Source organism: Passer montanus, unplaced genomic scaffold (assembly GCF_014805655.1).
Source record: "Passer montanus isolate IOZ18808 unplaced genomic scaffold, ASM1480565v1 scaffold31, whole genome shotgun sequence".
NCBI lineage: Eukaryota > Metazoa > Chordata > Aves > Passeriformes > Passeridae > Passer > Passer montanus.
Genome location: NW_024367819.1, coordinates 5047706 through 5191884, shown reverse-complemented (window position 1 = coordinate 5191884; position 144179 = coordinate 5047706).

Genomic DNA, 144179 nt, shown 5'->3' with positions numbered 1-144179 from the left:
TTCGGTTGCTGCACATTTGATTTAAAATGTCAAGGAACACAGTAAACATTTGTAAGTTTTCTTTTTTTGAACATGTATGCAATCCTTCTATAGATGCAGCCAGAAGTTCTCTTCCAGAGATGAAAGGACTACATTAAATATGTTTAGAAATAATTTTGAATATTCTACTCCTATCCTCTTTGATTAGCATATTGAAAGACTACTACCTTTGAAATATTTTCCAATTTTGTGATCGACAAAATACTGACTATGCTAATCTCCTTTTTATATTATAATGAAGTTTTAGAGTGAGAGAGATAGTAGACTAACATGGACATTCCTTCTTTCAGTTTAGAAAAGCATATGAAAATGCTCAGATAGACTTCCTTATTGTGCTCTTGGGAATATTATGCTTTCTGAACACCTCCAGAAGTGGTGAAATAGTGATTTACACATATATTCAACTCTTAGACAAATTATGTCTCCCAAGCTAATGGGGACTTCACTGTAGGAACTCTGTAAAATATGAATTTAGCTTAGAAGACTGAAAGTTTATTGATTAGTGGACATAAGGCTCAGGAATGGCTCTTACTGATTTTTAACAAACACTACTCAAGAACAAAGCTTTTTGCATATTAGAAAAAAAGGAGTTTTAGGTTCTAGGAGGTTTAGAGTAGGTATGCAGTGTTTGTGAACCATAAAGTTTATACCCCAGTTATAAGTGATAACCCCACCTCTCCATTTCCCTGGTTCTGATGAGAAAACCCACTGTTCTTCTGAGAGTGCTACACATGAATGAATTCCAATTCAGTGACAGAACTAAAAGTAGTGATGAAAAATCCCTTTGTGGCCATACTTTCCTTACATACATTCAAGAAAAAAAATGTGTGCTTCTAGGATTTGTAGATATTGCCACAGACCCTAGAGTTATGGTGATAAAGAATGCAAAAGCTGAGGTATTCCTCCTCATCACAATATTAAAATATGTGGAACGTAATGTTTAGATGGCTGATTATTTATTTGCTAAAGACCATGTTTTATTCTAAACTATTTTTTACTCTCAAATAACTTCTTTACACTGATTTCAAAGATTAAAAATTCATGAAAAAAATCATTAGAGAGTTAAAACTGAATTTGCAAAAATAGTAAATTTAATTATCTGAAAGTATGCATGCTCTTGGAGGAAAGTATGAACAGCTACTGAGGTTTTCACTGATTTATATGCATACTTGCAATGAAGTTTTCAAGAAAATTAAGTCAAATTGATCACAGAATTACAAAATTACCTGAGTTTAAAGAGACCTTAAAGAACATCTAGTTCCAATACCCTATCTTGGGCAGGAACATCTTTCACTAGACCAGGTCACTCAAAACTTTTAACCTGACCTGGAACATTTACAGGAATGGGGCATTTACAGCCTCTCTAAGCAACCTGTTCCCCTGCCTGAACATCTTTACAGTGAAGAATTTCTTCCTAATACCCAATAAAAACCCGCCCTCTTTCAATTTTAAGCCACTACCCTTGCCCTATTACTACATGTCCTCTTGACAAGTCTATCTTCCTGCTGGCCCCCTTTACGTACTGGGGGACTGCAATAAAGTCTCCCCAGAGCCTTCTCTTCTCCAGGCTGAATAACCCCAGCACTGACAGCCTGTATTCATAGGAGAAGTGCTCCAACTGTTTGATCATCTTTGTCACCCTCGTCTGGACTCACTCCAGCCGGCCCACATCATACCTATGTTGTGGTTTCCAGAGATGGACACATTACTCCAGGTCTCATGAGACAGGAGTAGATTAGGGAAAACCAGCTCCTTCTACCTGCTGGTCATACCCAGCCTGTATTTATGCCTGGGATCATCCCGATCCAAGTGCAGCATGTCAAACTCAGTCTGTCTGAACTTCACAAAGTTCATTTGGGTCTTCCTCTCAAGCCTGTCATGGTCCTTCTGGAAAAGGGAACATCTAGGATCTCACTCTCAGAACAGGTGTTAAACTATCTGCCATGTTGTTACTATATGCTTTTGTATAAGAGATAAAATGGGAATAAAGCACATGTCACTATATTCAGTCTGAAGTCCAGAACATGGTCTCCAGACAGATGTTTACTTGTGTTTTACTCCCCAGTTTTCATGAAAGATGTGTAAAGAGGGATGTAGATGATGGCTAGCTTTTCCTCCTGCTTATGATCACTGACAAGAGAAGCTCAACAAAAGCACTTCTGGCAGTGTTAGTTTATTTAATAGAGAAAAATTTGATAGTGCAATAAAGTATTTGCACAGAAAATAAATATTTTTGGAAGATGTTGTTTTCAAAGTTTTAAGTTGGAAAAAAACCAAAACTGCTTAATAAGTAGAGAGAAAAAGGAAGTAGTGTGGATAAAAGAGAAAAACATGATTTTACATTTGTTATTAATATATTACCAGTGCAAAAGATTTTATGGATAATGCAGAAAAATAACTTTTCACTGCGTAGGTTGCTGCTAAATTGGAAACCATGACTATAAAATGATTTATTTTGAGCTAGCATTTTTTATTTTTAAGTAAATGGCTGAAGGAAATATTTTAAGAGAGTAAATGACAAATAATGTAAAAATACAGTCTAGATGGGTTTCAGCTTTTCATGTGGATACTCAAAGTGTCTGTGTGAATTAAATACTATTCATGCAAACCTATAGAATTGACAATTAAAGTGAGTAGGAGTACATCTCTTTGAGGAAATCTTTATGAACATTTATGGGTTTATGTGGAAGTTTTAGACTAACCAACCTCTCAGTTGCAGAATGGCATAAGAAATATCACAAAACTAGCAAAGTACAATCTAAATTGACAGTGCTGCTCTTTCCTAAACATTTTACTGCATCAAAAATTTTATGCAGTAAAGCACCCACTTCTGAAGTTCTGAGTAACAGATTTTAAATCTGGAACTGAACACAAACATTTCCTTGAAGACTGCAAAAATCTTATTGATGTTTAGATCTAATCATGTTGAAAAGAAATGAGGATGGAGAGTATGAAAAACATAATTTAGCTCTGGTTCACTGTTTGAAGTGTTATCCCTCTTAAATTATGCAAAGTGGTGGAAAAGACAAAAAAAACCAAAAAACATCAGTGTCAGACTTGTTTCATCATAGCAAAGACTTCTGGAAAAGGTGTTTGTGCCTTTCCCTGAGAGTAACCGAGCAGGCTCATCTCAGATGGACAGATTAATTTGGAGCCTGCAGAAGGAGTGAAGGAAATGGTTTTGTAGTAAGCAAGACATTATCTGTGGTAACCAGAGGGAGTGTGCTGCAAGCAGAGGGACTGGGGAAAAAAACGCTGTTTTTCTACAGAGTCATCGAAGTGTAGACTTCATTTTCAGGTTTTCTATTCAGTCCTTCTCACTCTCATTAGGCTTTGATAGTCTCAGTCTTAGCTGTTTAATTACTTGCTCTGAAAATCCATTATCTTTGAAAATTATCTCACCCTCTAAATCCCACTTCTTGTGGAGTGTCCTGGATGCTTTTAAAAGAAAGGCTCAGACAATTGCTGCTCAGCCCCTGAAGCTGTGAGTCTGTATTGCTAGGTCTGTTAGTCAAACCATCCAGAATGGCTTGGAGCAAGTTAATAAAAATCTTAAAATCAACAGAGGAATGTTTTTATTTATGTTGTTGTTTGCAAACATATTAAATAATTGTTCAATGTTCATCACAGACAACAGTATGCACTTTAGAAGAGAAGAAGAAAGGGTAGCATCATCTTTAGCTTGGGAAAAAGCTCCAGGGAGAAGTGGAGAAAATCCTTCTTCTTTGATTCTTCATAAAAGAAACAGATTTTCACAACTCTGCTTTTTCTTGTCTAATCAGTCTTTCCATACACATAGTATTTGTGGGATTTTGTTAACTGACTTACTGTTTCATCAGACTTGTGCTAATTTTTTTTAATAATAATTTGTCTTATTTCTGTTTTCATGTTGTGGAGTTCTTGGCCTTGCTACTCTTTGTGACTAGGTCTTAAATTTGCAAGAAGTTAGACCATAATAGCTAGGCTGTCTTCAGTAATGTTGAAAAATATTGTCTGCCACTTCTTAGTTTAAAAAGTTGTTATAGTATCTGTCCAGTTGTTGAAAACTATGAGGAAGTAGCTAAGCAAATAATAAGATATTGACCTCCACAGTGTTTGCTTTGAAACTAGTGTAGATGTTTTTACCATCTTGGCTGGTGGTAAACTACATTTGAAAAAACTGGATTTCCACTTTCCCAAACTCGATTTGGGAGAAATATCAGCAGTGTACTTCACATGCTTTTCATTCACTGGGACTAACCCTAATTTCCAGCAGTCAGGGTACCTTTATCTTATCATCTGGAATAGCAGCAGTTTTTCTAACATCATATTTACCTTGACTTCCCATGTTGCCCCTTCTAAAAGTTTCCAGGTGATTTTGGGTAGGAAACTAAGATGCACTTTAACATTGTTGAAATCTTCCCTATACTGGCCATCTGGATAAAGAGCTAAGGACATTTTTTGGGCAGCCTTTCCCTCTTCTGACTGCAACAGTGTTCATTGCTCTTGAGGGATGGCTGAGCCAAAAGGTGCTGCTATTTACAAAACTTAAGCATCCTGCTTGTGGGCTTTTAAGGATTAATCATAGAATTTTAGTCCTCAGATATTTTAGCGCCTCTGTCAATTTCTACAATTGGAGCAGCTGAATAATAGATAAAACTGACCTGTGAATACACAGTAAAGGTTCTTTGGCACCCTGTGTCACGTAATTACTCTTTAAGTAGTTTCTGGGAGATGCCTATCTTAAAGAAAAAAATTACCAAAAACCCACAAAAGCTGCACAAATAACTTAAATTTTGATCAAACTTTGAATTTTCCCAAGTGTTTTTCTTTTTTTTTTTTTTTAATTTCAGTAGAAGAGGAAATTAAATACAATTTAACATACAGCAGTATTAAAATACAACAGATTAAAGGTCTTTGAGGCCTACTTGAGCATTACCTGTTTGTTTTGGAGATTTTTGTTCTGATGGTGACAGCTGAAGTTCAGCCTTGAAAGAAAGAATAAAAGCTGAACTACAAAGGTGAGTTTTGTTCTCTGCCACAGAATCAGTTAACGTTGGCATTTTAAAGTAACTGGTAATATGATGAAGAAATAGGTAGAATGCACTTCATGTTTATGAGGTACCTGTTCTCCCATTTTTAACTCTGATTTTATTAAGATATGCTTTCTATCTGTAACTTTGCCCCATGTATTTGTAAGGTTTAGGTGTGGTTATATATCAGACCTTGTCAACATAAAGTTTTGGAAATGCTGTAACACTATAGTATGAACTTAAACTCTTTAAGATGCCTGCAGTTTTACTGATAATGACATTTTTAATAGATGCATGAAATACTACTACAGAGATATATCAGGTCTGCATAGGAGGTCTGTACTTTTTTGACTACATCTGATTTATTTGTGAAAATCAGGCACAAGTTAATTGCTTTGTACACAATAGATAATTAATATGTATTAGCAAAACATAGGTTTTCCATTTTTGGCTTTCCTCACACAACTTCGTAGTGCCACAGAAATCTGCTGTCTTACTAATAGGTCTTTAAAACCTATCTGAAATAAAGCCCTAATGGATGAGCTAAAAACTTAGTCTGTCATTTGCAAACCAATACATAACAAAATGCATGCAAAGAAGTCAGGATCTCTTGTACTGAGTAAAGATTTAGTGGTATGGTCTTAAGGGTTATAAGGCTGGATTGGCTTTGGCACCTCAGACAGGTTACTTTAAGTTACAAGGATGTTTTGTTGGTTGCAGTGTCTTATGCTGAAGTATTATTGAAAAAACAGCAGAAAAAAAAAAACAGAGTACAAGAAAGTGTGTTAAAAGCAAGTAGTTAAAACAAATTTATTGAGAAGTCACTGTTTACCATTACTGTGATGTAAAGCCCAGTCCCGCTCCAACTCATGTCTCTGTTTCACTTTGGAGTTCTGCTGCTTCTTTCAGAATAAATTCAAATAGGCACTCTGCATTAAGTGTTAATTCATATAATTTTTCATCTCAGTTCATGACCTAGACCACATGACTAGTCTAGAAACAAAATACGTTTCTCAACTGTGCCACTCACATGCTGGCTGAGCTGGAACATTTTACGTTTTCCCTCCCATCTTATTTGTGGAAAACAATATTACTTTCCTGTATTGTTGTTTACCTTTATAAAGTGATTTACCACACCTCAGTGAAATTTACTAGAATCACTGAAAAGTGTGTGAGGATCCACGTATTAATACTGACTTGTAAATATCAAAATATTATTGTGGTTCAATTTGTAATATAGGTTTAAGACACATATTGAAAATACTGTAAAAATAAGGCCTGTTTTTTAACCCTGTACTCATGAAAATTTGCAAATAATTTGAAGTTAGGTTCTGGGGGTCGTTTGTTTGTTTGTTTTATTTTAGGCCACTAAGAAAGTTTTAAAGGATTTTATTGGATTACCTTCTATTACCTTCCTAAAAAAATCATCAGTTAATTTACCTACTGATTAAACATCTCTGCCTTGCTAAATCATTCTTAATTACAAAGGCTGTTTCCATAGTTACAATTTATATCTTAATTTCATAGTAGATTTCTTTCCATTTATTCTGCTCATTTCATTTATCTACCTTATTTTTTATTTGAACTACACATAAACTTCAGGGGTGCTTATCTCTTACAGCTTTTAGGAAGTAAAATCTGTATTAAGGCAGAGATAAAACTGTTTAGTATGCAGCAACTTCAATTATCATGGATGGACTTCTTTCCTTAATAGAAATACAGGCCTTTGAAGAGGATCTATAAGAAAATAAGCCAAAGAATCAATCAGATTCTCCTAGAATTGAATAAAGAGCCATAAGCAGCATTTAAAATGTGTTATAGTTTTGAATAAATAGCCATAATTTCTCCTGTTTGTGAAAAACAGATAAGTCATGAAGGCATTTAAAACATTTCTAAACAACTTTAATGATTAAAGAAGCCCATAAATATTTTAATTAAAGTTGAAAAATATTGTTCTTTTCCCCTTATTAAGCATGTTTCTTCACAGAAAGCAAATATATTGGGAGCAAGCCTGAGGAGAAAAAATTGAGGGTATTTGTTGAGAAAAGCTCAACATGACCCAGCAAGACACGCCCACAGCCCAGGAGAGCCAACAGTACCCTGGGCATGACCAGCAGGGTAAGGGAGGGGATTCTGCCCCTCTAACCCACTCTGATGACTCCCCCCCAGGAGTGCTGCATCCACCTGTGGGGTCTTCAGTAGAGCAAAGGCACAGACCTGTTGAAGCAGGTCCAGTGGAGGAACATGAAGCAGGAGCTCTACTCTCAAAGCAATAGAATGCTGGAGTAAAGCTGCTAGATCGAGACTTTCTAGTGCAAAGTCCATAAACATTTAATAGAAATGATCTAGCAGCTCACTTCTGAATAAAATATTTATTCTATGGCTGCACATGAAATCTTTAAATTCTGCTTCACCCCTATTGTTACACAGCCATAGCCAAAAGGCTTTAAGGTTATTTATTTGCTAAGTTTTTATACACTGAGTTCAGCTTTTGGCAGTGCCTGCTGTTTGTTAGTACAATGTTGAATTAGTCAAGAATGCTGGGAAAAAAGAGAAATGCCAAACTTGAGACAGACCTGACATTTTTAAGTGACAGTTTGTGACCAGTCTCATACTTGGCCAAAAAATAGACTGTGAAAACAATTTCCCACCCTCCTTCTTAGTTTGAAAGTTGAATTGTTTCCTGAATGTCAAAACCAGCTGGTGCTAAATTTTTATCAATTTGTTGCTTAGATAGCAGTGCTGAAATGACTTTTATGTACTCCAGTATAACTGAAGGAGGGAGGGTACAAAGGAACTCTTTGGTTGCCAAGTTTAAGGTGTGAATTCTACATTTTCCCCTTACTGCTCAGCCAGTCTATGGGGATATCCTGTGCCCTGAAGCTTAGGCTTTAGGAAAGGTACAGACTGAGCATTCACTGCAATCAGCAAAACTGGCAAAACTGTGTATTTCCAGAAGTCATATCAATCTAGCCATAGCTAGAATGTATTCAAGCTGGATCAATAAATGGCATGGTAAATTTTTTGTTTTCATGGTATGAAGTGACTTCATGATGTTAAAAAGGGTGTTCTGCACATTGATTGTAGACAATGCTATTGTGATGTTGTCTAAACTGATTTAGTTTCCAGCACAGCAAAATATATTTATTGGCTCTGTCTTAATTTTCCTCTTTATTAAGGTAGTTCAATTCTGTGACATATTTATGAGAGCTTTCCTTCTTTGAAGTACCTAGATTCTGCTTTAGAATATACCCCAACAAAAGAGTAAAGCAGTCCGATCCCTAAACTGCTTTCTAGACAGCAGGGAGTAAAGGTGTAGCAAAAAATTTTATTTAAGGTTGGCCAAAGGCAATGAAGAAAAAAAAAATGCATGCAAATTTTTCATTCACAGCATCCATGGGATGTTTGCAGCCTTTTCATAATTTTGTATCAACAGTGATATGTGTTCTAAAACTTTCTGGAGACAAATGAAGAATTCTCATTGATTATGATGGCTTTTAAAATGCTTACATTTTCAGTTAGTCTTGTGATTACCTCATGAAAAGATCATCTTCTTGTCCTGATCTTTCCTCTCCTGAAAAGGAAAAAGAAGTAGGTTTCTCCAAGGTAAAACCCTCTAACCGATAACTTCCCAGAGTAAAGCTTTGAAGATGATATTTTTCTTCTCAGATATTCATATGACCATTGTGAGTGTATAGCTTATAAGTGAGGTTAAATTCTATTTAATGTCTTCCTCCTTGAGATTTTAATCCCAGATAATTTTTTCTTTATATTGATAGGGTTTGAAAGACATTATATTGAATTGTCTGTCGCATAAAATTTAGGCAACACTCCATATTCTTTACTTTTCTAAGTCTAGGCGACTTTGCATAATGAAGAGACACTCTAAATCACCCTTCTTCATATATCTCCTCTCTGTGTGTTCATGTTCATGCTTCTGCTCTTTATGGATTCACCTAAGAGTGAGTGATGTACTGGCAATGAAGTATGCCAGTGGGTCACAAACGACTTATATTACCTGAGTCACCATTGAACATTGTTTTTATTGACTTGCAGTGAGGCTCTCTGATTGAAAAAATGCAAGCTACATGACTCAAATATTCCTTAAAATAAAATAATCCAATGAAGGATAATCCATCAAATAGAATATTTTCTTTAAATCCTCCAGAAATTGATTGCTTTTGTTTAGGATTTAATATCACTTCAGAAAAACAAGGGAAGAGCAGTATTCCAAATTTGTCTCTAGCACTGGAAAAAATCTTAGATTTGATATTATTTCCATGCAAAATAATTAATTATCATTGTTGTATGTTATTTTTCCAATGTAGAGTTGCATTTGAATGTTACATGTGCAATACATATTTATTAAGGTAAGAGCCATCTTGAAATACTTAGATTCAATCTATAAATTTATAGCTTTCCAGCTTCCTTTTCATTACTGATTTTATGTAAGTGTGGAATGTATGGAAATTTATCTGGTATTCTAATGAAACTGAAAAGGAGACTGGACTGGAGAAAGCAGCAATAGCATTTTTGAAATGTTAATATGTATTGTGGGTTAATCCCTCTGGCAGTTAAAACCCACACCACTGCTTGCTCACTCCTCCTGCTGTAGGATATGGGAGAGATTGGGAAGGGTAAATATGAGAACTTTTGGGTTAAGGTAAAGAAAGCATTTAATAGGGAAAGCAAAAGCCGTGTGTGCATCAAAGCAAAATAAGGGATTTATTCACTACTTCACATCGTCATATAACCCCAAAATAGCAGGGCTTTATCATCCATAACAGTTAATTAAGGAGGCACATGCTGTAACTCCTAATATACCCCTCTTCTTTTCCCAGCTTTTATTGCTGAGCATGATGCCATTTGGTGTGTGACATCCCTGGAATAAAGCCTGGCTGCATAAATGGAGGTACTGAAAAATGATCCTAAAACAATGTAATTCTCCTAAGGAAAGAAAGGTCACATTTGCAGCCTCTTCAGCCAACCAGGTGGAGCCAGGTGGGCATCTGAGGTACAAAGTTGCTACTGAGTGCTGGGCATATCCCTCGGGATGGGGGCAGAGTGTGACAGTGTGGAGGGAGGTGTGGGACTGCAGGAGCAGGTATGGAGCCTCAGGGAGGATGAAGAGCTCAGGACCAACACAGTAGCTTCATGGAGATGAACTCCTTTACCCCCAGCATTGCCCCACAGGCTCAGCCAGAGTATTTGGCCCAGGTCCCTGCTGGGGTTCCCTGTACCAACAAGGATAGGACTAAGCTGCAATGTGTGCCCAGCTGCACAGGCAGATGGAAAAAAGAACCATCTGTCCCATCTGTGTACTCTTATAACTTCTTGCACACCCCCAGCCTACCCTGTGATGGGGAAACATGAGAAACCAAAAAATATGTTGACGATCTGTAAACACAGCTCAGTAACAGCTAAAATATCAATGTGGCAACAAAATTGCTAACAAAGCCAAACCACTACTGTATCAGCTGTATGAAGAAAACTAACTCTATTCTAGCCAAATCAATACAATCCTGCCCATAATATTGTATTTAATGCCTTGCAAGTAAAGTGCTTGCTTAACCCAGCAAAACATTCCCAAAATCTCTACCTATTATGCCTGAAAAATTGCATCTAGAGGAGGGCAAGAAAGTTGGTGAAAGGGCTGGAAAAAATGCCCCATGAGGAGGAGCTGATGACTCTGAGCTTGTCTAGTGTGAGGAGAAGGAGGCTGAGGGGAGCACTTTGCTCTTTGCAGCTTCTACATGAGGGGAAGGAGAGACAGAGGTGCTTAGCTCTCCTCCCTGGTATCCAGTGGCAGGACACATGGCAATGGCTCAAAAAGTGGGAGGTTGAGATCAGAGGTTCAGATTAGAGTTTAGGAAACATTTCTTTACTAGGGGGGTGGTCAAGCACTAGAACAGGCTTCCTGGAGAGGTGACTGATGCCCCAAGACTGATGGTGAAGAGGCACTTGTCAATACCCTTAGGTAATGTATGCTGGTCAGCCCTGAAGTGTCAGGCAGTTGGACTATTTAATATTTGTAGGTCTTCTATGGAACTATTAAGTTCTGTTCTGGTCTGTGAGTTCTTTGCTTGAGAATGGTCCTGTTTAGTTTCTCATACAATTTTTTATTATTATTTATCTGCATTATGGTATAACAGTTCCCTCTAAATCAGCCTGAGTTATGATTATTGGACATTAGGGCAAAAACAAGTCTGCACCTTGGGTCTCAGTTTCAACTCTACAACACTCACTTCTTCCTGCTCTCTTGGGCTGGAGTGTCTGGAGTTACATGGTCAGTCCATAAACCACTCATCTGTACTACCTGATAAAGCAGGACAGGCTCAGCAGGAGAAAGTTTTCAGCAATTCTTTGTTTCTCAACTTAAGCATGTCTTAATGGCTTTCCAATGTATGCATTTATAATGAACATGGAGACTTCAAATGACATGAACTGAAGTTCAAAGACTAAACTGCAGTCCCTATACCAAAAGCCAGATTTATTCTAATGGAGGTCTTCAAGTATTTATCAGTCTTCCTTCTTGTTCCCCCCACCTCAGACTTGTTCTTAAAAACCTGAATTCTAACAAATGAACAAAAATGAGTGCCCCTCTTTCCTTCACAGACCTATGCCTGACCCCTCTTTTCCTGGCTGCCCCAATTTAGCTTTGTCAATATAAACAGAAGGGACAAAACATGTCAACATCATTACCAAACACAAAAAAACCCTGTAATGAAAAACATTAGACAATACTAAAACATGGTCTAGTTTCTTTTTTTTTTCTGCTTTTGGAGATCTATTTGAAAATCTATATTTGAACTGCTGTCTTGTAGCCTCATCACATTCGTTGCCATTCTATTATGACTCCTTTTTATCTTTTTTTTCCCACAGGAGTAAATGTGTATAATTCTATGTCCAGTTCTGTCAGTTCATTACTTTAACAGCAATTTATGTAAACAAGTTATGTATTTCAAAACACCAAGCCTCTCCCTCAGAATGTAAGCACTTTTCTGGTCACAGACAGTCATCTTATACTACTTGCTAAGAAAAATCTGTCATATTGATCCTACTTGCTGTGATTGAAGTTGAAATATTACCTGAAGAGGCTAAGGAATGAATATGTCCTTATTGAGTTGCAAGTAGCAATTATGAACTGTCTTTCCTTGTTTGAGTAGAATATATTATCGGAAGAAAAACTGACACTTGGCCTCAAACCAGCTATCCTTAAAGTTTACTTCAAGGAAACAAACTTTCTCTGTTACCTGCTGCAGAGTGATGGTTGTAGCCTTCATTGCATTTAACTGCAGGTCTTTCAAGTTCAATTGAAAAAACTGACATCAAAATGACAAAGAGAGTACTGTATCTATTTTGAGATGTAAGTAAGTTTTTTTGGGTTTTTTTTGTTCCTATAAAAAAGACATACTTTATGCTAAACGATCTCATAAATTCACTTTTTCCTACTCCTGTTTTGCTATAATATTTTAAGCAAAGTGACATTTAAGAAGTCATATCTTACCTGCCAGCACAGATGAATTAGTTTAGAATGTACATTGAGCAGTTAATTTATAAAGGACTGCCTGTGTCACTGAAGAAAGTTGACTATCATCCAGAAGCTCTGTTCCCAGTATTAACCTGTACATGATAAAGTGTCTCATATTCTTAGCACATTAAGTTTCAGATATCATTCAACCTAATTCTCTTTTTCCTAACTTTTATAAGGATGTTTATAGGCCTTCAAGGTATAGCTGTCAATGTTCTTGAACATGCAGTGAGTGGAAAAATGAAATGGAAATGTGTGGCTTGACTGAAATTTTCAGTCTTTTGCACTGTTTAGAGTATGGATGCTGCAGCAGCTGCTAGGTCTAGGTCAAAAAGAACAATAGGAAAACATGTTTAATTTTGCATACAAATTCCATATATAGGAAGGGCTTTTATATATCTGGTTTTTTACTCTTCCTTGTATAATAGAAATTTAACATTACTTTCACTTGAGTGGTCTCTACAGCAATTTGTGTGCTATTTGGTAGTATAAATCCTGGAAGATAAAATGAACTTCAGGGTCATGCCTGAAGTTTTTCCTACTCAAGTGTTAGGGTTGAAGTATAATCTTGTCTATGTTCCAGATATATTATATGCATATATGTGTATTAGAAATGAGAAAAATAGTCACAGTAATTCTAAAGTATTTAGTAAGTCTTTCAAATATGGAGTGATATTTATATGATACCATTTATTTGCTTTGGCTTACACAATGGTTGAGCTGTTTTCTATGGTTTTCACCAACACAAAATAAAACATGTTTATTTTAAGCATTGAAGTTCAGCTGACTAGTAAAAACTCATTAAGATGCCTGGAATATAATACTTCACTAATATAGGTGTAGAAAATCTGATACTTCATGGAAGGGGCTATGGGATAAATGGAGTGATTGTGAAACTTCCTTATCCTTACAAACTGTCATTTTTTTCCTGTTAAAAAAAATTAAAATGTTTCTTCCCAACACACCTTTTGCATGACTTCAAAAATGTGTAATGGACAACTAAATTCAACCCAAAAGTGATCATTTCTGAGCAATCATAAATGAGTCGTGTTTGCTGCCTCTCTCTTATAATAAATGTTTTGAAATTGTGTTAAAGGTTCCTCCTTTTCTTAGTGGGAATGGCTGTTTACACATATTACTGAAGAGAAAATTATTGTTCCATAAGAATCTTACTGTTTAAGATTCTAAATGGTCAAAAACCAGCACAAATGCAAAAAAAAATTAATGAGAACAGTAAAGCTAAAAGTTCCATCAGAATTGCAAGTTATAACTCGTTAATGTTATTCTAACAAGAAAATAAGTGCACACCTTTGCTGTAAACAAAGTAAAAGTTGTATTATTTTTCAGGCTGTCTCTGATATATGTCAGTTTTCAAGGAAAAAGTGCCATGTGCGAGAGTATTATCATGAATTTTTTCTTAGCTTGTTAAAGTGAAAGAACTAGATACTCTACAGCATGGAGTTTTATTTTCATGGTAGTTGTTCCAAAGTGTTTATTTGGCACGCTAAGACAAATAAGGCAAGTATTTAGTCTAGTATTCGTAAGGATTATGAAGTCCATTTAATTCCTGTCTCTGGTATGTTTTTTGGACCTGAATTGTCTTTTTGGCTAGTTATTTCCCTTTGCTTCCCACAGTCCTGTCTACCCACTCATTCACTTAGTGTTATTTCAGTGTGCTCACAACTTGCAGTGTTATTAAAAGACAGGATGCTTAACTGGACACTGAGCAGCAGGCTAATTTTTTTCACTGCAAGAGATACAAAATCACTTAAGAACTGATGTTTTATTTTTCCATCTAAAAGTTTTGAGTTTCATGCAGGAAAAATATTGTTGTGTTCCCTAACTAAATATAATTTGCTATTGGCCAAGGAGAAACCTATCTACTGGGAAATTAACCTATCTTTTTTATCTTATTCTATGTTTTAGCCACACTATTTAATGACAATTTTTTTTAGTATAGTGAAATTATACACTAAATAGTCTGTAGTAATTAATTCTTTTGCAGTACCTATTTTGAATGCTCCAACAGCAGTCACATTGTTGGGTCACAGAATAAATAAAAACTAGAACAGCACTCTAATCAAACCGCTTCAATATTGGCCTTCAACACAGTAATATTAAGTGACCAGTTTACTGAGACTGTAGATAACTTGTACAGTCTAAATGAAGGCAGATGAAATTTACCAATGCAAAATGCCATTTGTGTTTTTGTCTGCGAACACTGCAGGGTATCGAAGCAAAGGACGACTCTGATGAGGGGAGAGAGTATGATGCATCTGACTCCAGCTTATTAGAAGGTTAATTAATTACTTTATTATACGATATACATTGTATTTAAACTGAATTTGCTATGTACTCTTGTTCACAAGTTCACAGAACTACACTCATTTTTTGATCTTCTTGTGACTGTCTCGTGACAGTCTGACACACAATTCTTGGCTCTAATAGGCCAAGAGAACAAAACATCTTCACTTTGGATACACAATCTTTATATTGCATTCTACTTTGGCACAACACAGGCAGAGCGAGTAAGATAAGAATTGTGCTTTCCCTTTCTCTGAGGTTCAAAGAATGTGACTCTCAGAAATACTATTGGGAAGAACTGTGCTTTGCTTTTCTCTGTGAAGAGGAATGTGGCAACAGCAGGGATCTCTGTGAGTTCACCTGCCAGTATTAAATAATTTATGCCAATCTGAACATACCTGGAACCAATGTGTGCCAAGGCGCTTTCTGTCATTATGAAATTCTCCATGCAACTGCTGGCAGTGCAGTGTTGGAGGTAATGCCATTTCTAAGGAGCCAGCTCAAGAATGAGAAGCTGCAGTCTGTGCACAAAATCTGTGGTTAAATTGCCCAGGATGTAAGTTCAGATAGCCATAGATAAACTACTTCTCTCTTTCAAGCCATCTGGTTTACAGCAAACACTGGTATTTCTGTGCTACAGGTAAAATTACTGTGTGAGGCCATTAAGAGATGACAAGCTGAACATTAAGGCGGTAATTTGCATCAAAGATTGAAGAGCTTTCATGACCTTGATTTTGCATAATACTGCTTGGAACAAACTGAAAATAAACCCCAGGCTATGTGGGATAATTAAGAAAAAAGTGAAAAATAAATAACAATGAAAAAACCAAATTAAAAAACAAAACTAAACCAATATTGTGTTTTACTCAAATCTCTCTATAAAATGCTGTTTGTTAATCATCCTATTTTTGCAGTTCTTCTGAGAGGCTTTACATTCACACGCATTCACATTTCATTACATAAATCAGTGGCATTTTATTAAGTCATTTCCAATTTCCACCATTTGACAGCTTTTGCTGTAGAAGACATTTTTCTAAATATTCCATAGCAGTATTGGTGGGAAACTGATGCTATTTCAAGGTGTGTAAAGGTCAGTCTAGATGCTCAGAAAGCTGGGATGGCTGCTGGCTTTTTAACGATAAGTTGCAGACAAAGGGAGATGTATTGCTTATGACACTAACTGCACAGCTTGTTTAATGTATCGTGGTGTTTTTTTACTGTATGGGTTTTTTTCTGAAAAATTTTGTTTATTATCTGTATGTTCTGTTAATTTCTTTACCATAATTTCTGGAGTTGACTGTCTGCTCTTAAATTATATTTGTCTCAGAAAAATAAGAAGCTTGAAGATAGTTAGAAACTCTAATTTTTAAACTGATCAGAAGTAATTCTGCTTATTATAGCCCTGATGCTGTATGCAGCTTTTCAGTATTGGAAATGATGTTTCTGATGTCAGTAATGTTTTCTTTATATTTATTTTGGGAGCTTTTTAATTTCATTTCATTTGAGTCTTGTGCACTTAAAAATTTTCATGTTGTAGGGAAGTCTCTTTATATTTTGTTATGCTTATTTGGAAGTTGGTTTTCCATTATCTGGAGGTAGAATCAACTTAGTATACTACCTTTATAAATCTCATTAACTACTGGTCTCCTTGATGTGTACAATTACCAGGCTGATTCCATTTGTGAGAACTACAGTGGCTATTAGGTTTTTTGTTGTACTGATGTCTGTTGTATTTAGAAACATTAAAGACTTCTTCAGATAGATCTAAGATACCTTTCTTCCAGAGTTTCAATTGCTGCACCTCTGGTGCTGATTCCTGTTTAGTGTACATGAAGTGAAGAATAGCTTTTATTTTCCCCATGTTTCTAGTCTTTCCTCTTAAACTGCAAACACCTGCTCCTAAGTGAGGTTTTATAAACTGAGGGAACTGAGGGAAAGAGTGAATTTTGTGATAGTTATTACTGAAATGAACATTGCTGCTAATTTCTATTTATTTACTTATTCATTCATTTATTATTTATTTATTTTATTATTATGTTGAATGGACTATAACAGGATATTTTGGTGACTCCACATAATTCAAGGGGTGTTCAATTTTGTTTTATAATTTTTATTTTAAATTAAACTGAGAGTCATTGAATTTGGACATCTGTAATACATAATTTAGTCTAGTAACCGACCTGGTTTAAGGCAGAAGTCTATTTTGAGCTGTTCATTGATGTGTTTGCCAATTGCACCTTCAAAAACTATTATTTTATACTTGGTGGTGACAACAGTTAACAAGGGAATGCTTTTCCACATAATTATTATTTGGAAATGCTTCTTCCACTCATCTTCTAGCAAGAGTTGCATTTAAATATTTGACTGTGACATTAGGATACAGTTGAATAAACAATATGTGAAGCAATTAAATTATGGTGCCTGAATATGAATATCTGTCCTATCTCCTCAGTCAGCTGTCTTTTTCTAGGCTGAAGAAACTTCAATGATTTTATTTTTGAATACATGGTGTTGCCTAATATCAAAAGACAAAAATTCTTGCAACAGTATTAAAATGCTAAGATAAAAAAGCAGTTCTTTATTGGAAGCTCCCAGGTGCCTCCCTCATTATGATCTGTGGGCACACACAAGACTGGATTTCTACAGTCTTTATAAGTTTAACAAATTGGCATATTTGACAAATATTGTCCAATTAGAACAGCACTGGGTTATGTAATTTGCCTCTGGCTACTGCCCTACTGGAACTGGTCCAGGGCTTCTTTGCCCCACTTCTTTTGTCTTCTCAGACTCCGACTAGGAAACAACATGCTTTTCTTATAGGTTCTCTTCTTGAAAATAAGATTAAACAGTATTTCAGGAATGTGTTAGAAGGTTAATTGATTACTCTAAAATCTAAGAGAAAGGATAGGAAAAATACCAGCAGCTATATAACCCTGTATTAATAATATTTAATTAATAATCTAATTAATAAAGCTACGAAGATGTGAAAAATATAAAAAAGCTGAAATCTTTAGGCATCAACTCTTAGACTTTCAACCTAGACATCAACTCTTTAGGCATCAACAACTTAGAATCTCTTCAAACTTTGGCTATCCTTTTCCACTCTAAGCTTTATCCACTCTGCTGCATCCTTTTGAAGGTTGGAAAGAGAATATTCACAGTTTAGAGGTTGCAGCCACAGGAAACTTAAGCAAGTCCACAACTATGTTCTAATTCTTACAAAGTTCTTTCCTAACTGTCCCTAAGTCCTGACTTGCTTCTTAGAACACTGGTGCATCCTGAATTTATATTTCCGTGAATATCAAGGGCTATCTAAGAGATCATAATCTTATTTCAGGGTAACATGAATTGGTGTTTCAGCGCGTGAATGTTTCTTTCACATTTAGGTATTTAGTCTACTGAATCCTACAAAAGTTCTATGCAGTTCTTTAGGGATGACTTGTATTTTCCCTCTTCCAAACTACTTTATCAGCAATTGTGATCTTACTCTTCTTCTTTCTTAATTTCTTTATAGTCTGTACAACAGCACTGATCCTAGCATAAATTTGTAACTCTACTGGTGAGCCTCTCCATGGTGAAAAGAGACAGTTTACTCTCACTTCCTGTTGTTTCACCAATTACTTATCCATGCAGGATCCTTTCTTCCCAGGCCAGAGGCCCTTTACTTCCTAAAGAACACTCAATGAAAGCTTTCAAGTACAGTCTCATAAATTCAGTCTGCCTCTAATAATTTTGATCTTCATTATTCCTAGACTTGCTGAAATTTGCAGAGGAATCCAGTGATTCTGTAACAATTATTATTATCATTTTTTACAAAATTTCATATTCTCATCCGTAAAATATATTTTTTAGTCATGTAACCAGACTTCTGGTCTTTTCATTTATGCCTTCTCTTATGATTTTCCCACTTGGAATGTCAGGCTTAGAAGCCTAGTGTTTCTTGAGTCTCTTTGGCTATTTTCCACTTCTGTGCTCTGAAAGGAAGAGGTTAGCCATTAAGCTATTTCATTTATAAGATCCCTAGGTGATTACCACCTGGTCTTGGCAGTTTGTTTCCTTTTATTGATTTCTTCCACAACCTCTCCTGCCACCACTTCATCTTCTATTCTGCCCCTGCACATAAGAACAAATACAGAAAAGTCCATTTCTGGTATGTATTTTCTTCTTACACAGCAGCTTTTATATTGGGATTTCTTACTACTCTTTCAGTATGTTTTGGTATGTTTCCCTAGTAATTACTCATCTTTTGTCTCACTTGGCACTTGGAAAATGTGTGAACTTCCCAGAAATAAAAGAAACTTTAAACAGCCTCTGACATTTTATTCTGGGAAAGTGTAAGAACCATGACGAATACACAACTCTCATCTCCCACTCTCTCCATAGCTATGTTAGTATTACTGATTTAAGGTAAAAAAATAAGATTCTATATAGAGGTCTGAGGAATTTATTTTGCATGTGTTGTGGTTGAACTCTATCTGGAAGCTAAGTACCCCTCAGCTGCTTGTTCACTTCCGCCACCCTCACGCATGCTGGGATGGGGAAGAGACTCACAAAAAGGTAAAACACATAGGTTGACATAAGAAGAGTTTAATAATAAAAATATCAAAAGCGGGACCAGAAATATTAATAGCAAGACAAAGTAGGAGTTTCAAATAATGTTTTTATTGAAGCCCTTTGGATAATATTGCATATGTGTTTAACAATGTAAATAAATTATTCTTCGTAGGTATGACTTGTAGTATGTCTGCATAAGGAATTGGACTGGATGATCTCGAGAGGTCCCTTCCAACCTCAACCATTGTGTGTTTCTGTAGCAGAAAGTGAGATTACATTGCTTACTACACTAGGTACATTGTATTGTTTGTCTGATTCCTGTTATAGGGACTTCAGTTTCTGAATTAATTAAGAAGAGGAAATACAATACAATGTCTTATCAAAAGAATATCTTTTCTGAACATGAGAAGTCTGGGAGAGCTTACAGAAAATCCGTTATTAAACAAATTATGAAACTATATTTTAATTGGAAATCTAAAATATAATATGATTTTGACCTAAATCATGGAGGATTCATGTTTGATATTTTATTTCAAATACTGTAAATAATATTATAGTTTTGGGCAAAAGCTTTCAATACAGCATTTTTATGCATGTAGTTCATTTTGGTATGGAAATACAGATCCTGGTGTTATTTTCTGCCTTTGGGAAACCTGAAAGTTAGGTTCAAATATTTATTTAAGATTTATTTAATCAACTGAGGCTTTAAAATTATTTTTTCCTTCTCTTTTTTCACCTCAATAAATCACCGTGGACAGTTTGTGTTTTAATGTACCTTTCTACCAAATCTGGATTTGTGGGGTTTTTTAAGAGGAGGAAGGGAGAAAAGTGCCTCTAAGAAGGAAGGCTAAGTGGATTACTAATGATGAATGGTAGTTTTTCTTTAATGTTGTGCTGCTTTTGAAAGTAAAAGGAACAAGGCAAGAGAACTAGCATGGAATTTAAATAAAAGTTTAAAATTAAACCTCTGGGAAAATGGAGATTTTAATTTTTTTAGATGTACAATTTTTTTTACCAACCTTAGTCATAACTTCTTTCTTTTTTTTTCTTTTATTTTTCCTTTTTGTTTTAGTGTCTGAAATGCACTTAGCTATGCAATTCATGCTTTACGTGTGCCCTCTGCCCTTACACAAACTGAAGTAGTTGAATTAAAAGCTTTGAGAATTGTCAAGTTCTAATGGCATGACAGAAAACATTTGCTTCTTTTGCAATCATGATACTTGTGTTACGGTGATAATGAATGCTTCTCATGAGAGATGTTCAAATTCAAATCAGAAGAATAAAAATTTGAAATCTTGTCATTTATATTTTAAACCATTGTGGCCATAAATATTAGGCAAGGGCTCTAAACTTAAATAATTTAAATTCCAATTGAATTATGGAATTTGATTTGTTACCATAGTAAGCAGAGCATATGTGAGTGGTTTCTGTAGTTTTGCTCTAGATAATGATGATATGTTTCATTTTTCCCCCAAGCAAGGGGAAATTTTTGAACCTCTTGATTAGCTGAGTAGGTGTCTATAATGATAAAATGGTAGGTGTTAAGTATATATTAAATGTATAAAAATCAGTGTGTAGGAGTGAAGTAGATTAAAATATGGAATTTGAAAGTCTCTGATGTGGAAAAATATCTTCTTCATCTGTATGCTCATCATATTAACATCAGAACTCAGCTGATGGTGATTTGTTTAAAAATAAAGACGAGGAAGTATTCAACTAAAATGTTTGAAGTCAAGTTCTAATACTCTCTCCATTTGCCATTTCTGTCCTTTAGACAGACTCTTGTGAACAAACTCTTGTTTGCTTCGAGGTAGTAGAAAAGATGTGAAATGAAAGAAGAGAACACATCAGTCATCCTTCCCCTGGGCAGGGAAGCGGGTGAGAGTGCATCTGGAATCCAGGGGAATACTTCCTTTATGCTTCCTGAGTGCTTCCTTTGAGTACCCTGTTGGTAAAGCAAACTCACTTGCTTCAAGAAATTTTGGTGAAGGCAGAAACCCACAAATCTATATGTGGTTCCAGAAGTGATTTTCATTTCTTTACAGCAGGCTGTTAATATATTAAGACTCACAGAATGTTGGCTTGTCTGTTAGTTCAGGACCAACAGACCTTTATTTTTAAAAGAGCCTTAGAAGATGTTTATTGTCACATAAGTAATAGATTGCTATTTAAGAGTATTTCTTTACAGTCACAGTCCTTAATTGAATTTTACGTAGTTCTTGAGTTGGATGCCCTTGACATATCTTGGAAAAGTTCAAACTTCACTTTAGAACCATGTCAAACTTTTTTTGAGATGAAGTAAAGCAAAGAACAAACACAGTCAAAATCACAGACACTTTGATATTTCTTGTTCGTTGCAGGCAGAATAGCAGTGTACTTAAGTAATTAAAAAACCTTTGCAAGTCGCCATTTTCCCGTACATGAGGCACAAGTTTTGACAGCAGGGCCGGGGCTGTGCCGGCGCTGCCCGGGCCGGCCCCAGCGCAGGGCACGGCTGAGCCCCTCAGCCCCGGGGAAAGCCTGGCCAAGGAAGGGCAAAACGCTGCCCGGCAGCCAGGGCTGAGCCAGGGGAAGCGAGCGAGAAACAGCCCTGCGAGCCCCGAGGGGACAGCGGGAGCAGACACGGGGCAGGAGAGGCCCGGCAGGGATGGCCCTGCGGCCTGGCAGAGAGCGCGGCCCGGCTGCGCTTTGCCTGCGGACCCCGGGACCGAGCGTGGCCGCTGTGAAAGCTTCTGCTGGCAGCCTTGGTGGGGTATTCTGAAAATAGGGTGCTATTCATGATGGGCTTCTGGCTGTTTGGAAGCTATGTGCACAGATTTCTGTGGAACTAAACTCAGGGAACAGTAAATTAAAAGTAAAGCAAAGACACTTCTTCAGAAATACGTGTTTTCTGAGGAAGAGAGAATAAAGGCAAATGAGAGACAGAAAGAACATGAAACGAAATGTCAAAATAACACCTTGGGGTGTTTGGTGATCATTTCAGCAGCAGCTGTATCCAACTCGCTGTTTCAAGGCAACAGGCTCCCAGTGTCAATATTCCATTCTGTAATGCTTTTCTGCTGTACATTGCACTGGTAAAAGTTAAAGATAACTTTTTTCTTGTTTATTTTGTCAATTGAATTGTTTCCCTTACTGTCTCTCTTGTGGGATGAGTATGACTAGTGATGAATTAATGGATTCTTTTCAAATTAAGCAGCTTTTTAAGAAATAATTAAATGGTAACCTTCACCTGGGAAGAAAGCAGGATATTTTCTGTACTGAAGAAAAGGTACTCAATGCTTTCAGAGGTGGCTTTCTCTTAATGCAGATACATCAAAGAAATTACATTGGTTTCAGTGAGGCTGGAATCCCAAGGGAAGAGGGTGCCATATATTAAATTTTACGGGAAAAAATACCCCAAAACCAAAAAACCGAAAACCACCATGTACCAAACCACTGCCAGAAAATAAATAAAAACCAAAACAAGACTCAAGTTTTTGAGCTACTGATAGGAAAATTACTGTTTAAGCTTTTTTCTTGTATAATTCTTGTAGCTCTATGAAGAGAGTATTTGCTTTTCCATTCCTGAAAAGTAGGAATTCTGTCATTTGATATGGGCAGCATTTTTGGTGGAGAAGTCACCAGTTGTAAAATATGTACTTTTACAGAAAAAAAAACCAGTCCTAGCTTATTCAATGCATGAAATGGAGGGAATAGCAACTTTTTGCATTTGGAATTAATTTAACTTTTCTGTCTTGGAAGAATGGCTGAAAAATAAGTTCATTATGGAAAGTTCATGAAAACAGCTAAAGATTTAGAAAATTTGTCTTATAATTCAGTCTTTAAAAATTAAGTGGCCATGTTTACTAAGAAGACTAGTGGGTGATTTGATGAGAGTCAGTACTTCCATGGAGGAAAAAAAAAAATCATTTAAGAGCTCCCCATTCTACCAGGAAAGAACATAAACGTTACTCAGCCAGTAACAAAGTTAATGCTAGTTAACATTTCACATCAATATAGAATACAAAAATTTCAAGATAAGAGGAACACAGAGAACAATATTTATCAGTTATGTGTCCTTTTGACTAATAGCTGATTTGGAGGAAAATACTGCATTGAGACAGTTGCACTGTAATATTGATGTCTGGTAAAGCAGAAACAGATCCCAATTCCCTAAGTCGAAATTAGTTTTGAAAAAATCCAAATCTTAAACAGCTAAAATGTTGCAAACAAATGGTTGAAGTAGAGCTCAAAAAATACCAAAACAGTCAGACTTTTCTAATAGTCTGCAACAACATTTTTTTGACAAAACTTGCTTGTGATAACCCATTCAAAATTTTAAAAAAATGCTTTTCAGATATTTGTGCCAGAGGAATTTTTAAAATTTTATTATAATTACAGCAACATAGCAAAAATAAATTAGTCACTGAGGGATCTTAGGCTTCTTTCAAAGATAATATTTCTCAAGTTAAAATTTTATTTTGCATTACTAATTTAGTCAAAATCTATTAAAACTGCAGAGCATTCAGCAAGGATTTTACTTTGTAACTGGATCAAGAGTTTATGAATATTGATTGTGAGTATTGTAGCAGACAACACTCTCCCAAAGACTTGCTAATAACACAACAACATTTTAAAAAATTATTTAATACCTACATTTCCCCAAAGCAGACATTCTGTGAACTACATTTGTCTGCAATCCTGTAATAAGTCACAGAACTAGTTACAGTCTAATAATTTTACGTAAACAAATGTGTGCATGCAAGGTAGCCATGCCAAAGGTATTTGGTCTTGTGTAATATGCATTCTTCACCAGGGAAACTTGGACTTCAAGCAGTCAAAAGTAGTGTGGCCTTTCTCAGCTGCCATTTTAAATCTACATTTACTGGTACATGTTGGTGTCCTCAGCCACAAAATTTTTCTTCAGAATTTATAGTCACGATACACCTCCAGATATGTAATGTGCTGACAAAGTGTAATGTTGGAGCTATTCAGTAAACAACAATCTTGCAAAATGTGCTGAAAATTCCCTATTGCTCTTCAAAGTGGGCTCTGCAGTGCCATTACTGTGTGATACATGCAGCTTGTCAGGATCCATGAAGAGGACAAGGAAGACCACTGAGAAAAACAAGAAAAAACATAAACTGGAAATACTCTTTGCTGATAGTATTGAATTGTGGTGTCCTATTCACAAGACAAAAACCAAAATCTTGACATGGAAAGTGCCTTAAATAGAAATGGAGAACTCCCATGGATTAAGAATCAATCAGAATGATGGCAGAGTATTTCTGCAAAATGAAGAATGTTCTCTTGCCCAGGATGCTTTCTGTGCCCAGGCAAGGAATTTGGAGCTTATGAAGTGAGAAAGAACAATATCAGTGATCTGGTTTTACCTCCCACATAATGTATGATATAAAAGATGTCAAATACTTATTCCTGTTTGGAGCTGAGCATATTTGAAAAGTTTAAATTTCTAGTAGAAAAAATTGTGGCAGTCACTGCCAGATTCAGGATTTCATCAGAAGTGGTTAACATAACTGTTTAAATCTGCCTTTGCTATCTCTTGACTCATTTGTTAGATCCTTTTGTTGGAAACAGGTCTCTCCTTTCATTTAAGTTTGCACCTGAAGCTCTCACCTGAGGCTTTATGTCTTGGAAAACAGAGTTTGTTTTTCCTTTTCTTTTTCTATTTGGCCTCCGATTAAAAGTGGGCTATTTTGATCTCTACCTCTAACTGCAAAAGAAATCATCAAAATGACACATTATTTTTAGCTAATACCTCACGCAATTTTTATATTCTTTGATAATGCATGAATAGATATTTCTGTATCCATTAATGCTGGAAATCAGGTTTGAACATCAAATGAGCCATTTGCTCTTTCCTAATTAAAATTTATAGACAAATGCTACCAAACAACTTATGTGAAGTTTTATTTACATGGAATTAAAAAGAATTATACCCAGAGTTGTTTGAAAATATTTTTAGTTTTAAGTATAATCACTATATTTTAGACATTTTAAGCAGATTTTGACATTAAGTTTAAACATTTTAGTAGATTTTAATCAGTAGACTTTAGATTTTTACAGTAGAGTGTTATGAATATCAAAATATTGTAAACATACTCATCTTTAATTAATTCTTTCAAATACAAAATCAGCAGAGAAGTGCATACATTTTTGTCAGAAACCCCAGAAGAAAAAAAATTGTATATTTTTAAAGAAGCATTTATGGCAAGCATTCAAACCTTTAGTAGTTAGAGGGGCACAGTAGGAAAAGAACAGTCAAATATGCATTTTAATTGTAAGAAATTAGTACAGAAAACTTAACAATCTAGAAATAGAAAGAATACCATAAAACAGGTGAGAAAAAACTAAATTCTTTGGTGCTAATGCAAAAATATATTTTGTAAATAATTTGGGGTCTGAAGTCCAGGCATAATTAATTCAGAATATATATTCAGATGAAGATTAGAGAAAATATTTAAAATAATTGTAAGAATTGGAATGTTTTAGACTTTCTTAGATTTTTCTTATGAAGCCACATATAGATCTATGCTAATTTATTGTGCTTTGACATCACTGCATGTGAAAAAAAGAGACAAAAAATATTTGAGATTATTCAGGTCCTGATTCCTCTTTTTTCTTTCTTTTAAGGATATATGTCTGAAATTAGCACATAGGTATTTTTATACTGAGTGAAAGAAATATACTAAATTTTCTTACCCCTGACCTGCAAGGAATGGCTGAGAAGCTGTTCCGCAGAATTCTGTATTTTTTGGGTACCAATGGGACTGCTTAGCAGAAATTTTGATATAAAGGTCAGGAAAGTCCTCAGTCATTGTATACAAAATAAATATTTAATATGTCATCTTTTGTGATCAAAATAGATTTAATTCCTCTATAATCTTAAGTTAGTCAGTCTTTCTAAGTCTTTGCATGCCACTTACAGAAGACAGCTTATGATTTTTATTTATTTTAAAATTATTATTCTACTCTATCTCTCTGGCAGTTCAGAATAGGGATTACTAGCGCATATGAAGTGGAAGTGATCTTTTGATTCTAGTTTTCCAGCAATATGTCATTTAGCCCAATTCTTAAACTTAGCAAATTCCAAAGAGCAGTCAGCTTTCTGCATGTCATTTCCTCATGCCTTTCTAGGTTAGAGGTTGCATAGTCCTTCTGTACTTAGACAGATTTCTGACATATTTCTGTGTTGTAATTCTCTCCTATCACTTTTTGTTTCTCCAGGTGAAAAGAGTCCTGTTCTTCTGGTCTTCACTTACAGGATAAGATTTCCATTTTCCATATTTCTCTTTGATGAACATGCATACCCACAGTTGGATCTGATATTCCAAAACAAACTCTCTAAGACCTCCTGCACTTAGTAATTCTTGTTCTCTTATGAAAATATTTATCCTAATATTAGGATTATATTTGTCTTCTTTGCAACAGCACCAGAACACTAATTTACGGTCATCCTATGCCATGTACTATGTTCATTGCTTATCTGTAATTTTCAGCTCTAGAGCTTCATAACTGAAGGGTTTTGTGTTAACCAGAAAAGTGAATTTAAACTTATTGTGGTAGTTTTTTTTTAAATTATTATTATTACAGACCCAAACAGAAGGAGATACAAGAAATTTTATGGCTTGACATATTCCCCAACAAAAGCTCAAGCAAAGGCAGGAATGTTCAACACAAAGTCTAAATACATTTAATTCTTACTAGTGAAGTAATATGGAGTTTTACATTTAATGCTGCTATGATAGACCAATAAACAAAATAAGTATATCTGCTTAGAGATGAAGATGTACAAAGTGAAAAATGTTCTTATAATATCATATATCTTTATATAAATATATATGTAGAATGAAATGGTCCAGCAATGCTCAAGACTGGACCCTGAGTTCTTCTTTGGATACGAGTGGAGTAAATAATCTAGAAGAGTTTATTTGGTGCTGACAAAAAAAAGTATTTTCAGAAACAAGCATTTATTCTCAAAGTTCAGGCTGCTGGGCAGCTTTGACCACTGACAGTTTTATGCTCTAGACCTACCATGGTTCACTGATAGAGTTTTTTTCAGCCAGTGCTTAATTCAAGAGCTCTAACAGATTAATTTAGCATGTTATATGTAAAGCCTTCACAAATTATGTTTGAATACTTCTATATTATATATATGTTTGAAAATATTTAATGTCTTCAGGTGTCCCCTACTGCCTTTAATATTTCTTCTCAAAAAAGCCTTAAATTTGGTGACAAGTTGTATTCTTTCCAGATTATTTTGTCAATATTTGTTATGCAAAGTATACAAAGTGAAAACTTGGTTAATTAATGTTTTCTTAATTTTTAATTGAAACGTTCTTCAGTAACCAGAATCAGTGGTTTCCTCCTATGACATTCTAAAACTCAGTTCTACATCCTATTAAAATACTCATGTGTATCATCACTAGACTATGTTAAATAAGTTAATTTACAAATAAGGCTTATCAAAGATGCAGTAAAATGTCTTATCCCTTGACTATTTAGAAATGAGTGGAGGAGAAAAAAGAAATTGTGAATATGTCTGTTTTTCCTTTGAGTCAAGATTCTCTTTAAATCTTCTGTAACACCTTATAACATCTTTATTTCATCTGATTTAAAATTTAATGTCAATATAAAATGACTAAATGTCAAGTCATGGCCAACCATATTTAACAACTTCACAACTGACAAATAGAAGATATCCCTATTTCAGCTCATTCTGAATAAACGCTCATCTGCACATCATAAACCAGCATCTCAGCAGGAAACAAAACAAGCACAGATATATCTGTAGCTGCATCCTTGGAAGGTTTTTGAATAAATAACAACACTGTGACAGAAGCATTGAGTGTTTTCAAGACTTAAAAATGTGGTGTGTACTGTAACTGAATGCGTGTGTGTATGTGTTTACATATAGATGTATATATATTTGTATGTGTATATGTATATATACATCAGAGATTGAGGGATTGCCTTGATGGGCTGCCTGGAAGACTGACAAATCAAATCAGTTAAAAAAGTTAAAACAGTGCTTTGCTGGATTGATGTTCATTTAGGGACACATGAGCAGTGGCTTGTTTTAATGACCATCAGTCAGTAGATTCTCAGAGAACCAGTCCTTAACTCTCTTGTTTTGATCAGTAATAAGTAAAGCTCACCAGGGTTGATGATGGCTCTCAATGCTGGCTGTTGTCTTTAATCCTCATTGGTCTTAGCCATGAAGGTTGAGGTCAACAGGCTTGTGAGCAGGAAACAAAATGCACATAATTTTCCTTCATTTTCTTCCTTCAGTCAGTGTAAGGCTCTTATGTGGTTGGAGTTTCTTGCTTTTTTTGGTTGGTTTTTGGGGGTGTATTTTTGTTTGTTTTCATTTTGGTTTTTTGTTGTGTTTTTTTTGGTTGGTTGGGTTTTTTATACTTCTTGCATCCTCAGAAGAATAGAGGAAGATCCACCTGTTCCTGGCCTTTTTTTTGCTTTTGCCAGTTGTCTTTCTTGCCTCTTCCAGCTCTTCAGATCTTGAATTGCACATTTTGCAGCATGCACCTTTTTCTGTGCTCCGCTTGTGCAGCTCTAATGCTTTTTAATATAAGTTACTATTAACTTGCTGATCAACATCTGCTTTACAGGGGCACCAACACATTGATTTGTCTGCACGTGCATTCTGGAACTCCTGGAGCTCTTTCTCTGTGCCAAGGACAGCCAGGGACTACTGATGTGCCCAGTATGCTGTGCTGACCTTGTCCCACCTCTCCCAGGTCATGACTACTCTGAATGTCAAAACAGAGGAAGCTTTCACTCAGTAATGAAATGAGTATACTCAAAATCATCCACATATTTAGAAACTGGACAAGAATTCTTCCTACATAATTTCAGTAGAAAGAACGATTTTTCTGCTTTCACGTACATACTTACTTCCATCTTTTTTCTTCTCAATTTGTTTTTGTATTTATGCATCCCCCCTGGTATTTTAATGTCTTATGTGGCATTTGAAGAAGCTGCAAATAGATTCTCTATACATATATAAGATATTCCTCCCTCAAAATATATTTCATATTCAAGTAGTCTGCTACTACTGGTATTAATGGTAGCTGTGTTTCCTCTTTTTTTTCCCCCCCTTTTCTCTTGCCCTACTCCTACTGACCAGTATCCATGGTTACAATCTGAGAAAGATTATACAAGAATTTAAGTATGAATACACTACAATAAAGCACCTTTTACAGTAGAGACAGTGATATACATGAAATAATTGTCTTGATTTAAAGAATATTACACTGATTAAATACTGATGTAGTTTTCTTCACTCAGTAAAGCATAATAAGCTTTTTATATAAGGCCAACTTTTTGAAAGTCTGTTTGAATTTCTTCCAGTCTAATCGGGTCCTTTGGAACTGTCTGACTCGTACAAAGAGAAATGTGTGTTGGATAATTTTTGCTTCCATGATGCCATCTTCTCTGTGAAACAGGAGTCTTGCTTCTCTAGTACATGTAGCCAGAAATTTACTTTTCTATGTTTTTAACTTGCTATTGTGCTACTCACTGCCAGCATTTTGCTGTGGATTTTAAAGACCATCAGTGTAACTTGTGTTTCTAGTAGCTGATTATTATTTCATGAGTGAACAGTAGATAAAATGTTTTAGGTGATTCAGCCTCTGGAATCCAGTGTTGTTGGTATGCATATTATGGTGATGTTCATTTAAGGTTACACTAAAATTCTACAGAAAGGCATATGGATAGATATAGTAGATTGCATAATGGGAAGGAATGTCAGGAGTTACAGTGCTCTAGATAAGCAGAAAGTAGAAACTGCCTTTTTTCAAAATATACTCAGGGAGCTTTCATGGCTTTTTCATGTATATTATACATGGTAAATGCTAAGTAAGAAGGCTGGAGAGTTCTGGATCCTTTCAACAGTGTTATCCTCTGTGGAAGATTTTTGTGAGGAATCATACTATTATAATTAGGTTAGCTGACAGTGACATGTTTTGGTTTATCCCCAGATGTGAAAGAACAGGTTTAGCCCATCAGTACTTAGGTGCTTAGGGAATTCCTGTTTTTCTTCTGTTTCTAATAACAATTTTACATCATGCATAATGCTGCCCAATCATCTGGATGAAATTTAAATAAAGAAAGGGGAAAAAAAAAAAGAAAAAAAAGAACTTAGACTGTGTTTTCATTTGGAAACTGTTCATGATTGGTTTTGGCAGACAGTGAAATTAGTGTGTCAGAATGTTATCTGAATTTTTCAAAGCATCATTAAAGTGGTTTCTAGCTTTAAATTCCAAGAAGCTGTAAGTGGTTCTCTTTTAAAACTGACACTTGGGAGTATGAATTAATTAAAATTCAAATATTCTGAAGTTTTCAACATGGCTTGGAATTTTTTCCATTCTCCTATGAAAATGCACAAATTTCAGAAATAAGCAATACGGTTTGATAAAGTTAAACATTAAAATAAAAAAAGAGATAGGTTTAATACATGAAAATTTAGCTGGTTAAAATCTAAAGATAAAGGATACTAAGGATAAAGTACAAGAGGGATTTATTTCCCAGTGCCTAGAACTCTAGAGGATTATATGGAGAAATTCCAGTTTTCAGACTGATTTTTAAAGATTGATCACTCAGTCCATTAGCTGCATTGTAATTGATTTTGTACTTTAATAACAGTGCTATTCTCCCCTTTTTGCTGGTTTTATTCTTGGCTTTATCTACTGTTTCTTGTTTCTGTGGGAAAGAGATAATAAGTGCACTTATTATCTCTTTCCCACAGAAACAAGATTTTTAGATGAAATAGTAATCATAAATATTATATGTTATAATCTATTATTCTTCTCTTAAAGAACAGAATTGGAGCTACCATTGTTGAAGAGGAAGTGGTTGTGTATTTCTAAAGATAGCATCACAATGTATATACTTTAAAAATATTCATATCCATCATTATCTACAAGACTAATCCAGCCATACTTGGCTTCTTTTCCTCATCTCTCTGTTTAGAAGTATTCTCATCTGGGATATCTACAGAAATACCCTAAATAATGAGGGAGACATGTTCAGTCTGGGTTATTTTCATTCCTAAGTACGCACTTTCTACTCTTGGCTTTCCAAGCGTGCCCCTAGCATCTCACTGGTTTTGCAGTGGGATGTGTTATTCAATGGTGAGACAGGATGGAGTTAACTATCAGTTTCCATTGCAACAGCACAGATTTGTCACATTTTTCTCCTGGTAGTTCATTGCTCATATGTGTTTTCTCCTGCGATTACTAAATGGCAAAATGATATAACAGAGATTAGAAGCATGGGCACCATGTGCTTAATGATTCTTTTTTTATGGCATGAACACGTAAAAGTAACTAATGTACATGTAAGCTAATAAACATGTAAAAAGTAATATTTTAAAAAGTCTACATATTCTGAATGAATATAAAATTCTATAATTCCTAGATTTTAAACTGATGCAACGGTCTTTCATACTCCATCTTTAAAAGAAAACAAACAACACTGAGAACCCTAAAATTATTAACTGTTGTTAACTGTTACTCCAGATGTAATTTCAGGTATACTTTATTCTCAAATACAAATCCATACAACACATACTTCAATTATGTATGATCCCGAGGAATAAAGATAACATTTGGTGTATTTGTCAAGATTTTAAATCAGGAAAAAACAAACAAACAAACAAACATCGAAGTTTGTATTGTTGGATGAGATGTAATAGTGGAATAAATGGATGCCATTGATGTCGAGTCAGGAAAACATCTTAGGATTTATAGTAGATAGCCATATTTTTATTGACATATTTATAATACTGTTTTTATTAAAATGTTTGGCTTCATATAATAGTCTGTCTGTAGTGCTTTCCCCCTCTTTTAATAAATAAACATCAAAAAGTATGCACTGTAGTACATAACAGCTAGCAAAGTTTCAAGTAATTTCTTTTAAATTAGGGAGGTGAGTTTTTCAGAAACATGCCTTTACAATTAGAAAAAGTGTTGTATTTTCAAGGAATTTTCTTTACATAGTTGGTTCTCTTTTGTTAATTCAGTTAATTACTGAAAATGACACTAATTTATTATTAGAACCTTTGATACAATCTTATGCTTTCTTGGTTCATTTGAATTCTGACTGTTTATAAATTCTGTTCTTCTGTGTAAAGCCCAAATCTGTTAGGTTTTGTTTCTTAAATACTGCCAAAATCAATGTTTACCCCCTTTAAAATAGTTTCACTGTGGAATTCTATGTGGAATTACTCAGGTATATTTCAGTAACATTTTCATTCTCAGTTGAATTTTTTTGCCGTTTCTTTATAAAGTAATGCCTTTAAGGTAAAGAAAATAATTGGATATAAACTCATTCTTAATCTGTGCATAGGGGTACTATATTCATTTATTTCCTTTGAAAAAAAATATTACTGTTATGTTAAATTTCAGTACTGTTTATAACAATTTAAAAGGTACAATCATCAAATAATTTTTAACAAGTGTCTTTTTCTTTTACAATAACTGCATCTGTCAACTGTTGTCTGATTTCAAGATCAGCATAGTTTGAAATCTATTCAATATATTGGATGTATCAGACAACAAATGATTAAAGACTTATTCCATTTTCCTCAGAAGCAGTAATTCCTATTTGCACAGAAGAAACAGATCTTTTTAATAATACATGTTTCTTAATGGAGATTTCTGACTCAGTGTGTTTAGGTATGTATTACATTTTTGCAAATAACTTTGCATGTATCTGAAATTATATCAGAAGGCTGGTATGAATTTATATGCATCATTATAGGAATGGTGAAAGTTTAGTAGACATGTAAGACTCAGTTTTAAGTGGGGACCCAATATACTGTCCTTGCTATCTATAGATTGGATTGTGTTATCTTCTTTGTGATTTCTATTCCATTATCATTATCTTAATATTGAGGAAAGAGCCTGTAATATGCATGTTTCAAGCATCAAACAGTCTTTCTGAACCATCAGAAACTCGTAATTTTAAAAAATGTGATGGTTTTTATCTGCAGGCAAAACACAATGGTAAAGGTACTGTATGTCATTGGATATAATATTTAAATTAAGAGAAAAACATTGTGACTGTTCATAAAAGAATGTTGAATAAATGCATTTTAGTGGAAACTGTCACTGACACACCATTTTTATTTTGTTTGTCTTGAGGAACATAGAATCATGGAGTGATTTGTGTTAGAAGGGGCATTAAAGATCATTTAGTTCCAAATTTTCTGAAGGGGCACTTTCACTAGACCAGGTTGCTTAAACTCTCATCCAACATGATTTTGAGCTCTTCTGTGGACAGGACATTTTCCAGCACCTCAAATCCCTCACAGCAAAGAATTCCTTTCTAGTATTCAACCTAAATCCATCCTCTTTCTGTTTGGTATTTAGTTTATCCTCTTTCAGTCATCCTTTACAGTTCATTAATGTTACATTTTCAGTGGGTTTTGGGAAAGCCTCACAGGGCTGTTTGGTTTATTTGTGTCTGTTTGTTCTCTGAATGTTTTATACTTTGTGACTGAAAATCCAGAAAGAAAGTCCAATGTATTGAAAAAGTAATAGAAATAAATTACACATTGAGTAGCTTGCTCTTCCTTAAAAACTTCAAAGAGTATTTTGCATCTAGTCAGAAACTTTTGCTTGGAAATAGTTCCCAATATCATACTCCTATTAGCTATTCCAGCCTTAATAACTCAGTCGTTATTGCTTGTGACCTTTACACCTTTTACTGCCTGATATAACTTTTCATAATTCTTTTGGATTTACAGAACTCCAGGGAATCCTAATGTCTTTGCAATTTGGAAGAAAACAATGAATCCCTGAAATGACAGTCAGACTCATGTTGCCTGTTTCTTTTTTCTGAAAAAAAAAAAAGGTTAAACATACATTTCTATAGTATTTCATGCTTTGGAAACTCATGGATACTACCTATATTGAGGATTTATATTATGCCTATATATTTTATTCTTTCAAAAGACAAAGTACTCGAAATTTCACACTAAACAGTGCCTCTTATATTGTTAATTGGAGTATCTATGAAAAAATGAAAATGTGTGAACTAGAGTTTTACAAGCATGACCCTTATCATCTACTTAACAACAGTTTTAATCTGACAGTCTTCCCTGAAAAAAGAAATATTGCATGACTATGTGTCATCCTTAATCTTAATTTGATCCAGGTGATGTCTGACAAAAATAGGATTTGTTCCACATGCAAGGTGTATTGCCTACCATCGTAGCCTGCAATATTCTTGTTCTGTTAAGCTGTCATCCTCTTCCTCCAAGAAATCTTTTAATCCTCTAGCTTGTAAACTTTCTATTCATTTCCACACTTTGTTCTCTCCATATAAGTGGTTTTTTACTGGTTTTGCATTTTCTCCTTAGACATGTAATAGATATTTTGAGATAGAATTACCTGTGTAATGGAAGCTCGATTTGGCTGCTTTTTTTCTTCTTTTTTTTTCTGCATAGTGCCTGATTCCCAGAATAATTTGATTTGACTTATAATAAGGACTTTAAGGAAAATGAAAATTTATTAATTTTAGAGGAAAAGCAAATGTCTCCTAGGAGTTCTTTCTCCTCCAGATTTGAATAGTCATAGCACAATTCTGAATAAATTACCAATATTCTATTAGTACTGCAAAATTTGAATGCTTTGATTATATGTTTTTTTTAACGGAAAATAGCCATGTTGGGCAAAAATGTTAAACAGTCAAATCCTAAAAAACAAATGTGTCAACATATCCCTGAATTAAGAGAATAGATGTTATAGGTTTTTTTGCTGAGATTTAGGGATCCTGTGTCCTTTGTATTTAAGCACTTTAGTACCTAAGAAATTGAGAAGCAAAGCTTACACTACTGAAGGTGTAATAGCAAGCTGAATTCACAGTACTTGCAGTGCTTGCAAAAAAAAAAAAGTGTAAACAAGGTGATGTGAGGTTTGTGACTCCACTGCCCTTCTGCAGTAGCTGTTTTCCCAAGAGAAAAATTGTAGTGTAGCAATATTATTCTAATTAGTTGCTGTATTACTTTTTCCTTTTACTGCAGTCAGGAACTGACAATTCTCAATTGTTTGCTCCATCTGCAGTCATAAGGCTTCACCGTAAGTACAGGGAACTTACATTTGCTGGGATCTTATGGAAGGAATTCAAGGACAGGGAGTCTGAAAGTTTCATTACAGGGTTTTTTTTGCCTCCCCATTAAAATAACCTACTAAGATCAGGTAGCATAAATGTAAATGCTAAAAGGAGAAAATAGCACTCTTTTGTATAAGCAAAGCTTTTTAAAAATCAGGCCCTTGTTCTTACTTGTATCCATATATTCTCTGCTGCTGTTGAATCTGTACTATCTGTTTTTCACAAATGCCTATTGATGCATGTATAAATGTATTTGGACACCTTTCTTTCATTGTAATTACCTTTGTAGCTTTAGAAACTTGATTGAAGCGAGAGACTTTCCAGAGTATTTTGAAGAGGAAAAAAAGTTTTTAGGAAGCTCTACTAAATAGATAATCAGTCAGTCATATTGAACCTGGGCATTTAGTATTAAACATTATTCTTACCTACTGTGATGTAGACTACATTTACATGAATACAAAATGTATTGGCTTTTCTTCTTGACACACAGGAAAAGGTAACAACTTTGGTGCTTCTTTTGGCTGTAGCTTTTTATTAGTGAATATCATGAGAACCACCAATCCAATACACAACTCAGGGGAAAGGAAGGAACAACTGTCTTGTTTAAAGTCTCTTTTTATTTCTTTCCTAGTTGAAAAATACAATTTCAACATAGCTGTCTGTGTAATCTTGGCTGAAGGTATCTAGATGAAATACTCAGGAAACACTGTGTTTCATTTTGGCAGTCCATTCATGCAAGCTGAATCAGCCAGGTTATTTTTCATATAAATGAGAAACCCTGTGTGCACAGAAAATATTTCCATTTTTCACGGGAATTCTCTAACTTCTGATGTGTAGTACAGAGCGGTAACATTGCATGTCGTCTACTGTAAGATAAGCAACTGCTCAGCTTCGACATGAAGAAGCATACTTGTTTTAAATTGTCAAACCCCTTGTAAAGTGCTGTCTATTTAAAGTTGCCATGTGTGTGTTAGCAGCATTTACACAGCATTGCCTATAATGATTTTCCCTCGGCATTTTGCCACTGTAAACAATTTAGTAATTCTGCTTCTTAACCGTTTGCCAGTCGCAGTTGTCATGCTAATTTACTGTAGATGTAAGCTCCTAAAAGTTAATTCTAAAAGGTAAGTTGGTTCACCTCCTTGAGCTATTGAACAATTATTCCTGTTCCAAGAACTTTGGTTCAGGTTCTACACCTCCTTCTTGCAGGGGTAAGCATCGGCATCGAGGCCTGTGCTTTAAAACTACAGTGTCTGTTTCTGGTTTGTGTAAAATCAGCTTGTAATTATTGCTTCCATTCTTGCTTCCGTCCTTTACCTTCCTTGTGCTTTTTATTTCATTCTTAAAGTAATTTCCAACTGATTAGCTGAGATTTTCAGGTGGGGTGGAGAGAAAGATACAAGGGAAAAACAGAAAGAGAGAGAAAACCCAATTTCCTTTTTTTTTTTTTTTTTTTTTGCTTAAAATTGAAAAACTGCCTTTAGGTTGACAGAACAACATTATGGGGTTTTTAGGTTTTGTTTCCTTTTTCATAATTTTTCCCCAGGCTACAAGAATTTGACAGTTTTTAAAGCTGAAATTTTGGTTATCTACAGGTTATTTTTTTTTTTTTTTATACAATGGACTATATTGATCAATGTTCAAATGACAACCTGACTCTTCTGTCCTTCCTTTTAAAAATGACATAGAGAAGGCAGAGGAAAAAAGTACTGAGGGAATACTTTAGGCAAATATTTTATAATTGCTTTGGTGAATAACTTCAAATTATCACCTTCTCAGACTTAAAAATTTTCATGAAGACTCAGAATTGCTACAGCACATTAAATGCTGATTATATTTGCAATGTGTTATAGCTTGATTTCTTTTTGGTCTAGGAGACATTGTGCTAACACAACTGGAAATGTTTTAGGTTGGTAATCTTTGATAGTTAGTAATATCCTTACAATTAGGATCAATTACTTTGCATTTCCACTACTCAGCATAAAGTTTTCTCATCATGTCATGAGATTTGCTGAGTTTTACTATATTACTGAATCTAGCATTACTTGAAATATTTCAGTGATGTTTCTACAGACAGTTTTAAAAAGCATGATACATTTAATATAATTGTGCTTCCTTTTGATAATTTTCCCTTATTATTCATTAATACTCATTGAGTCACTCAAAGGGCAGACTCCAAACAAATTTGTTGCTCAAATTTTCACATATGCTACAAAGATACATGGAGTTTAAGGAGCTGCAAGCAAGTAGTAAAAGTCAGCTGGTGATATGAATATATGGACATTAAGAGTTGTGACTAGGAAAATGATTTTTCTTTCCACTTTTACTAGTAGACTAGAAAATATTAGACTTCTTACCCAAAAGCTAACATGTCATGGAGAAGGAATTTTCAAACTTTTCTATTACGCCAATAGGCATCTGTTACAAATTTTGGTGAAGTCAGAGAAGTTTCTTGATTTTTTTTAGGTTTTCTAAGCTTTCTTCCTTATGATTTTCTCAGGCTAGGAACTGTATATGCTTTTTTTAATCTGTGTTCTGTAGTAAGAGATAGATTTTTTTTGTTTCACCATGAATAAAGTCTGGAATGAAGAAACTTAACAGGAAAAAAACCCAAATATGTTGGCAGTAATGTAGAAACTAGGTAGCAGGTAATTAAACTGAGCTATCAATTTTATAATTTTACTCCATAAAAGTGGAAGAAATGAGGACATTTTTCAGTTACTTTCAGATTATATTGGACTCAAGGAAATAACACGAGAAACAAAGCAAGTATTAACCTATAAAATCTTATAGAGATGGAAAAAAATGCAGCGATATATTGATATTTCTGTTCAGCCTAGAGCTGAACAGTTTTTGATCACTGCTAAGAGTCAAAGGAAGTTGAGGAGAAAGCAGAGAATTGGAAAAGTTCAAATTCTTCTATAAACTGACAGTCTACAACATGATGTAGCAGTAAGAAAAATGTGTTTGTTGTGTTGCTGGACCTTCACCTTAGCATCCTCACTCCTTTGGTGACCCAGATGAAGTGTTAACAGAATATATAGATCATCCAGCAAACGTGTGAGAAGCCACACTGCATCTGTCACTGTCACTGAAAGCGAGTGCTGAAGGAAGCGGGTGGGGGTGAGGACTTGTCTTGCGGGCAAGCTCTGAACGAGGAGTGAGGCAGACTTACCACACCGCTGGCGGCCGCTCGGGAGATTTGTTCCTCTGCTGCAGAGAGCTTTTCCTATCACAGCCGTGACAGCCAGCTGACTCACCATACAGACTTCGCAGAGCTGATAGATATCAGCTTTGCAAAAGCTTGCCCCAAAATTCACTGACCATTTATTAAAAAAAAAATTAAAAACAAACAAACAGAAAACCTCAGGAAGAATTTGTTGGAAGAGAGATTGTAGTTATCACAGGTATCAGAACAGGACATTTTGAAAAGTCTATCTGTGTCACCATAGAATTTTGTCCCACAAAATCTGCTTGATTGTAAATACTTGCAAGAAGAATAAATACAGGTAAAGAAACCTCAATCGGATATATTTACCATAGCAGACAGCTAGGAGAAGTTACTCAGAAGAGCATTCCCAGAGTTTTGCTCCATATAATTTTATAGGTAAGACTAATCCTTTTTTTACTGTCTGTTTGGGGAGCCTGGAAAATCTGGGTGGTTCAGAAAGGTCCATAAAATTAAGTAACATGAAATTCCTGATTAAAAAAAAGGTAAAAATGCAATTAAACAGTGGCATTATGGAAGTCACAGATATCTCAAAGTGTTTGATATAGCAGGTAAAAAAATTGAAAGGTCACTAATATAAATCAGTAAATTTGAATGGTCTTTTAAATTTCGAGTTATATTCATGAATGGTTCTAAAAATCATAGAGTCCTAGAATAGTCTGGGCAGAAAGAGAACCTTAAAAGTTGTCTAGTCCAGATGCCCTGCAATGAGCATCCACTATTTTTCTGTGCAACCTGTTCCAGTGTTTTACTACCCTCTCCATAAAAAAAAAAACAAAAAAAAAACCACAACAACAACAAAAAACAACAAAAAAACCAACAGAACCCAAACTTGCTTGTATCTAACTTATCTTTTAGTTTAAAACCATTACCTCTAGTGCTGTTGCAACAGGCCCTGCTAAAATGTCTGTCCCAATCTTTCTTATAGACCCCTTTAAGTACTAAAAGGATGCAATTAGATCACGCTAAAGCCTTCTCAAGGCTGAACAATCCTAATTCTCTCCCAATTTCCTTGTAGGAGAGGTGCTTCAGCCTCCTGATTCTCTTTACAGCCATCCTCTGGAAGTGCTCCAGTAGGTCCATGTCTTTCCAGTGCTGGGGCCCCCAGATCTTCATGCAGCCCTGCAGGTGGGTCTCGCCAGAGCAGAGCAGAGCAGAGGGACAGAATCCCCTCCCTGGTCCTGCTGGCCACGCTGATGTGGATGCAGCCCAGGACACTTTTGGCTTTCTGGGCTGTGAATGCACATTGCCAAGTCATGCCCAGTCTCTCCTCCATTTTCATCCTCAAGTTCTTCTTGGCAGGGCTGCTCTTCATCTTTTCATCCCCCAGCCTCTTCTGATACCAGGAATTATCCCAACCCAGGAGCAGCACATTCATAAACCTCAAGAGATTCCCATGGGCCCACTTCTCAAGCTTGTCCAGGTCCTTCTGGATGGCATTCCATCCTTCAGGCTTGTAACCTGCAGCACTCAGCTTGGTGTCATCTGCAAACATGCTGAGGCTGTGCTCTATCCCACTGCCAATGCTGCTGATGAAGGCATCATCTGTTTCGGTCCCAGTACAGACACCACTTGTCACTGATGTACATTGGGATGTTGCAACATTGACGACTATGCCACAATATCCAACAAATTCCTCATCCACCAAGCAGTCAGTATTCAACAATAACTGCTGATTCCTCAGTCCTACAGTGAATTGATAATTTTAAGCTTCCTTCTCCAAACCAAAGAATTGCCTCTTAAATTTTGTTCATATCTTGCAAATTAAATTTAAATAAGAACATTTTCCATTAGTAAAGAATTGTTATTACATTGCACTAGTGAATCAGAAGGTATTCCTGCAAAAATTCTTTTTATTTATATGTCAAGAAAGAGTGTTCCAATTTTTCTCATGTATTCCAATGGCTTGTCATAGCTAACCCTGTCAGAGTTATGATATATTTGGACTTAGTCCTAGAAGTAATGTTTTATAGTCTTGCAGGCAATACTGAAGAGTCCTACTGCACTTTTGTTGCTTTCATGTCTTCATTGCAGCTAATACTTTTTGTCTTCACCCCTACTGAAAAGTGCATTGCTCTGACAATGACAGTAAAAACAGACATTGGTGTGTTGTGAATATGTACACTGTCTCGTTATCTGCAACACAATTCTTAGCATTTCTTCTGTCATTTATTTTACATGCCCTCAAAGTAACCTGGGTAGAGGCTGAATTCTTTACACCTCGTGAACAGGGTTCATAAAGGAGTGGCTGCTATGCACACATTGCAGTCAACAGGAGAGGCAGAGAAAGTGGAGTTGAGACACAATGCCCCTCTGACCCAAATCACAAAACAAGCACAGCTAAACTAACATCATCATTTGTGCCACTAGAGGTCACAGCAAACTTGCTACCTGCCCAAAGCAAAAGGAAATCAGAGAAATAAATTTCAGAGACAATTATTTTCCTACTCTCTTTTCAGGACAGCGTTGCTACTTGCAGACAATTTATAATAGGTTTGCTGCCATAGCCTCAGACTGATCATGTTGGGAGAAAATGAAAAAAAGAAAGACGTACGCACCTTCTATTTCAGAAATAAAATGCCTAATTGCAATAAGAAAAATGTTACAGTGTTAATTGGGATGCTTTGGTATTTGGCCTTTATTATGCAACTTGAATAAGTCAGAACTATAATGGAAAAATTGATCAAAAGACAGTTTTCTTCATGTCTTTGTAACAATTTTAATTTTGACTTTAACTTAACTCTGGCTTTACTATAATTAAATGTGACCAGGCTGTTTTTCTGTAATATTTGAGTTTCATTATTATGGAAATCTGATGCAAGATACGACCATTCTAGGTACTTTAAAATAAACTAAAAAAAAAAAAAAGAAAAAAGTGTTCCATTAAAAAGTGAACCTTTAAGTTCAAATGTTTCTAGTCTTTGTTTTCTGCCATTCCTTCATGCAGTCTGGCAGGACCTGCAATAAATTAATATGTTTTCAGTTAATGGAAAGCTCAGTATTTGAAAACTGACTTCATTTTTCCTTTGAATCACAAAATAATCTGGAATGCAGCTGGTTAACACTCCATATCTACTGCACACCAAAATTGCAATGTGAGCAGAAGTTACAAGATGAAAACATCATACCTTGAGAAGAGACTAATTTTTAATGTGGAGCAGAAGCAAACTCCTGTCCTTGAGGTTGCCTAACCTGCCCTTAAGGCCACAGATTTAGAGAGGTCTGAGTACTGTGCAGCACCACAGAAAAGTCACTGGACAAATGAAAGAACCTTAGCATAGGAGGTGTGCTGGATAAGCTTATAAAAACTATCTCCTCTATAGGAGATAGTTCCCTCTAGGGAATTAGGCTTTGCTTTATTTGGCACTTTAAATTTCTTTAAACCCTTATTGTCTGCCTCACTCTTGATTGCTAAATATCTGTCTTCTTCTCCATACCAAGCAGATTTTAACTATTAGATAAAAAATCAGGAGAAGACCCCTCATACATTCAAAATATGTAAATCTTTTATACAGAGATCAATATAAAATATAAAATAGATAATAAATATAAAATAATAATCAGTCTAGAGTAAGGAAGAGCAAAAGATGACAAACCTCCCTCCTCACCATCAATATTTTAGAACAGGGTATTGTCCATTCCCTTGTTCCCAACCTTTTTTTTTTTTTTTTGAGGAGAAAAACAGCTGACTTCCTCAGAAAGGGAATAATTTCATTTTCTGATTTGAGAAAATGAGTAAGTAAGAATTTTAAAGAAGGTGGAACTTGGAGATATAAAGTTCTGCTGCTTGTTCAAACTTTAGAATAGTATGTGGGCTGACACTGATTGACAGGAGTTTTGTTTCATCTGGTGAATTTGCAACTTTCAAAATTGCTAAAGTTAAAGGAAGAATGGAAATGCATTCCCGCAGAGATATTAACATGGGATGAATGAAGCAGATTCTTTAGAAGAAACATGTTGTTTCTTCTATGCATGTGAGCTTTTTGCAAAGAATTGTAGCTCATTCCAAAACATGTAATAAGCTTCCCCCTTCCACTTACTTCCTCTCAACCCTTTCCCTGACACCTGTCCTATATATCCAAATGCACTCATACATGTTAAACCCACATTTGCATTTCTGAGTTAGGTTTTCATAAAGTAACTCTCACTGAATGCAGAAACAAATCCAGATTTTTTGTAAACCCAGATGACACTCAAAAAGTCTTGTGCCGGGGAATTCTGCTTCATCCACATGTTGCCTACAGAATAATTTCCTTTTATTTCTCTTCAATTTGGATCTCCCTGTCTTAATACAATAAATTCTACTATTAGATGAGAGACAGAAAACCAATTGTCTTCACTCTATTTTTATTTAGGATTCAGCTCCTTTACAGGTAGAAAAGTACAGTCCACTTTGCCATTCCCAGTGAGAAAATATTCCATAGCTTTGATCATTTTTCTTGCCCTGAATTTACCTCTCTGAGCTTTTGCACAAGTTTTGAGGTGGAACAAAGCTGCACAAATTTTTCAGGAGGCAGGTAAATGAGGGATTTATTATAAAGCATAATTACATTCTTTTTTTCCCCTCTGTCTTTTGAAATACTTCATAGGATTTGATTTGGCTGTTTTGATTGATGTTAAACAGTAAGTTGACATTTCTCATAGAGCTCTATTTTATAATCACATTTCCAAGGTGGTCTCAGAGTTGACTTTTTCTTCATGAAGTAAATACTTTTTTCCCCAGATGGAATTTCTTCATATATGATGACTTTTACTTGAAATTTTATTGTGTAGCCATTCATTTCATAAGTCTCTCACCTGAAGTTATTCTCATTTGTTCTTGTCCATTCCGTTCTGAAAAAAATAATTTCAGTAGAACACTTCTTCTGTTCCTCAATCTGTTTTCCAAATGTTAAGCACAACAAACCAAAGTGAAAATTGCCCAGTGGCCCTTCTCCACTCCTGCACTTTACTTCCCTACCTCCTAATCAATTATTTATCTGTGTAGTGACATTCCTTTTATAAGAGGGCTCTTTAGTTCCTTTCAAAACCTTTTGTGAGTGAATTGTGAAGGCATTTTAGAATAAACAGGTAGATTGCATGAAATGGATGATCTTTGTTCCTATATCTGTTGGACCACCTCAGAGAATTCTGGTAGGTCTGTAAGGGTGACTTCATTTTATGAGTCATGATGTTTCCTTTATGGCCATTTTCATAGCACCCCTTAAAGATGTCAAGCCAGTTGTTACATGTCTCTCATGCCAAATCTAGGGTTTCATTTAATCTCTTTCACCTAAATATTTCCTAAAAAGTAATTGCTGTTTTCTCATACTCTGATCTACTCACTATGTTTATTATACTTGTTCAGTCCAAGTAGGATATTTAAGGTTCTTTTATAGTTAAGGTTTCTTCTTTATAATTGAAGTCTCTTTCATCTGCTTACAGTAGAAACTGTTGCCCTTTTCAAATGGGCAGTAAAGAAGCGTCAGTATTGCACCTTTCCCATTTAAGCTCAGAATTTTCATCCATATGGATTCTGACTTGCTTGTTCAGTTGTTAGTCTGCTCACTGAACTAGATTTTAATCTCTGTTTTAAAATGCAACAATCAAATACATAATGCATTTCTAAACTGTGTTTAGACATATAGTTTAACACACTAGCCCTTATGTCTTTAAGTGGGATGTTTGTTCTGATCACCAGGCTGTGCGCTTAGTGAAGAAGAAAAAAATGGATTTTGTGATGATTATTGCTTCTACTGTCTTAATGATATAACAATTCAGTCATCACATTTATCACAGAGAATTAGAAAACAACCAAGCATTCCTTGCCACAGAAAACCCTCACCTTGTTCTCCAGTTGCACATATCACCTAACTAAGAGCAAGTTACTTGAAACAAAGGTGGATTTACATTTTGGTGAAAGTAGGCTTATTTTGTTGATGAAGCTGTGCTATTAAGACTATCCGACTGGTGGACCCAAAATAAAATTTGTGATCAAGTGATGTTTTTTCAGAGCATTTATCCAGCAAAAGCCCTAGATTACAGCATTTGGTTCCAGTGCTTGCTTACATATATTGCACTTTACCCAATGGCTGATGAGTGCAAGATGTATAAGCACTCCTTAAAGCAACCAAATTTTTCTATTGACAACAGAGAGACTGTCATCAGTGTGCCACAGAGTCAGGTTCTCTGGTTTTTTTGCTTCCCTTTCTTTGCTGTGCTTTGAAATGACTGGGGCTGCTTTTGTTATGCATGATACCATAATCTGTGTTGTCTTTATACCCTAATTTTGCTCTGAATACATTTTCTAAATAGGGCCCTGTGGGGGACTTATCTAATGGAGGCTTGTTTTGTGCATTTTGAATGATTTTACTTTTGCCTACTATGCTCAGAACAGACAAAGTAACATTGTCTTTGATACATCCAGTAGCAAAGCTTTACTTGCTTACATAATTGACACAAATAGAGGCAGCAATGGTTTCTAAAGCACCTGAGTTTCCAAGAGGGGATTCTGTGTTTGCTTGTTTGTTTGCTTTCCCTTTAGACTTTGTCTAAACTCCCTATTAATATCTGTTGAAAATTTTTCCTATCATCATAAATTAAATTCAAGTTTAGCCTCCAATTTCCTGTTGTATTTTTCAAAACCTAACTTACCATGCTTCACTTGCCCATTTAGCAAAAGAATGCACCATATACATGTCCAGATTCTTTGCATCTATTTCTTTATTGCCACAATATAATGCAAATAGTACTCATGACATTTGTTGTTGTACACCATATAATACATTTGATGGTTCAGAATTTTTAATGCATTGGTTTTGATGTTTAGAAAACAAAATTTCTGCTAAAAGAAATGTGTCATTTTATTAGTTTTTTCATACAGGGACAAAAGTATCATAATGTGATCTTGAGGTGGACTTTTCCTTGTCTTGCACCAACAATTTCATAGAAATAGCTGATGTTGCAGAACCTAGAACACTTGTTTCTGTCCAGCATCTATGCCGGACATCTCTCATATTCTTTTGTACACACATTTCTAGCGTTCTTTTCTGGTCCTCCTTTAATTTAAAACTTTATTTATACTCATACTCTGAACGGTCCGATGATAATGTGTTGATGTTTATCAAATTCATTGTCTCTTACATGACAATCTCTGCAGAAGAAATTGCTTCAGAAATTGCTTTTAGATGGTACTGATTTTCTTTGTGTATCTCTCCCCTTGGGTGATCAAACATTACAGATGCTGTGAATTAATTTGGTGCTCTGCTGTGTGTACAACCACTGTGATACTGCAGCACTGCTTTAACATTATTTTTTCTTCATCACAGCGTGAATGGAAAAATCCAAACTATTTTTAAAAACCTCAGGAAGAGAGTAGGAATAAAAACATGCATTAGATATGAATCATGTGTTCTTACAAAGACAACTTTCCTTGAAGTTGAGGAAAGCTAAAGGGAGGGACTTCAAAGATTTTTTCCATGTTAATGTTGCTGGATTAGTCTTTAGATACTCATTCAAGCTAAATATTTCTATACATCAAAAATTGTGGGCAATGGTAATATGAAGAATAAAATGAAAATTAAGGCAGCTCTGTATGAGCTGATCAGTTTTCAAGCATTCACCTAGCACATATTAATGCTGGGCTATGTAGTGGTGCATGAAAATTGTGCAGCCTCTTTTTGAATGAGTTTCTACCTCTAACCCCAGGAGCAGGAAGGCATGGTCATGGTCATATTCCTTCCACCACCTACATGCTCACAACCACTTCTGGGGATTGTCTTTGTGATAATGCATTGCTGAGTGTGTCCTTGGGCGCAATTTTTTCTTTGTGGTAGAAATACGAGTTATGACCTTCCTGGCATTTCTCTGCCTTACCACAGATCACAATGCATTCTGTTTAATCTCTCTCTCTCTCTCCTTTAACTTCCTGCACTTTGTCCTCACTCTAGTGATGAAGGCTGCCATCGGCCTCTGCACATGAAAGAGATGATAAGAAGCAATGAACCCCCTGAAGATATTACTTTTACACTTCCAAAGTGAGGATTTGCTGGCATTCATGCCTAGTCTTTGGTTCACCTCTGTCTTAAATTTGATGGAATGCTCCTCAACCGATTGATTGCCTTTAAAACTTGAATTTTCTCCTCTGAGTGGGAAGTCATAAACTGTGACCACCTTCTAAGGGAAAGTTTCTCCAAACATTTAAAATGCATAGACACATAGATGTGTATATATATTCTTTGGCTTTCCAGACTAATGGCAGACCAACCAAATTCCCAGAGTACATCAAATCAAAACATAAATGTAAAGGGCAGCTTATAGCTGCATCAAGATGGAACGGAATCTGTTTTATTTTGTGTCATCTTCTAGGGTTTCCATAATAAACTACCACCTTAATTGTCCCATTTTTTTCTCAAAATGTTCAAAGTGAAAGGTACATGTCAATATTCAATGAACAACAGTGTTCCATTTAAAGTCTCAAGGTCTCAGAGATTAAGACATCATTTCTGCATGAGTCATGTAATTCTAAGTAAGTAAGAATACTTTTGACACACTATGGTAAAACACAAAAAAAGAATACCTTCTTAAAAAATATATATGACTGAGTCTGACTACAGTCATATCAAGAATAAAAATGAACAGGAATATATTAAATATGCCTGCCCTGAAGGAAATCCTTATTGCTAGATTTTTTTCAAGAGGACTTTCTGTTTGTATTTGATAAGAAGATGGTAAAACTATGCAATCTTTTCCAAGAATTTCCTCTCTATACACTCAAGAGCCACATAGAAAATTGTCAAGTCTATGCTTTAATGCTTTTTTAAACCTCTATCAAATTCAGAGCCTCTCTCTGTGTATATGTGTAATACACTTCCCTTTGCCCAGAAAATACTACGCATTTAGATTTTTGCTTATTTTTAATTTTTAGTTCTAATAATTGTCTGCACTTCTCTGTCCATTTGTCCTTTATGAGTCAGACTTGACTGAAACATTGTTCCTTCCATCCTTGTTCCATGTAAGTGAAAGATGGATCAGCACTATTCTTAAATTGTTGAGTAGTCTTTTCTATTTGTTATTTTTCATGTTAGAAAGACAAAATACTTATAGATTAAGAAATTTTTTTAGACTGTCTCTTTCATTTCTCAGGTTTCAGTTTCAGTTTCCATGAAGATTGCTTTTGTCAAAATGCATGAGAGAGTCACTAATTTTTTGTTGTTGTTTTCTACCCTGATCTACTTTTTCTTCTTATGCCACCTTTCGAATTTCTTCTTCTCCTCTGTTTTTACTCTGCAGAAGCAGTACCAGATGCTGTTATGACCAGCAGTCTCAATCACCAGCATCTCTACAACTTTCATGTCTCAAACAGAGCCAAGAGCAACAATGTACTTCAGAGGAAGTTCAAAAATTAGAAAGGATAGGTTTGAAATGTCTGGTTTTAATTTATCATTTTAGTCTGTTTTAATTTAATCAGCTCCACCCGCTTACTTTGCTTAGCTTTAGTACATTAACTTACTTTCTCAAATGTCCTAAAAGTGTGACATCTCAAATTTTGGATCACAGCAATATTGAAAATCATGATTTTGCAAACATCCCTTAAAAAGAAAATGAAGAAAATATCTTGAAACTTTCACTGAATTCTCAGGCAATGGTACTGAAATATTTATACCTGCATTTTCCCTGTAGCATTCAATAGGTTTTTCTAACAAAACATAGGCTTTATTCAGTAAATATTGCTGTGATTACTACCTAAGACACTACAGAAAAATTGAAATGACCTGTTAGGAGCTGCTGGTCATAATTGCCATATAAAGGGAGCGCAAATAACTCTTACATTTTTGCCAGTTAACAGCCTGCTACAATAATTTAAGACACACAATAAATATACTATGCCAAGAACACAATTTTTTGTGAAACACTGTGGAGAGGAGGACTTACTAAAGGCAACAGATAAACTCATGTCAGGTTTTTTAAGGTATAGATATTTAATTTAATTACCTTATCCTCATGAAGACTTTTAATCAAATCTCTGTTACTCTGCTCTTCTAATGGGAAGGAAATCCCAAACTTTTGTGGTTTGTACTTTACTTGTTTTTTGGTCTTCCCCACAACTGTTCATGGAAGCTTAAATAGGTGATTTACTTTTCCATTGAATCCCCATTATTTATTATCAGCTTGGATTGAGTTTTAGATTGAGATGTTTCTTAGCTTGTAGATTAACTGTAGGGAAGAAAAAAAAAAAAAAGACAGCTTGGATTAACTTTGATTATTTTTTAAAACTTTTTTTATCAGCTAGTTCTACTATTCTTACATCATAGATCATATTAAAAAAATCCAAAAACCACAGGTACTGTAGATTAAAATCTAAAATCACATGTCAAAAAAATTCAAGACATTTCTGTCTTTTTCCATATAATTCATTGTTCTGCAATATTGCAGATCTTATTGCAGAACTAATTTTGCTCCTGTCATATCTTAGGAACAAATTGGATTTGGGAAAGTGTTTAAAATAATTTTGCACAAGACATTTCTATATCTTTTTTCCTTCAAACAGCAAAAATATAAAAACTAGGACTATTTTTTTCCCTTTTCAAGATCTTTTGCTTCTTCTGAAAACTGTTCTTGGGTGAAGGTATAAAGCATATTATTAACATGGTATTTTTTTGACAGTGGATACACTGTATCTTTAACACATTATCAAAAACATCTGCCTAGAAGTTTTGAAAGAGTTAAAGAAGTAAAGTTCAAAGTCCATGGATTTTTTGAAATTTTAATTCATTTTCCTAATTCCTTGAAAGTTTAGAATGGAAATATTTGTATTTAAAAATATAAAATTACTTTTGGGACATTAATGTCTTATTTTTTCACAACACTTACAATTTTTTTTCTTTGAAAATATGTATTTGCTAATCAAACCAATTTGAAACACCTAATGAAAAATCTTTTTGTAGATTGTTTACCCATCTCTGCCAAGATGAAATTAAAGTGTGAAATTTTTGAAAAGTTGAAAGTTTTTATTTCACTTTGAAATAAAAAGCTCAGTTTATACACTTGGAAAAATGAAGTGTATTATAAGAAGTAACCTATGTGAGTTTTTCTGAATTATCAGAGCTCAGTCCTTGGTCTCTATTTTTTTTTTCACCCTGTAACTTGATATTATAGCTTTGTGTGTAGATTGGTGTCACTTCTCACTTTGTGCTTATGACTGTTCTGTGCAACAGCCTGGACCTATTTTTGTAGTACATATAAAGTAGTGTAGCTCCACCCATTTCCCTGCACGTTAAATGACACATGAGGATTTTCTTCCATCTGCCATTTATTCATGATCCTCTTTGCATCCTTATTTGCACTCTGAATGTATTGGAAACGTCAAGCAGATGACATTTTCAAAAAGTCAAAAATTTGATGAATATATAACAGCAACTATAATTCTTACATTACATCATCCCCAGCCATGTTCATATTTTATTTAGTTATCAGAGGACTTAATCAATTCTCCCATTCAGAAAACATGTACATATTGAAGTCCGCTCTCCCTCCATTTTATTTTCCCTGGTGTGATCTCCACAAATAACCAAGAATCACAGGGTCATTTGGGTAGAAAAAGAAGTTTGTGATTATCAGGTCTAATCATTAATCCAGTACTGCCAAGTCCACCACTAAACTGTGTCCCTAATAGCCACATCTATGTGTCTTTTTAATACTTTCAGTAATGGTGACTCCACCACTTCCCTGGGCATACTAATAATTTTTGTGTGGAATTTTTTCCTACTATTCAATCTAAATCTTCCCTTGAGCAACTAGACACCATTTCCTTTTGTCCTCTAGCTCGTTACCTGGGTGAAAAGACCAAAACCCACATTTTCATAGCTTTCTTTCAGGTACATAATAAATAATAATAGTTGTAAATAATAGTAATAATAATAGTAATAATAATAGTAATAATAATAGTAATAATAATAATAATAATAATAATAATAGTACCCTCCTTTCCTCCAGGCTAAACAACCCCAGCTCCTTCAGCTGCTCCTTATAAGACTTGTGCTCCAGACCCTTCACCAGCTTTTCTGCCCTTCTCCAGAAAAGCTCCAGCACATCAACACCTTTCTTTCAGTGAGAGACCAAAAACGAACAAACACAGGATTCGAGGTGTGGCCTCACGCTATTAACAAAATCTAGTGAATGTAATGCAGACATTCTTTAGTTTGGTGTAGATAGTGTAGAGAAACAGGTTAAAACTGAAGATTAATTCTAAATTTGATCCACATACACAAATTTGGGAGTTACTCTCAACTAATTTGGGAATACTGGGCAAATTGAGGAACGAATAACTACTATGACACTTTGACTTTGTCTAATGTTCTTTACAGATCAATTCTCAACCCTCTAAGAAAAATTTTGTCCTAAACGCTGATGTGCAAGAGAAAAATTAATCATAAATACACTGTAGCTAAATAGAATCAGGGAGGAACTGATGACAAAAAAGAATAGTGGAAAATTTTCCTGAGATTTCAAAAATCCTTTTAAACTGGGTAAGAATTGATTTTTGGTTCAGAACCTTTTTTCTTGAACTCATTAACTTGGGAGAAAGTGAACCATGGGTTCTTTAGAGTGATTTTATAAAATTGTAGTGAATATGAACAAAAACCCCACACTAAAACATATTGTTTTTCAAAAAAGATATGGAAGTTCTCTGTATTTTAAGTCAGCTTGGTGACAGTCATGAGAACACCATAGTGATAACTAAATACTAGAAGTAGAGGGGTACATTGATGTAATAAATCCTTCTGAGCAATGTAGGTTGATTCCTATTAGCAGTGCACAGTAGTTTCTTTTTGCTGTAGTTTTTGAGATTAAACAAGTAATTTTTTTATTACTTTAATTGTCCTGTATCTCACATTTTATATCTAAGTGATTGGATTCTCGGTTCAGAGTGACATTACAATACCTTGGCTATTTCTTAGAAAACTACTTCCGCTTTATTGGTTTAGATTAGTGAAAAATTCAGTTCTTTCTGTATAATTTCTGCATAATAGAATATCTTATGACAAAAGCTGTGATAACAGGTCATATCTATACTGTCATACAAACCTAATTATAAATATATTAGGGAAATGAGAGCTACTGTTCATGAACCTGAAGAATGGTGATGTGAAAAGAAAAATGTAGGAGGAAACTGGCAGTGGTTTTGCCCAAATGTTTGATATTTCCTTGCTATAAGAGCAATGACAGTCTGGGGTAGATCTTTCCAATAGGAAAAGTAGTACTGGGAGGCCTGGATAGCCTTAAAATTTGAGCTTGAGGTCAACTAATTCCCCAAAGTGATTTTATAAATCAGTCTTGCTGAAGCAGATTTTAAAGACTCAGGTGTTCTAGAATACTAAAACTTCATTTTCCCAACAAACTATTTAGCTAATTAGTCTCTTTTAAGTGGAGATTTTGAATTGGAATTGAGGTAATATGGGAAGTGAACAACACCACAGAAATGCAAATACTATTTAAACATTTGGGAGATAGAAAATCAGATGATGCAACAACGTTATTTTGTAATCTCAGTTTTGGAGCTTACTTTACCTGAATTCTGTTAATAATGCAGTTCTCAGTGATCTGAATGTCATCACTCTTAATTTGATAACTGGGATTGGCAGTTCTAACAAAAAAGGTGAGAGATGCATGCTGAATGAGACTGAACTTTTCCCATCTCTGGAGGTATTCCCCTTCAGGTCAGGACTTAGACACATGGATGGGTTAGTCTAAGGGAGTTTGCATTGCTTCTAATGTAATATTAATTCTCTGCAACTAGTGCAGAAATTATTCTTTCAGACTTTCAATCTGGCAAACCTCATTTGTACTAAAGATTTTCTAGTATGTATAGGAAAAAATAAATTCTTTGTTTTCATTTGCCCTCTTGGTAATATAAGAGTAAATACTACAGACAAGAATATCCTCCCAAAAAGTAAACTTTTCATGATGATTGCAGCTTGAAACTTTTCATTGTACATTTACCTGGTTGAAAAAAACAGTTTCACCAAAAATATTTTGAAAAAGCGATTAAATACATCAATTCCAATTCAGTTCCTCTCTTTAATATGTATGGTTTTTATCCCTGAAATGTCTATAGTAGACAGAAGGAGATCAGAGATAAAAATCACTACTCATTTCATACTTTCTCCATTTTAATTTTATTGACCTAGAACTGCTTAAGAAGGGGTACAGAAGCATATCTTTTAAAAGTCTAAGAAGTTTGAGGTGACTGGTTGCATCCACCATTAGAAAACTTTCTGAGGCTCCTGCAATGGAATGAAATTTGATTGACTGGTGTTGTCCCTACTAATCCTAGTAAACCTCTTTTATTCTTAGTACTGAGAGCACTCTGGGAGGCAAGTACCTGCAGTGAATTCACATGTGTGACCTGGCAGTCAATTTTCAATAGAAAATCAGAGCAAGTATGCTCAAGTATTCTCAAGGTAAACACTAATAGTCACAGGTACTTGGTGTCAGCTTACTGGCTTATCTCTTTCAGTATCCCATTGTAGCTGTGACCAGAATCCCCTGTTTAAAGCCAGACAATAGAAGAATGGGACAGAATTTGTGAATCCATATTGAATTACAGAGAGAAATGTCCTTACTGGTCTAAAGTAGTGCCTGGATAAATCTGAAATATGTAGTATCTGACTGGATCTATGTTTATCTCACCTGCTGACAAATCCTTTCTCCTTCCCTCACAAAGTACTACAAGTGTATTAAAAAGGATGCAGATTAATCTTGTCTGCTACTATCTTTCTGTGAGTATATTTTCTTTATGTATATTTTACTTTCTGATGAAATTGCAGGATGTATAACAGTCCAGTGACAGTGGATAAAATCATTCAGTGCTACTAAATGCCATACTAATTAATGTGCAAGAGTATCTTAATGCATAAGCAACACCACAAAATTGCCTCTCCTAAGAAGTAGGGCACCATTCACTGCATTTAAGCTTCAGCATAGGAGTAATGACACATTGACAGAATGGAGTAAATTATTTGTGTAAGTTGGGTTGCCTCAGGATGTCTCATGGGTTCTTTGAATGTAATTGTCTTTTTGCACCTTCCTTCCTTCCTTCCTTCCTTCCTTCCGCCCCTTCCTTCCTTCCTTCCTTCCTTCCTTCCGCCCCTTCCTTCCTTCCTTCCTTCCTTCCTTCCGCCCCTTCCTTCCTTCCTTCCTTCCTTCCTTCCGCCCCTTCCGCCCCTTCCGCCCCTTTCTTTTTGCTTATGAACTATGAGAAGTGTAGTTGTAAAAACAAAACTACTGTGCCAGATGCTTCCTAGTTTTCCACCAGATCCCACTGGGGGCAAAAAAAGTAAAACAGTCCTGTAAGATAGCAGTAGCCTCATTGTAGTGATGCCTTAAATTTTAGCTTTCGTATTTTCCAGAGTACATACTGCATTAATATATAACTCTGAACTTCATATATAGTGTCAGCAAGTTCTTTTCAAAATATAGTCAGACAAAACAATTCTTTTCCAGCCAAGGAATCAAGGACACCGTTGAAGCTTTGAGCCCAAAAAGTATAAGCAGCAAATTGAGGAAAGCAATCTGGGAGGATGGGACTTCAAAACCTGAAGCTGTAATTGGACAATTAACACCAATATGTAACTGGACCAAAACTTATAGAAGTGTGAAAACTCATGAGCCAGCATCCATCTTGGGTGTAGCCTTGGCCAGGCTCCTGTACTGCCCAAGGTGTATCCTTTGAAGGCCTTTTTTAATAAACACCTACTTAAACACTGTCTAGCCTCTGTTCTAGGTAGCCTCTGAAGGCATCAGTAGCTTTTCACTATATTTATTCTTTCAATTATCCTCTTATGGATTCCTTAAACTTCATTGGTTTTATCTGAAAATTACAAGGATTTACACTGTCTTTATTTGCTGTGTAATGCCCTAGGGATTGCATTATACCAAACACATCTGTGAAGAGACAGTAAAGTTCAAAGTAAGATCTGGGGTTCAAAGAAACAGTGGAGATTGTTAGAATGTTAGATAAAATCAAGGGCAAACCTAAAAAGAGTTAAGCATGATGAAAATCAGCTGAAGAATACAGACTTCAGTGTCAGCCTACAGACATATTCTTGCAGTCTGTGCTGCATCTGGATTTCCAGTTGTGCCAGTTAAATAAGATAGTTTAAAAACCCAAGAATGGACTAGAATGGTCTGCCACTTCTCAGTGCAGGAACTTCCACTCACTTGTACAAATGTAGCTCATGTTCACTCCTAAACATTTCCTTTAAACGTATCACTAAATCACCTACTGAAAATTAGTGAGTTGGTGAAGGAGAGGAAGGCAACCCTTAAGGAACAAATACATGAAATGATGGTATGAAGTTCCATGGAAATTGAATGTCTCCATGAGCAAAACTGGGCAAGACCTGGGCACTGCTTCCTTCATCCATTCTGTTCTCAAATTTTCTCAGTTCTGGCCATCCCCTGCCCTCCTCTCCACTCCCTTGCCTTCTCAATTTCTCTTTATTGTCTTCATTTCTTGAGAGGGCATTTAAATATTTTTTGCATTTTCCAATATTCCCTGACTATTCTTTAACCTGGTCATCTTGGATGACATAGAAAAAATTAAACTTTCTGCTTTTTGAGTCAATATTGATTCTATGTGATTTCTATGCACACTGTATGACATTTTCCCTGCATGTCTGCATGCCAGCTCCCCATGTGTGACAAGAGGTGCTCACATATTAAAAATCTCATCTGCCCTGCTGACAACCTATTTGTGCAGTATCTGTTACTGCTGAGCTTACTGCTTTGTCTTTGTGAGCCATTATTCTCTTTGATTCCTGTTGCTAAGAAGTGGCTGTAGTAACCAAGCTGTTTATGTACTTGTGCTTTGAAAGGGAATCAGAACTGTTAAAAGTCTTTATTGCTTAAATCCTCATGTGTAATATCACTCACGTCCCCTCATAATAGTGAGGATTATGGGATCTAATCATAACTCTATGGACATGAATCTCAACCTTGATTTATCTTGTAGCTGAGCTGCATAATGTCTAAGAAGCACTCAGCTCCTGCTGTGCTCAACATCTGAGCAATAAGAGAAGTCTTTCCATAACTCATATTGCTATTGTTATCATTATTGATATTAAGACATCATTATTTTAGTGCTCAGGTAATGATTTTTTTTCATTATATTGCTGCTCAATATACAGTTTCTGTCATCATGGAGTTAATGTTTTTTAATCAAATAAGGGCTTCTTTCTCATCTGCTGACTTTGGTATAATTAAGTAGTATATTTGTCTTTGGATGTTTTACTGCAAAAATGTGGCAGGCAGTCAAGTGTGCCATTTAGGAACATTAAATAATTCACTCCTCTGAAATTTTATCTAACAGCAGTCATTTTGAAACCCATTAGAATGGGCTTCATCAATAAATAAATAGCATATCAGCCAGTTTCCTATTATGCCAAAGTAACAATGTTATATTTAAAAGTGTTCAGATATATCTGCTTTCTGAATTTCATACATCAGAGATCTTTATGCTTCTCCATAACCTAGACTGCATTTTAATTTATTTCGTTTCTTAAAAACAGAGTACTTTTCCTATGCTTTGTCATTGCAAACTCTTCCTTGACTATTAGAACTATACAGTTGCCATTTCCAAATAGTCTGTGTTTTTCATTAAAATGTTTATTGGTGAAAACAAAAATCTAATTATTATGGAGTCCCAGACAAAATAATCAAAACAAACTTTGAAAGGTTAGCCAGTGCAGTCCTTCTTCACTAGCAGAAGCTTTTAATAAATTTTCACCAGTGCTCCATTCAGTGATGTACCTGAATCTTTATGGGAGCCAAACTGGAGTTTTCGGCAGCCTGCGCTTGTCCTCACACACACACACAGACACACACACACATGCACACACACACACAGTTTGAACCAGAGTTTCAGAAGTTGTAAAAGAGCTGTACTTATTCTGATCAGGACCACAGCCTTGGTGTCTGCAGTCTAAGCCTCCAGAATCCGCTGTGGCATTTGTATGCCCTTGGTCAGCATGCTTCTTGGAAAGGGAATGACAGAGCCAGACACAGCACTTCCCCACCCACCTACCATTCAGTTTCTCTCTGCTTTGCCTGTCAAGACAGTATCAGTTATAAGAGAGTCTAAGTGGGAGATGGCTAGCCGATCTCTTTTTTTGCACTGGAAAATTATTTAATCTGGGTTGAGGTGAGGTGGCAGCTCTCCTGTGCAAGAAACAAATAAGGGAATGAGGAGTATGTGACCACTAGTTCTGAGCTGAACATGTATTGTCAGAAATTTAGATATTATCAGAGGAGGAGAAAACTGAATTAAGCTTGTCTACTTAACACTTGTCTTCTGCATTGTGCTTCACCAGGAGATGTCCAGGTCTAGGGTATTACTTTACAAGTATTTTCATTATGAAGTTGCAAATCAATGATGAACAGAAACCTCTGTTGAAAGTACAGTAAGAATTTGTAAGGTAAAAGGCAGAGAGTAAACTTTGGTCAAAATTTGCACTTCTGTACCCTACCAAAATGGTATGCTATACTGGTCCTTTTGAAGATTAAGTTTCTTTACTTCTGTCCTTAAAAATGGTAGCTCATGAAAAATACCATATTCCTATAAAAACAAGAATAAGATTTTGGCACCTATGACACATAATCTTGCATTCCTGCAGTAATACCTACAAAACTGAAATATGCTGAAAGTTCTTCCTTTCCCAAATATGCTGGTAGGTTTCCAGAAGCTGGTTGTACATTTCTGGAACTTGTACATTTTTGCAGAAAACTGAATAACAATTTTTAATGTTTGTAACAGTGTCTTTGAAGTAAAGCAATACTCTGCACATTACAAACTGACAAGAATGAACTGGGTTGTCACAGCTTTTATTAGCCTTTCTCCTTGACAGCACATCTCACTGACTGTTAGGCAACCTCCAAAATAATTTTGTGCATGATCTGAGATGTGATGAACTATCTCTCCCTGTTACTGATGTTCTCTCTCTGCTCAGAAGGGTGGTATTAAATCAGATGGAATCTGAAAGGCAGGTTATTCTTTAGCAGTGCTAACACTCGGTGTGTCAAACAGTGCAAATCATGAGTTATGAAGAAGAGTATAACCAAAGGGAGTAAAAAACATATGCAAGGGAGAGAAGATTTGTTGATCAGTCAGTAAAATCTCACACAGCTGCTGGTGGTTTGTTTCTGTGGAGCTACTGAAAAGGGTGTGAACTCTGAAGAAAATTGCAATTATGCATTGAATGATGTTTTAAAGTAAAAAAATGTATAGAGCATTCAGGCTTTTTACTAGAGACAGCCTGATATACATTGGCTATACATAGATATATATTGTAACTTAATGACCAGTCAGCTCTATTGCTGTAAATCAAGTTCTTTTCAGACTCAAATTGATTGCCTTCTTTGGGGGAAAGTGGGGGGAGGAAATCAATTTCAAGAAAACTGATTTCTTTCCAGTCTTCTATTTTTTGGATGATGGTAACATTTCTTCCCAAGACTTTGCGATTTTATTCTCCACTTGTATAAACTAGTAATAAGGCATTGCCTTCCTGATTTTCAGAAAGAAGATTTGCAAATGATCTGCAAGTTACCACGATGTGCTGGATATTTTGAAATTGGCCACGCTTTACTCCTACACTGAAGTCTGTGATTAGTGCTGCTTTTGCCATGGCTGTGCCATCCTTGCTGTGTTGGTAAATCCCTTTAGACATACGTGGAATGTACCAATCAATGTCACTCTGCTAATGTGGTTTATGCCAGCTTTCACAGTGATATACATTAAACCAACAATCTGCCTCACTTGTAAGCTTATCTTTTTACACATAAGTATGTTTTCCAGGCTTAGCATGCATGAACGTCTCACATCTTCAGGAGCTGAGTTTCATATCATCAAAATTTCATACTGCAGAGAGCACATTGCACAAATAGTCTTTGAGTAACAAGGACTCATTCTATCTGATGGATTGGGGCAGTAAATCCAGTGTTGTCACTTCTGAACTTCTGGAAGGAGCAGAAAAACACAGTTTATGGTCACAAGTATTTGCTTCAGCAAATCTGATCCAGTACTTCTGTAGCTGATAAGCTAAGATGTGAGATGTCACGGTTCGCTTTTTTTTTTCTTGTTTAAACAACATTCAGTTATGAGATCATAATATCAATAATTTTGTTAGGAAAGTAGGGTTTTTTCTTCCTTAATTAATATTGACAATGCGACACATTGTGCCATTGATTTTTGCAAAGATCTCCAAAAAAGATTTTTTGTTAAAATAGCTCCATATCACTGAAAAAACTTCCCAGCTGCAATTAAAAAGGATGAATGGAATTTGACGGACATGATTAGTTTTAAATGTTTTTTTAAATCTAAAATTTTATTTTTCTTATAATAGTCCTAGGGATGCAAGGTGTAAATAGAACTAATCTAACCTATTAAAATATGGTTCTTACAGGTAAAACTGTTTCCTGTTATGGCATTATTTTTTATCACATTAACAAAAAATCACAGAAATATTGTAAATGCAACAATGATTGAAAATGCCAACATAATCAAAACATGATTTTTTTAATAGTCCATTCTAGATAAATTTCTTTCCATGTTATCTTATAAAAACAGACAAAAGAAAATTAATATTACTTTACTGTTTCTTGTGGTTAAGCAATTAATTAGAAATATCCATAAAATTCTAGATGTCTAAATAAATCTTTTCAATGCAAACCCGTTTATTTTCTCAGTCTCTATGACTGTAATATATACTGGATTGATATGGAAATGTGCATGATTTCCAAAATACTTCTGTTTCCTGTCTTCCTGTCCTGATGTGTTCAACAACAGGAAATGTTAAATCTTGTTTTAAAATTTATCTCATTTAATATCATATTTGTTTGAAGATCAGTCTGTACATGTTAATTATAATCATATATTCCCTGTAAGATCCAAATTTTCTATAATATTAACTTTTTCTTTGAGCTGTGTAGGCAAATCAGCAAAATACCAGTTACTCAGGAGAAAATTTTGAGGAAAAATAAAATCTTCAAATTTCAAAAGCTATAATTGTCATGTGCAATAATATGATACTCCTGTACTGAAGGTTTTAGACAGCCTGATCCTACAAATCTAGCAAAACCAAAATTGCCAGCACACTCATCTTATGCTCAGACTTTCTGAATGTATCCTAAAAGGAAGTTTCCCTTGGCTGTGCAGTGGCTTATGGAAAGCAGAACTGGTTGTAAGGGCAGTTAGGGACCCTGAAAGAGAAGGTGGTAACACAAATGGGGTTCTAGAGTGATTGAGTGCTGCTCAGTGGGTACATCTTTCCTTTATTCTGTAGGCTTGACCATCCAAAATCATCACTTCAATACATTTTTGCTATGATTTCCTGCATGCAGCTAGTCACAGCTTCTAGCAGTATGTTAACAGTGAATACACAACTAACAGCTGACTGTAATAAGCAAACTTAAATAGCCTGAGAGATCATGTGTAGAAAATTGTACCTCTATAGTATATGTATCCATGGAGGGCACTTTATAAAACTAGACCTCAAGGAAGCAAATTGTTGTAACAAGGCATTTTGCAAGCATGTGCATAGTCATTGACTTGCAGTATATCCTTAGCAGATATTAAAGAAGTGTGTCTTAATTAAACTCTTTTTTCATGACCGTATTTGCATTTTAGTGTTTGTGTTCCTGTTTATGAAATAAAACAATGGATGTTTAATGTATTGCCATTCTACAGATGCACCCCTGTAGCACTTTCATATTCCTGTAGTTAAAATTCCATTACCAGTTCTAATGTAATCTTCTAGTTTATACAAATGTTCACAGAACAAAATGTTGCAGCCTAGTATGCTGTCAATTAAAGTAAACACAAACTCAGTAAAAAATGTAATTGAATTCACCACCACTTACAAGCAGATTATTCCCATCTCTGGGTTTTTCGGTAGTTTGCATATAAAACCCAAGTATAGTAGTAGAGCTCCACTGCTAATATTGTTTGCCCAACAGTTTGAACAGTTCTTTATGAGGGTGAAAAACAGTTGTCATACTCTGTTGTGTGCTCCTGCTTATGTATGAGAAGTAAAAACGCCTTTTATTTCCAGAAATGCCAGAAGAACAAGAAGGCACTAGGCAGTTACTGACTTTGATCAACTGTTAATAATGTTGTCACTGTCTGCTGCTTCTCTTCTTGTTTACAACTGTTTCTTCATGCTTTCTAGTGTCTTTATCACACAAAGATTTTATGCCTTATAGAAATCATTGTTATGGTGTTCATTTGAGGTAATGCACTACCCTGTACAGTACTCTCCTGTCATGTTTGTGAATAGTTTTTATTGCTCTGAGTTCATTATCTGAAAAGTAGTCAAAATATTTAATGACTTAAAAGAGGAGCAGGATTCATTTTCAGATCAAAGTTAAGATAATTCTATTTTTAAAGGCAGCACTAATATATATAACATATATAACATATATATTAATATAATTATTACATAATATGTAAAATACAATAACATGACTTATTAGAGAAAATATATTTTAATATTTAATATGTTTGTAGGAATCATAATATGATAGTGATAATTTAATATTAGATACATTATTATACATGTTTCATATATCATATATTAATATATTATGAACCCTAAATTCCCAAGATGCTATTCACAGGAGATTCACACAAGCATATGAATTTTTTTGTAAGATACTTAATACTGTAGAACACAAAAAAAGAAGAAATATATAAATAGTGCTCTCTGATTATAATATTAAATATTTGAACAGCAATTTAGTTCAAAATGTAATATGCTTGACCGTGAGTCGTAAAAAACCCTCTCAGTGTTTCAGAGGAATAGAAAAAATGTGAGCTTTAGCTGATAATTAATTATTCAGAACTTAAATGAGGTAGCTCTGTTTTGTCTTCCTATATTTTTCCATATTTCTTCCTCTTTATCTAGATTTATTATATTTTTTACAGTCCTCTGTTACATGTGATTTATATGAGAAAGATTATGCTGTGATTTCAGAGTGCTCAGGTGCTAGAGAGTGATGTGTCCTAGGCACTTTCACTCATTTTTTCATTCATTTTTTCATATCTGTGACTCATGTGTGTTTCCAGCACTTCTTCTAGAGAAACAACAAGCGTCTGTTTCCAGGGAAATGTGGTTCTCCTGGTTTCATTCATCTATTTCTTAAGGACAAGGAATCAGCCATTTAAACCCTTTCATGAGTGGCCTTTGTCTAAGCATTTTTTGTCTTTTAGAGTGAGACATATGTTTTCAGCAGATACTCTCAGCAACTTTTTCATTTACATTGGTCTGTTCCAATGAAGCCAGAGGCTTGAAATTCCTCTTATATAGAAATTAACTTTTCTTTGGATTTAATGTGTGCTCTTTAAAAAAATTATAATACATATTATTTCTTTTTATGTAAATAATTGTTTCAATTGTTTCACAAATGTTGCCCAAATGGCTAGATTCAGTACAATCATAACTTGTAGAGAAGTAAACAAAAGGAAGAAAACTATCTAAAGCATTTTGTTGGGAAAGGTTTCAAAAATGGGATTACACATTTCAAAAAAACTAAGCTATAACTTCATAGGTGTGGAAAGCAAGACATACACAGAACGGTTTCACCAGGAGAAGAAGAAAAGAGTTTCAAGGAAAGAGTGCTAATGCATACAAGGAAATAACTTGTTGTAACTCTTTGGTTGATTGTATTAAAACTGATTAATTCAGGTCTATTTTTCAATTTAATTAACCTGGTTTGTGTAATGGAATGACAAAAAAGATACAATGTCTCAATGTGTTCTCACACATGATAATGTCAACGATATGTCTGGATTTTCATTCATTATAGATTTTACAAATACAAGTAGCTAGAATTTCCCTGTCACAGCCTCCACTTAACTCCTAGATCATAACTTGGGAGAAGGGAATAGACAGTTTAAATTCCTTTTCTCTGTAATTCCAGGTTTCATTCACCTTTGTCACTGTCCAGTAACTTTCTGGGTTTTATTCTCAAAGGAGAATTCTTTTTCCCTTTTTGCCGTGGGTGTCATAGAATTAAAATGGGAAACATTCCTCTTGCATGGAATATATACACTGTGTTAAGTTACCACAGTTTCTACATTTGAAACCTAAATTTTTAACAAGTGTAATGAGGTTGCTGATTTATATTACTATAGAAAAAACAATTATGAATGATGATCTCCCTAGGGCAACCTGCAATTGGAGATTCAATCAGTCAAGACTACTGGAAGAAGGAGAATGTTTCTTCTCTTATTCTCAGGAGGATCTTGCACAGAACAGAAAGAAAGAAGAAAGAGACAAGTCTCATCATCAGTCCTCTTTTTTTTTTTTTTTTAAGCAACTTGGCTCATTTGAAATTGATGAGTCAGTTTCTCAGTTTCTTACTTTCTTTTTTCCCACAGGTACCTCAAAAACAGAGATGAGGAACCATAGTGCTGCCTGTGCCAGACTGCACATTTGGGGAGAAGGAGGATAAATGAGTAAACACAGAAGCAAACCCTTAGATTGGAAAGGAAAGGTATGGCGTACATTTGATATGTGAAGGTAGAATTGTCTAGGGTAGAGCAAACACACTGATTTAAAACTGTGGTGATCATGGCACACATAACTTTCCATTTTCTTTAGGCATTAAGAACATAACTTTTCTTCTTTAATTAGCCTTATAGTTTCCATTTTTAATGAAAATAAATGCAGTAAATAGGAACATGGCCTTCAAACAAGCCTGAGATTGTTATCAACTTTAAATTTCTATACTTAGAAAAACTGATATAATGAAGAAATGAGACACTGGTCACTATATTTAGGTTTCTAAAGTAAGTTGTCCTGCATCTCAGCAAGTTGCTTTTGCCTCCAAATGTTTTCAGTAGTGTGAAATTGAGCTGTTCTTAATCCTGGCTTGTTTTATTTTAAGCATCTAAGATATATAAGAAGAAATGCTGTGGAGAGAGCTTTCCACTCTGGTGTCATTAAATAAGGCACTGGGACAATCTGACTTTGTCTAACTTTTAAATGTCTAAGTGAACTGTGGTGTGATCCAATCCACCTCTTTCAAGATGTCTAAGCAGACATCAAATTTTCTTTTCAGCTGGCTATTTCATTATGTACATTAAATTATTACCATAGGAAAAAGAAAAATCATAAAATTATTTTAAAAAAAAGAAAAAGAGAGATTGGAATCAATGGTACGGAGGTTTCTCTGTAAAATTTTAAATCTTCAGTAAATAAAAAGTTTAAAAAATGTCCTTTTCTCTAATGTTAGTTAGACATAGCTAGTGGGTGTCTGCTTCCTTAATTTCGTGCTGACTTCTGATATAGTTGTAAAATAACAATCACTAGGTTTCAATTCTGAGGAAAAAAATAGCCTATTAGGAGTTACTGAAAATGGGGTGAAAGTAGAGACTTCTTTTTTTTTCTCAATTAAATGCATTCTAAATTTTGAAAAGCTAAAAATCCCCATTTTTTCTATGAGTAGCATATTTTCATTTTTCAGCTTATTTTCTTTTTTTTTTTTTTCAACAGCATAGAGCTGGAATTTGTATCTTGTGGTTTAGATTTTTGCAACATTCATATTTTTAGTTAAATATGGGATTCATCATCAAGACATGACAGTCTGCCTTTCTGATATGAGGTGATAAAGATTGAATTAGGTGTGTAGTTTTATATCATATGCTATCTTTCCAAAATGCTAAGGTGATTAGACTTAATGTTTCTTTTAGGATGCACAGGATAAGAAAATCTAAAAAACACTGGCTTTCATTCCAGGGAAAAAGACTGAGGAGGTATCACAGTAGACTGAAAAAGTAGTTCTCTTGCCCTACAAAAGTACATACAGCAATAATTCAGATTCATGTCCCTGAAGCCATAATACATTGAGCACAAAAATAATTGTTTCCCTCTCATTACAGGATTACAGATTTATTGAACGCTTAATAGTTAACAATCTTTTTGTTTTAGTCAACATAACAATCCTACTTGTTAATCTTGGTATGCAATATAGTTCTTCCAGGCAGACAATAAAGAAATGTTTCTCTATCTTACTTTTGATGTATTTTTTATTTTAAATTCCAAATATAGTACCAATACATTTATCTCTGTATGGTAGTGCAAAAATGTAATTTGTTTGACTTCGTTTGTGATTTATAACTCTGCTACTTCACTAGATTTTTTTTCTTGTCATGAAAGTTGGTTTGCTGTAGAAAGAATTCCCATTCTTACAAGGGAGAGTCAGAGGCACAAAATAGAAAAGTCATACACTAAACCAAAGCTCAGATTAGATATAGCAAGAATAAAACTTGCTTTTGGAACATAACAAAGTGAGCAATAATATGTTTCCTCTGTGAAGTGTATTGTCTTTTTATTTCTGTAATGTTTCTTTCCCTTTTATTATTTTTTTCCATTTTACATAGAAGGAAATGAAAATAAAAAATACACAGACAACAAGTTTGAATCCTCTGTCAAATCAGCAAGCAGATGTATTTCATTTGGAATGTTAAAGTCAAGTTGAAAAATAAAGTAATGACAAAATTTCAGTGATGATTTTGTTGAAAGCTGCAGAAGACTTTGTAAAATTATATATTTTAAATTAAAATTTACTTCAGTTTGTTAAGCCTGCTCTCTATTTTTAGGTTTCTTGCACAACTGAAATAACAGAATGAGGATACTCTAGACTGGATACGCATAAACGTGTGGACACATGTTGCCTTGCCTTTCTTTTTTTTTTTCCCAGTTGATATTCCTATCCCACAAACAAATATTTTTCTATGAGTATAGCTGAATCTTTTTGAATGGGTGCATTTTCTGACTCCACTACTGAAAAGCTGAATCTCTGTTTTGAAATTCTTGAGTCAACATAGATAGATCACAGGAAGTTCAAGAGCTGCTTCCACTGTAATTAATAAAATCAAAGCTTTCTGAAATGTGCTATTCTCTGTGCAAATCATCAGACAGAAAATGGAGAGGAAGTGGCAGCACCATCTGCCATGTTGCAAACAGCATCAAATAGGGATGACTGAAGAAAGTGAAAAGCAATTCATTTGCTCATCTCATCCCACCTCCCCTCCTTCTGCTGGGCAAAGTTGCTGGATCAAACTATGCAACTAGAAGAATTAGTTGAGAGTGAGGTCTTTTCTCACATGTCTTATATTCCTGTACAAATATTTGGTGATTTTATTTAGACTAGAATTTGACATGGTGAAACCAGTGAGAATGGGCACCTTCCTTGTTATCTGCTCCCATTGAACTTCTGTTATTTTTAATTATTGATGATAGGCCAGTCCTCTTAAATTAATGGAAAATGACTACTTTTAATACAGACCTCCTTGGAATTTTACATACATGAAGTACTAGGAGAAATTTTGCTAATGCCTTAGAATACTGGAAGAAAGAATTAACTGATCTTGGAATTCATTTTCCAGAAGGAAGGCTATTAAGGGTACAGGAATCTTCCCAGGAATAGCTGGGAAGATTATGCAATTAAGTACACAAGAAAATCAGGATCACATTTCAGGTAGGGCTGAAATGAGTCCTTGTATGTCAAATGTGCATTTGTACTTGCACATCTTAAATGCTATTATATTTTCTTAGGAATCTAAGGCTATGCAATTCTTGATTTTAATGTGGATAGCAGGATTTATTGCAAGTAATCTTGATTATACGGAAGATCAGATTAAGAGGCATTTTTAGAAAGGACACTTCTGGCTGCTCTGTTTACAGATATTACCACCAAAACATTGTTCAGAATCCTATTGAGTAGAGAAATGATTGTGAGAGAGTGGACATAAGAAGCAAAATAAATGTTGATCTCAGATTTGGTTCAAGGCTTCAGATTCAAGTGAAGGTTTCTGTTGACATAAGAAATGAGAACACAGCTATTTGTATGGTTTATGATGAGCAGTAGAATGTTAAGGCTGACTGATAGCCTTGATGTGAAGCTGGAGGTTTTAAATTTAAAATCTGTCAAGGAGAAGGTTGAGGCTTATGCTTTATTAGGAGTGAGGACAAAATGATACTAGAAAGTATTGTGTGTACAAATATTGAGCCTATGCTTGTCTGTCCCATTGAACATGTTTTTCTGCATAACTTACAGAAGTCTAACATCATGTGTCAGTTATCAATGAAAAATGGCATAAAAGTTGTGAGAGAGGAATTAAATAGTGTGACAAAGATCATCAATGAGATTCCATTAGTTAACAAACTTTTGAAATTCTTTGTTAACTTTTTCGAGTTACTGTTGTGGATTTTTTGGTAGTTTTTAAATTTAGGCTTTATTTTAATGGTAATGCACTATTTTTTTCCATTAGTTGTCACTGAGTTAATGTATATAAATAAATATAGAAAAAGTGAGCTCTCCACATTATGCACTTCTCACAATGGCAAACTCGACTTAAAAATTTCTTAAAAACTCTTTTAGGGGACACAGCACATATAACTATCACTGTCCATAATTAATTACTTTCACTCTTTCTCTTTCATAGAATTAGCATTTTTCATTGGTTGAATGCCAAGTAGTTGTGCTGAAAATTAAAATTGATTAGAAAAGAGGATAAAATATTTGACAGCCATGCAGCTGTCAAATCTGAAAATCTAGTGGAAAGTATTGTACAATTCCTGCATATAAAAGAAATAAACAAAAAAATGTTTGCATTGTTTGTTTGCATTGTCATCTTTACTGCTATACAGATGAACAGACAGTATTTCAATTATAAATCCATTTCAACAACAATAGCTATTCATTTTTGCTCATTAAAATAAAAAAGTCTAAATAACATATGATGTGACACTTGGATTTTTCTATAATTGCATATTTATTCATGAGGGACAATGCATATGCCAGATGTACAAAATAATAGGATTTTTTTTTCATGGTTTTGAAAAAATATTTCTAGAAATATAATGCATGCCTATGTGTGTTTTTGTTTGTCACCTGTGTGAGTATAAATACAGCATGTGTGAGGGTATTCTACACACATTCATGTGTGCCTGCTGTCTGTTCATGTGTTTTCAAACTATTGTGATAATAGAGCCTTATAAATACAGCTTTGAAAGGACAGGTGGCATAACATCTGAAAGGTGTTGTTATAGGATGTGAACAAACAAGGTGTTCTTCAAGTTGATACTTAAAATCATACTCCAATGATCTATTGTATTAACTGTTCTGACAAAGCTGTGGTACCTATTATTTCATTGTTCTTCCTTAGTGCATCAGCCTTCTCATCTGTGATTCATAACTTTAGGTTGCATGTCAGATATTTAGAAATGGTGAGAACAACAATGAGTTTAAAAAACCTGAGCTCACATTATCTTTGTAGTGGCTAGTCTTCCAGTATACAGAACCTCTGCCCTGACAAACCACACAAGAACTATAAAAAGCTGTATCATTCATGCCTTAATGGACTGTAAGGCATCAGAATAACAACATTAAACCCAGTATGCTTCCTGAGCAAATGGCTTAAGCCTTCACTGGTGGAATTAGTTCCTTTCACTGGCAGAGGAAGCTGCCCGTAAACTGTGAATTTCTCCTTACTTTTTATAGCAGGTTTGTGGTTGTGATAGATTGATGTAAGAAACATTACCGAAGTATATGGCTACATTTTCCATCACTTTCACAGCAAGAACCCAGAAATCTGAATTCTGAACTTCTTTTCAGAATAGACTGCAGCAAGCCATCTTTGCTTCTTTCTCTCACATTTGATTTTGAGCGTGACACACACAGACTCCTTAAATTTTATATTTGTCCCTTAGCCTGAAAGGATAAACTACGGAAGTATATTAATATGAGATATCATAGAACAAGGTGTAAGATGAATTCATTGTGTTTTAAGAGACTATGCAGATTTGAAATTATTTCTATTTCTGTTCATCTGTGTTGTTGCACCCACAGAAAATGGGAGCAGGCATTTGGACATTCTTTAGAAGTACAACAGCTCTACAGCTAAACTAACCTTAATTCTCCATTTCATTGGTTAGGAATTTAACATTGTTTTGTTTTTATTTAGGACTGGTCTGGATGTTATTTTAGATATCCTGAAAGAAGAGAAAATCTCTGACATAATATAAACTAACTCTTTCTTATTCCAAATAGCCCTATAGCCCTAAGATGTTGCTTCAGGAGTCTCCTAAGATTTCAGTTGTTTCTTGGAGCCCAGGCTGATACTAGCAACTCAGATAGATGTGGAAAATCTTAAATGCATTTTTCGTAGGTGAACTTGTTTTGATTACACATTAAATGATTCCCTACCTTATCAGTACCAGTATCTTAGCTTCATTACCTACCTCACGTGCTCATTTCAGAAGTTCCATGGACAAGTAAACATTGCAGAACATGCACAAGTGTACCTGTTCTTCACTCCTTCTGTGCCTTTATTTCTCACCACATATATGAAGAGCTGTTCTCAAATGGGGAATTCTTTGTGATGTGCAGCCTTTGGCTTTCCCTGAAACATTACTGTGATGTTACTCATTAGGTTCATGGCAGTCCCTCTAGCACACAGACAACATATCTCTAGTGAACTGACCTACACTGGAATGAGGCATGCCTTGCTCAAGTACAGCTGAGTCTCTCACAGCTCCATCTAATTTGCTTCACTTTGTGTGCAGCTGAAGCACCGCATGCAGCTGTAAACACTCTCTAGACCATAAATCTGGAGAGTGCAGCACATCCCAAGTTTTAATATGCCTGCTTTCAACAGCAACATCCTTACCTGACTGTTTTCCATATCATCTGCCAGCTGAGGAAAGGTAAAATTGTCTTGTAATAATGGTTTGTTTACTTTATTCAAATATTAATCTACCTTCTGCAATCAAAAGAGTAGGTGAAGTGGCAGATGGACAGGGAAGGCTCTTAACTGCAAGGGTACAGAATAGCTCTGGGCATTTGTGATCTTTAAAGTAGAGCCAATATTTTCCTCTGTAAATTTCTTAAGAGTCCCTGAGCTGTAACACCTTGCTTCACTAGAACCTCTGCTGCCAACCTGCCTTCAGCAAGTGCACAGAACATTATGGCAAAGCATGGCTAATTGCCACAGAATGAATACTTATTGCTTGCTTGTTTTACTGCTTATATTGGAATTCCTGTCTTGGATGTGAAAGTATGTTAGTACCTTGTTAAAGACAGAAAATATTAGCAGGCACATATTTCCAGGTTATAAGGAAGAAGAGCAATTAGATATTTTTCTGTCGCTGCAAAGTTCAGCATCAATAAAAGCTTTATCTGTGGTAGTTTACAGGTAAGATCACAAAAATACTTTGCAGGCTTATTACATTATCAGGTTCTAGCTGCTTGCACAGCCCTCTTCCTGGTAGGTGTAGAGTGAAAAAGCAATGGGATTTTTCTCATGCATTTCATTCCATAATCTGGAATTTTACTTTGAGTTGTCACAAAGCCTTTGCTTTCTCTAACAAAAATTTGCAGAGTTCATACTAAGACGTTAGAAGGTAAAATAGATGCTAGTTAATTTTAACTTAAAGCCTAAGAGTTAATGTTAGCAGCAATAAAAGACAACCAGAAAGCCAGGAAATGCAGCTATAATCATCACCATGGGAAAATTTTCTGAGTTTGAAGGATTATGCAGCATGAAACCTGGGGATTTCTGAGTAGGAAAGCTGGAGCTGGTTCTGCTTAGTGTTTGTCAGCATTCAGGGAATCATTTCTCTGTGCTGCCTTTACTTCACTCCCCCTTAATACGCAAAACTGCCACTTGCAAAGAGATTATACAACCTATTAGTATCTTCTCATTTATATTATAAAATATTCCAGGAAGACATCAAATATTGACTAACTTATTGGTTTCAGGAGTAGCAATACTTTCTCCTGACTAGCCAGGCAGAAAAAGACAGGAAATTGGCTTGCAAATAATGAAAAGATATGGGTATTTGTACATTTTCAAAAATATGACTGAATATGCCTTTTTTTAATCCAATCTGTCCATGTAATTCCTCTCAATTTGAGTCATTCAGGTTTATATTTTTTCAGTCGTTTTTCTCCTCTAAAAAAATATATACTTCTCTTTCATTGTTCCATTGCTATTTCATATCAAATGGAAAACTGTATGTAATTTATTAATCTAAAAAAAGATCTTTAAAATGCCCTTTCTTAGTTGTGCTAAATGCACTATGCACTATGTGTACAAACCAATACAAAGAGATCTCATTGACATGAGTGCTTATGTTTCGTTATATTGTGAAAAAATGCAATCACAAACTTATTTTCATATCATTACTTTAGGTAGTTTTTAACACTAAGATTATTAATACAGTGCCTCATAGCTAGTTTGTTCCTCACATTGGAACATTGTCATTACCACTGTGTTTTATCACTCCTAAAGGATTTAAATTGCTTTTTCTTTATGTGTCATCTCATCTGTCAGTGCAAAATTGTTTATTTCTCTATTTGGATTCATTACAAATTTTCACCAAAAGAGCTTATAAATGGTTTCACCATTCAAATATTTTGCTGTAAGTTCAAATATTTTATGCAAATTTGTTCTGAATTAGGCATGTTTTGATGTTAAAGCTGCAGCCATCTGTACTCATTTTTTAATAGAACTTCTTAAAAAATAAAGATTGATAAAATGTAAAACGTGTACTAAAATATGCATTATACTATTATTAAATTAATAGTAAACTTCTATTTTGCTAGTCTCCGATTTATTAATTGATATTTCATCTCATCTTTTGTAAAATCAAGGAGAAAAAAATTAAGGAGCAAAGGCTTAAACAAATTATTTTCATGAATTTGCTGTATCTTTTGTTAGATAATAAAGCAATTCAAACAGTAATGAAGTAGAAATTTTTTTATGAATATCATCTCATGCAACCAAAAATTCTTTGCAATATATTCTTATAATCATTATAGGTGTTTTTAAGTTATGAAATAAACAAGTGAGAGAAAAAAATATTAAGAAAGGTAAAAACAAAGCCATTATATATATTTTTAAATATATATTCTCTATATAATTAAAATTCATTCTATTTTGTTTGTCTCATTTCAGATATACTGGTCATTTTATTAAATTTTACTCTGTAAATAAATAAATATCAGTACAGCATTTTTGTATTTGTGGATTGTATCACAGGATCTGAGTGTCTTATGACCTTTTGTTGAGTATTGTGACTCTCAAAATAAGCTTCTCCAGATCCAGATGTTGTATGACAGCCCTGTTATTTGAAGAAGAGAGGAAAGAGTAATTTTATCACTGACTGTTTTACATATCGAATGAGAGACAGAATAGTATTTATTCCGATTCACATAATAATCTTATTATGTAACCAAATCTGTATACTTTGTGTCATTTTTCTCAATGATAGGTCATGTATAAACAAAAAACTGATTTATTCATCTTCTTTAATTCCAATAAAGCTGGTGCATGAAACTTTTCTTTTTCTTCTCAAAAAGTTATGCATTAAAGAAAATACCAGTAATCCTGGCTTGCAGGCACATGTTATTCAGCTTTGCCTCAAAGGTAATCCTTTCTTATAAGTCTTCCTCCAGGATGCACAGACAATTAGTTTAAGTGATTTTGAATTGTCAAGTGATGAAGGACTAGAAGGTATTATGTTTTATGGAGCTTATTTTTTCTGCTAGCTATAAAAATTCACTTTATATTGAGGTTCAGTAGGAAAGATGACTGCAGAAGAAAGACTTGAGGATACTTGTAGATTCAAAATTAGACATCAGCTTGCAATGTGGACTTGCAGCCCACAAAACCAAATGTATCCTGGGCTGAATCTAAAAAAGTTGACAACAGGTCAAGGGAAGTGATTTTCCCCCTTTGCTTTCATGTTAGACTCCACCTGGAGTGCTGCATCTAGTTCTGGGGTCCTCAGCACAGGAAAGACATGGACCTGATGGAATGGGTCCAGAGGAAGGCCAGAAAAATAGTCAGAGGGATTGAACACCTCCTTATGAAGAGAGTTGCAGTTGTTCAGCCTGAAGAAGTGAGGAAGGCCAGAAAAATAGTCAGAGGGATTGAACACCTCCTTATGAAGAAAAGCTGAGAGAGTTGCAGTTGTTCAGCCTGAAGAAGTGAAGGCTCCAGGGAGACCTTATTGCAGCCTTTCAGTACTTGAAAGAGCCTTATCAGAAAGATGAAGAAGGACTTTTTACCAGGGTCTGTAGTAGCGGAACAAGGCACAACTGTTTTAAACTGAAAAAAATGTAGATTTAAATGGAATATAATGAAGAATGGTTTTTGCTATGAGAGTGAAGAGGCTCTGGAAGAGATTGTCCAGAGACATTGGGGATTTTCTTTCTTTGGAGGTTTTCTGGGTCAGGCTGGACAGAGCTGTAAGCAATCTGATGTAGTGAATCCCTGGTCACAGCAAGGGGCTTGGAACAAATGGGGACCTACAGGTTTGCAAGGGTGACCTTGGTGTTGGGGAGGGCCATGTGGCAGATGATCTTCCTTGGCATCACATGGCACATACAGGATAACCAGGTGACCAGGTCCACTCAGCATGGGTTTATGAGAAGCACCTTCTGCTTGAGTATCCTGACCTTTTTCAATCACAGAATCATAAAGATTGTAAGAGACCTTCAAGATCATCTAGTCTGACCATCAAGCTAGCACTACCAGAGTCACCCTTGGATGAATGACATCTCCCACGTGGAGAGAGTGGATGAGAGAAAAGCTGTGGGTATCACAGCTTTTACCCAGACTTTACTAAAGTGTTCCTCAAGAACACTGATTTTAGGGTACAAAACTGTTGGAAAGGAACCATCCATATTAATAGATTTTTCTATTGTGGATAATAACTTCTAAACAAAAAGGAACATTTCCCTCATTAGACTATCAAATTCATATTTCAAACCTTGACTTTTTCTTTCCTGTGATGCCTTTCATAGTAAATGGGCACTTCAGAAAGAAATAATAAGGCAGGGTGTATTATATGAGGTATGTACATAATATGCACCTTAGTAGATGTCATTTTATTTCACTGCAGTAGAAGGGAGAGAAATAGAGGCTCATTCTAAGTTTTGTGTCAGGCTCAAGTTAACTACTGTTTCCTTTTTTTTTTCTTGCGTTTATGCTGGTTTTCCATTTGGTTACCCATTGAGATACCAGGGACACCTCAACATGAACTTTGGAACCTCGTGCACACTCTGTGAAGGTCTCAGCTAAAGCTCACTATACCAGCTCTGAGGGAGAGTGAGACAGCAGTAAAATGTGGAGAGTGAGCAGGCATTTTCTATTCAGGTTGAAGAGGTGGCCATGTTTGATTTGCAAAATATTCAGACCTAAACTTTGCTTTGAAAAAGTGTCTTTTTCCTGCTGAACTCCTTCTAAGGGCTATATTCTTTTGATATTTTTTAGTACAAAGCAGCTTTCTTGAACTGTGTGTTGAGTTGATCTTTGACAAAGAACTGAGTATTTTCCAAATTTTACTTTCGTGCCAGCAAAATAAAGTAATATTTACTTCCTGCTGGCCTTACTGTTATATCTTTGGATACACATGTCTGAGTCATAAGCCAAATTTCATGTTTCTCTGCTACTACTTCAAAATGATAGTTCTCTCAATGACATGTAGCCACCCTCCAAGATAGCTTGGCATCTTCCATTTTCCACTTGCTCAGCACGTCTTCCAGTTACTTTTTTTTGCAATTTTCGGTTTATTTCATCTTGTGCAGAAACTTTCATACCCGGGGAGAGTTCAAAGGTACTTGACAGCTGTGACTGTGTCTCCCTCCTGATGACAGAAAATCACAGTTCACCCAGTTAGGGAAGTGTTTCATTGACCCAAGCAATGCTAGTGTCCAGGCTAGCATGAAACTCCACGTTCCAGAGCAGTTCAGAAGCCTCATGCTTTTGATGATAGATAAAGCAGAGGACAGACAGACATTGCCAGTATCAGCAAGAGTAACAAATGTGTTAAATGAGACCGAGCCAAGAAGAAATACTGAGCAGCTCCAGCATGATCTTGCAGTGAAAGAGGCTTGCAAGTAGGCTGAATATGGACTTTCCACAAGGGCATGTAGAGATAGGACAAGAAGAAATGGCCTTTAGCGGGTTGATTGAGATTAGGTATTCAGAAGAAGATGGAATCCCCATCTCTGGAAGTGTTCAAGGTCAGGCTGGATGGGGCTTTGAGCAACTGGGTGTAGCAGAAGGTGTCCCTACCCATAGCAGAGGGGGTGGGAATTAGATAATCTTTGAAGTCTATTCAGACCATCCTATGATTCTGTGAAAGCTGAAAAGTCTTCATGACTCTGACTGACTTAGGCTTAAGCTATAGAAAAATTCTTCCCTGTCCCCAAAGCTATTGATCAGGCTGAATATTTTTTATCAATAAATTGAGAAGGACCCTGTGAGAAGTATTACTATGAGTCCTATGCCTCAGACCTATTCATGTATCAGAGCACCTGCATGTCATTTCCTGGTCCTTTATCCAGCTGTGCTAAACACCCTTTCCTTCACAAGAAGATGAGAAGTGATTTCGCTAATCTCCCCTATTCATTTGAATAAGTCGACATGACAACTTCAAATGTAGAAGATGGGAAGAAGAATACCCTTCCTTATCTTGTAGAAGCAGCTGAAATCTTGAAGTCTGACATGAAAATACCATTTCCATATATATACCAAGATGTTCATTTTTCTTTTCCTGGGCTGGAATGGATGGGTGAACAAAAGAAATAGCACAGTTCTGTCTTTGTCATTACTTTACTTTGCTAAAAAAATTAAACTATCACACTATCAAAGAGTGTACTATATTTTCTTAAGAAGTTAATGAGTTATCGTGGATCATTTGATGCTTAACAGCCAAAGTAAGAGTTAATAAGACTCCAAACTCAGTGCCAGACTTGGGTACCTTAGGTATTGTACTACCCAATGCATTTAGCAAAATGTAACTAAAATTTGTACCCTCTGCTCATGAGATCAGGGATCTAGGGACAAGGGAAATGGAAAGGGCTTAGATGCTATTTGACTTCTTTGCCTTCATTTTCACAGCAAAATTGTACTCTCAGGCTGGCTGGCCAGAGCGCTGTGGGAATGAAACACTCCTCAGAGCAGCAGGACAAAGGGACAGAGTACCCAAGCAAGCTGAACATACACCTATGGGAGCAAATGAGGTGCTGGCAGAGCTCTCCAAGGCTGATGTGAGGCTCCTGCTACTTAAGAGGTTACATGTAATGAGGGGAGGTTTGCAATAGCTGGTCAAAAGCAAACATCTCATCCTCTTCAAGACAGGCTAAGAGGATGGGCAAAGAGACTACAAGACAGGAAGTTTTTACGCTGGTTTCTTTTCAGTTTATATATTACCTGACGCAGAACTAAATAGGTTTCCAAATGGCGGTACTCCTGCTAGTTAAGAGGTAGGTATGTGTGTGAGAATTAACATGCATGCACTCTGCTTTGCCCAAACACAAACTCAAGTAAACTAAACCTTGTGTGGTCTTCTGGAAATGTACACATTCTAAGCAAGACAAGGAGTGTTGTTTTCTGGGTTGTATTCCTAGCACACCTCTACTCTTCTTTTGGGAACAGGGGAGATAGAAGGTTGTTGTTAAGCAGCAGCTGTCACCAGAAAGGTCTACATGTAATATGGTGGTAGTGGATTAAGTGCCACTGAAGTACCTCTTTTCTGAAGACTTTCTGTCTGTTAACTGTTGAAATAATTTATAGCCGTGGTATTCAGCCTAACGTGTAAATCCATTTTCCCCTTTCCACCCATCCATATTGACTGTGATGTCTGGTGACTTAAGAGCTGTCTATATTTCTTGATGTTAGTATTCTGAGGAAGTCTAGCCCTAGAGCCAGGCTGGATAGTTCTGGAGTAAAAGTCTACCTGTACTGACTTGCTGCTCACTAATACAATTCCCAGTTCTCCCATTTTGGTAAGAAAAACAAAGTTAGCTGTATGAATAGCTCTTTAATTCTTGACTTCTTTTCCCATTAAAAAAAATCTCTTTTCCTCCTCACAGCAGAGTTGTTACAGCTAACACAAAATACTCCTCACAAAATATTGGTTGCAGAAAATACTTTTGAGAACAACTTTTTTCTGCTTGTGAAGAAGTTATTTCAATAAATATATTTTATGAAAACTGAAATCAGAACAAGTATCATCTTTCCCACAGGAAAGTTAGTCTTGATTGGGCACCACCCACTTTTCTTAAACTGACTTTGAGGACTACAACTATACAGACATTCTAATGCTGCATACACATCATTAAAAGGTATTTAAAAAATATTAAAAGAGTATGTTGTTTCTTACATAACCTTTTTTTCTGGCTTTGAATGGCTGCCTACAAGAAATTCAGAGGTTTTTAGTACATTCTGATGGGTAAAAATTACAGAAACACCCATGTAAGATGTAGTAATGTACTGGAAAGACAAACAACTAATGCCTTCTCATGCATATGGATAGTTGTGACTAAGGAAAACCCTTCTCCACTTGGAGACTTTTTAAGTTGTATTCAACCTTGATATTTGGCAGTGTATTTCAGAAAGATGTGTTAGTTATGCACCATAGCACATAAAATCTTGGAAAGAGATGAAAAAAAAAAAACAAACCCACATCCATAGAGGTTGTATCTGCCTGAAATTACCTGGGATTGTGGTCCAGATGGCTATGGGAGTGATACTTCCCTCTGACATGAAAAAACTTGTGTTGCATTAATTGATATGGGATGGTACAGACCGCAGGTGTGGATCTGCTTTCTAGACACCCCCATATAACATATATTTTTTAGCTCTGAATAGCTTCAACTATTGTTGAATTCTCAAACCCTCGTTATGGACACTATAATGAGGACTGATTTTTGTGTTCTTCTTCTTCAGAGAATTTCCAACTTTATCAGCTTTACCCTGGGATAAGGTAAATTGCAGTACAAATTCATCTGAAGTATGTCTGGCTACTGAAAAAAACCCCACAAAATATGAATATCACCAAAACCAGACTCTGAAATCTAAATTGATTTTACAGTTTAGTGTCCAGCTGCCAGTGCATAAAATCCTTGACATGTAAAAATTACAGTAGTTTTAACATTTTAAGACTCTGGTCTGCTGATTGATTTTGTCAGAACTTGGGGTGTACTGTTCCTCAGTCCATGTTTCTGGAGGAAAATAGAAAGCAAGACGTGCATTTGGTTCCACTCCTGAGACACTGATACAAAAGGTGTACTATTTCAGTCAAAGCTTATGTCTTAAAATGAATGCAAAATATATGTAAACTTTCTCATTTTTAATGTCAGGGCAGTGAGAAATGGATTAACTGCATAAGGCTCAAATCAGATAAAATATATGTTATAGAATCTATCCTTAGTTAAATAATCAATTATACTGTCCTGAGGCAAACTTAACCTGACTGAAGGCAACTGTAGTTGTACATATGTCTGCAAAAGGGAAAAGAGATAAGGAAATCTGATGTGTGGAAATATGTGTTAACTTACAGTTAGATTATTCAGTCCCCAGAGCTTTTTTTTTCCTTTTATTTTGTAAACAAATTTCTATTAATCGAAGTCCGCATAAACAGTTTGCTGATTATGAGACCTTGTTGCAGCCTGTCTGTGCTCCCAAACATAGATCACATTTAAGAAGATATTGTGGTAAGTAAGGAACACTGAACAAATGTATGGACAGTCAGTACCTTCCTTTCTGAGTACTGAGGTGGCTCAGGCAGTGCTGGAATGCACAGCAACAGGATCAGGGAGACTGATACTCAGTGATATAAGAAACAACATTCCAACACATACCTCCTGTTCTAGTTTGCAATCCATTGTGCTTTAGTACAACTTAGCTTTTTTCCAACACTTTGCATCTTGGTATATTTACATTTTCTCAGATTTGGGAAATTGTGCTTTAGTCAGTTTTTAGACCACAGGGACTCACAGGCTATGAAAGCTTATCTTCATTTATGTAACTTTTTTGAACAGAACTTAGATATTTCTTTTCATTTAAATTGTCACTAGTATTCGGATCATCTCATCATTTAAATTTAAATTAAATATTTAAACAATTTCTCAAACTGGCCAATTTAATTTTTGCCTTAGGGATTGGGGGTTAAGCAATTTTTAGGAACTTAAAATGGAGAAAAAATTGAATTGAGCTCATGTAAAATAAGCTGAAGTTTTCACTTAAGACTTAACTTTTGTATTTAAAATAGTATAGTTTTAGCAAAAATGGCTACAGGTTTCTAATACTTATAGGGATTGTAGAGAGACATGACTAGCATATCAAATTGGCAGATCAGCATCATTTGAATTTGCAGCTATGTTAGCATGATTATTATTTATTTTGCAATGCATTATGCATGTATATAGTAATCTTTCCTTATATTCTTCATTTTGTGATGTAATATTTAGATATATAATTCTTATGTTATGCAATAACAATATATTTGTGTAGAAGCAATACATCTCAAAGTGGAAAATTATTGACCAAAACAGAAAACCAAAATAGTAACTTTCTCTTTTTCAACAACAAATTGAACTCTTTTTACTTTCATGAATTTCAATAAGATCCTGCATCATTAAACTTCCTATGATTTTCTTTCTTCAGATTTTCAGGCAGAAACTTTTTTACTTCCATTAGAGTTTGTAAAAAAAGCTTTCAATTAAATTAATTTCAGTCAACCAGGAGCTTTGTTTGTCACCTTGAGCCATTTTGTATTTACTTTTTCATGATTATTCATTATTTATTATTATTGTTATTTATTATTATTTATTATCTCTTGATAAGTCTCAAATATTCAGAGTTGGATGTCTAAATATTTGAGACTTGGAGCTCTCATACTGAGCATGTGATAGGGCTGTGAAATGTTCTGGAGTATGTCTTCTTTTGGTAGGGAAGGTGGGTTCCATGAGGCTGGAAGTTACTATGATTTTGAGATCTGTTAGAAAAGTATTGAAAAACCTCTTATAAAACCCAAACAATTACTAAATGAAAACTGTTTGAGTGAAGAAAATTAAATTCTTTAGTTATCAGTAGTGATCATTCATGATAATTTCCTCCTGTATATTTTCATGCATGTGATAAGGACAAGACCCTTAAACGTTCTGTAGTGTCTTGAATGCAGTGGTAAATCAGAGACATTGCAAGTAATTCTGTGAGAAAGCTTAAACAGTACTTAACAAAACCCTTCCTAACTGAGGTTTGGGAGGGGGGTGTGTGTGTGTGTTTATTATTAACTTTGCAATATCTCTATGTTTGCTTTAATTTCTCTGGAACCAGTGTAGCTCCTGGTAGTACTGTGGAGATTTTTTATTATTGTCACTTTTGAAAGAAAATCTGGGATAAAAAAGCTTTGCTGCATGGTTATTTTCAAGGAGATAATTTGGTTTGTTGCCAAACCAAAGTGGAAAATGACACAGTCTCAACACCATGCTGAGCTCATCAGTGTGATATAGACTGCGCTTCAGAATCAGACACATGTATTTGCCAATAAATGCTATTGAAAGCAGAAAGAATGAAGGTAATACTATTAGATTCAATTTGAAAAATAGTAACAATCCTTCACACTATCCAAGACATAATTTTTAGGTGCTCTATGCTAGCATGCAACATTAACACAGGATTCTAACAAAGCACCAAAGATATTCATTGCTCAGTTTCAGAAAGATGGTTTAAAATAAGGTAGATATAACAGCTTCCTTGCTCTGCAAAATTTCAGCTATGATTCTTATACTCCTCTGTTTATTCCGAGGTCTAAAAACTCCAGTGCTCCTGGAAGCCCCTGTATACTCTCCTCTGATGCAGTGGGATCTCTGCTTAAGCACTGTGTCTCTCTTCTGGGAGAAGCACTTGTTTCTCCCATGAGATCTCTTGTTCAGGAGCAGTCAGACAGAATTCCCTGGACCAGAATTCATCTGCTATTCATGGAAATCTTTGGAAAGACTCTTGACTACCTTGTGTGAATTAATGGCACGTGGACTGTGGCAGTTTGACAACAGTGCATGGCACGGAGATTTGTAATCCTGTCAGAACTGTAGTGGATCATACATGAAAAAGATGTTTTTTGGGGTTTTTTTTGCAAAAATTAAGGAAATGGAACTCCTCAGATATTAAGCTTGCCTTAAATAAATAAAGGTAATATATTGATTATAGACTGAGAAGGTGATTGGAAGATATAATAAAAGCTAATTTGCTTATTCTCACAGACGAGATTTGTGTACAATTTATGACACTTTCACGTTTGGAGAAAATATGAATGCAACTGTTTAACTCAGCTTCAAATAAACAAGCATGTATGGCTACTTGCACTTTGCTAAGATGCTATAGCCCTCTTTTCCAAACCCTGGCATATTTCATAGTTAAATTCTCTTTTGAAACATTGTGTTACTGTAATTTAACCTCTGTGATGCCTATATTCATTTTCAACAGTGAAAAACATTTTCTTCTGCTGCAAATACATTTTCCACAGATAAAACATTAAAGCTATCTTGCAAGTTGTGTGCTACCTATTCAATAATTATCCAGATATCTGAAGATGTTAGAGTTTGAAAAAGTCCTTATATATCAGATATCCAGCAGTTCCTTTTCTTGGATGTTTCTATTAGAGTCTGTGAACTGGACTGTGAATTTAAAAATCAGCACTACTGGGCAACTGATGAGAGTTAGTGAAAATCGCTTTCTAAACTCTTTGTGGTCATGGTCTCTCCCCAGGCGCTATAACAATTCTGGTCAATAGTGTTATTTCTTAAGCCTGTATTCCCACAAGGTGTCATGTAGTTGCTGAGGGAGTGTTTTCAAGTTTAATCTCTCACCATGGAAAGCATTGTCATTCTTACATCTGGCATTCAGAACAGATTAGGCGGTCTGCTTTTCAATAATCTTCCCAAAAAGAGGAAAATTGACAAGGGGAGAATTTGCAGGATTAAGGAAAAATATAAAGGAAACCTGACAAGGATTAACAGACTTTATTATATATTAACATTAAATCATTTCATGTGTTCACTTGTGTTTGCAAGTGTTAATAAAAATGGTAGGGTTTTCATTTATTCAGGTTTGTAGATTTTTTTAAAGGAATGGAATGTAATCAGCAAATGAGTCTTTGAATTAATGTTTAGTGCACATAGAATACATCTGCAGACTTTGTAAGCCTCATCCAAAGTAATTTTGAGCAGTTACAGAGAAAATAAAACCTTCCAAAAGTTTTTATATTGTTTAGAAAATAACTTTTTTAAGAAATGAGAAGTGAATGTGGTGCAGTAGGATATAATTTACATTTATACTTTTTCTAGAAACATTTACCAAAGTAGATTGGTAGCAAAAAAGCAGGTAAAGTTTTGATTATGTCCCAAGTAGTTTTCAAATTAAATATAGATTACAAACTTGAAGTTGTCCACAGTACTTGTTAAGGTAAATGCAATATTAAATAATTGAAGATTAATGTCCCCACAGATTTTTGATAGCACTTTCTTTTACACGGAAAGATAGTCTTTGTTTTCTTTTTCTACTTTCACTTAAAGATTTTTTCACAGAAACAAGATAAAGTGGAATTACTTATGGGATAGTTAAAAAGCAAGATTATTACAGTTTAGAGAAAGCAAAAATGTGTTAATGTGATTCATGTAGTAGAATTACTTGCTTTAGTATGAAATTTAACCATGTCACTGACATGAATGACAGTGAAAGAAGACAGTAGACTGGATATTGGGTGCTAGTCATTAGTTTGGACTTTATTCTCATGTGGTTGCTTTCATTGGTATGCTCTGGCAATTCAGGACAGATACCAATAATTGTAGCACCAAAGCTGGAGGAGGGGAACTCCTGCTACTCTTAAATGTAGAATACATCAGTGCATTGGGCCTGGCTGAGCTGGAGTTCATTTTCTCTAATTTTACTACTCTTGTCCAAATAAATTCCAGTATTGAAGAGGTTTGTTTGGTTTTTTTCTCTTTCCAGAGATTACATTTAGAAATCCACTTTCTCACTTGAATCTTTAGAGTGTTTACAGCTTTCTTGTGTCAATATTTATATTTTATTAGTAAAGGTTTTAATAATAATGACAGAGGAAAACAATTCCTTGTCTCTTTCTTGCCTTGAGTAGTCTTTTGTTCACTTTGAGAAAACTTTATATTCCTCCTCTCTCTGTATGCAATAGAATTGCAATAGAACAGCACTGAACTCTCTTTCTTGTCTTGCCTATTGAATCGCCAATGTAAGATAAAATTCACCTTATACATTTTTCTGTTCCTTTGGACTATGTCTCTCTATTGCCTTTCAATGTTGAATTTTTATGAATGAAAACAAATTCCCACACCTTTCTATTACTCTCTGTGGTTTTGTTTTCTTTCTTTCATGTAAACATAAGCCATCTTCTATGTAGGGCCAAAAAATAACCAACAAAAAAGGCAATAATCTCTAGGTAAAAACAGCAATACAAATTAGTTATAATGTAATTTTCAAATCCTTTTGACTAAGAATTCATTCAGACATGACATTGACTCACAGCACAAGAATTTGGACAAAACCATACCAGCTCCCTGCTGCTTTGTGTTCTGGGATATTTTATGGCTGTACTTGCTTGAAGTCTCAATCAAAAACTATGATTGTAAGGAACTATTGGGGTTTGAATCTGAGATACCTCTACTCTTGCTTTGAATTCTAGAAATTCTTCATGTAGTATGTTAGCCAAGACATTACCTGTTGCATTATCTCCTTTATCTTAAGTATAACTTTTGGTTTCCAAAAAATTTCCTGTAATATCAAGGAAAGAAAAGGGATTAAAACATGAACTTACCTGTATTTTGAATATTATATTTCAATAATTCATTATGCCTTCAAAGTATGGAAAGAGAAATATTACTCCTTTCCTAATTTTATTCTTAGTTTACAAGATAGCAGTTTTTAAATTAAAAATCCCAAATTACATCCTTAGTTTTTTGAAAATCAAATAACTATCTAGAGAAAATATTTATAGTAATAAACTTCTTGCCTCTACACAAAAATTTTTGTCTGAAATGCAAAGGTCTGCTTTTGTCACATTAAAACACATTTTATGACTACCATCCGGACACAGCAAATGACAGCTTCTATTCAAAGATCTAAAGTTGACTGACCAAATCAGCTGTCTGAAGAATTCTATTCACAGGAAAATCATTGCAGTACTGCACATGACAGCTCTTAAAATACTCAGTCACTATGAGGCCAAACAATCCATACGTGGAGGTGATGGACAGCAGAAAAGCATAATTATACAGAAAAAAAGAAAATTTAATAATAGCTTTTGAAATAAAATGACAATTTTTAGTTTAACATATTTATTTGAAAAAGCTTTTCTACATTCTTGAGGGACTTGCACGAAAGGAACAAGCAGTAGAGAAGCTGCATTAACTAGTGGATTAAGGTCACAAATACATTCATGCTTTAAGCCTACTCTTAGTCATGCGCATCTAATAAATAGATTTACAAAGGTCATCTTGTAGCTGAGAGAATGTACTTATTATAATAGGATACCTCTCCTGTCAGTTTTTGTTCAATAGCACTGGCAATTAAACAATTTCTGCTTTGTAAATTTCATAAAGTACTTGCTTCAGACAACTGCTAATGGAAATTACATATGAATATATGAAAACCTGAATGACAACAGATACTTGTTTATAATAGTTCTTGACATTTTTTCCTCCCCAATTTCTCTTGCCTGGTTCTGAGGCTACGTTTATATTTCTGAAACAAGTCTATAAGTTAATGCATTGTATGCAAATCAAAATTTGACATATTTTTCTTCCATTTTAGTGAAAGTTATATCTCAACTGCAGAGTAACTTATTTTATCAAGTTTAGAAATGCGCTTTTTACATGTCAGATATAGAAAGCAACATTTACAGTACAGAGTAAAAACATGATAAAAAAGTACATCCTTCTTCTTCTTCTTCTTCTTCTTCTTCTTCTTCTTCTTCTTCTTCTCCTCCTTCTTCTTCTTCTTCTTCTTCTTCTCCTTCTTCTTCCTCTTCTTTTTCTTCTTCTTCTTTTTCTTCTTCTTCTTCTTCATGCTAAATTCTCTTACATCATTTGCTGAATCCCCTTCTAAACGATGTATAAAAATATTAGCAACTCATAGTTTGTTGTTTTCTCTGATGAGTCATCTTGTTTAAAGCCAGGACAGGGTTAATGTTTGCTGTATCCAGTAAGGGGAATGACCAGGACCCAGAAGGTATTTTATTCCACCTTGCATAATTTTTGGGGAACAGGGAAATATTGAATTCCCTTCTGGGTCGAGTACTGTGGCAGAGGGAACAGTTGGAGAACTTCCATAGAGGAGAGAACAGTCAGGGAATTTCTGGGCAGGGGAGCTATCATATGTGAATCATTCACCTCTTTTCTTGTACACTGTGTCATTAGTGTGGTTGGTTACTGTTAACTTTCTTAATTCATTGCTGTTTCCAGTAAATTGTTGTTATCTCAACCCATGATATTTCCCTTTTGTGAGTCCCATCCTCCCTTCCAGTCCACCACTGGGGGAGGCGGGCGGGAGAATGAGCAAATGGTGCCTGGTTTTGAATGTTTCAGAGTGAATGCTAAATTGGGGACTACAATTCCTGAATCATGACGTAAGTGGAAACACTTAAGAACACTCAGATTTCATCTTTCTTGCCTAACAGAGCAATTTCTCCCCAAAACAAGTCCAGTAAGGTCATTTCAGTAATGCATTTCTGAGATGCTTTTCATTCTCACAAAAGAGAGCAAGCATTGTCATTACCATGGTCAGGGGTGGTGAACAATTTTCCAGCAAAACTGTCTTTCTAAGGTCTTTAGAAAAATGAACTGTTTGTGTGAGACAGAATAACAACTCATACACACACACAAAGAAAAAAATCCAAAATAACATTTTTTGTGTTTGGAAATCAGTTCCTCATTGGACTCTTTCAGCCTTAATTGCATCAAAAAAGTATTTGCCTTGCATGCTTAAGAAAGCTTATCCAAATCAATTGAGTGTGAAAATAAAAGGGACATATCCAACATGTCAAAGTAAGATATGAATAAATGACCAGCATGTCCCATCTCATTGCAAGACAAGAATATCTTACATTGAACCATCTCTGGAGAAAGTATGTGAGCACAGGCAGCTGTTATTAAATAAGTAATTCACTGTATGGGTTTTTTTACAGTTTCTGCAGTCCCATGCATGTTAAAAGCTAAATGTGTTAAAATGCATTAGCCCCAGTGTAGACACATATTCAGAATTAAAATGTCCTTAATTTAATTAAGCTTAATTCACTTTGAAGTCTGAAGTAGACTACATGGAATTAAAGGCATTGAAAATCTGAATAAAAGGATCAATATGTGGCTTTAATTCATTTAATTACTCCACTTTAAAAGTTACTTCAGATTAACTTTCTTAAGTGTTTCTGCACTGACAAATTCAATAGGTCTTGAGTCTTTAGATGGGAGCTTGTAATTAATTATGAAATTATCTGTTCCTTCCTTTGCGACCGAAAGAGCTCATGGCATAAGATGAAGCTATTCTGAAACCAACACAAAACATAAAGAATAAAAGCACAGAATTTTTTAGACCCTGGCACTTCTTTTTCTCTGAAGTTTTCCAATAATTTCAAAGTAAACAGTAAATTTATTTGACAAATTTAAAATAATCTATTAATATTTAGAATGTTGCAAGTCATTCAATTTTTTTATTCTATCATGTCTTAAAATGGGCTGTGTTTCATATGAATAAAAGGCAATATATGATATTTTTTATAATGATTTTCTTTCAACAGATTAGGTTGTTTCTTAATTTAGGGTGACAATGAATATTTGAATAATTAAATGTACTGTCAATATTTAGACTTGGGGCATAAACAGGTCTTTTATTTATTTTTTTTTCACGTACACAGGGAGCTATTGTAACATTTCACATGACTAAACTGGAATAAAATTTGTGTTACTGAAGTGATGTCATATGAGTACCAGACAAATCCAGGATCATACCTCTTTTCGGGCTTTTGTTCAACCACGTTTTCAAGGAAACATATTTTCCCCTTATTTGAATATATTTTAAAGGCCTCACAATTTAGTTAGGTGACAGAAATGAACCTTGTGTAAAATCATTATTGTTAGCATCTGTAAGTAAAATCATCAGTATGTAAAATCATTATTGTTGGCATCTGTTGCCCTTATGCCAAGATAAGTCTCCAAAGCAATGGTTTAATGGAATTCAGAGACATGTTCATCAGGTTTTCTTGTAGGATCTCCTTTTCTGTTGTTTACACCATCATAAAGCTGTCAAATCTTGACCTTAAAAAGTGCTCCTGAAAGTGTCTCAGAGGATGCTCTTAAAGAATGGACATTTTCTATTGGTTGGCTTTACAGTATGGAGGCAGCACTTGTTGGAAAATGTCACTTCCAGAGATATAATAAGCATCATTGTTGAAAGAGAAGGCTGTGTCAAATTCATGCTCTGCACATGTATTATTCTTCATTAGTATTAATGGCCAGGTTAAAATATAAATGAAATATAAAATATGCTTACTAAATTTGAAGTTGAAACAAACCTGGAGAAAGCTGCAGGTGTGGAGAAGATTAGAATTCAAAGCCGTCTGGATAGTTTGGGAAATGGCCCGAAAAACTGGATGAATGTACAAAGTACTTCACACAGGAATAATTAATAGCACATATACAGAAACAGGAGGAAAAGGTTGAGCAATAGTTATTTGAAAAAAACATCAGAAAATTAGGATGTCAGAAGGAGGTGAATAAATTGCAGCTATATTGAAAGAGGCACAGAGATTGCATCATTAAAAATATAAATAAAAAGATAAGTTAAAAGAAATTTGAAATAAAGCTCCTGTGAAAAAGAGATTTATGTAAAGCACTTCCACAGACACTGTCTCCCTTCAGAAAAGCCTAGAAAGTCTCCCCTTTGCAGATCTCTCATCCTTACCTGACTGTGCATGGGGGCCATACACAGAAGAGCAGCATTTGCTGTTGAGTACATTGTTTTTTGGCCGGCTCTGGATTGGTAAGTCTTTCCTGAAAACACTACTAAAATACTGGGGAATACTGCCCATTGAGAAAGAAGAGGTTTGAACATTCCTTGGAAAACTTCCAATGACCTCTAAAGTGTGACTAAAAAGTATCAGTGCTTGAGAGTACGTAAAGAAGAATTAAGTTTGTTACAAGAAAAAAAGGGCTACAGGGGGGAAAAAAACCCTGTTTCCAAGCATGTTAGAAGTTGATACAAAAGGGAAGAGAAAGGTCTATCTTGCCCATCTGCCATTCTTAAAAACATGAAATAACGGACTTCTCTCGCAACAAAAAGAAGCCAAGTAAAATATTAGGACAAAAATATTAGTGAAACACTAAAAATGCCTGGTGAAGGGGCAGTCACATCTCCATCACTAGTCATCCTAAGAAAAGGAGAAGAAAACATCTGTGAGTACTGATGATGCCTCATTCAGTATGGTGGAGGGAATAACGCTGCCCCATTGGAATGGGAGGAAAGAGTAAGGCAGTCCACTTGCAATCTGTAATGTAATTTACTGGAACTTGCTGACACTTGTGTTGAAGCATACAGAAAAATGTTTAGGTTATTAAATTTTTTAATTTTTGTTTTTTGTTTTTTGTTCAGGTGTAGTATTCAGCACTTTCTTAAATTCTTTTAGTCTTTTTTTTTCTGTACATTATAGATACTTGGGACATATTCGCCACATTTCTTTCTTTTGTTTGCAGTGAAAATATTGAGGTAACATAAAAGGGTTTTTTTAACAGACCCTTGCATTATAAAGATGAGGTTTTTTCTAAGGTCTTTTTTGAAATTTTTAGATGAATTCAACAGAAAGTCACATAATTATAAATAAAAGCAAAACATTAAGAGACCTATTTCAGGAGTAAGGATGTTCTGCATTTTTCTTACTGTTTCTTCCATCTTTGTTTAGATAATTTACATAAAACATTGTCAACTTTATTTACAAAATCCTGAAGCCATTGAAACAATTTTTCATTTGCAAAGTATCAGTGTTTGGAATGATTTAGTTATGGATGAAGTATTTGAAAATATATTACTGTTATTTTCTTGTGTTTGTATTGCCTTCTTTGACTCTATCTTCTTTTAAATTAATTTATAAAAGTAACAGAAAACTCTTTTACACAAATGCCCATTTTGTTCAAATGATTTAAATGCTTATACATCAAGATTATATTTTCTTGAGAAATTGGGTTTTATGAATAGACAGATAAATGATTTTAAATGCTTTTGCCTGAAATAACTTTATTTCATTTTATAAGTCTTAATTTGAAAGATCATTTTATTAAAAATATTATTATAGAGGAAATAAAAAACATGTAGAAAATTAACAAATGCAGTTCTAGATCATCTGAAATAAATAGTTTCCTGAAAGTTATAAAGCATTGAAGTTGTGTCTGGCAGCTCTAAAGAGATTAACATCTCTTTCCTCAGATGTAACCCACAAGGTACTTATTACATAGGAACCTGTAATGACCTGATGGAGCACTATTTCTTTTGAAATTTCATTTGTAATTTGAGATTACATTGTCATCTGTTGAAAAGGTATATTCGATCAGAAGATTAGAAACACACTCTTTCTTACAGAATACTTATACTTTCAGTTTAGTGTTAATGCAAATAAGTTTGAATACTAATCTGAGTCATAGAATCTCTGATATTGTCTATATCCTTTGTTTTCATCTAACCCAAGAAGCTGTCCATGAAAAAGACACTGGGTCTCCAATAGAAACCACAGATGTGATTATACACCTCATTTTTGATGTTAGTTTTCCAGAAAAGGGCAAACCCAAATGCCAAACACAGCTCCATAAACATAAAGTAAATATCCTTCACAGGAATGCCTTGTACCACACAAAGCAACTGAAGAATTATTCTCTTTGGTATTTTTATTTAGCAATCCATATATTAATAAGCAGTTTTAGTCACAATGTTCATGAATCCATTCCCAGCCCATGAAACTGAGATGCTGCTATCAATTCCTGCTTTGTACAGCAGCAACACTCTAAAGTTGTGTGTTCATTGACTTTGAATAGGAATTTTGCACAATCATTCACTTGTGGGGAAAAATGGCACATGACCTTTTAAACTGTAGCTGTAGCTACATGCAGTTGCAGTGGAGCCATAATTCAGTCACCTTCTAAATGACATTTCTTTTGAGTGCTTGCTTTATGTCCCTCTTCCTCTGAAACATTTTTGTGTTCTGAAGTTTTTAGTGTCATATATAAGCTGAATGTCTTCATCAATCCTCCTGGTCAGAGGGAACGGGTTTGAAAAGGCCAGCCAAATTCATCATTAACCATTTGTTTGTTAACCTTTAACAAATGGTTAAAAAAGCCACAGCCAGGAGGTAGACTAATTAACCATAGGACTTGCTTTGAGAGAACTGGTCTATAGCAGGCTGGTCACGGTTCATCTGCCAGAGAAGAGCATCCTCAGCCACGGACTTACCAAGTTGGTGAAGTGGTCTCTATCCATCCCACTCCTACCAGTGTGATGTGACTGCCAGAAAATGATACTCTGAGCCTGGAAAGGGATCATAAGTCAGGAAGACAACACCTGAAGGGCAGTAGCAAAAGAATTCCAGCCACTTCATCCAATAAGTCATTTCACTGGGAGCTCAATTTAAATTCCTCTACGCAAACATGTATCATGGGAAAAAAACAAGAAAAGTTAGAGACGTGTACATGCCTGTAGGGCTGTGATCTTACTGGCATCATGGAGACATCGTGGAATGGTTCTTATAACCAGAGTGTTGGGTTGGAAAGATAGAGACTCTTTAGGCAGGACAGGCAGGGAGATGAGAAGGCAGTGTTCCCATTTCTGTCCATGACCAGCTGGAGTGCATGGAGTGCTGCCTGAGGATAGACAAGGAGCTGACCAAGAGCTTATGAGTCAGGGTTAATTGGAGGACATGGACAGGTGACATTATGGTGGGGATCTGCAAGGGGCCACCTGACCAGGCGTATTAAGTGGATAAAGTCTCTATAGAGAGATAGAATCAACTTCACATTCACAAGCCCCGATCCTCATAGGGGACTCCAAACACTAAAATATGTATTAGAGGGACAACACAGCAGGGCATAAGAAATGCAGGAGTTTCTTGAAATGAACTGAGGATAAATTCCTTCTCCAAGTGACAGAGGAGCCAGCAAGGAAAGGTGCTATGCTGGACCTTGTTCTCACCCACAAGGGCATGATAGTGAGGAATGTGGAGCTCAAGGGCAGCAGATCATGGATTGATGGCATTCAAGATTCTTAGGACTGGGAGGAAGGTGAACAGCAAGCTCACTCCCTGGACTTCAGGAGAGAAGGCTTTTGCCTCTTTGGGGTCTGTTTGGTAGAGTACAATGGACTAAAGCCCTGCAAGGAAGAGGAGTCCAAGGAATCTGGTTACTATTCAAGGATCACCTTCTCCAAGCTCAGGAATGATGAATTCCAGCAAAGAGGAAGAAAGGCAAAAAGACTGGGAGGCCTGCATGGATTAACAAGGAGCTCCTGGAGCATAAACACTAAAGGAAGTCTACAGTGGAAGGAAGGACAGGTAGCCTGGGAGGAATACAGAGACGTACTGTGAGCCATCAAGGATCAGTTTAGGAAAGCAAAAGTCCTGATAGAACTAAACCTGGCCATCCAGGTCAAGGACAAAAGGATAAGCTTCTATAGTTGAGCTGGTGATAAAAGGAAAACTGGGGAAAATATAGGCCCTTTTTGAAAGAAAACATATGATCTGGTGACTTGGAACATAGGCAAGGCTGAGGTGTTCAATGACTTTTTTTGCCTCAGTCTTCACCAGTAAGTTCTCTAGCCACACTACCCAAATCACAGAAAGCAAAGGCATGGATTGGAAGGATGAAAACCACATGTTGCAGAAGATCATGTTCTTTACTATCTAAAGAACTCAAAGCTGCACAAGTCCATTGTACCTGCTGAGATGCACCCATAGGTGCAAAGAGAGTCCATGAGAGTCCCTCATGGAACTGAGGGAACAAGCTGAGGAAGTGGTTAAACCAGACACCTTGCTATTGGAAAAGTTGTGGTAGTCCACAGTGAACGACTTTTTTCCCTCTTGTCTTGTGCTCTGTCATTGAGGAAGTGCACCAAAGAAACTGTAAGGCACCATAGCTGGTTGGGCACAGGGGACTCAAACTTACTAAAAACAATATTCCACACCACAGAACACCATAATGGACATGTTTCTGTCCAGTAGTCTATTTTTATTTTAAAATGTGAGATTATATTTTTGAGTTTCCTATGTGTTCTTCTAGTGTCATTATAATCAGCAGACATGAATACTATGGGAAATGGATGGATAGGTAGACATGGTTTGATAAGCAGCACATACAGAGAAACACAAGCTTAACCTCCAGCCCCTTTACAGACAGGAAATATCAGTCAAAGCAAAGTAGATTAAATTAGTTAGTGCATCAGAATTTTAAGACAGCATGAAATATGTTACAGCATACCACACAATGCACGCATTGCTGCAGTACAGAATATAACTATGATTTCTGTCTTAGTCTGTAGAAGTCATACAGTCAGTACGTTTTACTTGTGAGTAATACAGACCTGTCCAAGAGAATTGTAATGAAAGCTTATCATGATATGACACAAAAATTCTTATTAATACTTTACTTTTTAAATTTTGGAGGAAATATTTCCTCTCACTTTATTCTATACCTGCAGTGAACTTCTGTGAAATGGCCACAGGAGGCTTTGAAGTGCTTAAAATAGCTATTTCCCTATAAATGCTATTGTTTGATGCATGTAAGTGAAATATTTGGAGGTCTGGAAGGAAATCCTTTTATGAATTATTCAAAAGCTGAGCTGCCTCTCCTTTTTCTACAGGAAAACTGTACCAAGAAAAGAGATAATATATCTCTAGCTCAGAACAGAAACTTTGGTGTCCTAGGAACACTATTTTTTCTGCTTGGTTGGTTGATTGGGTTTTAAATGCACTAAGGAAGATAACAAACACTGGTTTTGATTTAACCTGCTCTGGTAGTTGATTTGCTGTCCACTGAACTGCTCAAAATTACTCAAGTTCTCAGCATATCTCAATGCTAGGTGATGTGCTAGTGCAAAGAAAGGGTTTCTGAGCAGCCTTCCACCATACTTATCCATTTAAATCCATTTATACATAGATTGCTAGCGTGGTCATATTTTATCACACAGACTTAAACCTCCATTAAAATATAAAAAAAAAGAAACACAGAACACTTTAGGAGATTTTCCACTGTGTGAATATAAAGGCAGGTAAGAAAATCTGTGCTTCCATATACACACTCAAAAAATGCATCCCAGGACAGATCTGGCCTGAAACTTTCATAAATAAATTAACATTCCTTTGTCACTGAAACAGTTGTCACTTTTCAACATACTGGGCTTATTAATGTAGGTGTAATACCTTCATTTAATGTATGCTCTGATGGCATGACATTAATTTCCCAGCTTAGTTTTAAGATTTTCAAGGTGGATTTTTTTTTTTGTTTTTGTTTTTGTTTTGAGTAAAAATTTAGCCTAGTAATAGATAAATGTTATCTTTTCTGCATAATGCATTAAGTTAAAGATACAGGAGTATGCAGGTTACAAAAAGAGGGTATTTACAGGACAACAAATCTAATAATGAAAAATTATTTTTAGATTATGTCAGGGATTTAGCCATATTTATGAATGTCTATAACATGAGAAAATTCATCTACTATAGTTCTTTCTTGGTTAATTTTTTAATTCCTCAAGATCATCTCTAAAAAAATTTCCATTTGGAAGAATTTTCCTTAAAATCCTGTTTTCATTAGTGGTATTGTTGGCTCTGATTTGATTTTTGATCAGGTTTCTACAGGATTTTAGGTGATTTTTGTTTATTCAAAATTTAATGAGAATACTAACACCATTGCCAGTTTTAATTGTTAAGCTTGAAAGGGCAAACATTATTTACATTAATTTTACCCTCCTCATAACTAACGATGTCTCAGCCTTGCAGCTATGCTTTCAGACATCTTTGCATTTCTATTTGACAACAGAAGGCTGTTCTTCACTCTCTTGTGTGAAATTTGTTTCTTATTTTCTGACATTATAAGAGGGTCTTATAATCTGAAGACTAATCAGCCTTAACTACAGATTTCATACTCTGCATAGCTCAAAGCTTTAATTAAATGGCTTGCTAAAAAATGTCATGCATCACTGAGATTTCTTTCTATTTCTCTTTCATATTGGTTCTGCGTTAGGCCAATTACTAGTGATGTGCTGGTAAAGAATTTTATATATTTAAAAAATACTTGATAGAGATCACAAGATTTCTGTTAATATAAATGCATGTAGATGATACAAGATAGCTTAAGTGGCAATTAAATTTTTTTCAAATATCTTCAGTTCTCAGAGCATTCATGTACATTCTAGCAGAAAAGAAGTAGCATAGACAGTCTTAGTTTCTGCACAATTAACCCATTCAGAAATGGCTACTATTGCTTGAAAAAAAAATCAAAAATATTTAGAAAAAATGAAGTTACACTATAAGTATGATTATAATAATAAGCATTAGAATGATGATAGTTGAGGCGACTTGTGGGTGGAGATAAACAGAGATGCCTAATAAGGAAAGGAGGAAAGTTAGAGCCTTAACTCGAGATGGAACAAACAAGAAAGGAGCTGTAATGAAGCTGGAAATAACATGGTGAATGTTCGATAGCACAGCTGATACTATGTAAAGAAACAGTGTCTCATAGACCCTCATTCTGATATGTGAATTTTTGATCCTATATTTTGGAGGAGTCTTTAGATGGGCCAGATAAAAAATGTTTTTGTAGATCTAATATTTTTTTTAGTACTGATTTCTTTTTTATCCTTTCTCTCCCAGAGAAGGTGGAAACTGGATGTCTCTGATTCTGTGACTGTCTGAACCCATTTTCCCTATTAGTGATACAGTCTGGGAATTCAGCATCTATGATTCATTCCTCTTCCACAGACATATCATCAATATCATCTTACTGACCTATTCTCAGGAAGAGGATTTCAGGTATGGAGTAAGTATGACTTTCCTTAGGTGTTGCAAGTTTCCTAGAACTTCCAGTTATTGTTATCACTTCCTAAGCAGCAGATATGACTAGGAATCCTTTTCTTTTACACTTTGTACAGGTAGCTCTGCTTAAAAACCATAAAACCCAAGGAAATTGCTATGAATGTGGTAGCATTTATTAAATTTGGCAATTAAGCATGAGTAACTGAGGAAAAACATGGTGCAAAAGGGGAAAAAAGGGATTGAAGTCAGCAGCTAGTCTTTCAGATTTGCATCTGTGCTAGGGAGGGATATACTGACCTAATAACTCGATGACCACTTTATGATCTTCATAGCAGCCTATGAAGCAATCTAATGGACTATAGCACTAAATCAATATAATTTGCAATTCTGCAATGTAACCTAGACTGCCAAGACAACTGACACAGCAAGCTTCTTAGGGTTTGGTTGGTTGGTTGAGTTTGTTTGTTTTTAATATTAATGAAAGAAATCCAATCTTTCCCACATGGTAAATAAATATTAAAAATAGAATGGTACTTAATTTGATGGGTGACTTTTATAAGTACATATTCAACAAAAACAAGGACATTTTCTGACGTAAATTCCTACCACAGCTAAACATGTTATTAGGGTGTGGGAAAAATGAAGATTAAAGACCTTTAATAGTATACAATTTTATTTGCTATTTATTTAATTTGCCACTCATTTTCTTAAATAAGCATTTATGTCCCTGTACCATTCTCATATCTGACTACTTCTACCATTTATATTTATGTACTTATTTATTTCACTTAAATAAATATAGAATTTTAGCCCCCTCATCTTTTCTCAACTCTTTCTCAATGCAAATCATTATTTCCTTATCATTCCTTAATATTTTATCTTCAGGCATTCTCATGGCACTGTCTTGAATGACAGAATCTTACTGAAGTCATATTTCTGTGATTTATTTAATCTTTCAGCTGCCCCTTTGTACCTTTGGTCCTGAGTCCTGGTTTCTGTGTTGCTCATGTGTTTTCACAGCTTTTTCTAGCCTCAGATTCTCTCATTTGTGCTCCTTTCAGACTCTTTCTCATCTACCCTTTCACCCTTCCCATTGCCTTAATTTTCTAGTTTTACTTTATTATTTTTCTTAGATACTGTCCCAAATTTCAATCATAGTCTTCATAGAAATTATACATTTAAAGTTTCAACAGACTAAAAATATCTTGGAGAGTGCTGTAAGATTTCTCTCTCCACTTTTCATTGTAATTTGCAACCAATGGCAAATTTCACGAGGAGGACTATTCTCTGATGCATGGCTTGTATGTTTATGCATTGTCTGCATATATCTTGCCAAGTCCACATCAACGATTTCATGAAAGGGTAGAATCATGGAATTGTAGAATCATTAGGTTTAGATTATATACTAAGTGCCATGTACAGTCATTTCTTGAACACCTCCAGGGATGATGACTCCACCACCTCCCTGGGCAATCCATTCCAATGCTGAACCACCCCTTTCAGTGGAGTTGATGTCCAACCTGAACCTCCTTTGGTGCAACTTGAGGTTGAGTTCTCTTGTCCTGTTGTTGGCTCTCTGTGAGAAGATGCTGAAACTCAGCTGTCTACAACCTCCTTTCAAGTAGTTGTAGAGAGATAAAGTACCCCCTGAGCCCTGGGTTTTCTCCATACTAAATAAACCCAGCTCCCTCAGCTGCTCTTCATAGGACTTACTGTTACACCCCCATCACTCAAATCTAGGGCTAAACCCAGGTTCTTTTGCTCTGGGTAGGTGCAAAGGAGAAAAGTCCAACCAAATGTTCTCAAGATGTAAAAAACCACAAAAGTTTACTGGCAAATTATAAAAAATTAAGGAACTTTTGCAAAAGAATAAATACTGCATAACATCACTTATTACGGCATAGACTGAGCCCATTGAACATAGAAAATCTTATAACCCATTCGATGCTAATTTTCTGTGAGAAGAGAGAAGAAAAAGAGAGGGATAAAACCAGAAAGATGGGAAGCTATAGAAAAACAGACACATAATTATCAATTCCTGTTTTCCAGCAATATAAAACTCCAGGATAAAGGTAGGGTTAAAGGACAACATGCTCATCTTGTTGTGACCCTTCTTAAACCTTTTTGGCCCATCCTGTGCTTTCCTCCCAGGAGGGAATTCCAGTCTCTTGGCCACTCAGGGACCGGGTAATGCAAAACTGGGGCTGCCTCCAGTGTGCCGTGATTGGCAGATGCTGTGGGGCTTGGGGGCATCGGGGGCAGGGTACCATTTCACCAGAGCAAGATCTGACTCACTCTCTGCTACACGTTCCAAGACCCCAAGATGTCTTGAAACACATCTTCTTTTCCAGTCTCTGAAGCATACTCACTAGACCCTTCGCCATCTCTGCTACCCTTTTCTGGACATGCTCCAGCACCTCAAGGTCTGTCATACCTCGAGGGGCCCAGAACTGGACACAGGATTTGAGGTGTGGCCCCACCAGTGCTACGTACAGGTGGACAATCACTGCCCGGGTCCTGCTGGCCACACTATTGCTGATACAGGCCAGGATGCCATTGGCCTTCTTGGCCACCTGGGCACATGCTGAATCATGTTCAACAAGCAGCCCCAGGTCCTTTTCCACTGGGCCACTTTCCAGTCAGTCTTCCCCCAGCCTGCAGTACTGAAAGAATTGTTGTGACCCAAATCCAGGACCCAGCCCTTCACCTTGTTGTACTCCATACAACTGGCCTTGGTCAATTGATCCAGCCCATCCAGATCCCTCTGCAAAGTCTTCCTACTCTCTACCAAATCAACACTCCTGCCCAGATTATGTCATCTGTGAACTTACTGAGGGTGCACTTGATTTCCTCATCCAGATCATTGATAAAGATATTTAACAGGACTCACCTCAAAGCTGAGCTCTGGGGAGCACTGCTGATGCCCAGCTACAACTGGATGGAAATACATTCACCACCACTCTGGACCAAGCAATCCAGCAGGTTTTTAACCCAGCCAAGGTAAACACAGAATGAAAAGGAAGAGACTAGAAGAATCTTTCAATAAAAGTGTATTTATAGGGCAGTATAAAAATCTAAATGAAAGAGAATATGAGCAATAGTACAGCAGCTATCGTGGTTGCAAAATATCTCTTATTTTTAAAAATAATATGGAAGAGTATATTGACCCACCAAAATTTGCAGAAAATCTCTGTGACTGATTCACAAGTGTGTAAAAATTAAGCAAAAATAATAATTTTATATGGTTCATGTGTCTAACATACAATGGAGATACAATGTTACAATAATTTATAATACTTGTCTTTAAAGGATTTGCTGTGATTCCGATCATTAAAATGTTTTTTAACCTAGGATGCTGCATTTAATGTCTATACATATCCTGTTATCAATATATGTGACTTAGTATAGGGAATAATTTTCTTAAACTGTGTCAAGTCATTCTGACAAATGGTTGGTATCTGCGTAACTTTTATGTGTTCTTAAAGATAACACTTTGATTTATCACTAACTGAAGTGGGCATATGCACACATACTGGAGAAAATTAATTTCTTTTTGACAAGGACATGTAGAACAAATTAAAACAAGAAAAGCAGGCATATTTTGAAATATATCTGTAAGTATTTTTCAATGAATATAATCGTAATCATGCTTCTATACCAATTAAAAACCAACTATGTAATTATACATTTGATACACAGACTATAGATATAATTCTATTATCAACTGACTATGAATTTGGCAACAGTTCAGTAAATATTGTCCTTTGACTAGTGAAACTGTAGCCAGTGCTGCAGAAAAGATTTGAACACAAGCAAAAAGCATTTTGCTTTAATGGGGTTGTGCCTGTCTAATGAAAGATACTTCAGCATTAATACAGATTGCTTCACATTCAGTTACTTTGTTTGGTGATTAGAATCTATAGCTCTAATTGGTTGTGCAGGATAGTTCTCCTCCATTAACATTTGCCAGCACATTCCTCTGATATCCAGCACAAAAGACAACTACAAGAGCTGCTGCTTCTTATCATCCTGCCTACTGACTCTAAATTGGAATGGATTGTATTATTTAATAAGTTGCACAAAGAAGTCAGCAGTCCTCTTTCTCAAAGCTTGGTGTATCTTCCATAAAACTGTGGATAATTTGGTTTATCATTTCTGCTTGGATTTTGCATATGCTGAAAATTTATTTTGAATTTAATTCTTAAGCATCAGATATACTCTAGATTGAAATGAGAAGAAAAGTAGAAAATTATAGTCATCTAAAGGACTAAACAATGAATATGTTTAATTTATTTTTTTCTCCAACTGGTCAACATTCTACATTGATCCTACAATTGTATACAACTGTAAAATTCTGTATCCCAGTCACTGAGAAAAACAGATTTGTTTGCCCCCTTTTGTTTTGCATTTGAATGCAAAACCGCTGCAATTACAGACACAGATGTGTGCTTAGTTTTGTCAGTTAAAAAGAAGAACATCATGCTGTAAAAGATCCATGTCGGGGAAAAAAATTACAAAAACAAGTGTTGTCAATTCAGTCCATTCAACTTCTACAGTAGGTTGTTGGAATTCTCATAGATTTTTTATATTAAAAATATTTTTTTAAAAAACACTGTTCGCACCAATGCAAACACAAGAATTTATCATTATAATTAAAATCTTATTTATATAAAAAAGAATTATTATTAGTTTATTAACAGTGATAAAAACATTCCACAGTCAAATTATGCAAAGTTAAAAACAGATGTACATGAAGTTTCTAGTGAATTTTCCTTTCTCTCTTGTCAATCTCATTTCACTTAGGTGTGAGCCATCAGTTTGGGGGAGCTTTCTCATCATCCTACATTCTTCATAACAGGAGTATGATGATGATGTTAGCGTTTTTTCCTCACATATTGGAGGGTATTTTTATTTTTGCTACCACACAATGTCTTGATCTTTCTTCATTGGTGTGCAAGTCCACATTATATTCAAATATACCATCTGTGATATTTTTTTTTTTTTTATGGAGACTGGTGCTCGAAGTCTCCCAAGGGTGCCTTCCTTTTACCACTGATTAGTTCCTGGTGAATTGTTTAGAACCCTGCAGACACTTCATGCCTGTAAATTCAGATCCCCTGCTGTAATCTCGTGCTGGTTTTCTTCCATATTGCATTTTATCAGCATCATAGATATCTGTTCTTCTCAGAATAGCTGCTGACAACAAATGGGCCTGACATCACACAACTGTACAAATCTAAACAAAAGCTAAAGAAAAATAACAGTGAGCTGGTCATTAGATAACTGCTAATGCAGCCTAAAATAAATCTTCTCACATACACAGAAAATTCTGGGCAAAACTTGATGAGTCCCAAGTCCTTTCTGTTAGCCTATCACATTGCCTGTGTTCTGTTACAAACAATGTCAAAAAATGCCATCAAGAAAACCAGAACAATAAAACAAACTTCTTAACAAAACCCCCACAGATTTGAGCTATTTTTTAATTAATTGTCTACTTCAGGGCATTGTGAGCTGTAAATTTGCTTCTTCTCTTCTCCAAATTTTGCAAGCACTGTCTAAACATCCAACTGACCACATTTGTCACCAGAGTGAAGACTGGATGAGTGTTTCATCACTTTTCAGAAGCTGTGGTATATATCTGACTTCAGTGTCAGCGTGAGTTCATATGTGGGTGAGGGGAGTGCATAAGGTGCAATTTCTCTTTACTTTAGCTGGGCTTTCAACACCATCTCCCACAATTATTGTTTTAATCTAAGTTTTCATTGTAGGGTCTGGATTGCTACACAGTAAGAGGGGTAAAAGAGATAATAGATTATTGGCCACAGAGGGCAGTGGTAAATATGGGATGCTGCTGACACATAAAGTACAGGAATGACATATCCAGTTTAACGGTGTTATCAGAAACTTGGAGAAGGTTATGGATAGCACAATTATCAAGTAGGTGAAAAATGAAAAGTTCTGTCCCTGTGGAGCACAAGTACAATAGCACAGGCTCATGCCTGCCTGTGTGGGAGCTGCTCTGCTGGAAGGACCTGGAGGCCTTGACCAACAGGAAGTGAATATGAGCCTGCAGTGTGCCCTGGCTGTATAAATGGACAACAAACTGGACAGTGTTCACAGGGCTACAGCCAGGACACCGAGAATGTTTTTGCTCTACTTGGCATCTATGAGTACCATCTAGGTACTGCATCCAGTCTTGACACTCCCATCCTAGCCCCTCCCAGAAAAGCCATTGATAAACTGAATCATGCTTGGCAGAGAGACTTTAAACTCATCAGGAATGGAGGTTTCCCTGGGAGAAGAGGCTGAGGGACTGGGACTTGCTCATTCTGAAGAAGAGGTAGCACCAGGATCAACCTAACAGCAGCTTCTTAGCAGCTGTAAGGAGTTCATCAAAGTCAAGCTCTTTACAGTGGCGCGTGATGGGAGTATGTCAAGCAGTAGGCACTAGAAGAAACAGGTAAATCTTAGACTGGAAGAGAAAATCTTTCCTTTTCAAGGATATCAAGCAGCAAAGCAAGTTTTCCAGAGATTTTCTACTTGAGACTCTGTCCTTGGAGATGTCATTGGATAAGCATTGATCAACCTGTTCTGACCTTAGACCTGATGATGCTATGAGGAGGTTGGATACTACACGTCCTGAAGTAATTTCCAACCTGAACTTTCCTATGACTTCTGTATCTGCTGTCTTAAAGAACACACCTAGTACAGTATTTACAGAAAATATTGTTATTAAATCTTATCATTTTTAGCCAAAATCAAAGTTATATCCTTAAAATTTGCATATACAAATATATCTGTGGGCAGAAACATATTAGCTCCATGGAATTCTAGCAATGGTCTGCAAAATATGTGGTTTAAGATGTGAATAAGACTTTTATATTCTCTTTAGTCACTGTAGAATGAAGTAATTAAAATCCATGCAAAATACCTGAGAGTGAAGTTCAATGAATATTCATAGCATGATAATAAAGTCATTATATCTACTAGTTTTCAAAAGTGTTTTGCACATAGTAGCATTATGTAGTTTTTGGTAATGTGGATTTTTATCCTATTTCTGTGCCTACATTTGAGCTTTTGTACTATTTTTGGATGTTGTAAGTAAAAACATTATTTCTTCATGGACTGTTCAGAAGCAAGAACAGGTGATTTTTATATGCAGATTTCAGCTTTTCACAGTTTGATGGATTTACAGAACTAGCATTAAATATACACAACTAGTATTGAGATCTCTACCTGGAGAACTATTAAAGGCTAGGTATTCATTTGCCCGTGTGCCACTGTAGTGGAATCAACTGTGCAATAACAATCAGATTACTACTGATACAGCTGTTGGGAGGAAAGGGTTAAAACAGAAAGATTTGGTGAGGAGGTAATTGTTTCATTCAAAGGGGCTTTGCAGCTGGGAGGGCTAAGAATATCAGTGTGAGAAAACAAGTATTATTCCTATTGCTGATTATCCTCTGTCTGTTTTGAGAAGTAGAATTTCTGCAGAGCTAACATAAATGTTATCAGATACTTGAGAGGCATTTTCACACACAGGCTTGAGCCTCCTGCTGGGAGAGAAAGCTCAAAAGCTCAGAGCTTGTAAAAAGCACTGAAGCCTTTTGATACAATGGGGCAAGCAGTGATTGCCCCCCCACCTCTGCTCAGGGCTAGGATGAGATAAGCCTAAGGGAGCCTTTGTCCCCGAGTATCTCTGCTGTCCAGCACTGTTAGCAAGGCAATGAAACAAATCTGCTCTCTGCTCTTCAGTTGTGGCTTGGTGGTCACCCTGGTTACCCGCATGTGTTGATCCACACAATAATCAATCATCTGGATGGAAAAAAGGACCTGGTATTATACACTCACATAGGAGCCTACCTAAATTAACAAAATACTTGTATGTTGACTATAGCTTCACAAATATATTTGAATATTCTGCAACATTGAAAAAAGACCTTTTGAAGTTATCATCCCTCAGTAACCCTCAGTAAGTGATGATATTCATGATTTTTGGGTTGAAAGTTATTGATGGTCAAGAAAGTAATTGCTGTATTGAATGATTGTGTTTAATAGTTAATTTCTGGCAGTTATAAAAGGCAAGTGCATTAGGCTGAGGTGGAACTCTTGAAATACTTTGCTTGTGAATAGGGTTTGTGTTTATGGACAAATCAGTATCGTAAAGTCCGTATGCAAGATTGTTGGTATAATGTCCTTTATATATGTATATATTTAGCCTATGTTTAGTCCATCACAAATGCAGGCAGACAGTTCTTCCTTTCACAATTGTGGTCTGTAGGCCAATGTTGAGTTCATGGGTCCCCAGACTTAATTAGGAATATGCCTGATCATGATAACTGTGAAGTTTGATTTTGTCTGTGGACCACACTGTAAACTTGTTAGTGGAAACAGAGCAAGGAAGCATGCTGAGCTTCTTGTTCAGTGCCAAGATTTGATCACAGCTACTGGATTTTACTTCAAAATTTGCAGAAATCCTGCTGTTGAGTAGTCTATGCTCTAACAATTAACACGAACCTTCCTCCTGTTGAAGTTCGTTTTATTTTTAGGTACCTAACTAATTTGCAAATAACATTTGCATGTGTTTCCCTCCCAGGAGCTATGGAGTATATTATTATACTAGGTGGGATTGATAGTGTCGTTAAATGGAAAATAATACTAGAGATAGACACGATATCAGTCTCACATTAGGGATGACATTTACAGTTAAATCTCAGAATAAACAAAAAAAAAAACCCTTGCAATACAAAACTCTGTTAGAGTGTATTACTGAATAGACAGGTACTGTGAGACTTTGCTAAATTTCTAGTTTTAGTTGTTAAGGGTACATCTGGTTAGGTGTCACACCTTTCTCTTTAGTTTCTTTTTTTTAAACATATTAAGTATTCAAAGAGGAGTAGATAGATGAAAAAAATCTATGCAGCACTGATTGCTTATTAAATCTAAACTTCAAACTAGAGGTAATTGAAGATTTTGATCATTACTCAAGAAGTTTATTGTCTAGTCCTGAAGGGAAGAACCTCAGCTATGACACTACTTTTAGCTCTTGGTTTCATGAGTAGATTAATTTATTTTCCAAAATTAAGAGTCTGCAGCCTACGCACCTTTGGCTCTCCTGTAATGAAATGAAAATGATATTCCAAGATAAAGTAACTAATCCTGTCTTGTAATGATGCCTCTACGGCATGATGCACTTATTTCCTGGAATTACATTTCGTGTCCCTGCTATTTTCTTTGCAAAATTCCTGAATTAATTTTTTAGTGTTTTTAGTAGTACAGGCATTCCCAAACTGGTCCTCTAAACTCGTTGTTTGTTCCTGCCTAGTGGCTGTTTAGCCCCAGCTTGCTGTACTGAAGGAGTACAAACAGTAGTAGTAATATAATCTGAAAGAGCTCATCTTTGGGTTTCATGGTGGGAAATGTAACCTTTAAGATCAAATAATGACTCTAGGGTTTTCTTCCTAATACAATCCTGAAAGAGTAAACAGGTATAAAACAATCACTAGACTTGAAGTGATTCATGGACAAGAGCTGAAGACTCAGTGCAGAGGTAAAACACACACACATTTACTTACAGACAGAGTATCAGTTACTTTTGACAGCTATGCTTGAAAAATCACCTCACCAAACTCGCTGCAGGTACTCGAGGCAGACACCTACATTGGGGTGCAGTGCTAGTAGGCTCATGTCTTTTGAAGAATTGACAAAAAAATATTAATTCTGAAGTGAAATTGAGGTATCCTTTGCTCATTGAACAGGACTCATGATACAGTGCACACTACATCACATCTGCTGTTGCCAAGGAAAATCTCGTTGTCCAAAAGCAGGGCTGAGCAAGTGCATTTCAGTGAATACATTTCCTAGCATTACATTTCTGGTGTCTGTGTGATAAAGTATGCAAAATGATGCAGCTTGAAAGAAACTAATGAGCAGACACACGAACTGAATTACAAAGCAAATTTCAGGAAATAACTTCTTTCAAACACAGGCAGAATTGGGTAATCAGTCACAGATGACAAAGGCAATATTGCTTTTCAGAGTATGTACTGCATTGCAGCACATAATTAACACCTAACATTACAGAGCTCTGGAGGCAATTTTGCTACAGTCAGAGGAAAAGAAAAAATCGGTGATTTCAGACCTGGTTTGTGAACCCGAAATCTAATAGTATTTCTTCAGTACAATAGGAAAAAAAAGAAAACGTCTGCCTAGTTCCTTGGTGCTAGTTACTGCTTCTTTTAAGTTTACTTAAAGTAATGAAATTGTAATCCCTTCCAATTCCTATTTTAATCTTAGAAGTTTCTATATGCATTTTATATGTAATCTGTCTTTCATTGTGCCCTTTACATCACAATCTATAATTTAAGGAAAATGCTCCATTTTTCTCTTCATTTGGACTCTGAAATTTGCCCATTTATTTACCAGCTTGATTCCTGGATCAGTTATAAAATGTTCCTTGGAAAGCTCCTAATTTTTAATAGCTAAATTCATGTGAGGGGTTTTCCATGCTACTTAAAAGAGAAATTCACAACTTCAGAGAAAACGGAATATCTATCAAACCCCTTAGCGAGTAAAGGGTGAATTTCTCTAGTGTATTATTTCTTTAATTTTTAATAGAAATTTACATAAATATGTGCCAAATGAGGTTGATCCTAAGTTGTGATGGTCTAAGAGATCAAATAATGCAAACAATTTATGGTGTTCTTTTTGATATATAGCAATATCTTAAACTAACAAAGTATCTATGAGTTTAAAAATGGAAAAGTATGATTCCTTTCTTGAAACAAAAACATATATTGTATGCTTTTGTTTCAAGTGAGGTCTACTGTGAAATTTAATGACACTACTCACTTGCACCAAAACCTCATTGAGTCATGAAGGCATATAGACAAAGACTCATATTTTGGTACACTTCTTGCATTTGTAAAGATCCTAAAGATAATAGAATTAATGCCTTTTTTTTATTTAGGTGATTTCTAAAACATTTCTAAAGAAGTTGTCAAAATTCTGTATAGCATTTTAAATATTTAAGATAATAATTTGAATATTTTAATAGTTAGGTTTGTTAAGACAAACCCTCAGAATTCTATAGGATTTACATTTTCACATATTAGAAATTGACCTAGATCTGCCCACTCATGTATTTGGTTTGAGTTATTTCAATTTCTTAGAATTTTAGGTGTTCAGATGGCCATCTATGGGATTCATTCTTGTTCATCTAAATTTTTACCTTTTGTTTATTTCAAGAAAGAAAAGACAAAGAAGAAAAATGAAAAACATTCCTGTCAGAATTAGGGGGCTTAGACGTCCATTCTTCCTAAAGGGCAGGTAACCTCTCTCAAACAATTCTCCAGTTTTTGTTGTCAATGTATTGACGTGTTGCCAATTTGTGCCAATAGCACACCTCTGTAGTTAGCATCGCCTCTACTACAGAACTGACTAGAAATGTTTTTGTGTGGATGCTCACACAGTCATATATGCATGTATTCATAAACATATGACTAAATTTACTTAACCTGCACAGAGTTAAGAGCTGGGGGACCACTTGAGAGTGGGATCCAAAGGCTTCTCCAATCGATACTCAACCGTGAATATTGATTAAACATCATATTTAAGAGTCACTCATCAAGCTACCTTTCTGTTTTAACTGTAGTGTTCCCAATGATATATGAACAGGATGTAAAGCAAAGTTCTAGGGAAAAAAATGAAAGAAAAATTAAATCTATACATCTGTTAGTATTTTATTCATAGTGTGAAGAACATGATGTGAGAGTAAGCTGCTTCTTCATTAAGTCCATCCAGTCGAGGACCTTTTGCAGTGCCAAAGGCAACAAGTAAATGGGGAGATGATAGCCAAAATCACATGGAAACTTAGTAAATCAAGGACAAAGGATACATGGTCATATATTAAAGTTTCCAGTTACTGAGTGATAGGCCATCAAGAAACTCAACACACAGCTTTGGAGAGGGCCACCAGATCATTTCAACTGATAAGAAGAGGGAAACGAAAGGAGTATGGGGGTTTGAGATATTCAGGTGACATTTGTGGGTCCATGCAAAACTTAGGAAGAAATTTTTGAGCAAAAGGTCATGAGGAAGCTTTCAAAGAACAACTCTTGTTTCCAACCAAAATATCAAAGACCATACCAAAATTTTCTTGAAGAAGTACCTTTTCTCATAAGAAAAACATTTTTTGTCATTTAATGTATTTGGTAGTGAAAAAAATGAATATCAAATAATGTAGTGTCAACAAGAGAAGCAATGTTTAAGTTCATTGAAAGCAAATATTTAATTATTTGACATAACAAGAATCAAAGGTCTTCATCTCTTCTTACTCTCTTATTAGAGGTAAAGTCATACATGTATATCCAAAATAAGCAATTTTAAAAACTATATAATATCAGGGAGCTTTTTTTCCTGTGTTGAAGAATAAATTTCTCTTTGTATTTAAGACTTGTAATTTGTTTCCTAGTGCAGGACTCAATAAGTTCTGTAAAATTTATTTTTCCTATAGAAGAGCAATAGGCCTGTTGTAAAATTATATTCCTGAAAGCTGAGACAAAGTTATTGTTGCAATAATTGGTGGTTTTTCTGGGGTTTTTTGTTCATTTGTAGGTTTTGGTTTGGTTTGGGGTATTGGTTTGTTTGTTTGTTTGTTTGTTTGTTTTGTGTATGTTTTGGGGGCTTTTTGTTTGGTTTGGTTTTTGTATGGTTTTGGGGAAATTTTTTGTTTGGTTTTTTGTGGGTTTTTTGAGTTTTTTTGTCTGGTGGGGTTTTTTTCTGTTTTTTTTTTTTTTTTTTTTTTTAAACTTTTTAAACTTTTTTCATATTTGGAGTTCTGTGTGGACTCTTCTGGGGAATTTTTTGAGTTTTTTTGTCTGGTGGGGTTTTTTTCTGTTTCTTTTTTTTTTAAAACTTTTTAAACTTTTTTTATATTTGGAGTTCTGTGTGGACTTTTCTGGGGACAAACTGAGATAGGTAATGTTTTACATTCTTTCAGACTTTGAGCAGCACTTGTTGCTTGTAGCACATCTTTCATTCTTTGATTTTTGCCCTTGAAACTGTAACGCAGTCCAATGGAAAATTCTTTAAAAAGCATTTACAACATTAGGAAATGTCCTAGAAGATAGTTTGTAAACAAGATATGTCACATAGTATTCAATTAAATTTTGCAGCAGTGTCTAGAATTTCAAAAATTTACCATTTTACTCCATCTTCAAACTCCTTTGAATTGGCAATGTCTTCAAGTTTTCCCTACCCTTCTCATTATCAATTCCTTTATTGCTACTGAAAATCCACTTTCTCAAGTTTTTTTAATATGTCATATAACACAAACCAATTTGGGTTAAAGTAGAATATCCAACTTTTTCAATTTTAAAATTGGTAGATGTGTGAGGTAGAACTGTATCTATCTCACATTCTTTATCCCAGACTTTAGATGCAAAATGGAAGCTTTATTATAAAAAAAAATTCCTCTTCCTACCGCTGTAACTATTTTTTTTTCCTGGATCTTGTCAAAGTTATTGATGGCTTCATTTCTGAAAATGTTCATGTACTTTATAAAGTGAATTACTACCTACTTTACTTCTGCTGGTTGAACAAATTTGGAGGCAGTGAACAAATATCTAACATGCAATTTCTGTTGCAAGCACTTTTCTTCCACTATATTTTCTAAATAAAGAAATCATTATTAATCCAGTTGTGCAAAACGGAACACCTTACAGAATCTTCCTGGCGGTTTCTTCTTTCTATATATCCTGCTAATCCTGTTTGTGCAGAGAAAGGTGAATTATGCCTACAGCACTAATATTATTTAACCATGAGTAGAATCTATTTCAATATTATGAAACAAATGCTCCTTTTTGAGGGTCAAAAGTGATCAAAAGTTAGTTTCCCTCATCTCTCCTTTTCTTTGTTTGGAAGTGGTCTATGATATCATGACAAATACTAAAAAGCAGTGAAGCCAATCACACAAAAAGGAAGCATAAATTAAAAACACTGATAAACAATGAAGTATTTACAATACATGTATTTTTATGTCAGTTCTACCAGCTGGAAAGCTGAGGTAAATTCTTTGCAAGAAGCCCTTGTATGTTGATTTCAGCATTATTGAAAACTCATTTAAATATGGTAAAAAACCAAACCAAACCAAACCAAACCAAACCAAACCAAACCAAACCAAACCAAACCAAACCAAACTCTTACTGTAATGAAGTTATTTTTCTTCTATTTTTTATGATCTTGTCTGCTGTGAGAAACTGGGCTACATTAGTCAAAATATTTTGATTCTATTAATTATTTTTAAAGCCCTACAGGTGATTACATGAACAAATTATTTTTCTAATTAAACAGATTTTTAAGTTTTCACATTCTTGCATTTTAAAGAGCATCTATATCATCCTGAAATAAAAGGTGAAGATGAGATGAGCTGCCTAGTCTGCAGATGAGTATTTTTCACATCCTAGAAAGACCCATGGGATTCCCTCACTCTCTGGAATTGAGTTACACACAATTGACAGTATTCATGGTTACAGATCTCCAGAAACAAAAAAAAATTGCAATTTTTACTTTTGTTAAAAGTTTCTATGTTTCCCTGTTTTAGTGTCTCAAATTATAATGTAGAGACAACCTTTAAAGTGTTTTGTGAGAAAAAGCTCTCTCAGTTATTAATTCAGTATGGTACTGTGCGCTGAAATATATTTTGTTTAAAAGTTCCTATTGTGAACATTTTAATTGTTCAGCTGTGTTGAAAAGTATTTGATGTTTTAAGGGATTGAGGGAAAACTAATGAAATAATACTGAGACTGAAGGAAAAGAAGTTTTAATTGTTGTTTAATGTGACACTTTATCAAAAACTGGAATATTTTTGTTGAGTAAAGCATGAACATTTTCATGCACCACTTCATGGCTGTCAGTCTTCTGAACAAACTGTACACTGACTGGGGGACATTTATCTTTGTGCATGGAGCATTTTCCATTGTCATAATTAAGCTTCACTTGTAGTTTGGCAGTGAGCCTATGGAGCAGCAGTTAATAAAATAACTTATTTCTTCAGTGTGAGAGTCCTAAATTCATTTTCTCTCACAGTGAACAAAACCAAAAGAATCAACATTTAGCAACTCATAGGAACATCCATAACTGTAATCTTAGTTTTATATGACATACCTGTTGCTTACTTTCCAGTTGCTATTGCTTATTCCCAGAAAAAAAAAACAACTCCAGTTGTACTACTGCTCTAAATGTAGAGCTCTTATAGGTGTATAATAAGTATAATTTCAAGTCTGTTATTCACAGAACGAGTTCACTTCACTTCAGTGAAATATGAAATGGCTGATCATATATTTTCATACCTATTTCAAGACTCAGGTTAATTAGCAATATGAGTTCTTGTGAACATTTTATATCCATACTTCAAAGCTAGTTCCTCACTGACAGCCCATTCATGTCCATGTGTTTAGTGTCCACCTTTTCTGAAGCTATCTATACTCTTTAAGAGTTATTCAATCAGTTCAGAGTGTTGTGGATTTCATAGCTACAAGAAAAATGAAGGTAAGGCTCAGGTTTCAGTTAATTTAAATCTCATAAACAACAAAAAAAATCCTACAAGAGGGAAGATAATAAGTATATAAAAACAATTCATTTGGAAGATGGTAGACAACACAGTGACAGCCCTTTGTGGTTGTTTTATCTGTTTAACGTGTAGACTAATGTTAGAAAATAATACAATTTGGAGTGAATATGTCACTGGAACCACATCTAACACTTTGAAAAATGAGCTAGTGCCTCTATAGTGTAGATCACAATCATCATGTCCTGAGCAAAAAAAGGCATTGGTCTCTAATTTGAAGATTCATCATGTTTGACTCAAGAATGCTCAGATTATAGATGAATCACAATACAAAACATAAGAACATATGTTAAGCTGAAATCTAACAGTCTCTTAAATATTTCAGAGAAACTTGCAACCATGAATACTTTCTGGTGCTTATATTTACTATCTCATTCCTCCTGCTCCATTACTTTGAGATACAGCCCTATAATAGATATTCTGGAAAACAGAGCCTTAAGAATCCAGCATGAGCTACTTGCATCAGGTTATTACATTTTTTCAGTAGCTCATTCCTGAACCAGCTAATGACCCCAGATTCAGACTTTTCAGCTAAGCCTAAATCATAGAAAGTAGGGCTAACACTACTTCGCCTGCCCTTCCATGGCTGCCCTGCTTGCATTCACCCTGGGGTTGTTTTAGTCTCTGCCAAATTGGTGCACTCTGAAATGGTGCCCAGGCATGATTTCAGTGACCAGCATAGGACAGGGGCGATCTCCAGCTTTTAACATGGATTAGTTATGTCTGTCTGTTGTAGGAGAGGAAGGTATATAACTATATGAAGACAAGATCAATTTCACTATTTGGCTTCACAGGCAGAGAACGGTTGCTGGCCTGTTGTACTCAGATTATGTTGTACCATAATCTGCAGCTTTAGTGGAAATGTTGATAAATTCCTTTGAACAATAAATTTTACAATCTATCTTTTTTTTCCCCACATTAGATTGTAATCTGTTTGAAAAAATAATCCCTGTGCCCTGTCGATTCCTTCCTCCTCCTGTTAAAAAAGAGGTCCACCGTTTAGAGAAGATGGTTTCCTTGCTTCTTGCTTGTCATTTTTTCCAAGGGTGACACATCCATAACCTCTCTGGGCTACCTGTTGCAATAATTCACCATTCTTATAATAAAAAATATCTTCCTTGTATCTAATCTGAATCTACCCTCTTCTAACTTAAAGCTGTTACGCTTTGTCCGAACAAAACAAGTCCTGCTAATAGACTTAATCTTTCTTACAGGGTCCCTTTAAAGACTGAGAAGGTCACCCCAGAGGCTTCTTTTCTTCCCCCCCTACCCAGACAGACAGGCCTAGGCTGTATGCAAAGGTAGGAAGGCCTGCTTCCAGTGTGAACACCCACTCTTAAGACTTTGCAGTTGAGGTAAAGACAGCATGGACATGTTGGTAGCTCTTTGAAACAATCACTACTTGGAAACCTCCACTCTACTAAGACTTTGTGCTGCATAATTATTGAAATGGTCACTGGCACAGGTATTCAAGAAACAAGTGTCCATAATCTGTTAAAGTGAAAACTTTACATTGCAAAGCCTGATATGGATTAGTTTATGGGTGTTGCACAAATGTAAATCTCATTTCTGAGAGATTTAATCAAAGGAAATGTTCTTGGGTAAAACTATTTTTTTGTTTTAACTATTCACATGGGTTATTGTAGTCCCATTTCTCAAGGGAAAAAAACATACCAGAAAACTCATGGGGAGGGGGCCTTGAAAAGTAGCCATATGTTGGTATTTATTGGACAGTAGCAACTAAGGAATTGATGAATGAATATTATGAGATAAAACTTCAGAGAGAAGAAGTGAATTAGCACAGAAAGAGGCAAGTTAGAGAAATCTGATTATATATTGCCCAAAGACTATATAGCTTGAGACAAGTTAAGATAAAAAACCAACTTTTACAAATAGATAGAACAATGTCTGGGCAATAGAAGCCATAGCATATAAAGTAAATTTGAGCAGGAAAGTTCTTGAATTTAATTTGTCCACTTGGATGAACAACTGATGAAACCTGAGAGAAAAATAGCCAAAATAAAATGTGTCATTGAAAGAAGCCAGACTAAAACAACTTCAAGAAGTGAAACATAGCCCTTAACTTGATAGTTAACCACATCAATTGGGAATGGATGCTGGTGTTTCTGAAATGAAGATATTCAGTAGTAGGTGCAAAACCACTAATCCAGATTTATACACTTGTGTATTAGTAAATCAACTAATAGCAAGGGCTATCAGTTGAAATGTAAAAATATTTAAATATAATTAAATATAATTATGCTCAGATTTAAAATACACTGCCTTGACTTCCACTGGAAATCAATTGACAATGTATTTAGTGAACTGGAAAATTCTTAATATTTTCAATAATTATTTATATTAGAAAAATTGCTTTCATATGTAAAATATTTCTCTCCTGAACAGAAGGTATGAAGAATGCTGAAAAGGTACAAGGTTTAAAATGTCTGACTGTGGTGAGATGATACCGTTAGGATATATTTAGATGCATAAACTACAAGCACATCCAAAACCCAGACTCACTGGGTCTTTACATACTGACTTTTGTCAGGATGGGGTCTGAACATGCATATTTTTCTCCACGATTTAGAGAAATAAAACTGAGAGCCTGCTATGAGCAAGCTCCCAAACATGGACTCCTGGAAATGTTAGAGATTTATGTGCCCTGTTTGATCATTCTTAAAATAGGGGTTTGATCGTATTATACTGTTGTTGTCGAGGCAGTCACGACACAAAGCAGAGACCACAAGCAGTCTCAGATGGCAACAGTTTATTATTGAACATGGTTGACCTTTTATACACTTTTTAATTGTTTATGCTTCTTCTACCCTAACTATTGGATACAATAAATCAACATAACACCATTGGTGAAAAGTTACAGTGACTTAACTAACTTTCTAAATATACTTCGTGAAGCCGTGAAGTTCTTATCTTTCTTCAGTCCCTCAATTCTCTTGGTCTCCTTGGTTACAGCTTTGGAGAGAGCTCCTTATCAGCTTCTTCTTTCTTCTCAGTTTCTTCTTGCTCCTTTAGCTAACAGGCCCGCTGTTAGCCTCTTCCACATTATACAGGTTCCCTAGTCCTTGGTAGTGGTAGCATCCAAAACTCTAGTACATCAAAGACCACCTTATTAAAAGTGGAGAAACAGAGAAAACAGACCGGGAATTCTTCAGCAATTGGATCATCATATGCTAAACTGTGTATTCTCTTTTAAGTGATCCAGATCCGTTCTTGTCTAACAAAGTGAATTTTCTTCATAACCATCCAAAAGACAAAATTATTTTACTTTCCCAAATATTTCCACTTTTTCTTTGAAGTCTGAAGTTTTCTTACGTTTTCCCTATCCAATGACTTTTAGGATTCATAGACTTTCAAGTGCTACTGCTACATGTAGACTCAATGACCCTGTAAATTTATGAAGAATTTTCCAGAATTCTTATCTCTGGTCAATGAATCTGTTGGCAAAACCTGCCATACTGTGTAGCTCACCCATGCCAGGAGCCATATTATTTCTAAGACTAAAAATTTATTTCAGTGTGAAGTATGACCATTAGTTTTTACCGGTTACCTTATAGGAGATAATTTTAATAGGTCAGAAGCTTGGAAAACCAAAATGCAACAAAAGAAATCATTATCTTTCCACAGACACACTGCAGGCTAAAGATGGTCTTTGAGTAAATGATTCATTGTGATTTTTTGTTCAGCTCTAATTAATGTTTTCTGCTGGCAGGATATGTTTGCTACATTATAAAGTCACAGATTGCACAAAATTGTATTTTCAGCTCTAGTCAAATGCTATAAAAGTTTTAGTTTATTTGATTTACACTCCACAGAAACTTATTTTTCTTTGGCTTTCATAGTAGAGTATTTTAGTTTAATAGCAGTGGAAGAATGCCAAATGTTAGGGAGATATTTTTTCTTCCTACTGTTGTTGATGGCTCATATTAAAAAATGACCATATAGTGTGTTGTGTTATATATCTATCAACTGTTTAATTTTATTCTTTATATAAAACTATATAGCTGTTTTATTGATGTACGGAAGGTGACACAACCTTGTTTTGTGGTGGTGGTGATAACTTGCCATTAGTACAGCAATATGAAGCAATATTTATTTATCCACTTGGCCAAAGACATATCTTCAACATGAACTAGCATAAGCAAAGTTCTAGAAAATAGTAAACACTACATCTACATGATACTTTTTCAAATATTAATGTATTTTTTTTTCCTTCTAATGTTGTTGTTGTTAGGCATTCTGTTCATATAGACCAGTGAGAAAGGTGTTCAAAAACTGGTGTCATGGGCTTTAGTTTCTGAGTGCAAAATTTACCAACTTCAATAAATAGCTGTTTTAATTGGCTAATTCTTGAAATTAAAGCAGTTTTTCCATGTTCTCATCATAAGGAAATAAAAACATATGTAAAGAATGAAAGGAGGTATCACTGTATCTTAATGAGGTTGTAACACTCAGTACTTATTCTCATTATACCAGATTAGTATTTAACTGTTCTCAGAAAATTTGTGCCTTGCATAAACACATGTGTACACTCTCTCCTTCTTTAAAAGAAAGTGGTATGTGGCCTAGTTTTGATCCATCAATCTGCTTTGCGCAACTGCATCTAAGAAGAAAATCCTTCAAAAAGCAACACACCTGCCTACTGGGTTACTGAAGGATTCTTCTTCAAAAAGAATCTTCAAATGTTTTTTACAATTGCCAAGAAATTTTTATCCTGGTAATTCTCCTGTTCAGTTTTTTACTTTGTGGCAGGTTGCCACAATCTGAACCACCTTTTGGTTAATGAGGTAAAGCTGATTTTCAAACATGGAAAAGTACTCAAATACATATTAAAAAGAGGAGTTTGGTAATCTATTCCATGATCTCCTATTGGGAACTGTAATCCTTACATTCCCTTCACTTTTTTTGAAGACCTGGCAGTTAGAGTTCAGTTCGTGACTTCAATACTCAGGCTCTGCTGTCTTTGCTGTTAAATTAGGCAGTGCATGAAGTCAGTCTATTTTCAAGTCAGAGTATATTTTATCCACTTAAATTAATTAATATAATGATATTTTAGTGGTACATTATGGTTGTGTTTGAGGGTCCCAGGATGAGGGAAGAGATGTGAATCTTGACGCCATGTTTCAGAAGGCTGATTTATTATATTATGATATGATATGATATGATATAATATTTTAATGCTATACTGAAATGATACGAAAAAGAAGAGAGAAAAGATCCATCAGAAGGCTGGAAAGGAATGGAGAGGAACGATAATAAAATCTTGTTACTGCTCACAGCCTCGACACAGGTGGTTGTCATTGATCATCAAGTAAAAACAATTTCACATGTTGGGTAAGCAATTCTCCAAATCACATTCCAAAGCAGCAAAACATGGAGAAGCTGAAGCTTCCCAGCTTTTCAGAAGAAAAGATCCTGGCAAAAGGATTTTTCATAAAATATGTTTGTGACAGTACATTTTTTAATTTGTTGTAAAAAATTCACATGAATGTAGTACGAGAAATCAGAAAGATATTTAAGCTACAATGTTCAAATATAATTAGAAAATAAATTTAATTTCATAGAATGGTAGAATTGTTAGGATTTGAAGGGTCCTTAAAGATCATCTCATTCCAGCCCCCCATCTCCCCATAGGCAGGGATGCCACTCACTAGATCAGGTTACTAAGGGCTCATCCAACACGGCCTTGAATGCTTCCAAGAATGGTGCATCCACAACTTCTCTGCACAAACTGTTCTGTGGTTCCACCACCCTCTGAGTAAAGAATTTTTACCAAAATATATAAAGACATGAAATCTGATCTCCAGTGTGCAAGTCCAGTGATGATTACTGATGTAGGGTAGAAATTTGAGTTTAAAGCAATTCAACTGGGAACATATATTGGTACACTATATTTGACATTACACCATATCTAAAAGACTTCTCCTAATTATATATTGCCACTGAAACTGTGTAATAGTATGTGCACTAGTTAGTTAAAATCAAGATTTTAAAACTAATTTCACTATAAGATTGATAGTACAGATACATTTATGCTAAAATAATTATTTGAAATTACAGAAATTAAAAGTTGCCTTTTAACAGTAGCATCAACAAAAGCATATCAGTGTTCAAATGCTAAATAATATTAGTTTATTCAATTACTTAAAGCCTGATTAAAAACTTGCCTGAAAATTTTGTTAAAAGTCTCAGTTAATTTATTTTAGAATAATATTTGTTGGTGTTTTTTTAAAATTTTTGTATTGTTTTGTGGTTGGTTTTGGGTTTTGGTTTTTTAGGTTTTTTTTAAATTTGTGTTTGTCTGGGGCTTGTTGGTGTTGGGTTTTTTGTTTTGTTTTGTTTTGTTTTTGTTTTTGTTTTTTTTTAAATAAAATAAGTTGAACATAATTCCAGTTGTCATAGCTGTAGTTTTAATTTTCTGGGGGAGCACATTTTAAGTCAGGTCAAAATGTGAACTCTTAAGTGTAGTATTGTATTTTCAGAATCATCTTGTTCATGAATCTCACTAAAACATCAAGGATTTTTAAATGTGTGTGTGCATTGTGTTTCTCCTTCCTTGAAGTCACAAATAATTTTATTGTAATTAAATACATGGGATTATATGTTTTGGGAAAAAAAAAAACTATACTGTTTATATATGATGATAATTATGCAGAAACATGGAAAAATAATTAGAACTAATAAAGATATTTATTAATTAAGTGTGATCTCTGCAATTGTGTCAAATATGAAACATTTAAAATTGCAATGTGTATAAAGAGAAAATTATGCACACCCTTTTAGAAAGGTCTATGCTAAGTAAATACAGGTTACTTAGTGCTTTAAAGATTCATTTCTGCTGAAATAAAAATAAGTAGCTAATGTGTTGGTTATAGACCTTTCATGAGATATTAAATTTCTGCTTAGAACTATTTCAATATTAGCATTCTGTGCATTCAGTAGTCACACACAAATACAAATTAGCATTTGTAAATGAAACACATATAGTAACTGTATCTTAAATGCATCTTTACATTTTTTTAGCTACTAGTTAATAAAAAAACAATGTGTGTCTTTACAGGGAATGACAGAATCCTGGTGAGATCTTGCAAATAATTAAGGTTTTTTTTTGCAATTGAAGCAGTTTTTTCTCAGCTCCAAATACCTGTTTTCCTGACTCCAGAGCTGAACTGCATTAGCCAAGATAGATAGAAGCCAGATAGTCACCAGCTTTATATATATATAATGATACCTTTTTTTTTTTCAGCCTGTAACTGCTGGTCAGATTGCTCTACTCTGTTGAGAGTCATTTCTCTTCCCATAGCTTGAAAATCACCCCTTTGATTTTCCAGCAGTTCCATTTCCAAGTTCCAAAGTGATAGGAACATAGAAAAATGTAGGAATGGCCATGATTAAAAGTTTATTTTTCAGGTGGATTAGCACTGGATCTGCATTTACAAATGTAGCTGCATGATTCAGATTGGAAATGTTCTGTGTCATGCTGGCTCAGAGCACAGCTGAAATCAGTATGACAGCTTCCTCATAACCCTACATCAAGGTCTTTTTTCTTTTCTCATATTTGGCTGTAAATCTTTTTCCTATTTTCAGTGATTTCTTCAAGTTCATAGCATCTATTTTCTCCTACTGAATTTGTTTCTCTGGATAGCGCAACACATTTTTGAAATAATATTTACCAATTTGAATTACAATGGACAAGGGAAATGTGAGAACTTTTGAAGTTTTAAAATCACTATTTTTTCTCTCTTTTGATTAGACAGCCCCTAGTGGAAAAGTTGCACAAAGTTACTACTGACTTTCTAACAGCTCTGTGCTGAAATCCAATGTGTAGGCGCTGAAGGTACTGACTGGCTAATTGCAGGTATCAAGCACTGACATATCTTGTGGTGTACAAAATTATGAAATATTTTTGTTGGGTTTATGCACAATTTTTTTGATCAAAGAAATTTAAAGAAGACATGGTGCACCTGCCTTTTCTTCTGATTTTTTTTTTTTCTTACATTCAAAAGCCAAAGGTATTTAGAAAATTATTGTTACTCTGTGTGCCTGGATAAGTGATAAAGTCATCAATTTCTGTGTATTTTTTCCCTAATAGCCAAAAACTAGCATAACTCTTTTCTTGAGTTATGATGTTAACTGTGACAACATCTAAATTGCATCACAGGTAGGAATTATCCTAAGATTTCATTATTTTTAGCCACTTTATATTAAAAATCATAAGTAGACAATTGTAATTGTGTGCTGGCACCTCATTTTGTGTTTCCTTTTTATTTCCTCTTCCTTTTTTTTTTTCCCCTTCATCTGATTTTAAAGCTTCTTTCACTGCAGCATCTTATTGCTATTAATTTTTTTTGACACAAACCTGCATTCTTGGAAGGTCACATTTTAAATTTTTGAGACATTTTTCTGGTCATAAAATGTAATCTGCCATATTAAGGAGAGATCATGGCATACCGTACTGTGTGGGTTTTTTTTCCTCCCCTCTTAATTATCAGTTAATTTTCTGAATTTCAGAGTATAATACCAGGTTCTGATGGCTCCAATTTAATATTTATCACAGCAGTAAGTTGCACTGAAGTTCCTTATACATAAGAAGAATTTATTCATAACTGATTTCTGCCCTTATATTTTGTATTTAGTACCCTTATATTTTGTATTTAAGGAGTCTAAAAATGCTTCCTGTGTGTTCTCCAAAACCAAAATGGGATCCAAAACTAAGTCAGTGGTTTTCTACATTTGTGAGAATTTCCTGAGTTTGTTGTCACAGAATAATACTTGCCCTTTTATTCTGTGATTACATTTGAGTATTTAATATTTAGTGCTGAGGCACTGACTGGACCAAAACCACGCTCTCACTTACACCAGAAGAAATGCAGTATCTCTGCTCATTTTAACTGATACCAGCTTTCTCTCAATAAAAGGGCAGTCTACAGAGATAAAACCTTTTTTCTGCCTTGCCTCTTTCACATCCTAGTATGAAAATACAGTGTCTGTGGAGGCTATGGGGGATTATGAGAGAAATCTTTGTAAATAGCACAATCTCCATTTTAATAACTCCTTGAAGCAGGCCTGTTTGTTTTCCCATGCAGGGCACTTTCTTTTTGGATTTATTTTTTTATGTCCTACTCATCTGAAGCTAAATTATCTTCAGATTTTAGTTAGTGATTTTTGGGAAATGGGAAGGATAGCAATAGTTGTAATACACAGACCTAATTTAAACTGTGTAGGAAGGTTGTAGTAGGAAAGAAAGAGTCAAGGGGAATGAAATTTGATTGCTCTGAGACAACAAAGGCAAAGAAGGAAATAAGGAGGAAATTCTGCCCTATGGTTGTTCTAGGTCATCTAATCAAAGTTGGAAAAAAAGATAAAACTGCTTCTTAAATATTTACTCGCAAAATGCACAATTAACAAAGTTCTTAAGGGGCTGTATCTCAAGACAATGATTCTGGAAATTTCAGTAACTAATAAAAAATAACATTTGCTTTTTTAAACATCTTGCTTTGAATTTCTAAAACATATATACACCCTTTTCCTGTAAGCAGGACTTAGCAGGCTGTCAGGAGACTAGAGGGATCTTCATCTGATCGCATTTAGAGACAGCAGAAAGAGAAAGGCATTACCAGTAATATTTAAATATTTATGCTCAAATCCACAAAGAATTTAGGATGGATGCAAGCACCTGGTTTAAATGTCAGACACGGTCCTCAAAACCACAATGAAAATCTTTAGGCATCTAAAACCTACCTGTAAACACTTGAAATTTTGTCAGTGAGTTAGTGTCCAGACAATTTGCTTCCAAATCTTTCCCTATTTGGTGGCTTCCCTGAGTGGCTTAATGCATCCTGAACATTTGCCTTCACTTGAAATTTTGTCAGTGAGTTAGTGTCCAGACAATTTGCTTCCAAATATAGTGGCTTCCCTGAGTGTCTTAATGCATCCTGAACATTTGCCTTTGGCTGGAAACATCTGCATAGGCATTTCACAGAGACCAATCCAGAAAGTATTTCCAGAGTGGGAGAAGAAATGTGCATACCTTCTTTTTACTAAAAACAGCAAGTGGTGCTGCTTTCCCTCCAGAATATCTGTTTCCACCTATACAAAATATACTAATGGACATTTAAAATCAGAAACAGTTCTTGTGTGCTCGTTTTCAATGTTCAGATGTACTGTTGTTTGGACATTTTCAAACAATTTCTTTTTATTCTTAAAAATTACTCTCAAGTGGCTTACAGCAAAACTGAACTCTGACTATTGTTAATTAGTCTAGCAATAAAAAAAAAAAATTACTGTAAACATTTGCTATCATATGTTTTGTAATCACAAGAAACAAAACTAGTTTAGCTCCAGAACTACTGCCTAGAAGCTGTACACTCTGATGCAAAATTATGATGTGATATGAAGATGGTTGAGGTACATGTGTAGATGCTATTTATCTGAGATCACCTAAAGCACAAAATGAGTTTACAGTGTGAATGATCACTCTGACTCTGAATTACTGTTATTTACTGCAATATCCTTTTGTAAGATTCCATGTAGTTCAAAGGAACATATAGACCTTTAGAAAGGGCATGGAAATAGAGAGCAATCTGTTATATAAATGCAGTCCTTTACAATAAAACAACAAAAAAAAATTTAGTTGTGTTTTGATGTATGTGATTGTAGCTTATGAGAATACATAGCTTTTCTAACTTTCCTGGTAGTTTAAGAGGCAGTTCTTCACATAATTATTGTCAAAATTATATTTAAAATTATACAATGTTATATTACTACAGAAAATGATTGTTATTTAGATGGATCTGGAGAATGGTCCTAGCCTGTGCAGTTTATCCCTCAAGCTTCTTATACACCCCTTGTACTCTGTTGACTTATTCTACCAAATGATTCGCCAGAATATCTCCCAGTTAAAATTCCAAGAGCAGGGATGGTCCAGAGCATGCCTTTATCTACACTGAATCTTTGTCATTTTCATATGCAAAGCTGCAGGTGTACTCACTAAAGAAATCCCATGCATGGTACTCTACTTTTGGCTAATGAAGAACATTATTTGGAGGGCAGATATTCCTATGAGAACCAACTCAACTGTGTTGTTGCTAGTAATTTCATGGTGAATTTGCAGAAAGATTCTAATCAAAGCTACTATTCCAAACTTGAAACAATTTTTAAATGGGAAATTAGAGAAATATGATTAGTAATTTCTGGGCATTCTTACATTCTTCTTCTATTACATTTTATGAAATTACATCAGTGTTTTCTGCTTACTAACATTGGGGAAATCACAACCTCCCCCTCCCAATTGAATCTTGAAGCAAATAAGCAATCAAAATTGAGAAGGGTTCTCATGCTATTTTAAACTAGTAAAAAACTTAATTATTACAAATTAATAACATTTTTCTAATTGCTTCCTTAGATAATTTGAATTGTTTCCTGTATTTTTTAGCAAATATGATTAAATATTTAAATACTGTCTTTGCTTGCTTCAGTTTTAGTGTTTCTTTATTAAAATAAGTGCAGCTTTACCAATCGAGACAATTCTGCTAGACTGTCTTAGTGGTTTTAGCATTGAGTGTCCTTTTTACAGTCCAAAGGCAAAACACTTAAACATATAAAATTGCATAGTTCATTAAGATAGCTGCTTCCAACAGCAAAAGTTTTTAATTTTATGTATCTCAAGTACTCTTAAATTCTTTGAAATATTGTATCAGGATAGAAAGAAAAGAAGAAGGAAGTGAAAAAATTGCATTGGTCTTTGCACCTTTATTTCACGAGCTATGTATGATAAATGTGTTTTGTGGTTTTGCAAGGAAATAATGACATGACAAATAATTATACTGGTTCTATTTTTAAAATTACATTAATCTCAGCAGATGGTTTTGTCAGGATATATTTTTGGTTCTCATCTCTGAATTTCTCTTTCAAACTTTTCCTATTCCTTGACCGGACCAGTTATGGTCATTTTCTTTTCCTGCAATGTTGCAAGCAAAGATGTTATTGCAGTTGTACAAAAAATATCTCTTTGTGGTCACTCTCAATGCTAATCTGCTGCTCATGAGACAACACTGCCACTCAACAATTAATGGTTTGAGCAACATAGGATTTGGAAGAACAAATGAATCAAGTACAGGAGGGAAGATAACAAACTGAAAATAACCTGCCTAAGAACTATTCCCCAGACCCATCTGAACAATTACAGTCTTCCAGAGCAATATAACCATTGGCTAGAAATATTTTATAATAATGTGAAGGATTTCCAATTAACCTATTGAGAAATTTAGGAAAGTTATGTATTTCTGCTTACTGTCACAATGATTTCAGAAATTATATTGCTTGTCCAGTAATGTATGTCCATCTTGTTACCTGAGAGTGCAGCTGCTGATTTGCACAAAGGACTCTATCTTAAAAAACCCTGAAATTCAATGTGGGAAATGTGTTTTACCCAGAAAAGCAGGTTTTACCCTGTTCAGTATGAATTCTGGGTCAAGACTGACATGTTAGCACTTGAGTTTGCTAGCATGTCAGTTAACATGGACACAAAATTAGCAATAGCCCTTCTCTTAAATGATAATAAAATTTACAGTTTTACCCAGAAAAGCAGGTTCAGTATGAATTCTGGGTCAAGACTGACATGCTAGCACTTGAGTTTGCTCTACATTGGACACACAATTAGCAATAGCCCTTCTCTTAAATGCTAATAAAATTTAGGGATTAACTGCTTACTAGTAATTTTTCTTAAGAAATATGTGTTCTGCATTGCAAGGGTAAAATGTCATACACTAATAGCAACCTGGGCCTTGTCTGATTTCGGGGAAAAAAATTGCATCTTACTTTTTCAATGGTAAGACTTTTACTCTGTCTTAAGCTCAATGTCTACAAGCACAGGCACCCAGTTACTAGTTTTATAATTTTATAATTTTAGAATTTTAGAATTTAGAATTACTTTACAGTAACTAGTTTGGAGAAATCTGCACTGCTCATATTTGATTTTTATTGCTTCTCTGGATATATTGCTGATCTTTTTTTGAGACGTCATTTATACCACATCACATCAGTAGTATTTTCATGAACTTAGGAACTATAAAAAATAGAGTTGCTTTTAAAAAAAAAAAAAAGTAATCTTATTGTAATGAGAACTCAATATGACAGGGAAAGCCAGACTTTTCTAGATAGAAACACTGTTTCCTTTTTTCTGATATTTACCAGGCAAAGATTTCACTTTAATGACATCTGTTTTATGTTTTAGAACATTCCTATATAGGAAGAGATACTTGTACAGAAACTTTCTTTCTTTTATTGTGGTAAAGCCATTGCAATAAACCTTCAGCTGGTGCCAGTAAATGTTTTTTTAATGCTCAAACCCCTGACCAATTGCTGCATATTTTATCATTGAATTTCAGATCAATTAAACAGTGGTGATATTTTTGCTATTTCTAGAATTAGTCAAACAGTGGAATTCGGCTAGAAAATACAAACACTGGGAAGTTGATCTCAATCATCACTGAGAAGGAAAAAATAATTTTTTTCAGTAGTTTGATGAGATCAAATATTTTCATTGAGTTTGGGGTGTTTTTGCAACATTTGAGCATGATATCTTGGAATTATTTTAGTGTATTAGAAATTTAAACAAATACAGAATAATTACAAATTTAATAAAATTTCCAATTATTCTCTTCATATAATAGAAGATAGAAAACAATATAAATTATACAGTTAAAACAATAGTAATAATTTGGTTGTAAGTAATTGCAATTAAATAGAGTAAATTTTAGTACTGTATTTATTTTAATTTCATTCATTTTGGAATTTATTAAAGTAATCCAAAGTGTCCAACCGTAAAATGAAGTTTGTTTGTGTATTCAGACTCAGACACACATACAGTGACTGTTCAGGGTTGCAAGGAGGTTGATCTCTCTGTTTAACGTGTGACATATTAACACAATAATTTTTCAAGCATTCATGAGTATGTAAGTACTAATAAGACATGATCTCTGATGTCCATGTAAAATGAAATCAGCAAATCATTTGTAGTGAAAGCCATTTCTGAAGAGAAGTGAAATGTTTCCAACAAATCCCAAATTTTATTCTACAATTGTTGAAATAGGATTTTTACCTAAATTTTAAGAACTGAATTATTTAAATTTCTTGGTCATGGATACACATGTATTAAGGAAATGTAACTAAAATATTTTTTAAAATTACTTTAAAGTCTGAATACATGCATATACTGAAATATAAAATGTATATAGGGAGTTAGTGTAATATAGAGGAAAACAGAGTTTTGAAAGGGCAAACAAATCTGTCAGCCCATGTCTCCAGGAGCTGTCTTTCTTTATTTTGCTAGGTAAGGTATATAAAAAAAGTACCTTTAATTTTTTTTTCTTTTAATTTAGCAAGAGGTTCTTGTCATTTCCTTCAGAAAAGTAGTATTGCTGCTTAAATAGTACTTGAGCTATGTTTGAAATAGCCAGTTCAACTCTCTTTATTGTTATTCAACATTATAACAACAGTATTTCTTGTTACACTCTCTTGCATTCTTTAAAATAACAATTTTGTCTTTTGGGTTTTCATCCTTCAAATGCTTATTGATTTCTTGTTTCACTCCAGGCACTAGACAAGCCAGAGATGTGTAATTTTCCAGAATTGTCATGGTTGTTTCTGAAGTCCCTACAGTTTACAAATGTTTATCTGGAAGATAGTTTCTTGAACTGAATCCCATATTCCAAGTATTACTCCACCAGAAATGCCCAGAGAAAAGTGCTGCCTGTTTTCTTTTTCTTGAGATATCGCTGCATATTCATCCCTAAATTGGAAAGAATTGCCTTTGCTTTTCTGTCATCTCACATTGAAAATTTACAGTTCACTATCAATTGAACAAATTCTTTTTGAGGCTGTCCATCAGGCATGTCTCCCTCTCACACTGATAATTTTTTCTTCACATGGTTGCTTCCTCTTACCCTTTCAGCTCTCTTTTTCCAAGGTTGCATCTCAAAATTTCTAACATAAAGTAAATCAAGAAATAACAATTGCCAGAAATCCCAATATTCTGCATCATATATCGCCATACTGTAGCCATCATATGTACTCATTCACATAGTACATTGCAATAGCCTTGAATGAAAATATGCCTTGGGAAAAACTCTGACCTACATGCCAAAGAAAGAGATATTGAGCACCATTGAGCTGGCTCACTAAACCTGGAAATTTCTCTTGCTAATCTACAAGATAGGTAAAATTGCTTTCTGATTTCTTCAGACTGTGAAACAGGGAAATATATCCATTACAGAAACATAACATGACCTACTACAAGAATTTCTCTCTCACAGATTTTTGGCAAGCTAAAGTGGATAAGTAGAGATAACATCTTTTATCATATCAGCTACTGGACAAGTTAGAAAGGGTTCATAAGTTTTAAAAGCATGCAGGCAGAAAGCAGTGATGGGAGCAGGATTGCACATTTGTTAAGGGAGTTACAGGTATTTTGCAGGTCTGAGTTTCTGTAAAGCAACAGAAACATAAACTTAATAGCAAACACCCACAAAGCATTAAGGAGCCTTTCACAGAAAACAGAAGTTTTAATAAATGGCAGGACTAAAGCAGGGTCTGCCCTGGTTCAATTTCTTGTGATGTATGGTTTAACTGTGCTGATTACAGAGCACAGCCTAAACCCAGAGAAGTAATTTGTAGTTGTAGTTGTGACATAGAATGAAATTAAGACAGAAAAGTGGTGATTTTCAGGGGAAACTGAATTTAATAAATGAAATGTCTGAACCTAGATATCTCCTGTGCAAAAAGATACTTTTTTATCTATTGACAGTTGGGACAATACAGATGAAAAATTACCCTAAATACCAGAGATTTTGCAGACTTTGCTGCTGGTAATGTCGCCAATTGAAAAGAAATGCCAAGCACAGTTTCGGGCCTGCCTGAAAACACCAAAAACCAATTTATTGTTTAGTGTTATTTTCTATTTGCATGCTTAAAAAACTAGTAGCGCCTAACCTTGTGCACCCTAAATGTATGTTACATAACATGTCTACTGAAGTTTTACAAATTAATATTTCACTCTGGGTTTTTTTTTCACATGGAGAAATTTTATTTATGTAGATCATTTTGGAAAATAAAGGCAGATGTTTTTGCCAGTGGCCTCAATAAGTTATTTTTGACATGCTAAAGTTTTTACTAGATTTTAGCTTAGGTGAAGTAACAGCCTAAGGTGACAAAATACAGCTTTATTTTGCAATGTTTACAAGATTTTATCATGTTGCATAGCACAATCCAAAGGCATCTTGTTACCAAGCAAATGTGAGAAATTAAACATAGACTTTTGTTCAGTTTGGAAAGAAGGTGTAATTTATTCACTGGAACACTGGGTGTGGGGAATGACTACTAAGGTCCAGTGTAAGGCTCCCCCATTGACTTCAGGTGAAATTTTTTCTGTGATTTGCATTTCATCCATTTCAAAATGAATGTAGTGTAATAATCACATGTAAAAGTAAGGGTGAGACTTAATGCATATTTAATGAAATGTTTCCCCAGACAAATAAGAATTTCACATTTGTCTGGATTTGAATTAGTTTTGGGTTAAAATGCATAGCTTAACAAATATGTCCAAAAGCTCTGAACAAATTGCTTCTTGACATAAGGACACAATAAAGATGACCCCGAAATTGATTATTGTAAGATCCTGTACTCTCAAGAATATGGATGTGACTTTTATACAAAGGAAATATTAGTCGTCTTGACAAATATTTACAAAGAAATCTGAATTTCTATTTCCTTACATGTTAATGAGAAAGACTAATACACATGAGGAGCTGAGCAGCTCTGTGCTTATCTCAGGACTCATGGAAGCTTTTCTGCATTATGCAGTTGGTGATCTGGCAGCTTTTGTGATTGGTAGATCCCTTGCAAAGGCAACTGTAAGGCAGATAGAAACGTTTTAACATCCTTCTGACAAACAAACAGCTGACAGCATCCCTTGATGGTGTTTGTGACATAGATTTGCCAAACACTGTCTCATTTACTTGGAAATGTCAGCAGCTGGAACAGGGAACAAGACGGTGACTAATAATCCTGAATTAATTGCAGCCATTAATTTTAATTAGATTCAAAATGTTCCTATTTGGTGTACATTTAAATTTTAAATTTAAATTACTAATTAAGTTTCACTCTGTGTATATCTCATATGAAGCAATTACTGATACTTCTCTCTGAGATAAATGCCTCAAAAGCAAACTGAAGAAAGATCGTAATTTCCATCATAAACTGTATGCATTTAAATTTGGCATTCCCTTTACTCCAGTAAGGATTGGAAAAAAGTCCTTATTGGAATAAAGGGAATGCCAAATTAAAAAGAAAAAAAAAAACAAAGCAAAACAATACAAACAAAATAAAAAACCCCAACAAAACAAAACAAAACAAAAAAGACACCAAAACAATTATTTTAATAAAATACATGCTTTTATGAAAAAAATGATAATTTATCATTTTCAGTACACTACACAATAATGCTTAGAATTTTAGGATTCTAGGGTTTGGTTAGTTCATTAGTATGTTTGTTTGTAAAATGATTTTGCACAAAGGGATACCTCCTAACTGCCTGAAATCCCACTAGTATTTTTCACCATTTTGGAAAAGTTAACCATCCATGGTTGGATGGAGAATTCTCTGTTGTCTAGATGATTACTCCATGCACTTTGAACAATAAAAAAGGAGGTTGCTAAAATGGAATTGGTTTTGAACTATCTAGTTCAAAATAATTATACACAGAAAAAGGTCTGATAAAAAAAACTTACATAAGAAGTAATGGAATAATAATTAAATAAAAATAATAAACAATAAAAAATAAGTAAAAATATCATAGACAGTCATTTCCTAAAGACTGCAAAGGCCCTAATAAAATGCTTTTCCAAAAAACTGTTGAGGTATAATACAATTTACCACTACAAGCAGCTCATCATATCATGCAGTAATATGATCACCCGCTGAAAAGAACCAACTGAGAGTAAAGAAATCCATGTTAAAATGTACAAGGTTATCTGGTGGTACTGAGTAGAGATAGAAAACTGAAGTCTTCCTTTCAGATCCTAGTAATTTAGGAGTAAAATCAAAATAACAGTCAGATGTACTATATGACAGAACCCATCATATGACTTGCATGTGAGATTTTTAATTTATAGTAACATATCTCAGTCAATCAGTTAGTCCCTCTATTCAGGTGACCACCTACTCATTTCACTATACTGAAAGCAATTTTTTTTCTTTTTATTAAAAAATTATATTTTTCTAGGACCTCAACTAAAAAAAATGTTGGGAGTCAAGTCATATTATATATCCAGGAAATTTAACGATAAAAGTTGTCTGCTAGAGGGAAATTTACTTCAGATTTTTGGGGGTTTTTTTTGCTCAAAAAATAAGAATGAACTCTGTATCTACTCCCAAGTTACTTATTAACTTTTTTCCTTTTACATCTAAATTTACTAGAAACAAGGTTGAAGAAGCCTTACAGCTGATCTTCTGATTCTAGGTTACTTACATCTAGCAATATATTTTTGTTGTGCTGGTGTTGACTTGTGTGGAGTTAATTTTCTTTGCAGTAGCTGTTACGGGGCCATGTTTTGTGTTTGTGCTGAAAACAGTGTTGATAACAGGGATGTTTCAGTTCCTGCTGAGCAGTGTTTGCCCAGCGTCAAGGTCTTTTTGGCTCCTCACAGAACCCCATCAGCCAGGAGGCGGGGGGTGTAGAGGAGCTGGGACAGCCAGGACAGCTGACCCCAGCTGACCAAAGACATATTCCAGACCACATGGCACCGTGCTCGGCGTACAAAGGTAGGGGGAAAAGGAGAAAGGAAGGAAGTTCGGGGTGACAATATTTGCCTTCTCAAGCCACCATTTTGTGCGATGGAGCCCTGCTCTCCTGGGAATAGCAGAACACCTGCCTGCCCATGGGAACTGGTGAATGGATTCCTCGTTTCACTTTGCTTGTGCATGGGTTTTTCTTTCCCTATTAAGCTGTCTTTACCTCAACCCATGAGTTTCCCCACTCTTACTCTTCTGATTCTCTCTCCCCCATCTTACTGAAAAGGTCAGTGAATGAACAGCTGCATGGGGTTTAGTTACTTACTCAAGTTAAGCCACTGCAAACTTTTAACAGAGATTTGTGCAGTTATTTTATTCTGTTTATTTTGTTACTTTTATTTTTTTCATTTCATTTTTTTTAATAAATTTAATGAAGTCGTAATTATTTAGTTCTGTGCTGGGCCTTCATGTTCCTTATTTTTCATGTTGTAATTTGGTGAACCAGTTAGGAATATCATTGTCAACAGAATTCCTTTAAATTATTTAAATTCCTTTAAAGAGCTTATGCAAATTGGGAACAAGAGCACACTGTCATGTTTAGTTTCAATTAAAAAATAATATTTTCTTTCCTTTCCATCTTGGGATGGAAATAGAAAAATATGGATATATAATAAATGGGAAATGACAACCCAGCTCTACCCCTGATATATAGAACAAGTTTTTAATAAACTGTGAGACTAATACCTTAGGCATTAAGAAATATATATGTATATGGCATCACCGGTAACGTAGAAGGTTTTGTGACTGGGAGAAATTATGCTGTCTATTTGCTTGCTACATAGATTGATAGTTTTTGTTTGTTCATTTACTCGTGGTTTTAATAAAGACAACAAATGTGGAGTAAAAGTGTGATGGTAGCATAATGCTGAAATTGCAGGAATTTACATATTACTGGGCACTTAATTAATAGGAATACAAGAAATGAAGAAGGTAAGATGAATTCTGTTGAGAGAATGCAAAGTGTCCAGAGAAACCTAGAGAGCACTTCCTGCTCCTAAAAGGCAAAAAATATAACCAGCTTATTTCTCTGTGAAGTTGAGTGGCTGATGACAGAATCAAATATAAAAACCCTGTCGTGCTACTGTGGAAGATGAACTGTGTGCTCCAGGCAAAACTAATACAAGAAGGGCAGGTTTGATGAGGCAGAAAGATCACAGATCTCTCTCTCAAACTGCTTTGTCACTAAAAAATCCCCCAATGCAAGTGAATCTGAATTTCAAGGAAGAAAAATCAAGGAAATACAGTGTTTAATGAGAAAACTTACATGAGTAGCATAAACTAAATATCAAAATTTGCATTAATAATACCTTAAACCACAAGTGAATAAATATTTCTCATTTTATGGTTATAATTTGTATAATTTTGTTTGTTTTTCTTCTACAAAAATTGCAAGGGTCTGGTTATTATTATCATTATCACTACCATTATCTTTATTCAGCCCTTTTCTGATGGGCACCAAATAAAAAAGCACTTTTTCTAAGGACAACATTAAATTATGAATGAATCAATATTTTATAAATATATTTTGCACTGAGAGACATTAGGACCCAACGAAGTGTCCTCTATAATTCTGTATTTCATAAAATTTTTTGTATCACCAAAATATAATACAAATTTCTATTTTCAAAGGATAATTTTAGTTAATGAATTACCTTGGCTGAGCAGTCTCTGTCTTGCAATAGCTTCATTTCATTTATTCTGCAAAATTATGGCAAATATGTCAACATTAGTTGATTAAAATCTGCAGAGATTCAACCATCTCTGGATTCCATTTCTTTGGGTTTTGGTTTTTTTTGCATTAATCCATTTTCTTCACATCTCTAATGGATTTCTAAACTTCCAAAATATTTAAGACATTATAAAAATAGTTTTTAATTTATGAAGCTTCATTGTGCAGTGTTCTATAAATAAAACTTTTTGCCTATGGACCTAAAAATTCTATTTAACAATACTTAAAAAAAAAAAAAAGCAAATAAAAAGAGGAAAATTATAGTTCTCTTATTATGATCAGCAAAAAACATTAGAGGCGGTAACTAGGGTGCTGAAATGGTTTAGTTCAATAAATAAACATCAATAGTTACAAAAATGTTATAGAAATATTAGAAAAATGAATAAGTAAGTGAACTATTAACTTTGTATTAGTTTATAAAGTTTTCTCAAAGGAAAGCAAAAACATCTTGTGACCAAGAGTACACCAAAGTAAACAGAAATTCTCAGAACCTCTTTTTTTTTCTTAGAGCATCCCTCAAAAAGATTGTGTTCATTAGTTAGAATACATATAATTGCTGGTAAGTATGAAAACAGAATAAGACAATCCAGCAATAACAAAACAAGTTAGGTAGTTGCAGATTTTTTTTTCACAGAATACTTCTTCTTTGACAAAACCAGAAATTCCAACCTTCAGAAAATTCTGGGCAAAAAATGCATTCTATGACTATAATAAATGGAGATCACACTCACACTAGAAATTTCCTTATTTGCCTGGAAAAATATGTGGACTGAAGTATGGCCTGGAAGAAGAGGTTTCACATAGCCTAGAGGAAGAGAAAGAAATATCCACTCTTATACCTACAGTTGAACTATCCAAAGCTGAAGTAACTGAAATATTTTAGTGAATGTTTTCACCAAAAAGTGATACGTTTCAGCTCGTAAAATTATTTTTGTCTTTAGTGAACAATTCAGCATGGAACACTGCTAATTATTTCTCTACTATACTCACCTGTTCTAGACAGAAATTAAAAATAAATTAAATTAAAACATTTATTGGAAACCAGGGCAACATAATGTTATATGAATTAATTCTTCATTGTAGCTGCAATAAGATATTCTGACACAATCATTATGTTAGATCAAATGCTATTTTTGAACTCAGAATAATGATGCAAGAATCAATAAAAAGATTCTGAATAGATGCAGACCACCATTAGGAAAAAAACAAATCAAAGCAACCCACTGAGTACAATAGAAACTTCTGCTTGTTGCTTATTGCATCTGATTTAATTGTTGATATAATAAATACAAAATTACTTCTAAGTGATTAATATATAAAAAGTTCATCAGTAGATAAATCTTCCTAGGACTTACAATGCCATAAGGTAAATTAGATCAAAATTGTGTGGTATTGGTACTAATTATTTCAAATAGTGACAGTGATGACTGGGAATGGATTTTTTCATCATTCCCATTATAGAGTTCAATAAATTTCATTTCATTATTGTGTATAAAGCAGGCTTTTAAGGTTGCATAGCAACCTAATACTTTATGTTGTCATATGAGATTGAAAAGAAAAAAGGAAGGAAAAAAGAAAAGAAATGCAATTACCTTTCATCAAGAATTGCAGTGCTTTAAATCTTAATAAATCTGCAGCCAGAACTCTTGATTTCTTCAATAATATAGTGGAAATGGGAAGTTATTAAGAAAACTATGTCAGAATTATACCAAATATGGATAGAGGTAATTGAGAAAACCATGGTCTCAATGATCCAGAAGATTATTGCTTTGGCACTGGCTGTGATGATCTTGAGAAAGACATTTAACTACTAGACCACTAACATTTGATGTTGGCTTTGCTGGCTTACATCACTTGATGCTGAGAATACTCTTAATTTATTTATATTATCATTGAATGTATTAAATAGAAATAGCATTTATCATATTTTATTTCAACATATATATATATATATATATATATATATATATATATATATCAAAAAGCAGTCATCATTCATACGTAGATTATTTTACTTTTTATGGACAAAACCAAAATATTCTTTCCTGTGCACAAGAGGCCCAAGGAGATGTGCTGCTGAAAATGTTTGAAGAATTTATGCAGTTCTTGGTTTGGTGCTTTCAAGTGTCTTGACAAGATTGTGCCTCCAGCAAAGCAAGGGCACACCTTCAGTGGGGGAGGGCAGGAGTGAGGTGAAAGGCATGCAAAATATGAAGATATAAATATTTTAGTGGCGGGGTACTGCTGTGGGGTTTACATCTACTGTTGAAAAATATCATTTTGAGGTGCCAAAGCAAAGGGTGCAGTGCCTTTATTTACTCAGGTAAATATAGGATAACTCATTGTTAGACAAGTTATGGGCTGTAAGAACCCTTCCTGCAGACCCAGACCAGCCCAGATGTCACTGGAGTCATCTCATAAAACATTGTCTGTTGCAAATAACAGCAGAGTTACTGGGCCACAAGGTTACATGTTCATTTATCTCTGCTGCAGAGAGCAAAGCTATGGAATTTTGCTTTCCATTTCCTTTGTTTTCCCACTGATTCATCAACTCTCAGGTTGTCTGTCTTACTTTTCCTTAAGTTCAGCCCTTTCCTTGAGACTTTGTTCCTCCCATCTCTCTGTTAGGGCATACCTGTGCAAAGATGATCCTCTCAGTCTCTGAAACCTGCAATTGGGATGGGAAAGAAAATCGTTTGTAGGGATGATACCACTTCTGACATTTCCCTTGCCCACCTTCCAGGCAGGAAGATAATTTTCTGCCAAAATTTGACAAAATAGTACTTTTGTTCTTAAATAGTTAAAACTACTCCACTTCCATAGGAAAAAAATCCCATCTATGCATTAACTGCTCTTAGTATCTCAAGCTTTAAGTTCCCTTAAAGCTTGGTCACTTCCAAAGCTCTGAGAATGTTTGCAACTGTTTACTTATTTTCGTACTTCCTTTGACAGTTTTCTAGAGTTCCAATCAACATGTTGAGTAAGCAATGTTGGATAACAGAATTAACTAATTTAATTGCATTATTTCGTTTTCCTAAATTATGGAGAAAATATCACTATGTCATAAATTGGCAATTCAGTTTTAATTTTGATATTTATTTTCCTATAAGACATCTTTGACTTCACTATTATTGATGGAATTTAAAAATAGAGATATATAATTTTGGTGGGGAGTGCACTTATTTTAGAAGACAGTTCACAACAGATTCATGTATGAAAATATAGTGAGAAGCATAATAATTCATCATTATATTTCATAAATAACTGGCAGCAGGATGGAAATGATGATAAAAATACCAGCTCTTCCCAATTAAGCATTTCATATGGGTTGAATTTCTGTTGATTTATTTATTCTGTAATTCACTTTTTTTTTCTCAAAGTTTGCAGTAACAGGAGCTGTAGTCCAACATGAGGAGCAAGGTCTGATTCTGCAATGCAAGGTTTTTTTTGTGGCTCTGAACAAGGTACACAGTGGGTCTCAGAATGATAGCTATCATCCTGATTAAATTTTAATTCTCCAGCCAGGATCATATCTGAGGATTTGAAATCCTTTCAAAGCGTAAAGATATATTTGAAGATTTGACATCTTATGGACTTTTTCCAAGAGGGTCACATTTTAGTGGCTGCTGAGCCCTAAACGTTTCAGATAAGGTAATGCTGTAAATCTATTCTTATTTAATTAAACAATTTAAATTAGTTGTCTCTGCAAAAAATTAGTAAAATTCTTGAGAGTATTTTTTTATTTTGATCTTTCTGGTGGTTTGTTTGTTTGTTTGTTTGTTTGTCTTGGGGTTTGGGTTTTTTTGGTGCTTATTTCCTTTGGATTTTTTAAGTTCAACGAAGATGCATAATTATGTATGAAGTGTAAAATTTAAAGTATCTCTAACTTAATTTTTAATGGAGTTCAATGTATAAGTCTTGTAGAACAGATTAGTTGCATATCTCTTGAGACTGAAAAATATGTGTGTGGATATATCTTTGCAATTAAGGTAATGCTCAGGGTGACCTATAATACTTGGAGGGAAACAATCTCCTTCCCACCCCAAAAAAAGAGATAAACACCAAGTAGGAGAAGTTAAGAAGTAAATAAAGGCAAGTAATAACAAGATTTGCAATTCTGTATTTTAAGATTTATTTTGCAATTTAGAAAAACAAATTTTATTTTAGAATACAGGAAATTTAATTCTGCAGTTTTGTATCACATCTGTAATCCATGCAAATTCCTCACACAGGAATTAAACAAAATAAAAATTTAAAGTTATTTTAAAAATGGATTTCTGGTTTATGTATGCTATGTATAGCCAAGACTAGTTTAATAGTTATCAAGCATCATAAAAATGCCTGAAATTATGATTACCTTCCATGGCCTCAATTGGTTAAAATGCAAAATAGCTATTGTTTTGTAATAACAATACCACCTTCTTGACTAAAATTCTGCAAGAGTTTTATATTGGATTAATGATAAATATATAAGCACATTTCATTCATCAGTCAAGTTCCAGGCAGCTAACTCAACATTAGCTTTGCAATAGAATGACACATGCTGTTACTCTGCAGAGCCCTCTGCATTTCCAGTAGTGTAAATCATTTATAGGTGCTGGCAACACAGTTGGTCAACTAACTGAGGCTCAGGTTTTTACTTTCAGGCAATGTCCTGATGTCTTTTCATGTTTAACCATCAAGTTTTGAGCACAGCATATGGTGAGAAACTACTGCCAGTTTGAGTTTTTAACTCCTTAATTTGTATGTTTTGGTTTTCTATTCTTGATTATATTCATTTGCCTTCAGAACTCTCATCAAGAATAAAAATCCTGTATGCTATCCAGTGTTCAGATGTATTGTTTGGTGGATAACACATTTGAATTTAAATCAGAATTGTTTAGTGTTACTAAACAACTTTTTCTAGATCCATTTCATCTTGTATCAAATTTACTGAATTTTATCTACTTTTATAAAACATACTGAGGTCTATGAATAAAAACACTTTCCAAGACTTATAATGACAGTTGTCATTCTTTGTTCTTAAGACAGTAAGAAAGAGTGGAATGCATATAATGTAGGGATGAATGCAATGTGTCCATATTCACACACTTGCTCACTGGCAGAAGAGAGACAATGTTACATCACTCCTGGATTAATTTACAACAAAACACACTGTATTTCTCCTAGATATAGAATCTTCTCAGAGTATGTCAAGAGTTTTATTATGCATCCTTCAGTAATACTTCTGAAAATAGGTATGTGTGCAGTAGCTGATTACTTCCCAATAAAAACAAAGATGGATATTTAGAACTGAAATGTTCTTTGTATTTCACAGTATTTGAACTTTGTGTCTTTCCAGCATGTGTATCTTCTTTCAGTGATATTTTCAAGAAGATGAAATATTCAGTCATATTTTCTGATGTCTTTTTGTTAGGGTATTGCTTCACTAACAAGCACTGAACCAGCACATCTATTGTCCTACAGATCTACGTCTGCTCCTCGCACTGTCAAGTCAGGCTGCAGATCCTCATAGTTTAATGAGTTCTTTATAACGACAGAACATATCAGCTTTTTCCAAATCCTTTAATACTTCTGAATTCAGAATAGTATCAACTACAGAAGATTTGTAGGGAAGGCAGAGTAGTCTCTAAGTATTTGATTTTTGAGTAAGAAGATGGTTTTCTCTGGAAGGCCTTTTTAACTTTCCTTGGCTAGCATAAGGTTCAGAAGCCCAGCCGATACAAAATCTCACATATGATGAAATGGCTCTATATAACCTTTACATCCATGCACTTTTCCGGTGTTTTTTAATCTTTAGAATTTTTTTTTTCCTTGTTTACTATGTTGACTCCCAGTTTAAGGTCTTAAGGTGACCTTTTCCAATAAATAGCTGATCCTTTAAGCTCTTGAATGTAAACACACAAAAAAAGACCAAGTATACTCCCTTGCCTCCTGAATGGGCAATTTCATTTGAAAGGGATGTTTATATGAAGGAGTGATACTGAACTGTAAATTTCAGGTTAAATGACCATTTATTTTGTTTTTCCATCTACTCTTATTCCTCCATCCATTAAATGTAATGCAGCTGCACTTGTTACATGTAATTTATAATTGCAGTTTTATTAGTTTTGTAGTGGCCCTGCTATGATGTACTCTATTCAGAGTTTTCACTGCATTGGCAAACTGATTTAAAAATTATATGGAATATGAAGGTGTATGAATTTATTTTCTACTTAAAATTTCAGTTTGGAAATACACAAGAAGTTTTTCATACTTTTCTCAGAAAATAGTCTAAAAGCTACTTAAACTCTTGTCCATATTTTTTGTTAATCAACACGTACCAATAAAAATTGTATTTTTACCCTAAATACATATACAGATTTAAGCTAAGCAAATACTAAAACAAGTATAGAAACAGTCTATTTAAGGAAGAAATAGGACCCAAATATTTTTCTTCTAGTTGCATCACTAAATTGCCAAAAAACTGAACAATATTTTGTACAAAGTATATTCAAGTATGAATTAGTTCATTCCTAGAATGAAATAATGTTTATCAAAAAACTGTTTAGTCCAAGAAATTGCAATTAGCTTTTTTTATAAATAATGTTGCCTTAATGCATCAACAGCTCATGGACTGCATTGTCTGTACAAAGTATATTCAAGTATGAATTAGTTCATTCCTAGAATGAAATAACGTTTATCAAAAAACTGTTTAGTTCAAGAAATTGCAATTAGCTTTTTTATAAATAATGTTTCCTTAATGCATCAACAGCTCATTGACTGCATTGTCATTTTTTGTGGAATAAGACTTTCTAATACAAAGCTTCAGACTGAGCCAAAACTTCTCACCATAAAAAAAGCTTTAAGACTCATTATAGAGTGTTAAGAAATTCAGTCAATGACTAAGTGAAAGACCATCAAGGAGTAATAACATTAGATTGGAGGGCTTATCAAGCACCTATTTTCAACCTCATTTTTTATTACAATGGAGACCCAGCTGTTTTGCTCCGGTTCTCTCATGGTGTCACAAGCTTTCTCTGATTCTCTGCGTTTTGAGCAAGGAGATTAGAAAGGACTTTTCGGACAGATGGTGATGTTGTGTCTGAGCTGTAATTCATATGCAATCTCTGTCCAGAATTACATTTGTGCCATATGCACTGACTTTTACATTCCCTTTGGAAATAGTTTTAAGAACAGGAACAAGCAAGATCTCAAAAGATGTCATTTCTCTTCCCCCTATGGTTATACTAAATGCACTTCTGCAAGGTGCTAATGGACAAGATGTCTCAAACCCCACATCACAACTCCATAAGGGTGAGACCAGCCTCAACTGCTGAGGACAGGTATCCTAGGATAACTAGTTGTGCATAAGATGGAAATTAATTTTTAGTGAGATTCAACTGAAAGGAGTTATTAAAATTTCAGCAAATATTTGGAGGCAGAAACACTGGATCAATTGTCTTCCAAAAATCCATCCCTCTCAAAAATAGAATTGAACAGAAAGCAGGGAATATTTTCCTCTTTATAAGCTGTAATATAAGACTACTTTCTTTACTTTAAGTAACATGGAATGTAGTAGTTGTGCGTATACTAACTCATTATAAACAAAACAATGGAAGGGAAATAGGTGAAATACAATATTCAAATAGTGCATGTGTAGTGCATTTTACATTGAAAGGGTAAAGAGTAGTATTCTAGTATAACAGCAAAACCAATCATAGGTAGGCCAGAAAATTTAACTAATTATTGTAAAGGTACAAACAGGCTTCAGAATACAAAGCATTCATTAACTGGTGTAATCAGGAAAAAGGTTCTTTTGTACACATTATTTACATCTAGAGATGCAATTTTTTTTTTCTTTTTTTTGCAATTACGTCTTTGTGCAATTTTTTACCACTAGAGATGTTTTTTCAGTTTCCATGATGCTCAACTGGAGAAATAAAACCAGGCAGACAAGACTATCAGGTGAGATCCAACCTTACACATATTTTTAAAATAGCACCAGTTGTTTTAGAAGAAAGGTATCATTTGTTAAATTTCTTGCAGTTTATGGGTCAAGTCCTTGACTCTCAAAAGAAGATTAGGTAGTTCAATGGTGACAGTTTTACAGGTCATTTGAGGATTTCCCTGTTGCACATAACCTTCACATGTTAAAACTTAACTGCTCTCTTTTTCACCACCTTTTTCACAAATGTCTCTCATAGCAGAAAATTAGCTATAGCATCTCAGGCAGAATTAGCCAGGAATAATCTGTTGGAATTATATTGTTACACAAAATATCTTATTAATTTTCCAGTCAGAAAATTGCAATGCTATATTTTTCCTGTTAGGAGAGTTGAAATGATGGCCCCTTGGGTGTCTGCTTTGGAAGTCTTAAGTTTTATTTTCTTTTAGAGCAAAAAAGATAATGCATTGGAGGACAGAGAATTTGATCAGTATCCAGGTTGTTCCATATTATGCAACCTATTATCTGGTAGACCTAGATTCAGAAAAGTGTTAAGTCTTTTCTTTCAGCATCCAGTAACATGCCAATGCACTGTAAGCTGCAAAAGATACCAAAAGGTTGTGTCAGAATATTAGTGTTTTCTTGATAATCCATTCTTTGTGTTTGGAGACCTTTTTGCAGAGTTCCAGTATCAAAAAGGGACATACAGGAAGGGCATGCAGTGATAGAACAAGGGGGAATGGCTTCAAACTGAAAGAGGGCAGATTTAGATTGGATATTAGAATAAATTAATTACTGTGAAGGTGGTGAGGCACAGAAGGAGGTTGCCCAGAGAAGCTGTTGCCCTATTGCTGTAAGTGTTTAAGACCAGGCTAAATGGAGCTCTGAGCCACCTGGCCTAGCGGAAGATGTCTCTGCCTCTGGCAGGAAAGTTAGGACTAGGTGATCTTCACAATTCCTTCTAACATAAACCATTCTGATTTTCAAAAAGAAGAAAATGTATACAATAATCTGAAGTGTAGTGGAATATTAAGTACTTGAGACAATGATTTAAAGCTTCTAGAAGAAAAATAAATGCTATTTGCAATGTCTTTTAGGATACATTCTACCACTGCAAAACATAAAACAATTTCATTATCATGTGATAAAACATCAGGGTCATAAAACATCATCCTAGATGTAACAATATTTTTTTGTGGTATTCAGGTTAAATGTTTCTTTCAGGGTCTTATTGAACAGAAATTTTTCTATATGGATAGCAGGAAAGAAAAATGAAATTCATATAAATAAATATTCTCTGTGTATGTGATAGCAAATATATTCTGTGAAAACTGCCAAACTACAATTTATGCTATTTTTTTTTCTTGAGTGCAGTGAGAAAGGTGAAACTTTTGTGTCCTAAATACTTTTTGCTAAATATTTTTTGGGTGGCAAGGACATTCAATAAATCAATGGGAAGTCTCTAAACAGCACAAATGGCAAAGTTATGTCAGATTTTTAATCATATTAGAACAGTTTTGTTTATTACCTTTTAATAATTACCAGGATCTCTATGGATTGGCATTTTTTTCATTTGTGGTCACATAATTTTTGGGGGGTCGTGTATTTATCTGTGATTTGTTTTTCTTATTTGTTTGTGGGGTTTTTGCACCAAATTCAGTACCCAAGGTCTTATCTCACCCTGGCCAGCCTCATTGAATCTGATTTTCTCTCTCTCACTGAGTTGATATGTTTGAACTATTGCCAAGTCAACTTGATCTTTAATTATTCTGGATAGCAATGCTAGCATTATCCTGATTATGCATTTTGGGAGGAGGGATTGTATGTATATGTTATATTTAAATTACTTCAATTAAATGAAGAGAAAATGTATTTTTAATAATACAAGCTGCCAAAATCTATAAAGACAGAATCAAAGAAGGGATAAAACAAGATGACATTATTTCCAGCCAGTCATCTTTTGTTATTCAGTTTATTGTAAATACCATGGACTTTGCAAACATTTGTTTACATGTGTTTTGACTGCACATTTTTCCATCCCCCTTCTTCCTTTTTGGAATGGAGAAGGAATTTCATAAAATCTGATCTCTGAAGTGAAAATATTAAAGCAAATTCATACTTCATTTTTTTTATACAAGACTTTTCAAATTTTTCAGTGGTATTACCTGCAAGAGACCTAAAGAATCAAGGAAAATTAGATCTTTTCATTAATGAAAATTATCTCAGGAGACCATTTATTTTCTGCCAAGTTAGAACAATATGTTCTGTAATTCTAACTATTCTCTAAGTTTGACAAAAATGTCCAACATGATTTCCCAAATAAGTAACTTCATCATTGTGCTAAGGATAAAGTTCAAACTAATATCTAATACTGTTTCATCAGATGAAGAAAGAAAATTCACATGTTCTAGTGATCTAAGTTTTTCAACGCCACCTTAGAGTTATTTAGTAAAAAATAAATGGCAAAATCTGGGAAATATTGCAATCTACTAGAGTGTTACTAGTTTTCTAGAGAAAAGAAAACTGACGTTAGTAGGGTACCTATAACTCAATGGTAGATAATATCACCAGAGACAATAGTAGAAATTATTACCACAGCGATAGTCTTAGCAGAGTAGCACAGCTAAAATAAAATTTCTTGAGTATTGAGGTAAATTTCACCTTCATTATTGGAAGCATGCTGTTAGACAAATTGAGAGCAAATACTACATTGTAACAATGACATATGGAATAACAAAGTTGGGAACTGGGAGCAAACAGTAATGAGATGCTAATGAATAAACTAAAGCTTAATATACATTCATAATTTGTGCTTCTGTGAACAGAAATAACCCACAGAACAGTACTGTAAATGATGAACAGAATTGTATTTTACAGCATCAGCCAAATTACCTTTATTTAATTCAGAAACTTTCTAAATTCAAGGAAATGTAAATAAAGTTGTCATTAGCAGTGTGTTGTCCTAGTCAAGATTAATTGGGTTAGCTGTTCGATGAACAGCAGTTCAGATTTAAAGTCATAAAGAGCTTGCTATTTCTTTTCTCTGTAGTGGTTCTTTAGGATAGCATGCTGGCAGAATTAATACTGAGAACTGAAGTGGTATTGCAATAAAGAAATGATGGTTAGTATAAACCCATGCACTGTATTTTAGGAAAATTAAAAAGATATTTTTGATTAGGGATGTAATTGAATAGTCAATGTCTTGAATGTTAATTCAGAAGATTCATAAGCATATTGTAGCTGCATAAGGACATAGGTGTTGATAAGAATATGTGGATATTTGAGACGTGAAGGATGGTTTGTTAATGAATGCAATATTGTTTTTACAGCATTATCATATTGGCAATAATGATGAGCCATGTTTGGGTAAAGAAAGAAATAGTATTTCTAGTGCTCAGCTTGCTGTTTTTCTGAAGGAGAAGCAAGAATCTTAAATCCATACTTTTACATATTTAATATGATGGGTTTTTTTAAATCTGGATAAGAGCACATAGAAATGTATCTGTACAAAATATGTCCCACTTTGAGAAATTAAAATTTTATTTTACATTTTTCTTTCTCCCCCCAATTTTGTTGTATTGAACTGTGTACCTGTGTATCTGTACCTCTGTCAGCTCCAAATAAATGCACAGAGTAAAACTTTTTAGTCCAAATAAACTTTCCAAATCACATCCTTTCTCTGTATTCAGGTTTATATGATACTTTGTAGGTAAACATAAATAATCAGCTTTTGCCCCTAATGACTAGAAATTTATGCTAGGCATACCAGAGAACATCAAACTCTACAAAGAGATGAAGCAAGGTTGAGAATGTGGTGGATATGTCATAGAATAAATGGTAGAGTAATTTGTCAAAACTTTTTTGTCATACTCAAAATATATGGATTTTAAGAGAAGGTCTCAGATGTGGGATGTTTTTCCAAATAAACAAGCTTTGACTGTGGTATTTTATAGTCAATTTCTTCAGCATTGCAGTAAGGCATTCCAATTATGTTTGGATAAAAAAACCCCTGCAATTATTTCTCTTGTTGACGCATAATAAACTATTGGTTTAAATCTGCATAATTTTAACCAACAAAAAACCCAAACTTTTTTACAAAGACAGGTGCATAGGTTGTATAAATGATTGGAATATAGAGACAGGATAAAAACATAATAAGTTATAAGAAACATATGAACTATTTATCAAATTAATTATTTTTAATAATGAATAAATATTTCTATGAACACAAGTATTTTAGAACTTTGATGTGGAAATTCAGTGCAAAGAAGAGTAACAACGAAAAGGAAAAAAGGCAGATGAAATTAAGCCAGAAAAAAAAATGTTCTGAGCAAATGACTGACTGACTGAAACTAGTCTCATTAAAACATATATAAATATGAAGTCTTGGAAAAAAACATTAAGGAAGTAAAGCTTATTTTGAATCATTAGAATTTCATATCTCATTTGTCTTTGATATATTTTATTTTTAATTGGTAGAAATAAAATAGTTTCCTTTTTTTCCCTTCAGTAAGTCAGATATTGAGAGATTTCCAACTGTTCTGGGTAAATTCTTGCACACTGAAAAATTTTGGAGGTAAAAACATGTTTCAGAACTTTATGAAGAAAATATTCCCTCTTTGCCATCACTTTTGCTAAAATTGATCTCTTTCCTCTGAGAACATGAATCTAATCATTCCTCTGATGAACCTGCTTCCTTTTTCTCATGGAAGGTTAAGAGGTAAAAACAGTCTTTTTTTCTTATAGTGGTTAATATAAGCACTTCTAACCATATGGTCAACCTTCTTACAAAGGGTCATTCACATATCCACAGGGATGATATCCTGCCCTATTCTAGGGAAGAAAAAAAACCAACAAACTTAAAAACAACCATAAACTTGCTTACAATAGTGTTAAGATATAAATGGCTTGCTTCAACAGGTTGAATATGATTTCCTATTGATGCTTCTCTGTCACTAGTGTTATTGTTACATCTACAAAATAATTTCAATTAAGGTAGCACTGTAGTAGTTTTTCTAAGAAGACTTTGATCTGGAGGAGGAGTTGAAATCTGTTGGAGATGGGCACACAATTGATTTTTTTCTCTGAAGTACCATACAATAAAGTATGCAGCATGGGGAACAAATGAGAAAAATTTGAGATCTGCATGTGTTGTGGTGCACCAGTTTAGTTGTTCTCTTGCACTGGGTGATTAAGAATTTGCACAGAATAGTTTTGTATTGCACTGTATAGCTTATGTTATATAATGTGGTTTGTTACCCCATTTCCCCATCACTTGGTCTTTCCCTCACCTCTCCCGGTAC